At 38.3% G+C, this 144,179-nt stretch overlaps 1 long non-coding RNA gene across 2 annotated transcripts; it reads right to left on the bottom strand.

The window, feature by feature from the left end:
* Nucleotides 1–53,814: 53,814 nt before the first annotated feature.
* On the bottom strand, nucleotides 53,815–119,658 carry LOC123798550 (uncharacterized). Of its 2 annotated transcripts, none has more exons than XR_006781363.2 (5): nucleotides 119,553–119,658; nucleotides 89,020–89,147; nucleotides 62,978–63,018; nucleotides 62,456–62,504; nucleotides 53,815–58,704 (listed from the first exon to the last, which is right to left on the bottom strand). It is a non-coding gene; the product is annotated as an uncharacterized LOC123798550 (long non-coding RNA). The 2 variants fall into 2 exon arrangements; XR_006781362.2 differs by lacking the exon at nucleotides 119,553–119,658 and adding an exon at nucleotides 107,715–108,039.
* Nucleotides 119,659–144,179: the final 24,521 nt, after the last annotated feature.

The following is a 144,179-nucleotide window of genomic DNA, read 5'->3' as shown; positions in this document are numbered from 1 at the left end:
AAGTCCCACATCAGGCTCTTCCGCTATGAGCCTGCTTCTTCCTCTCCCACTCCCCTGCTGTGTTCCCTCTCTCACTGGATGTCTCTCTGTCACATTTAAAAAAAAAAAAAAAAACTTAAAAAAAAAATCCTGCTTCTTCATACCACGTATACTTCACTAATATCTGTTTCCTCACCATAAGATTCAAAATAATACTTTCAACCTTATCCCAGAAGATGATCTAAAGTTAAACAGATGAAATGTTCTCTAAATAACATTCACAGGTTAAATCTACAGTAATTTAATTGTCCTGTATAAACTCACAGCTACAGTCAAATTAGTAAAAACTGGTAGTTTTATTTATGGATTTATTATTCACTTTTAACATAAGGCCTAAGTTCTTGCAGAAAACTATTTCAAAATGTTTTAACTTTCCATTGATTACTTATCCAATTTTTTCCTCCAACCTAATAATATTTCTGGGCATGCTGAGTTTACAGAGAAAATGGTAGTGATTAATGACCTTGATTTGAAAGGTCAGAGCAATACAGAGGAGGAGGGCTGGACTTGGAGCCCACATTTCATACTCACACTCTGACATCATTTGTATTATTATAAGCAAGTTTTAAATCTGTTACAATTAGTCGTCTTCTCTGCAAAATAGGAGTGACAATAGCTAGTTCATAGAGTTGCTATGGAACTAGTCCAAGTACTCAAAAAGCCCTTGACTGCATCAGAGAGAGTCATTTCATTTGAAGACAAGTCAACATAGTTAAGGTATTAGCCATTGTCAGTGAATGCAGCCAGGGGTTTGAATTTTCTGTCCTAAGGAGTAACGTGTTAATAATATGTGGGCAACTTGGAAAACATCTCTCTTGCTCCATTCCCCCTTCTCTATTGAATCTGTGATAAATGTTTAATTTAAAAAGCTTATGATAAATATAGTAAATACAAATCAAAATGCAGCTCCATGTTAACTATCGTTTCAGAGAGCGCTTCACATTTATGTTAAACTGTCATCCGGCTAAGAATCTAGTTTAGACAGCTATAACTCTCTAGTAACCAGGGGGAAATGAAGCATGAAAACTGTGGTCCAGTAGCTTTTATGTTTTGAATCACTTTTCATCAGCAGGAACTCTGGTCAGTACTAGTCTTAAGTTAATTTGTAAACATTTTAATTTGTATTCAAATGTTGTCGCTATGACAATTGGTATAAAATTATTAATTTCATGGGCAAAGTGTGAAAATCTTGGCACAGATTGTATCTTGTGGCTGTGTGTGTGTGTGTTTGTGTAAGTATACACATATTTTACCCCCACTACTTTTCCATGAAAAAACAAGTAGGAAGATATAGGTCAATTTATTTTTTATTTTGGAAAAAAAAAAAGATCAATAGTGGAGAGTGACAAATAGTATCTTAAAAAGAAATCCTCTGATCCAAGCCCAAATTCTCTTAGCTGGCCCATAACAACCTCTCAAGTGATGTGTTTACCTCCCATCTCCATGTGAGTATCCATCCCCCCGTATCCCCCACCTCTTATACGTACACTGACTACAGGAAAGCATCTGCAGCCACTACTCAGGCTGTGAGCTCCGCCAAGGCAAAAGCAAAGGTTTTTAAGCCATTTTTTGTCTTATTCTAATGCTGACCGAAGGTTGAATTGAAGTCGTCCCTAAATGTGCCATGTGCTCACATGGCCCTTGCTGTTCCCTCAGCCTGAAATCATTGCAGTTTCTTTCCCAACTGGCAAACTCTTTGATGTCTCTTAAGGCCAACTTCTATACCTCCTCTTCCATGACATTTTCTCAAAACTCGTGCACGCTTGTTGCAGACCCGATCCCTACTCACTTCTCTGTGCACACACTGTACTTTCTACTTTTCCCCATTACTATTTCTCTTTATGTGTGTAAATAATTGTAAATTATTTCAGCACTTCTCATGAGCCAGTCACTATTCTATGCACAATTGGTGAATATGAAAAAGAAACAGCCAATCAGAGTATAAGTGGGCTATAAAGGAAACTTTATACAGCAGAGTCCTGAAATCAGAGTGAAAACAAAATCCACCTTCAGCTATACATTTCTTTCTCTCTCTCTCTCGTCTCTATCTCTCTATCCATGTATAAATATAGGTATATTTATACATACACATTTTTGGGTCTACTTGGACAGTGCAGGGCCTGAACAGTGCCTTCTAGAAACTGAAACCCCTTCTTCTGTGATTTAAATTGTGTTAAACTATTATAGCAGGCAATCTCACCTTTCCTACATAGGAGTCTAATTTATTGATGTTAAACATTAGAGAGGATACATGGCTCCAGCAAATGTCCCTGATGCCAAGATACCAGGAGATGCGATTGAAGACTCTCCAAGTTCCCACTGGGTAAGTTCTCTGTGATATACCAAAATACATCAAGAGTGCATACAAAGCAAAATCACCAGATTAGGTCTTCGAACTGGATGCATTTTTTTCTACTTATAGGCCCACTTCTATTTCCAAACATAACATTCAAGTTTTTATAATGGAGTGTAGGTTGCCATGGCAGTAGGAGATTGATATGGAAATGGATTTTGGAAAATGGGTCATTGGAGAAGAAGTATTTTAACCCATAAAATTCTTTGTCACAATTACTCATTTGGTCTTTGCCTAAGACATCCTATTGCTTAGCCTTATGTTGCTGGCAAACATCCCACAGACTCTAAAACATTCTAAGATTATCTACACCAAAGACAACTCCAGGGGACAGAGTTCTAATGGGTACTTAACTTCACAATCATTCCACTTAGTCTGTATAATATTATTTCCATTTTACAGTTGGAAAAACCTGAGATAATAAGGGATTACTACAGATGACTCAATTCACTGAGTTAGTAAAAAAACCAAAATTTCAATACATGTCTGTTTAGTTCAAAGCCTTCTTCTTTTCCAATTCTTGGTTGTTCTGCCATGTGTGAAACATGGGTAGACTCTGAGGTTGCAAGGGGGAACCCGTATTTATAGTCCCTACCCTTATGGAAAGTTTATAATCCAGTGTGAGGTCTACATAATAAATGGGTAAAAGATGTAAATTACAAATTGTGCTGTGAAGGGAAAACTTAAAACCAGATGTTAAGGTAGGAAATAACAGTGCAGATTTACATGGACTATATTTATATGGACTAATTTACATGGACTATACAGGTAAAGCCTCTATAAGGTGTTATTTAAATTGAGACTCAAAGGATAAAAAGAGCTGGGCATGTGAAGGGCAGAGGGAGGACATGGTAGGCAGGGGAAACACTATATATATAATTACTGATATATATTTACATATATATGTAAATACATACATATATATGCATGTATATATGTATGTATGTATATACGTGTATATATCATCCTTGAGCAAGAGAAGAACTTGAAAGAACTTGACAGGTCATAGGGCCAGAGAAAGACCAGTTAAGCTGGGGCACAGTTACTGCCATGAGAAGCCACAAGAAAGGAGCCTGGAGAAGGGAGGAGACAGATCATAGGTGGCCTTGTAGGCTGCAAATATCAGACACATCTAGAGTCCCAGCTCACATCCCTAGGGCCAGTGTTCCTCAAATTTTTATATGCATATTAAATCACCTGGAGATCTTGTTAAAAGGTAAATTCTGGTTCACTGTTTCTGGTGTGGGGCTGAGATTCTGCATTCTAACAAGTTCCTGAGTGACAAGAATGCTGCAGAACTGTGGACCACCCATAGAGTAGCAAGGTTCTAAGGCCCACTTTTTTACTCTACCATTGGAACGTGTGGACCCATTCAGTTATTCTGATGCATGACCAAACTGGAAGCGTGAGGGCATTGACATTCCTTGGGACAAGTCTTAACTGATGGGAACAAAAGCCAATGTATTAAATTCTCTCCTCTGCCAACGCTCAAGAGTGTTCTCTGCATGACTCCTCAGAGTATCACAGTGGGATGGAGCCTCCGTTGGCCATAATGGTGACCAGCTCAGTGGCATAACCTTGTTTCATCCATACCTACTTCTTTGAATTACCTTCTTAGTTAGAAGTTTAAACATGGATTAATTCATTAATTTGTAAATTGTTTAGTTAGTTTTGGCCAGTCTACATTGTCTTTGATGGTGTTTATATACTAAGTGGGGATAAGGGAGTGTTGGGGACCTGGGTGATTTCAGGTTTGAGATTGGAGATCCCCTTCACACTCAACCAGCTCTAGGAGTCAGGGGTAAAGTAGCTGCCTAACTCAGGATCAAGAGAAGGATGACAAGATTAACCACCACCCAATGACAAACATTTATTACATGGGAGGTGAGCCCCTGGGAATTTGCTTTTTTTATTTCTGAATTCTTTGTTAATTTTCATAATCAGATTCCCACTCTCAGAAGTACCATGATTGTCCAGCACAAGTTGTATGCATTTGTCAGCTCCTGATTATGCCACTCTTTAAGTTACATCATTAAACATTCACACATCAGGGTATTAAATTCACATTATGCATAAAAATTAACATTTACACCATAAGGTACCTGGAGATTAATAGATAAGATTAAGATGTGAGAATAACATTCTGCTCAGAACTTTAAAATACTAATTGTTTTCAAGTGAAAACTTCACAGTAAATGAAAGAAATATGCCTTGATTATGACTACTTTTAAACTTTTTCTGCATGTGAGTTTCCAACTTGAAAATATAAAAGCATTTTACCTGCCTTACAAGGACACAGTGATATCAAGAACCTTGATAAGAATATCAGGTCTTCCTACTGGCCAGGCACATTCTTGCCCTCTTAACAAGTGCAAGAGTGATTTTATTTCTGGCATTTTAAACAGCTTGTGGGCAGTGATAGGAAAAGAAGCAGTCATTCGCTCCCTCAAAAAAAAAAAAAAAAAAAAGTCTTAGGAGCAGGCTCACTAAAATTTAATGACTGGAAAAGCAAGCAGACTGAATCCAATCCTTTCATTAAATTGCCTAGCTTCAATTACTCTTAACTGGGTTCCAAGTGCCCAAAATATATTTGAATAGCCACTGCCAGTTTCCCACAATCCTCTTCTTTCAAGATGGTGGAGGTATTTCCAAGCCTCACCACCACGTGAGGGCTCTATCTGGCGGAGCAGATGCCCAGACAAGAGAACCAGGAAGAGGTTGCGCCCAGTTTCTCTGAACTAGCTGAAGCTTCTTGATTCACAAGAAAGGGAAACAGTATCGAAAACAACGGCAGCAAAGATGTGTCTAAAAAGAATTAATAAAATAGTATTTATGCTGGATGATGAAATTCCCAAGTGCTATGAGGAAGCTGCACACAATTATTTAGAGCTTGAAATTCCTTATGAGATTTTCCTACGTTGTAGAGTACTTCTTCTGCAGCTACCTCGAAGTTGTACTAAGTGATCTGTTGATGGAGTCAAGCACTCTGCTCTTCTTTGTGAAGATTGTTCTTATCTATTAAAACAATGGTTCTTGTATTTCTATGTAAAATAAGGCCATGCTCTGTCATCATAAACTTGATTCACATGAGCTTTTTTTATAGGTCTACGTATTCATAGTCAAGTAGCAAAACCTATTTGGTGGGAGGCACTGACATTTTGATTGTAGGAAGAAGGAAATGGCAATAATTTCTCAGAAGCTGGGCAGATTATAAAAGAGATATAAAAAGTGCAACCCAGACTGATACTGTAACACCTCTAAAACACAGATGGTTGGCAACACTCTGATAAGATGTCCCCCCACTGAATAAAGTACAAAGATTGAATAAATCAAATGCCCACCATTGTGAACCAGCAAGTGCATGGAATCATTTTCCCTGCATTCCATCCCTTGCTCTATATGGACACAAATTACGTAACCTCAGGCAAGATGAAGAAGCTGTGTGTGATAACCCCCCAAAACTCCCTAACCTTTTCAAATTCAGTAAGGTATTTTATGATAACAGCTCTCCAGTTAGATATATACAAATTGCCTGCAGCACCGAATAATTGTTCTTACTAGCTGCACTCTTGCTGTATCCTCATAACTGACTTTTTAAAAATGTAGGATCCTGGTTAATAAACATAACAACTACTAAATGTCCCCAAAGTCACCATTGAAGGTGTCATCAAAGAAAGTCTACAGCACAGGCATAAAAATGATGGACATATTTATTCTTTCTTTAAAATGAGAGAGAGGGATGCCTGGGTGGCCCAGTCAGTTAAGCATCTGACTCTTGGTTTCAGCTCAGGTCATGATCTCAGGGTCCTGGGATTGAGACCTGAGTGGGTCTCCATGCTTAGCACAGAGTCTGCCTGGGGATTTCTCTCCCTCTCACTCTGCCCCCACCACCCGCTCGTGCACGCTCTCTCTCTCTCTCTAAAGTAAATAAATAAATCTTTAAAATAAATAAATAAATTAATAAATTAATTAAGAGACCAAATAACTAATAATAATTATATGCTGAGGTTGTTTCAAGACCGTGATAGAAAGGTGCCATCCATTGAAATATTCTGAAAAAAATGTGATTACATATTCTTCTAAATGTCTTCAGAATGTATTATTATTATTATCCTCACTTTGCATAAATACCAAAGAAAAAAGCAGCTAACACATCATAAAATATATTATAAGAATATTATTAACTGGTTGAGGCATATATAAACTATATCCCTTTTGTTACAAATTACGTATGTTAAAATACCGGAAATTTTTCCCTACTAAAATCAGAACTGTGCAGTTAATTTTCAAAACCTAGTCTTAGGGAAAGAGAGAGCCACTCTTTGAAGTAGCTCTGGGGACTAGGCCTACAGAAGCCACTAGAAAATTTTTAAAAGAATAATAAGAAGGTAAAAATATTAGACAATAGTCCTCTAACTCTATGTTCCTTACTACTGATAAATTTTACTACAGTGGAATACACAATTCTATGTGTACAATGCACCAGAACTCCTTACAGTACAAAATCAGGCAGCACTGCTGTTTCCAGGCACACACTACCTCCTGTTCACCACCCCTACCCCTTATGACAAATGAGGTGGTTTAATAAATAATTTGTCTGGTCTTTGTCCTGAGTCCTCTTAGGGAGCATCAAAAGCCTTTGAACTTTCTTGAATGATGAGTGTCCATGTTATGCTAATGAAGTGTCTCAGTGTAAGCCTAGTTAGCTGCAGGCTGGGGGCTGGTCACTATAAACACCAACAATCTGCTTACAGAGTCCAGACATTCAGCTGCCTGATCTGTGAGAAGATGAGAGGGGCTGGAGTTTGATTCAATCATGGTTACATAATAAAATCCCAAAAACCCTGGATGAGGAGACTCAGTGTAGCATCCCAGTTGGTGAACACATCAATGTGCAGTGAGGGTGGAGAGTGGGGAGATGTGCCCTGATTCCACAAGAAGAGGGCACAGAAACTCTGTGATCCTTTCCAATACTCGCACTATGTGCATCCTTTATAACTAAACTGCAATCATAAATATAACAATTTGCTGAGTTCTGTGAGCCACTCTGGCACATGAGAATCCCCAAATTTGCAGCCAGTCTTTCAGACATGTGGATCACATAGGGATACCCTGAGAGTTGTGGCTGGTGTCTGAAGTTAAAAAAAGGGTGGAGGACTTTGTCCTTAACCTATGGAGTCTGTGCTAGGTAGTTAATGTTAGAATTGAATAGCAGTATATGTAGTTGGCATTAGACCAGTCGGGGGTAAAACAGATTAAGTGGGAATATTTTAATAAGATTAAATTTCTAGAAAGTTCTAAAGAAAAATCATTTGAATAAAGAAAATTATGGAAATCTCTAAGTAATTGTGAAAGAAAAAAGAAGTTAAAAGTTCACATCACATTTATCCTTTCTAAAAACAAAAAATTGCACAAATAATTAATCCAAGAAGTAGGTGAAATATATTCTACAGTTTGTATGACTAAAACTTGGAAATTTTTCAAAATGTAACAAAGATATATATCTCTTCTATCAGTAGAAAAAGAAAGAATTAGAGGGGTGCCTGGTGGCTCAGTTGGTTGAGGGTCCAACTCCTGGTTTCAGCTCAGGTCATGATCTCAGGGTCATGAGATTGAGGATGCACTGGGCTCCGCGCTCAGCATGGAGTCTGCTTGAGATTCTCTCTCTCCCTCTCCCTCTGCCCCTCCTCCTGCTCTCTCTCAAAAATTAAATAAATAAATAAAATCTTTAAAAAAAAAAGAAAAAGGAAGATTAGAAACTCTGTAAGTGAAAAGATACAATAAACCATGAAGTAAATATAATATACTATGGCCAGACTTTACATAACTGATGAAGTTTAACAGAACAGAATCCACTTGTACTTGAACTTGACAGTGTTATCAAGCGTGCCACATAGGATTTGTGCCATGTGAGATTAATAAAATAGGAATATGTTTTCTGTTGTAGGGTATAATCACACACACACACATTTGGTATTCTATTTAATAATATTTGTATAATCATAATATGATAAATGCTGTTTATTGGTTTTCAATCTCTAGACTAATCAAGATATATACAGTACTTAATGGTGGCACATTTAAATTGATTAAGTATCTTATGAAAAATAGTAATTCATAGGCTCAACACCAGAGATCCCGATTTAATTGGTCCGGGGTGAGGCTTGGCCCTCAACAATTTTTTTTTTACACCCATAGATGATTAACGTGGAGCCAGGGTTAAGAACCATTTCAATAAAAGCAGGGGACACTTAATTATACAGAATGAAATGTAAAGGTTACAAACCTTGATGAGGTAAAAGAAAAGAATGGAGTAGCTGACAGAGGTGCGGGAGCAGGACAAAGGAAAATGATGGACAGAGGGTAAGTTGAGCAGTGTACTCAACGTGGCAAGAGCCAGTGATGTCTATTTAATGTAGACAAAGAAATAGTAGTTGATGTATATTATTTACAGTTATGAAGATAACCACCAGAGCATTTAAAAAACAGCAATGGGCGAATTAAAGAAATCTCTAAGTGATAGGTTAGTAAAGGAGGTGGAAGATGACAAAGAATCTAAAATTGATTAATCAAGAAACAAGAAGCAAGATATCTGTACCTCATGTTCACTGCAGCATTATTTAAAGTAGCCAAGACATGGAAATAAGTTAAGAATCCTTTAATGGATGAACAGACAAGGAAAATGTGATACGCACATGCGTGCACGTGTGTGTGCACGCGCACACACACGCACACACCCACACCACAATGTAGTATTATTCGGCCGTGAGAAAGAAGGAAATACTGCCATTTTTGACAACATGAAAGGAACTTAAGGCATTATGCTAAGTGAAATAAGTCACATCGAGAAAGACAAATGCTCCATGATTTCACTTATATGTGGAAACTTAACAAACAAAAACAATGATCTCATAGATACAGAGAGTAAATTGGTGGATGGGGGATGGGTGAAATGCGTGAATGTGGTCAAAAGGAGCAAACTTCCAGTTACAAGATAAACATGTTCTGGGGATATAATATACAGCATGGTGACTATAACTAACAGTAATGTGCTGTATATTGAAAGTTGCTAAGTGAGTGTATCTTAAAAGTTCTCATCACAAGACAAAAAATGTGTATTTCTGTGAGGATAGATGTGAACTAAACTTATTGTGGTAAATATTTCCCAATATATTCATATATCGAATCATTACATTGCACTGTACAAAACTAATACAATGATATACATCAATTATATGTCAATTAAAAAAAGAAATAGAGGCATGAACACTTTGGAATTATGTTTGCATTCAACAGAAGAGCCAAATACATAATAAAAACATGGCCACGCCTGGAAAATGATCCTGAGAAGGGATGGGTTGGAGGTAAATTTTTGCTTTTAATTTTGCACATTTGGTAAGGTGCAATTATTTTTAAACTAGGATCATGTGCTGCATTTGAAATTATTTTATTAAAACAGTATTTCTCAAAGTGCTATCTAACTTTACAATTAAAGGTCACAAGGAACTTCTGTAACATAAAGTAGGGGAAAGGATGTAAAGTCAGGCACAATATTATATCAATCTTTCCTTTTGAAAGCAAAGGTCGGAGTTTAACCATCACACCCTTCTCTGTGTTAACTCACCAATATGATACTGTTACTCAACTTGAACAAAGAAATATATACTACAATTATTTTATAGTACTTGTTCCAACTAATTCGAGATAAGCTTTTTAAAAACTTTATATATTCAATAAATAAGACAGAAACACATTTTACTAAAGCCATCAGATTTTCATAAAGGATTTTTAAAGAAAGTAGTATTACTATTGCCTATTCATTAATACACAATTTCTATGACTCAAGTACAAATAAATTAACATTCTTTTTCTAGACGAGAGTATTGTCCATTGCTCATTCTTCCTCTTTCAGTCACTATGGTCTAAAAATATTATTTGTCTGTAGAGAAAAAGTAACTTTTTGTGTGTGTGTCTGACTGAGTTCGCAAGTACCTCAGAGTCTAAGGACATAGTAAATAGATCCTCAATTAATATGGATTGAAGTCCTTTCAAAATGACAATTCCTAAGGTTATATAGTTCACGTCGAAATGACATAATTCCTAGCCTGATTCTTCTTAACGTATTTTACCCTTCCTGGTCATTACTTTTATTATTAATAGTATTATAAAATGTTCACAAAGAACTTTGAAATATATTATCTTAGGTAATCCCACAAATAGTACATAGAATTGATACTATATCTTCATTTTAAAAACGAAATTCAGATTTAGTGTAACAATTTTCTAGAAATCTACAGATTTTAATGAGAAACAGGATTTTAAACCAGTTCTTTTCCCCCTTTCCCCTAGCTCATATTTCTTTTCTCACCTCACTGGGTTGAAAGAAATAACTTGTTTTGCAACTCTCATGCTCTTATGTATAGACCATTGGGTAGTTTAGCCAGAAGAAGTTTAAGACCATATTGTCTAGGGGCGCCTGGGTGGCACAGCGGTTAAGCGTCTGCCTTCGGCTCAGGACGTGATCCCAGCGTTATGGGATCGAGCCCCACATCAGGCTCCTCTGCTATGAGCCTGCTTCTTCCTCTCCCACTCCCCCTGCTTGTGTTCCCTCTCTCGCTGTCTGTCTCTATCTCTGTCGAATAAATAAATAAAATCTTTAAAAAAAAAAAAAAGACCATATTGTCTATACTCATTAAACATTTATATTCTAGTAGAGAGTTATATCCTTGCAAATTTTCCATTTCAGAATGATATGGGGAAGCAAAATGACAATCTAACTTCCTATTTTTGCAGGAATATTCAATTATCTTAGATTAAATGTAAAGTAATTTGCCTTGCAGCATTTAAAATATATTTAAATGAAACAAATATTAATTGTTAGGCACTGAGAGTAAACAAAGCATTCAGCTAAAAATGTGTTTTATGGAAAATTGGCTAAGTTTTGCCCTGCTGCTTCATAGGCCCCCACCCATTGAGGCTGAAGCATTTAGTGGTTGAGTAATTACAATTTCAAAGTTGAATTGCAAAATGAGCATTAAAAATTATTTCAGTTTCAATGGTTGTGAGAGCCAAAGCTTTTATTTACATTAGCTAAATTTAAGAGAGATAAATTCCAGAAACTTCCCTTTAAATATTAGGAACCAGAGGCTGGCACCCCAACAGAACAAGGATTTTCTTATACTATAAATTAAAGAAGGTACGAGATACAAAGCACTTACAGCTTTATCTGTCCCTTAAGGAGGTAAAATATCCTTTCTGGGATGGATTGGGGGTAAAACTAGCCAAAGAAGGTGGTGGCGGGGGTAGAGGGGAAGAAAAAGGAGGTGGTGGAAGAAAGAAGGAAACAAGAGGCTCGTGATTCATGATGTGAATGTACGGCTTCACCCTACTCCTCCTTCTGGGATTTGAAACCCCAGGATGGTGGTGGGATGGAGAATGAAACCTAAATCCCAGGAGAGGTGGCCTTTTTCCAACTGCTCCTTGATGGGGAGCACCTTCAACGAGAGCCAACTTGGAAGCCTAGTCAGCCTGGGGAGATAAACGGAGCTCCTTAGAGGAGATAAATGGCCACAAGTTAAACCAGTAGTGGTGACAACAGCACTGGATATGGGGAGGGCAGAGACAGCAGGTTAGCCTCATCTAGCCTTCGGGAAGAAGAAGAGAGGGAAAAAGCCTGGATTCAAATATTTATACAAAAAGATTGAAGGCTCAAGATTAGAATATTTTTAAAAATTTTATCTTTTTGCAGCCATCAGGAATAATAATAATAATAATAATAATAATAATAAATATAGAGTTATATTGAGTTATAGAAAATGAAGTTGCATTTCTACACACCTAAGTGAAAATTACAACCTCCCTGCTTTATAAATGGAAGTACAGTAAAATGGGGTGTGGCAAATAGTTAAAAGACTATCTAGAGAGAATAATCAATATTACATTTTTGTTTTGATATGGTAGGATATTGAACTTAATATGAAGAAGTCAAAAGTATCTATGTGTATAAACCAATGACAGGCAGGATAATAAGTCTGGGGTTTCATCTCTCTCTCTTTTTTTTTTTTTAAAGATTTTATTTATTTATTTGACAGAGTGAGAGAGACAGCCAGTGAGAGAGGGAACACAAGCCGGGGGAGTGGGAGAGGAAGAATCAGGCTCCCAGCTGAGGAGCCTGATGTGGGGCTCGATCCAAGAACGCTGGGATCACGCCCTGAGCGGAAGACAGATGCTTAAGGACTGTGCCACCCAGGCGCCCCAAGGAGGGGGGGGTCATCTCTTAATTCAACTTTTTGTTAGAATCTTAAAAAGGTTATATATTCTCATACCGTTCCAGAATAAGCTGTATCATAACAGTAGCTGGTAATTCTGCTTCTTAAAAAAATGGTGCTCTAGTTTAACAGCAAAATTTTTAATTTAAAAACTTTTAATTAAAAAAAAAACACCAAAAACCCTTTAATTCTCCGAATTCAATAGCTATAAGATTGATGTGAGTCGAAACTTTCGAGAAACTTTTGTATCACTAGTTCTGTATCACTAGGATTGTCTCCCCATTCTTTTTCTTCAGCTCATTTGGCAACAGCCACACTTATCTTGAGGTTCTTAAGGAGACTTCTGCCTTAAAGCCTCTGTGCTAGCTGTTCCTTTAGCCTGGAATGCTCTTCCGCAAAATATCCATGTAACTAGCCTTCTGCACCTCAGATTACCTTGTCCATGAAGCTTACTCTTACCCGCTTTGAACACAGCAAACAGACCCACCACCTCCTACTGCTGATTCCTCTCACCATGCTCTACTTTTCTGTTTTCAATACCACCCATTACCTTCTAAATACTATGCAGTTTACCGATCCATCACTTTATGCTCCCCACACTCAAACATGAACTCCAGGTGGGCAGAAGTCTTTGTCGTCTTTATTCATTGATAAATCCCAAGCGCCTAGAACAGCACTCAGAGAAGGTGCTCAATAAATACACAATGAATGAAAGAATGTTAACATTTTACATTCAACCTCAAAAACTTCTTACATATCATTGTATCTTCACATAAGAAACAAGAGCTCTTCTCTCAAGTTCTGAAGATCAAAGGGGCCTGAAGGGTTCAGTGACTATCCTAATCCCTAGACTGTTTCTTTTAAACATGCCTGAGCCCTTATTTTGGAACATTCGTTCTAACTGTTTGTACTTTCAATCTAATCAACCTTGAATTTTTCCTTAAGAGAGTGCTTTTGTGGGGTACGTCGGTGGTGCAGTCGGTTAAGTGTTGGATTCTTGGTTTCGGCTCAGGTTGTGATCCCAGGGTTGTGGGATTGAGCCCTGCTATGGGCTCACTCTCAGCACAGAATCTGCTTGAGTTTCTCTCTCCCTTTCCCTCTGTCCCTCCCCCTCTTGAATAAATAAAAAAATCTTAAAAAAAAAAAAGTGCTTTTGTGCATAAGGCCCCATCCTTCTAATGTATCAGTTGCAGAGACTCTGAGGACTGATCAGAAATTAACATAATGCCCCAAGATTCCTAAGACTCATATTCTCTGCCTATTTTCATTTCACTTCTTTTAAAACTCTTTTTTTTTTTAATTTCTTTTTTTTTTTAAGATTTTATTTATTTATTAGAGACAGCCAGCGAGAGAGGGAACACAAGCAGGGGGAGTGGGAGAGGAAGAAGCAGGCTCATAGCGGAGGAGCCCGATGTGGGGCTCGATCGCATAACACCGGGATCACTCCCTGAGCCGAAGGCAGACGCTTAACTGCTGTGCCACCCAAGCGCCCCTCTTTTAAAACTCTTATGACCCTCACTTCTACCTTGGTTTCCTGATAGTCCAGCTTTTCCCAGTAATCAATCCCCTTTGATCTACACCTACACGACAGGCTTGTCCCCTTCACCCAACCATTTACACTCCTCTGAGAGGCCCCTTCATCCTTTATTTTATAAGCGAGTAGTTTGCAACATATATCTCCTTATTTCCAGGCCAATAAGGGTCATCCACAACCCCTCTTTGTCCTCAGGAACTCTAAAATCAATCATCTTTCATGATCCCTACCACCGATGGCAAAAAAAAAAAAAAAAAAAGATGCTTTCATGACTAAAGGAATTAATTTGTTCATCTTACAACCATGAGGCAAGTTTCTAAAATAATTTAAACAAGGAAATTTTCTTCAAAATGTCATTAATTACATTTAAAATTTCAATGGTTTAAATCTTGACCTAGAGGGAAAATTTAATATCAGTCTAAGAACTCCATGCCCATTTTCCTTGTCTACAGCCAGTGAAGACTGTGAACTTTTAAAAAACTCTGAATTCTAACTTTTCAGACACTCAAATATCGTCTCCATTCCAACTTCTCTTCTATGCCCTCAATAATCTCACTTCTGGGACCTTTCCCCTTCGGTCTGGTTTTTCAGCTGTTTAATAATCCTTCTAACTTCCCTTGACCCTGCTCTACAGAGTTTCATCATGATCATTTCAATTTTGCAGCTACTCTTCAGCCACTTCTGCTGTCAGAAAAGTAATTTTTTTTACAAGAATGCAATATATCAGATATCTACATTAAGGTGCAGCACATATAAAAAATCTTTTTTTTTTTTGTCTTTTTCTTTTTTTATAAAGAAAATGTCTAGGATGGCCTTGATAAGAACAAAAATGATATAAGGGTATCTCACTTTGTAGAATTTTAAATATGAAGAGCATTAAGTCAAATGAATCAAATCATATTCATATTATATATATACTGCGTACGCACACAAACACATACACACATGCACGTACATTAAGAGGCAATAAGGAAAGCAAAAAGAAGGGGAGCTAGCTTGCGTTCTTCACTCAAACATAATATCCTCATGCTATCTATGCTGAAGATTTTTTTTTTTTTTTTTTTTTAATGAATGATTGGGATGAAGAAAGAGCAGGGCTTTGGAGTGGTAATTTATTTCTGAGACAGAAGGATAATTGTACTCTCTAGCTCAGTAAATCTCAGTCTTAGTTGAGTTACAGAAAAGTACTGACAGGACAAACTGAACAGTTGTATTCGGGCAGTATAAATGATAAGAAAGACATTTGAATAAGAAACTCTTAAGTTCAAAGATGTGAGAAAACTAACATGGCAGTGTGCTGGCTCAAACATACAATCAAACCCATGAGCTTCCACAAAACACAATTTCTTGGTTGTTACTTGACTATTTTTCATACTGATAGATGTTTTGCCCTTGGGGTGCACTGCTTTGCACATAAAGAATGATTCTGCTTTGTTCCCATTAGTTTGAAAGACAAGACAGTGACACGGTGCAGAACAGAGTCCAGTATGAACACTGTATTCAGAACAAACCCACTTTTCAAAAGCCCTTTTCCAATGATAAAGAAACAGATGATATTTTTTTGTGTGTGTCTGAATTTGTGATCCCTGCAGTATGAGGGGAAAGACATCGAATGTGTTCCCTGAATAGCAATGAAGTATTGGAAAGCAATGACATTCTAATCACTGCTTCAAATGTCAGTGCAAGGATGCTGTGGGTAGCAGCCCCAGTACATAAGTTAACGGCTTTACTGTAAAACCACAAGGGAGCAATTAATGGGAAGCTGTTACTAACCTTCATGCATTCCATTGCTCAAGTGTCTAGAGAAAAGGTCTAATTATAGTTCTAACCTTTCCCAATGGGCCATGAATGACTCTCCAAATATAGGATGTTGTGTAAGAAAAACTATGATGAAGACATAGAATTGACATATAATTGAATTCCCTAATGCAATGTACTCATAGTAGAACAACAAATCATGTTGGTAATTTGATTTTCACCAGTTTTTCATTAGAACAAAAATATTAAACTCTGTGCAAAGATATATGATTAAGAAAAATGAAGTAGTCAAACATATAAAAATGCACATAAAAGATACAGTAGACATAGGATCAGAATAGTACATTATATCTTAACTAAAAGCATAACTATTGGAAAGATAGTATTTTATTTCAAGGAAGAACTAAGGTCAATATGGAATGTGAGACTTAGCAGCCCATTAAGCAATGTGATTAAAATAAACCTGGTTAAAAAAAAATTAAATAAAAAAAAATAAAAATAAACCTGGTTGGCAAAATATTTTCATCTCCTCCCCAAATTTCAATAATTAGAAACAACATGAAAAACATTTGCTTAAAACAAAAGAAAAATTGAAAATGCGGAAACACTTTTTGGTGGGCACGTATTTCAAGATGATGGAACATTTGTTGTTTGTTCTAGGTAAGATGCCTCTTGTAGTGTGGAAATTCACATTTCCATAAAGTCAAGAGAAAACTATTCATTTAAAATTCATTCATTGAATTCTTCCTGCAAGGCAGCTACACCAAGAAGGGTAACAAACTCACTACTATCAAGAAATATATAATGTATGTAGAGATTGAAGGGAATATTGGATAAATATACAAAGCAAGGATATAGTGGGAACCATGTGAGTGCCTGGCAAACCCAGTGGTACCTGATACCCAGAGGAAATAGTGAGTCCAGAGGGGTAGGGTGGTCAGATAGGCTTCCTAAAGAAGTTGGGGCAGATGACCTTGCTGGGCATTCAGTTAGGGAGAGGCCATTCCCAGGTGATCCTTACTTATTCCTCTCCTTGAATACAAGAGGGAAGAATCATTGCCTCCCATTTCATCAAAGAAAAAGCTACAGATCTTCGACAGCCTAAAAAGTCCTACATGATCAACTCCTGCCCTCCACCTTTCTCTCCCTACTCCTCCTTTCTTCACCCCTACCCCCACTTCATTGTTTTACTACTTTCCCCTTTGTTCATACTGCTCCAGCCAGACTGGCCTCTTCCACAAACACTCCAGAAACTCAGGCATATACTGCCTTAGACATTTGTACAGCTCTTTGCCTCACCTGGACCATTTCACTTTGCCTGGACTGATCACGTTTCCACCAGACATAGGCATGGCCACTTCTGCACCTTTTCAATACGATGTCCCACGATCTGCAATCCCAGCATTCCTCTACACACATTTCCTTACTCTGCTCCAATTTTTTTCATAGCATTTATTATCTTCTAATACATGTATGTTTGTGTGTGTATATATATATACACTTACATATATACACTTAGTTATACACACACACACACACACACACTTTAATTATTGTTGAATTTCTCTTTCCTGCTAGAATATAAGCTTCCAACAGACTGGAATCTTTGTTTCCTTCACTGATATATCTCAAATCCCTGGAACAATTCCAGGTACAAGATAGAGGCCCGTAAATATTTGTTGAATTGAATCAAAAATTCCAAAGGTTTCCAATAAGTAAATTAATTATAGATCCATTCTGTGATAAATTGATGAATAATGTATTTTCCCAACTTATAAAACAGTATCCTTTTTTTTCATGTGTATAATCTGGAGTCATAGTCACATATTTTTAAATTGGTTTTCAAACACATTTAATTTCAATCTCTGCCTTTTCTTGTAAAACATGTTAATATAATTCTGGTTATTTCAAAATGCATTATTTGAATAAAATTAACAGGAAATGGAAGATGAATAAATGCTTACAAATGCTTTCTTTGTTTTACTTTAAATTTTTCAAGTCACTTTTACAAATGTAAACCATGTCTGATAATTTAGAAATATATGGGTTTTAAGAATGATTTGAAAAAATGATAACATAGGTCTTTCCCAAATTAACTTTAACAATAAAGTTACATTTTAAAAGCAGTATTATATTGGTATTGATATAGCTTTGGCAGATCTTATTTACATTTTAATCGCAGGTCTACAGTAGCTTTAGTTTGTAAAATGTTTAGGTAGAAATGAACTTTTTAATTTTTTTCTCTTCTAGATTATACATGCATGCGTATATGGATACCTATACATACACTTATTAGTTTGTTGATTTCATGGATGTTTGTTCTGCTTGACCCCAAATGGAATCCCCATGATGAGTACTATAATCATGGGCATGTATCTATTACACAAATGACATAATTTTTAAGCACTAAGGAAACAAAATTTTTAATATAAAATTGATGAATGGATTGTTTCATCCTTGTATGATGAGAAGTATTGCAATGCTTTTTGCTCCAACTGTTCAGAACATAGCTACTCAATAAATTATTGTTAGATAAGATTGCTATTAGTTTATATAGGGTTTTTTTTAAGATTTTATTTATTTATTTGACGGAGAGAGAGACAGTGAGACAGGGAATACAAGCAGGGGGAGTGGGAGAGGGAGAAGCAGGCTTCCCTCTGAGCAGGGAGTCTGATGTGGGGCTCGATGAGGGGCTTGATGCAGGGCTCGATGCAGGGCTCGATCCAGGACCCTGCGTATGACCTCAGCCGAAGGCAGACGCTTAATGACTGAGCCACCCAGGTGCCCCAGTTTATATAGATTTTTAAAGAATATGGCTAGTTCACTGTGCCTTTTACATAAGAAAGTAGAAATAATCTATGCCAAAAAATTAGACTCGATTTTTATTATTCATTTATTAATTTTATAAATCTTTATTGATCACCTATTATTTTTCAGATGCTATGGTGTTAACAAGATAAAAAGATAAAGATAAAATAGGCTAAACAAATACTAGAATACTGGAAAAGAGCTTGAACTTTATGGGACAGAATTTTTAATGGTAAAGCATGACATTGTGTGTAAATATAAAAAACATAAAATAATATCCTGTATCCTTCATGTTATCACAATCCACTTAAGGACATAAAATTTATACACAAATAAATTGTGTATTTGTGCTTTGCACTACAGAGTGAGCTTTAATAGCTTGTATCATTCAATAATTTTGTCCATTATATAGAAGGTGTCAAGCTTCTGGGCATAAGTTTTGTCATAATATTAACTTCTTATCAGTTTTTAATATCTGTAGGATCTATAGTGATGGTCTCTCATAATTTTTTAAAGAATTTATTTATTTATTTGGGGGAGAGAGAGAGAGAAAACAAAAGTAGGAGGAGGGAGAGGGATAAGCCAACCCCAGACTGAGCACAGAGCCTGAGAAGGGGTTTGATCTCAGGACCCTGAGATCATGACCTGAGCCAAAATTAAGAGTAAGATGCTTAACCGACTGGGGCGCCTGGGTGGCGCAGTCGTTAAAGCGTCTGCCTTCGGCTCAGGGCGTGATCCTGGCCATCCGGGATCGAGTCCCACATCAGGCTCTTCCGCTGTGAGCCTGCTTCTTCCTCTCCCACTCCCCCTGCTGTGTTCCCTCTCTCTCTGGCTGTCTCTCTCTGTCAAATAAATAAATAAAATCTTTAAAAAAAAAAAAAAAAAAGATGCTTAACCGACTGAGCCAGCCAGGCACCCCTCTTATCATTCTTAATGTTAGTGATTTGTGTCTTCTTTAGCTTATCCCAGTCTCCCTTCAGGTAACATTATATTATTGTAAATAAGAACTGTACAACAGTATCTTTCCATTTTGATCCTTTCATCCTTTGTGCTCCTACATTTCATTTCATTTAAATTTCACTATTTTTGTTTTAGTCAGCCTTTGTAGTCTTTTAAATTGATTTAAAAGAATTTAAAAACTCTCATTTTTCCATGTACTTTTACCATTCCAGGTGCTTTTTATTTTTTTTATAGATCTACATTTTTTTCTATATCATTTTTCTTCTACCTGAAGAAGTTCCTTTAACATATCTTGTATTACATGTCTGCTGATAATGAATTCTCTCAAATTATGGGTTTTTTTTTAATGTTTGCTTTCACATTTGAAACATTTTTGCTGAATATAGAATTCTGGAAAGATAGGGTTTTGTTTATTTGTTTAGTACTTTACAGATGTCGCACCATCGTTTTCTGTCATGCAAAGATCTGTTGAGAAATCCACTTCATTCTTTTCTTCATTTCTTTTGTGTGATGTATCTTGTTCCCACCAGCTGCCTTCAAGATTATCTCTATCTTTAGTTTTCAGCACTGTATGAGTTTGTTAGGGCTACCACAACAAAGAAACACAGACAGGGTGGCTTAAACAGCAGAAATTTATTGTCTCACAGTTCTGGAGGCTTGGAATACAAGATCAAGGTGTCAGCAGCGTTGGTTCCTTCTGAGGGCCTTAAGAGAAGGACCTTTTTCAGTCCTTTCTTCTTGGCTTGTAGATGGCTGTCTTCCCCATGTCTCCACATTGACTTCTTTCTGTACATTCTTGTGTCCAAATTTCCTCTTTTTAAAAGGACATGAGTCATATTGGGTTAGTGTCCACTCTAATATCTCATTTTAACCTAATTACCTCTGTAAAGACCCTACCTCCAAATAGGGTCACATTCCACCCTACTGAAGGTTAGGACTTTAACATATAAATTTTTTTGTGGGGGTACTTAATTTGACTCATAAGTATTTTGCCTAGGATTTGGCTAGGAATGTTTTTTTCTCTAAGCTTTTTGGATCTGTGATTCTTCGGCTTTCATTAATTTGGATGAATTATTGGCTATTGTTTCTTTCTTATATTTCTTTGGTCCTGATTTCTCTCTTTTCTCATTCTGTGACTCCAATTTCCTTTTTACTATATGATTTTGTGTTTTCCCATAGCTTTCAGATGCTCTTTTCTTACTCTTCTTTTATCCTAAAATTTATGGATATTCCCTCTCTTATGTTCAGTCAGCTAAACTCTTGGAAAGAATTCTTCATCTGAGATTGCATTTTTCATTTCTAGCATTTCTACTTGACACTTAATTATAGTTTGCATCTATCTGCAAAATTTTCCCATCTCTTCATGCACATATTTTCCACTAGATACTTTAAAATATTAATTATAACTATTTTAAAGTCTCTGAATATTATAATATCTGAGCCATCTTCGAGTCTGTTTCTATTGATTGCTTTATTTCTTGACAATGGTTTGGTTCTTTTTTTTTTTTGGCTTTTGCTTTTTTATATGCCTCAAAATGTTTGATTGGATGTTGTATAAAAGAACACTATCGACCGGAGTAAGTCATGTTTGTACCCAGAAATGTGCGTGCCTTTCTTCTGTCAGGTTGTAAATTTGGGGCGGGGGCAGGTAGGGTATGGGAAGGGGCAAGCTGTTGACTCAAACCAGTAAATAGTAGCATTAAGCTTAGATTTTGTTGTTGCCATAGTTACATTTAGTGAAACTCAGATGTCAAATTCCTCTGCACATGGACTGTTGTGGCTTTAGAGTTAGACTAATACAGAGAATCCCTCAGTGTTGCTCTACTTGCTGCCATCTCTGACCCTTCCACAACAAAGAAGGTGTCTCTTCATGTTCTCTCCTCTCCTCTAGCCATAGACTGCTTTTCCTCTTTTCTCAGTTCAGATGCCATGATGTGGGCAGAGGATGTCTTTCAGATCTACTGCTTCAGCTTCAGTCACAAGCATGTCAGGTACGCCTGAGCTACTGGGATAGATGTTTCTCAGCATTCTTGGCCTTTCTCCTTTATGCCAAAATGCTTTTAGTAGATGAGGATCTTCGGCACAAGTAACTTTCCTTCTCCTCTCCCACAGGTAGTGGAACTATAATTTCTGTCTGTCTAAGACCCTGGGCATGAGAGAGTCTCCCTCCCCACCTTCAGTGGCAGATGCTTTTACTTCTATCTTTCCTGTGGCAGCACTCAGCCTTTTTTGTATGTTACTAGGGGAAGCAGAAGAGTTTCCTACCCTGCACCCAGCAGCGGATAGCTTTTGCCTCATAAAAGGCAAAAGGTCCGGAAAATAGGTGGGTTTCACACCTGTGCCACCAGTAGGTAGTATTACCACAAAGGACCTCTCTGATGTCCTCTGCTCTGCTCCCAGCTTTTCTCACGGGTATCCAGTGAAGGCCCATGGAAAAGAATGATAAAGAAGTACAATTCTTCTATGTCTGGGGCTTCCACAGATTCAAACTATTATGCTACCACACACCCAAACTTTAAAAATTTATTTAAATTTCAGTTGTTTCCTCTGCTGCCTCTTGCACCTGTGGTCTGCCAAAGGCTAAAGTTGGAGTGTCCTACTCTCTTCCGAGGGTTTTTGTGGTTCTATACAAATTGTAGAACTGTTTGTTCTATTTCTGTGAAAAATGCTATTGGTATTTTAGGGATTACATTAAATGTGTAGATTGCTTTGGGTAGTATAGACATTTTAACAATGGTTGTTCTTCTGATCCATGAGCATGGAATGTTTTTTCCATTTCTTTGTATCATCTTCAATTTCTTTCATCAGTGTTTTGTGGTTCTCGGAGTACAGGTTTTTCACCTCTTTGGTCAGGTTTATTCCCAGGTATCTTATTATTTTTGGTGCAATTGCAAATGGGATTATTTTCTTATTTTCTCTTTCTGCTGCTTCATTATTGGTGCAGAGAAATGCAACACATTTCTGTCCATAGACTTTGTATCCTGTGAATTTACTGAATCCGTTGATAAGTTCTATCAGTTTTTGGGTGGAATCTTTTGCATTGTCTTTATATAGTATCATGGCATCTGCAAATAGTGAAAGCTGTACTTCTTCCTTCCTGATTTGGATGCCTTTTGTTTCTTTTTGTTGTCTGATTGCTGAGGCTAGGACTTCCAGCACTATGTTGAATAAAAACATTGAGAGTAGACATTCTTGTCTTGTTCCTGACCTGAGGGGAGAAGCTCTCAGTTTTTCCCCATTAAGGATGAGTTTGCTGTGGGTTTTTAATATATGGCCTTTATTATGTTGAGGTATGTTCCCTCTAAACCTACTTTGTTGAGGATTTTTATCATGAATGGATGTTGTACTTTGTCAAATGCTTTTTCGGCATCTACTGGAATGACCATACACATAACTAATGTGATGTATCACGTTGATTGATTTGCTCCTCTGGGGGCTTTATGAAATTCCAGTTACGTGGTGGTCTTGCAACCTCAACTCTATGATGAGTTCAAAATGATGATTTTGCACATTATTTATATAGCTTTTTCTCATTGTTGGAAAGAAAGTGAGATTCTCTGAGGCCTTCTACATCCTAAATAGAAGTCTAACTTGCACTCAGGTTTTGGAGGAACACTAGCAGAATGTAACTCACCCAGATGAGGTGAAGGTAGAACAGTAGACTTTTTTCTACTCTGTGGTTCCACTGCAATCCTCAAGTCAAGCTATGAAAATGGCCGCCATATTGGTCTGCAATTCCCCCTCCTACTCCTTAATCTTGTCTGCAAACAATAGTCAAAATAATCTTTTTAAAAACATACATAAGATCATGCCCTTGCACTGTTTAAATTCCTCAGTGGGGGCGCCTGGGAGGCTCAGTCAGTTAAGCATCTGCCTTTGATTTAAGTCATGATCCCAGGGTCCTGGGATGGAGCCCAATGTCCAGCTCCCTGCTCGGTGGGGAGTCTGCTTGTCCCTCTTCCACTGCCCCTCCTTGCTTTTTTGTGCTCTTTCTCTCTCTCAAATAAATAAATCTTTAAAATAAGTAAATAAAAATAAAAATTAATTCCTCAGTGGTTTCCTATTGAAATTAGATAAAATGTGAAATACTTATGATGGTCTGTATAAACTTGGCTCATCTTTTCCTGACCCACATCTCAAACTTCCCTTTTGTTACTTTTCTTCTACCCTTTCATTCTGTGTTTGAGTTACCTTGGTTCCTTTCCTATCTTAGACTTCTCCATTGATGCTTTGCTTTTTCTCTGAAAAACTACAACCAACTACCTAAACATTTACCCTCAATACACACACACATATATACACACCCACATCGGTTTCATATGTCTGGTTCCTTTTTATCTTGTTCTTCACACCTCAGCTGAAAACCAGGGACGCCTTTTCTAATTTTCTCTCCACCAACATTATTCTCCATCTCTGCGTGTTGTTTGTGACACCAAAATGTATTTGTGCGGTAATTTGCTCATTTGCCTTTTCATTCATTTATGGTCTTTCCCTTCCACAGCAGTCTTCATGAGGACACGGACCATTTATGTTTTGTTGACCAGGGCCTATGCTGCACTTAGGACAATGCTCAGCATATCATTCATTCAATAAATATTTTTAAGTGCATTTAGAAAATAGGACACCTGATCACTATATATCATTATAGATTAAGTTTTATTGCATGCTTAGTGCATACAAATACATTATTTTTTAATATTATATTAAATACTCACTATAAGACAATTAGACTAACTTAACAACATATATATATGCGTGGAGAGAGAAATTCTAGACAAATGATGGTATTCAACCAAATGACGGAATAGAATCTAAAAGTTAATCTCTTAGAATCTAGATGGATTGGCATTCAAATTACCCCGAGTGAGTGTCTAACCATTTCTTAAAAATAGAAAATATTTATGTAAAGAAATATGCAGGTGAATGTAATTTTCTTGGAAAAAATATCCAGGGATATAACTGAAAGTCAGTTTGCAACCTCCTATTTCATAAGAGTCTGTTCTTCAGGGATTTTGCAACTTCATTTTGCAGAATCAAGTAGCTCAGTTATTTTGAGTAAGCATATGTACTTTTAAGTGGTTATTCAAACTGAATTGCCTGAGTCTTTTAGGGTTTAGTGCTCACTAAATGTTATATAGAACCAGGAAGAAATGGATAGTAAAATTGCAGGGACTTACCAAATTATTAACATTTTATTCTACTGTGAGCAAGAAAATAGCATCAAGTATATTTATATAAGGTAGAATGGTGTCTTAGAATATATAAGTCATCCGCATGTCATATGCTTTGGGATATATTGAAAACTTGGTTTAGTTTCTGTTGACATATCATAAAATAGAAGATTAAAATAATGTTTACTAACACATCTAAACAAGGTTGTTCATTAAAAGTAACCCAATGGCCTGAAGGATCTTGTGTCTGCAATTTATTCCTTGGCATCATTTCAAAGTCTTCTAATAAATAGCAAAGTGAAGCAAAACAAAACAAAACAAAAACCCTTTAAATCCTCAAAACATTTCAGAACTTTATTTTTCATTAATGCAATGAGTAAGCATGTGAAATTTTAAATCTCCATAGGATTTATTTCCTTACAAAAGGCTGAGAGAGTGAAAATGAAATGATTCAGAAGGCCTCTTTCTGAAAAGTCCTAACTTGTGGGACCAGATAATGTAATATGAGCCAAATCCCACTGATGACCTAGTTTTGACTTAGCTGCTGAAATCATATTACTAAAAATAAAATAAAATAAAATATTTTTAAAAATTAGGTGGTATTTACCTAGAATATATTTTTGCAATCATTAGAACTTTTGAGACAACAGCATATGAAAGGCATGTTCATATCGAACTAATAATCATATACTGTCCTTCTAGCCTTAGAACTATATCAACAGTACAGCTCAACAACAACAAAATCCCAGCCCTATCTAAAAAATTAGGCAGAGGACTTGAATACATATCTCCCTAAAGAAGATGTACAAATGGTCAATAAGCACATGAACAGGTGTTCAACATCACTAATTATGAGGCAAATGCAAACTGAAACCGCAATCAGGTATCTGCAATCAGATATCTTCTCACACTTACAAGGATGACTACTATTAAAAAAATAAGAAAACAAAATGAAACAAAATAAAATAAATAAAATAAAATAAAACAAACAAAATGAAACTAACTAAATTGATTTATTAATATTGGCAAGAATATGGAGAAATTGGAATCCTTGTGCAAGGTTGGTTGGAATGTCAAATAGGGCTGCAGCTGTGTAAAAGAGTTTGTCAGTTTTTTAAAAATTAAAAGTAGAATAAGTATATGATCCAGCATTCCTACTTCTAGGCATATGCCCCAAAGTATTGAAAGCAGGGTGTGTAGGAGATTCTTGTACACTCATGTTCATAGAAGAATCATTGACAACAGCTAAAAGGTAGCAGCAACCCAGCTGTTCATCAATGGACGGATGAGTAAACAAAATATAGTGTGTGTGTGTGTGTGTGTGTGTGTGTGTGTGTGTGTACATGCAGTGGAATATTATTCAACTTTAAGAAGTAAAGAAATTGTGACACATGCTACAACAGAGATGAACTTTGGAAGACTTCATGCGAAGCAAAATAAGCAAGTCACCAAAGGACAAATATTGTATGATTCCACTTATGCGAGGTACCTAGAGTAGTCAATTCACACAGATGAGAAGAACAGTGGTTGCCAGTGGCTGGCAGGGAGAGGGGGATAGGGATTTTTTGTTTAATGGGTACAGAGTTTGAATTTTGCAAGATGGAAAAGAATTTTGGGGATGGATGGTGGTGATGGTTGTACAATATAAATGTATTTAGTGCCACTGAACTGTACACTTAAAAATGGTTACAATGGTAGATGTTATGTGTATTTTACAACTAAAAATAATCTTTTAATTAAAATTTTTAGAAGCACAGAAAGATATATATCAACATTATTTTTCGGTATAAACTCTTTAGGCTTCTCTAAACCTTAAGATTGTGTCCATTTTATTCATCACCTTATCTCTGAGTTTTAGCACACATTAGGCAGTCAATAAATACTCATGATTTAATTTGATAACTGAACGGGTCTCTGTATGACCCTCCTGAGACTTATATCATGTGCTATCATTGGTACTACCGTCAAGTCCTTTCAGAAACACAGTGGTAGAAATTTCTGGTTATTTATTGCTGCTTCTCTATTTTAGGCAATTATACACAAATAAAGACAGGCAAGCAAAGACTAGAGTGATTCTGTGGTAACCCACATTTAGAACCATGACGGTGTCCGTCATGTGAACTATTCCCAAGATGGAACAGATCTTCACGGTGTCACACATAAGCCTGTCAGTTTAAGCTTGTCAGGACCTTCAGAAATCAAGCTACTAGTTAAAATGCAGTTTGCTGGTGGGGGGGGGGAGGGGGTATGGGCGGTAAGAATGAAGAAGAGGGAACATAAAGATGACAAAGGGAAGAATAAGATAATTATAATGAGGAAGGAGAATATCAGCAAAGCAGAAGGGTATAAAACTCACATACAGAGAGCATCTAAATCCTGGGATTATGGCAGGCATTTTTCTATGTGTCACCTCATTTAATTCTCACAAGAAACCTGCCAATTATAACCACCATTTTTAGAGATGAGAAAAATCAAGATTTAGAGAAAAGAAAGGGATATCCTTTAGATGACGGATCTAGGAAATGAACACAAGTCTTAATGATGTAAACTAGCATTATTCCACAGCCATACGAGTAGCCCCAGTTCATAGACGGTCGGAGAGGTGACAGGGCTTTGAAGATTTCAAGATCCTGTGGGAGAGGGATTTTAAATTATACATTCAGTATTTCAGGGGCAGTAAGTGCCTTCCACGTGAACCTGTGTCCAACAATCATAATGATAAAAAATAATTGTACCAAATAAAAATGTTTATACATGTATATATCGGAGGAAGAGCACCTTGGGCAGACAGGAAGCCGTCTTTTCTGCCTGTGTACAAATAGAAATTGTAGCACAGCCTTTTTGCACAAAGTGGGTTGTTATGGGTTAACTCAATTATTAAACATTTTAAAGTGTTGTCCCTAAAATCTACAAGATTACACGATGACTCCTCTTGTGGTTAAAATTTCAGTTCTTTTCTCATCTTGCGCTCATTCCAAATTTACTTTTTCTCTCCTCTTTCTACTTCTATTCCTACTCCATTCTCTGTACTTTTCTTTTACAGGAAAAACAACTTCTTCACCTTTACAGAACTCTAGCGCTTTTCCCTATACAGAGACAGCAGCAGGCAACTTTACCACCAAGTGAGGTGGAAATTTTATGTCAAACAGGCTGGTGGGAGAGGCCCCTGGAGCCAGAAGAAGATGAACGATGCCTCTCTGTGTGCATTGCCTTGCTTCACAGCAGCTCCGGAGTAAGCATTCATTTTCTTCAGGGGCACTGCTACAAAGCACACTTCTGGAACATTCTTAAGTGTTAAGTCAAACCTCAGTCTCTCAGAAAGTCTGTCTCAGGAGTGGAGAGACGAGTTTAGGCCATGACAAGGAGAAAACTGACTTTGAAGTATTTCTCACTTACATTTCCTCCATGTTCTTATTTGTCTTTTTTGAAGTGGAAAGTAAAAGGGAAGGGACAACAGTCTGACTGTTACATGAGAGCTTGGAGAACGAACGCATTTCACAGAAGAAACACTGCAGTTAGGCAAAGTGGAGAATGTGAGCCTTGGAGCTTGCAGACACCCTGTTCCCCTTCCATCCTATCCAGCCCTCCACAATGATCTAGAAAAATATATGCAGTCCTGATCCTGCCTCTCTTGCCCTTTCGGTGGGAGAAGGATATGGGACTTGCCCCAAGTACCTGCCATCTGCTTTGCAGGGCTGTCAGAGTGGTTAGTGAAATGATGTGACCATCAGATAGCACTCTCTTCCCACCTCAGAATGACAGGAGGACATGTGAGTCAGTATTCTGGGCTTCCATGAAAGCTTGTAGAGTTTTAAAACTTTAAAACGTTAATAACTTAGACTATAGGTGTGGTAGACTCAAATCGTAAATGACTTTTAAAAGTAAATTGATATATTTTTTTCTCCACATCCAAAAAACATGAACATCATTTGTCTTGGTCATATGTGGTTGTCATTCCTCAGTTGTCATAGCATCTGAAACAAAATTCTTCACAAACAATTATATAATGGCAGTCCCCTGCACTTTCATACATTTGCTTTGGAATCTCCTTTTAAAGTTTCTATCGTATCTCAATCTGTTATGTTTGATTTCATGAAAACCTGATCTATGAAGCATATAACTTTGGAAGAAATTTTAAAATAAAATAACGGGCATAGCATTTAATAAGACATTAACATAGAACATATTTTTAAAGTTATTACCATGTAATAAGTTGTTTAGATTACTTAGTGATAAATTACTATAGCAATGTAGTACATAGTATATAAATTGGTTTTCCATAGTTCCTATAATAAACGGTCACAAATTTAGTAGCTTAACACAATGCAAATGTTTTATTTTATAGTTCTGTAGGCTAGAAGTCTAAGATGGATTTCACTGGGCTAGGATCAAGGCGCTAGCAGAATTGTGTTCCTTTCTGGAGGCTCTAGAAGAGAATCTATTTATCGTCTTTTCCAGCTTCTAGAATCCCTCTGTATTCTTGGGCTCATGAAAGGTCATTTTGAAAGTCAGCAAAGCAGGCTCAGTCCCTCTCACACGACCGTCTCTCTGGTTCTCTCTTTTCCACTTGTATTTTATTTTTCCTCTCTTTTCCACTTTTAAGGGGTCATGGGATCAGATTGGGCCCACCCAGCTACCCAAGATAATCTCCCCACATGAAGGTCAGCTGACTAGCACCTCAACTGAATCAGCAACCTAGTTCTCTTTTGCCATATAAAGTGACATTCACAGGTTCCAGAGATTAGGATGTGGCCATCTTTTGGGGATCATTATTCTGCTGACCATGGTATACAATTATTTTTAGCAGAATATGATAGCTTATTATTATTATCCTTGGTCTATTATGCTGTTTATGTATCTAAAATATCGGTTAAATAGCATATAACATATAGGATTATGTATTCCATGCTTTATGATATAATCTGTATTAATTTGAATAATATAACATTACATGTGCATTTCTTCTAAGTATCACAGCCAAAATAATTTCTCCCCATGCTACATTTAACAGTGGAATATAAACATGGATAAGAGAAAAAGAAATAAGTAGGAGCAGCAAAATCAATTTCAAAAGGCCAAATGCTCCCTGACTAAAATCACTGCCAGGGATGGAACGAGCTGTCATGCAGTTTGGGACAAATCACAACTTTACTATACCAGCCAAATCTCAGCTCCATGACAGTCTCACCAAGACCAACTGAGACCAAAGACTGGAATTGGCCCTGGGATTTTGCAGGAACCTAGACCCAAAGTTTGTGTTTCATGAGTCCTGAGAATCCCAGATCAGATTTGGCCTCCAGAATGTGGTGATGCTTCAGTGTCCCTATTTACACTGAGCACTAAGGAAAGCGATAACCTTTGCCGAACGGCTATCATGTGTCAGGTACTTCTTATAGGAGTTACATAGTCTATCACTATTTATACAAATATTATACTTTGTTGGCATATTTTTGCTTGCATCAATTGTGTCCTCTTCACAGCACTCAAGATAGACATCTTTGTCTCCATTGTAAAAATGAGGAAACAGAGACTCACTGAGTTATGAAGTTAGGATTTGAATACTGGCCTTTTTGATCCCAAAGGTCATATTCCTTCTCTTATAACACAATGTGTCTCCAATCCAAAATTATGACACGTCATTAAAAACAAGAAACTAAAGCAGAAACTACTTATAAATTTATATTGTACTGAAGATAAATTTTGAATAACCTTAAGTTAACCTTATGGGACACCTGGGGAGCTCAGTCAGTTAAGCATCTGACTTTTGATTTCAGCTCAGGTCTTGATCTCAGGATCATGAGATGGAGCCCAGCCTAGGGCTCCACACTCAGCAGGGAGTCTTCTTCTCTCTCTCCCTCTCCCTCTGCCCCTCCTCCTGCTCATGCTCTCTCTCTAAAATAAATAAATAAATCTTAAAAAAAAATGCAGCTAACTTCAAATAGTTCTCAGGTTCATGTAATTGGAAATTTCCAAAGTAATCTCAAGAGTTAAAATCATCTCTCTTTTACTTCAGGCCTCTAAGACGATGGGCATGGTAGGCTGAACAATGGCTTTCCCAAATATCCACATCCTATCCCCTGGAATCTGTAAATATGTTATGCTACATGGCAAGGAAAAATCAAGGTTGCAGATGGAATTGTGTTTGCTAACCAACGGGCCGGGTAGTCATTATACTGAACTACCTGAGTGTGCACAATGTTATCACAAGTGGCCTTAACTGGGAAGACTGAGGCAGAAATGTCAGCACCAGATAAAGACTTGACTGACCATTGCTGGCTTTGAAAATGAAAGGGGTTCATGAACCAAGGCATGTGAACAGTCTCTAGAAGTCAAAAAAAAAAAAAAAAAAAGCAACGAAACAGATTCTCCCCTAGAGCTTCCAAAAATGAATGCAGCCCTGTTGACACTTGGATTCCAGCCCAGGGAGACCCATGCTGGACTTTTAACCTCCAGATCTGTAAGATAATAAATTTGTGTTGTTTTAAGCCTTTAAAGGGTTGTGGTAATTTGTTACAGCAGCAACAGAAAACCAGTACAGTGGGTATTAATTAAAACCACTCGGGGACAAAAGAACCAGGCACTGTAAAGGGGCTATGAGATTGAGTCACTATTTCCATGACCTAGAAGTTCATCTGTGAAAGAGAGAAGGACATACAGGTGGTGGTTCTAGACCTAACATAGGAAAGAAGGCAGGAGAAGTAGAAAGACGTTAATTGGGCTTCTTAGGAGTTAAAAAGTACAAATTTTTCTTTTGGATATTATAATTTAATCATTTGCTTAGCCTTTTCTTATTTATGTCATAATCTCAATATAAAGAAAATATCACTGTCTTTGCATTCTGCATAATCAAATAGGAAGAGATAAATATTTGAAAATTACTAAAATAAAACAATTTTTCAAGTTGGTTGTTTTGCACATAGCATCTCTAGTTCATCAGAAATAACTTGGATTAAAAATAAATCAAAATAAAGAAATAACTTGGACTAGATGTTAATAGTACCATGCCGGACTGTACTGACCCAAGAAATGTAAAAGCAAAAATCCCCCTCAGGGTCTTTCTTCCTGTACTTCTCTATAAAGGTATATTTCCCCTCTTCTAGTATCTTGAATTATTTTCCAAAAATCATCTTAAGGAGAAATTGTTTCAGGAAAATATTTCTTCCTCTAAATAGAAAAATAATAACTGGGCAATGCCTACATCAAAAATATTAGAAAAGTCAGAGACACTGTGGGCTTTTATCTTAATACTACCATTAGAGGAATTAAGTAATTGTAAGGCATCAAACCCCAAATACTAAGGTTCAACAATTAAGATGGGGTTTGCTTTGTGGGAAATCATTGGTGAAAATAATTGAAGATGGAAAAGGGCGGGCAGTTTTGAAACAAAAGAAGAGTTAATAAAAATGGGGGTGGGTGGGGGGAAATAACATTTCTGTGGAGATGTATCTGGCAGGGCTAACAAATACCTCCACAGGCCTGATTTCCCCTGTGGTGATCTCTGAGCGCTAGGGCTGGGCAGCAGACCCGAAATGGATGGCAATAATTAGATTCTGATGAGTGAAGGACCCACATGAGGGCCAATGTTTCTGGAGGAGTTAATGAAAGGAGAGGAAATCACCAGACTTCACAAGGATGTAAAATGGATGCAGAGCCTCCAAGAGTTTTTTAAACGACTGGCTTCTTCCCACTCACCTAACAGCACATTTAGAGGGGGAAATATTTTGCACACTGAAAACTGATCACAACTGGAGAATTTTAATATGTGCACACTTCCAGTTGTAAGATTCAGGGTCACCCAAGAGCTATTATTCAAAGTCAGTATCAGACCATTTAATTTTCTGCTTCAGTTCTTTTCTGCTTCTCCCCCTCTAACTCCAGCCTAATGGCCATACCCCATCTTCTCTTTTTGCTGTCTTTCTGCCTCTTTTAAGCACTGTTTGTACTCTGAATGGAGTTTTATGACCGACATCTCCAGGTACTGTATCTATTTTCCTTAATGAAACCCTAGTTGTAGCAAGTGCTAATAGCTCAACAACCATTTTATGGTCCTTATAAAGAAAATGTGTAGAATGGACGTGGACGTACTTAGCACTCAGCTTGGTAAATAGAAAATTGGGACATAGGCAATACAGTTACAGCCGTGAATGATTTGTGATGACTTTCATGTCAGCTGGGTTTTTTTTTTTTTCTCTTTTGTCCCTTACTGGAAGCCCCAGAATCCATTTTAAGTTAATTCCAAAAGCTAGCTCTGAAGCAAATTGTATAGTGACAGGTGAAAAATGTAAGGGGAAAAAAACGCTGCCAGGGGCTACAGTATGCCAGTGCGTTAATCCACTTGGACAAAAGACAGTGTAAGATGTCTGACCACACACTCATTTGCCTTTAACTGTCTAGCACTTTTCTGTTTGCTTCTCTTGATAATCATATCCTGATTCATTTGATATTACAATTGCTTTCTAAACTTCACCATTTCCTCTTACCCACATCCATTTCCAAGTGGAGAGACTTCATTTTTTCCTTTCGTTTCTTTTGCTTTTCCATTGATTCTGTTTCTGATTTAGCATTTGTGGCTAAAGATCAAACTCGTTGGGTTGTAGGTGAACAGACACAGGTATATGCAGTAACTGAAGAAATAATACAACCAGCTGTTCCTGCCATTAGCCCAGCAGCTGTCTCCTGCTCAGTTCATCCTGGTGGGAAAACTAATAAACCTTACAAGTTATAAGAAAGAAAGAAAGAAAGAAAGAAAGAAAGAAAGAAAGAAAGAAAGAAAGAAAGAAAGAAAGAAAGAAAGAAAGAAAGAAAGAAAGAAAGAAAGAAAGAAAGAAAAAGATTAAAAAAAGGAAAATGAACGTGCTTTTAGAGCTACTGTTCTGGGAAGAGATTGAATAGAGAATGGTTGAGTATCAAAGAATCATGTGTTTATACTACGAAATCTGGTAGCACTCCATTTCAAGGACAATGTGACACCTGGAGAGGAGCTGGTTGTGTGCCCCTCAGATGCATGGGCACTTTCAGAAATCAAAACTTTTGGGGAGCTTTTCAATCCCGTGAGTAGTTCATTAGCTTTTAAACTGCAAACAACTGATTCATTTCAACACCCACATCACGAAAGAACATGACTTTGAAGTAAGTAGCTAATCCCATGATATATCTATCATTTCGTATCAAATAAAACTCAGTTAAGGACAAGCATTCAAGTACAGGTGTCAATTAATAAAGGATGCATTGAGATTGTGAGTCGCATAGTCAAAATTACATTGAAACAATGACATTAATGGTAATTTAATTAAGACACCTTAGGTTACCTGGATTTTTTTTTTTTGAGGAGATATTAAGATCATTCCTTAACTCTATAATATTTCCATAGCAGCAGTAGAGTATTGTACACTTGGATCATAACAATTATTTGCTGTGAGCTGTATCATAATTATTTGAGTAATAATTATCTGAGTAATAGCTACCGAGTGCTTAATACGTGCCTAATATTTTATTTAACCCTTATAAAAACCTAATAAAGTTGTTGTCCCTACACTGATTTTACAAAAGAAGAAACTGTGGCTCAGAGAGTTGAAATACCTGGGATTCCGTAATAAAGAGAGTGAGTGGTGGGGCTGGGATTCCAACCTAATTCCAGGAGATTCAAGAACCCACGTTCCCTCACTTCTGCTATTGGATCTCCTAGTATACTACTGTTATGGGTTGAATTGTGTCTCCCCAAAAAACATGCATTGGAATACTAACTCTTAGCGCATTCAAATGCAATCTCATCTGAAGACGGGGTCTTTACAGAGGCAATCAAGTTAGGATGAAATCATTAACATAGGCCCTAATCCAGTATGATTGGTGTCCTCATAAAATGGAGAAATTTGAATATAGAGACATGCACACAAGGAGAACACCATATGAAGATGAAAGCAGAGACTGAAGTGATGTGTCTGTAAGCCAAAGAATGCAGAAGATTGCCAGGAAACCCCTGGAAGCAGGGAGAAATGGAACAGATTCTCTCCATGGCCTTCAGAAGGAACAAATGCTGCGGACATTTTAATCTCAGATCTCTAGCCTCCAAAACGGTAAGATAATAAAACTGCTATTTAAACCATCCAGTTTGTATTACATTATTATGGCAGCCCTAGGAAACCAATACCTAAGTATAAACAAACAAGCAAATAAGTATGTGAAATATAAATACATATAAATTATAAATGTATTTTGTAATGTAATATGTTCTTTGTATTAGGTGTTTTTATTTATAAACACTTCTACAACATTTTCAATTATTTTTGAGATAGTTTTAGAAATTAATTTGAAAGGAATCTAAAGAAAAGAATTTTAAAAAGATCAGCGAATAAAACATGGAAACACATCAATTAGTTAGCTCTTCCCTATCTAGGACATGAACCTCCCTACCCCCTCTCCCAAAATGTATAATGTCACAAGCATAGCAGAAGTTGATTTTTTTTTTTTTTTTTTTTTTTTTGCTCAGGTAACAATATTGGTTAAGGGACAGGTCAGTGGTGCAAGCCTACCCTCCATTTGGTGTTCCAGGCTGACAAAGGTTTTGCTCTCTTCAATCTGTGACCTCTAAGGTCATTCTGGGATTTATCTCCATTCTGCTAGCCAGAGGGGAAAATAGAATGGAGTGCACATGGCAGACCTGTTGAAGCTGGGCCTGGAAGTGGAACACATCACTTCCACTCACATTCCAGCCATCAGGCCACACTTAATTTTAAAGGAGTTTGGGAAATGTCAGTTGTGTGACCTAGAAGAGGAGAACATGGATTTTGGTAAATAGGTAGCTATTACTGATGCAAATTAGCAGGTCCTCAATGCTGCCTAGAAATACTAAATCATTTCCTTAGTCCATTCCACCTCACTTCCACCTAGATGTAGAGTTTCACCTCCCTCCTCAAACTCCAACACTTCCCTCTCAGGTCTTACCTTGTGCTGATAACCTTGTTTCCAATCTCATAACCTCCCTCTGGCATATCTGCCAACCAACCAGCCTTTGTACCCACACACTCAGTGTCTCTCTTGTTATTGTGGACGATCTCCTCACAACCCTGTTGAAGGCGAGCCCTCTGATTCCTCCTTCAAGGTACAGCCATCACTTCTTGCCTACTCAAGTATATTGCTCCAACAGTTCTCTTTTCACTCCAGGTTCATCAATGTTCCTCTCTCTGTGGGATCATCCTCATCATCAACCAAACGTATAATAATCCCTCCTCTAAAAATATCTATTTACTGTCTCATTTTTCTGCTTCACTTTATAGGAGTTTGCTCAGAAGAGTTGCTTATTCTCCCCCATCTCTAATACCAATCCTTCCATTAACTTCGCAATTCACTCCAATCATTCTTACCGCTCTACAAAAGTAACTCTTGTCAGGTTAAAAATGAATCCCCACTGCTGTAACCAATAATTAACACTCCATTCTTATCTTACTCAACAGCACTTGATACACTTGATTACCATTGCCTTTTTGAAACACTTTCTTCACCTGGCTGCCAGAATGCCATCCTCCCTGGCTGCTCCTCCTTGTCTGCCCTCTAAACATTGGAAAGCCATGTTGAAATTTTCATTCTTTTATCTCTCTTTGATCAACTGGTCACTTAATAGTCTGTTCTAGTTTCACAACTTTAAGTCCATCTGCATGCTGGTATCTCTCAAATGTGTGTGTCCGGCTCTGACCTCTCCTCTAGACTCCAAATCCATATATTTAATTGCTTACTTGACATTTTTAGCTGGAAATCTAATTGGAATCTCAAGCTAAACATATCCAAAAATGAATGCTTGATTCTTATCATCCCCCCAAACAAGTCTTTCCTCTTCCCTAATCTTCTCAGTAAATGGCAAGCCCCTTCCTCCAATTTCTCAGGCCAAGGAGGAGACTGACTTTCCTCGTCTTTTGTTTATCAAATCTTACTGATCCTATTTTCAAAATGTATGCAGAGTATCTCTTACCACTGCTACTTCCACCACTTTGATCTGAGCCATCATCATCTCTCACTCAGCAGGATTATTGAAATAGCTTCTTAATTACTATCCCTATTTCCATCGTTGCTCCCCAGCAATCCATTCTGAAAAAGCAGCAGAGCAACTCATTTAAAACGTGAGTCAGATCACATGGTACTTCTCTGCTGACACTCAGGGACAATGACAAAAAGTCAGTCATTACATAAGCCAACCAGACCCTGCATGTTCTGGCCACATGGATCACCTTTTCTAACCTCATCTCCCACTCTTCCATTCAGTCCACTCCAGCTGTACACCCCGATTCCAAATCTGTGAGCAAGAACACTGCAAATATGTGCCCGCATCAGGGCATTTGCTCTTGTTAATCCCTCAGTGTGGAACTCTTTTCTCCAGATGCCTACAAGGCTTGCTCCTTAATTTCTTTCAGGTTTCTGCTCAAATGTCACCTTATCAGTGAGGCTTTTTTTGACCTCCCTATACAAATACCAATCCTCAACCACACCAGCAAGCCCCATACCTTTTATCCTGCTTTTGATTTCACTGCAGCACTTATTTTTACCACCTGACATGCCATGTCTCCCTTTATTTATTCCCTCAAGAAGCAAGGACTGTGTCTTTTTTTCTTAATTTCTAGTTTCTGTGTCAACTGTGCGACACAATGACAATAGCTATATTCTTCAAAAAGCGTTGATGGAAGCTCTGTGATGAATTCACAATTTATACCTTTTCATTTTAGACCACAGTTCTGAAAAGAGGATATTGGGAAGAGGAATGAAGAAATTGCAATAGTAGGTAGTAGTAGGCAGAGAACTTACCAGAAGACAGAATTAACAGATCAAAAATTCACCACAATATTGAAAATTAGCTTTCAGAATTTATGTTGATTATATAAGAAATGTTCTCTCTTTGTTCATAATGAATTATATCAGCAATAAAATAATTTCAAATAGAATCTAATTTTACCACACTTAGAGCCTCCTTCTGGAATAAATTACAATCAATGAAAACCTACATTTGCTTTACAGATAAGTAAAAGTGTTAACTATTAATATTACAAAATACTTCATAAGTTTTCTCTCCCAGAATTAAAGAGTGCTCTCATTCACATTCAAATGATTTTATTTGCAAAAATATTTTAACACAGAAATATACCTATTGTATAACATGAAATTTGCTGTAATGATTATCACCAAAGGCTATAATTCATGTAAATAAGATATTACACAGAAATTCAAAATTAAATCCTATAAAACAAACAGATAAAATACCCTAAATTTGAATATCAGATATGACCTAAAACTGAAAACATAATTAAATAGGAATCTGTTAATTGATGATGGCTGAGATTCACTGTAGATTCTTCTGTGTATGGTATTATCTCCTAATATTCAGTCAACTATCAAGTCTTCTAGATTTTACTTGTTAATCACCTCTTAAAGCAAAATAAAAGCCTTGCAATTTTCTTATGACAAAATAGAATCTCTTCATTGTTAGAAAATTGAGAGTATATAGACTGACACTTTTTGTGTTTCTGTAGACCAACAATAACAACAACAAAAGCAAGAAAAGTCCAACCATCCAAAGAGAATTTTCTTTTTATTTTACTTTTCTAGGCATATATAAGCAGGGATTTTTGACTGGTCGTATTGCTTCTGATGATGCTCTCCTAGATGTAAGCTTCACCCAGCCCATTCACCCCCATACACTTTTTTTTTTTTTTTTTTTGCACCCATTGATAGATGCAAGGGCAAAAATTGTTAAGGGAAGAAGGTAGGCTTATGGGGTAATTAGCTAAATTGTCTTTGCATTTTTAAGAGGAACAAAAAAGATAACAACAAGAATTTTTTGCATTTTTAGGAAGCACGCAGATCTAGCATGAGACATTTTACATTTAGCTCTATTTAAAAGAGGCATGTTCACAAGAAATTGATTTTGAGAGTTATTCAACAATCAGATGATACGCTCACTCACTCCACAATCATTTATTGAGTGTCTTCTGTTTGTCAGGCACTTTGTGAGGCTCTGTGTGTACGGCAATGGAGGACATCCAGGAACCCCTTGAATAGTGGATGCACTGGAGAACCAGCAAGGAGGTCCAATGTCATCTGATAAGCATTATGACAGAGGTATTTGCAGACAGCCAGGGATGCAAAGTGTATAATAGTTATTTCTAAGGTCTGTTCTAGGTCCCTGTGATCTATAAGTTCTGTAGGAGAGATAAAGCCAAAGTGGGTAAAGGTTTCAGAGAATAGAGAGAAGTAGAGAAGACAATATCCAAGTTTGGGATGTGCTTGGAAGAAGGAGGTAGAGTTTCAAAGGTAGCAACAGGATAGGATACTTCTTGAAGAGGAGGAGTCGGAGTAAAGAGTCAACAGCATGGAGCAATGGAGCACAGCGTTTGAGCAGTATGCCGTCTTCTCTGCAAGCAAACAGAGTATGTTTATAGGAATTGTGACACAGAATGTGTGAAAGGCCATTATGGATCCATATTCCAGATGGTCTTCAATCAGGTTGCCATTCAATTTCTCGAGCAGTGGAGATTTATTAAAGAGAAGTAAACATTTAAAGATTTTCTTTAGAAGACAGAGTTTAAAGCATGTGTCCAAGACATATTTTTACTTTATTTTCCCAGTAGAAATAATTAATGAGTTTGCTTGTAAACCAAGCACTTATTAGAAAAGAATAATAGAAATCCCTGACCTCGAGTAGCTTATAATTTAGTTATGGAACAAGCTATAAATACATGATTGATTAAAGAACACGAGTTAAAAATACAAAGCTTTTTTGGGGGCACCTGGGTGGCTCAGCTGTTAAGCGTCTGCCTTGGGCTCAGGTCATGATCCCAGCGTTCTGGGATTGATCCCCACATCAGGCTCCCTGCTCAGCGGGAAGCCTGTTTCTCCCTCTCCCACTTCCCCTGCTTGTGTTCCCTCTCTCGCTGCCTCTCTCTCTGTCAAATAAATAAATAAAATCTTTAAAAAAATACAAAGCATTTTTATACAAATACAGACCACTATATAACTGATTTGACAATCAGTTGGCAAGAACATTATATATCCCTAAATATTACTTTTCAGAGAAACATTCTGGAAATCCTTTAAATAGTGAATAATTCCAACCATCTGTATATCTTAAATTATTCCAGGAATTTATTCAAAATGAGAAATATAAGAAGATCACTTTAGAAAATTTAACCTCCATATTAATTTACTTTCTTGGGTAAATTGATCAAAAACAAAGAAAAACTAATATTTTTTATTTTCATATTTCTACTATTAGGAGTTTCATTTACATTATTTAACTTAATCCTCCTGACAACAAGGTTGTTGTACTGTACCCATTTTTCCCTTCAATTAAGGTTCAGAGAGGGTAAGTGATGTGTCACTGATGATACAGCTGGAAAGTATAAAGGTAAGTGTTCAAAACCAGGCCCAACTCCCAAGCCCTTCCCTTGATGTTACAGTGGTCTCTGCAGTGGCAGATAAATGGAGATTTTATTTCTGCTGATACAACATAACCTCTCTAGAAACCTCAGCAACTTGGCTCCAAAGTCTCCTCTTTTATAGTAAATAATATTTACATGTGTACAATGCTAACTGCATTTTCCAACCCTTAGGAAAAGCAAATTTTATAGTATTAAACAACTCACATTAGAAATAATTTAATTTATGCTGTATTAAAAACATAGTAAGGCCCACATTTGTTCTTCATATGTTGTAATTGCCACTTTTGGGGTTTAGATATCTGCCAAAGGATTTATTTTGAATTCCCAAATGTAATTTTACTGCAGTATTTCAACATTTGTGAGTTTCATATCTTTTAAAGTTGCTTAGTTTGATGCTATCTGTAGAATAGCCTCCCATTTTAAAACATAACAATCTGTCTTCAATTTATCATGTGGCTACTTATCAATGCTATTTTAAGAATGTTATTATTTAACTCCTTCTATGCATTTTATTCTAAACAGCGTCTACCCCCCCCCACCAAGTTTTGCTTCGATTTGCCAATTTCCTCCTATGTAAGAAAAAAAAATTCAAAATATAGTGAAAGTCAATATCCTTTTAGCAGGGTATATTTTTGCAAAATAAAAACTAAAGCGGGTGGGAATGGGGGACTGAGATTTAATTTGTTCACTTGTTACACAGTTAAGGTGAGTGAAATACAAATATCACAATTTAATACAGAGGGGAAAATAAACTAGATTTTCTTTGAAGTTTCTTTCATATCCACAAAGCAATGCAGGTAGTTTGTTCTCTGATTTTCAGATAGTTATAACAATGGCATTATGCTTCCAGAAGCAAAGGTAAAAACAATAAACATCCATTAAAATTACTACTTTTCCAAAGTTTCCCTTTTTGGTAAAATCAATTGCACTATAAAAACAAAAACAGTTCCACGAGCCAAAATAGGCTGGAAACTCCATTCTGAGGCTATCTGGTGTCTTCGGCCTAGAAATCCTACTTTCCTCACCTACAGATAGCAGCACTTAAGTTTCCAGGTTCCAGTGAGGATGAGAGATAATACCTGGAAAGCATCTGGCACGAAGGCTAGCTCATGGCAGCTATTCACGTAACATATGCTATTACTCATTCTCCTTGTATTCTGTATAGTATTATGGAATGATAGGTTTTGCTGCACCCACTTGGGTCCACAATGAAGAGGCATTTTTTTTTTTTTAATTGATCAATTTTCTGATTCCTCGACCAGCCTATCCAGATTAGGGGGAAGGCTACTTTCCTGATGTCTTCACCCCCTGCAAGCACAAACGCAGGTGCTCATACCACCACCGTAACCGGAGGCCCCGAAGGTAGATAAGTCATCCAAGTACTTGGCCCTCGATTACTCATCATCCAGAGGATGCTAGTTAGTCATGCTAGTTTACGAATAGGTGCGTTTTCCCCGACGGCTGCTATTGCCAGCACATAGCGGTACCGTGTTCCAGAACGACTGAACACCTGCAACAGCTGCCCTGGGGTGAAGGATGAGGGTGAGGCCAGAACGAGCCTTTCATCTGCATTTACTCCAGCCAAGGGGAATGCTAAGGCAAAAACACTTGTTTGGGGTCTCAAATGGCACATGCTATGCGATAAGTAGTGAAAGAGGGGCGATACGGTCCCACCTCAAGCACTGACAAACCAAGGATCACCACATATTTGATAAAATAAAAGTCAGTCACGTTATCTCCTTGTATTTCAGCTTATTAAATAATAATGCTCAGAAAACAATATAGACTTGCTTATTAGTGTAGGTGGTGGAACGAGCAGGGACTCTGGAGTCAGCCCCAGTTGGAACCTAGCACAGGGCTTGGACAAATAGCCTGGCCTCTTTTAAACCACATTCTGCTCATGTGCAAAACTGGCATAGTACATATTCTCATATATAACGCATTTATGCCTGGCATATAGTAAATATGCCAGAAATAGTATCTTTTATGATGTATAGTTACTCTTTGTAAGCAGCAGTTTTTTCCTCTGAAAATCAGTATACTAACATCTGTGTGAAGTTTGTTATGACAATTAGAAATAACATTTATAAAGTACCCTGGCAAATAGCTGATGCTCAAAAAAACGGTAAAAGAAAAATCGTGCTTTGGAGATTCAGGAAGGAAGATTCTAAATAGTGATTAAAAGAAATTGAATGCTCTATCTGATTTCCTGTGGCTTCAGTCCCCTAAAATACAGAGCAGTGCTACCCAGCAGAAATACAATGCAAGGCACACATGTAATTTAACATTTTCTAGTGGCCACATTAAAAAAGAAATAGGGGAAATTAATTTACTTATTTAACCCAATAAATCTAAAATACACATTTCAACCTATAATTAATGCAAAATATTATTAATGAGATACTTTACATTTTTGTTCCCAAAAAATCACCAAATCTCATGTGTATTTTGCATACAGCACACCAGAAATCAAACTAGCTATGTTTCCCTCCATAATCCTCAAAGACACTGTGAAGGATATTTTTCTCAAGATGGGCAAGCTGCGGGTTTGAATGTATTCTATTTAAATATTAAATACCCAGGTTCCTTGAGCAGATTGGAGACTCAGGCAAATGATCCCTTGGATATATGCAAACTGGTTGACTAACCATACTCTGGTTGACTATTAGCCGTAGAAACCTAATAACTATTTGCAGAATAAATGGATCATGGTCTGGACTAGCAATTGACTCCTAAACTTGGCTGCTCATCAGAATTACCTATAAAACTTATGAAAAATGGATTCAAAGGCCTCAACCATGGAGACTCTGACAATTTAGGTGTGGACTGAAGTGCCAACATTTGTACTTTTAACAAGAATTCCAAAGTATTTCTGATTCAGTGGTTCCACTTGGGAACAGGTATAATTCAAGAATCTTCCACTCCTGAAATCTATGTCTCTGACCATAAATTAGATCACTGCAGGAAGCACTGAGAGTCCTTAGTGTAACCTCCAGGTCTCCAGAGACAGACTGGGAGAATCAACTGCCCGAGTCCATTCTCAGAGATCACTAAAGTATCTTCACTCAGTTGTTGGTGTACCAACGAGGAGAACCCAAGATTTTTCTCTAGCTGGCTCCTGGAGTAGAAGTCTGATAACAACCAAAGTCAACCTCCTAAACGCTGAGTAAAAAATATATGTTTACTTAATATAATATTTCCATTGTCAGTGCTTACTGATTAATAATGGAACAGCTCATTTTTGTATATGTCTATATATTACAGAGCAAAAGTAGAAGGAGTTTCACACCCTCTTATATTTTACTTTTCTCTGCTTCTCAAGAACAGTAAAAGCCAAATATAATAGGAAAAAATATTCTCCACTATTTTTACAACTTCATGGAATGAGAGATGGAAAAATACATTTTTATTTATGCCTATTTATCCCTCTGAGCTTAAACTAATCCTGAAGGGTTTGAGCAAAGAGCCAGTAACGCTAATGCACTGGACCAACAGGTGATTTTAATTTACTTGCTATAAATTGTTGAGGGGGACCTATGCTAAGTCCGTTCTCATTAATTCATCTACAGTCTCCTTTCCTGGAGTGGAAGTTGCTGATTGCACAGATAGGATTCAGAATGAAAGGCTGAACTGAGCAAAATATGGAGTGGCAGCTTTTTGTTGACACTATTGGGATGCTCTCCCATTGGATTCAATGCATCAAAAATCCTGCAGGCTACAGAAGCCATAAAAGAATGCTGGGGGAAATTAATGTGGTTTCCAACATTTGGTCCAACTAAAGAAATATAAAACGTATTAGTTCTTTGAACACTTATAATGAGCTAAACTTTATTCTGAAATCTCCAAAACTTAGAACATAAGGAAACTGCCTGATATCATAAAATATGTGTCAACAACACTATGTTCTTATCAAGATGTCCCATCTCTATTAGCAGGAATTCATTCCATAAACAATTCTGTATTTCCTTTTATATCCAAGACACAGTATTATTTAATACTGGGAAGAAGAACAGATATTATATGGTTCCTGTCAAGTTCAAGAATTCAAAAAGAGGTAATATTCTGAAGATCACCTATAGAAAATCCCAAGACTTGGAAGTATATTGTCTCCACTTGATCTTCCCTATGTGGTTTAATCTCTTTTCTCGCTTAATCTTTTACGGTTTCATATAGACAGTGGCTGTAGGTGTATTTGCTGCCTCAGTTAGGGGTATCAAACCGATCTTAAGAGACAACAGAACTGTAAGGTGTAGAAAGAGGTGATGCTTCAGAGCTTATTAGGAAAAACCTGAGTGCTCCTTAATGTAAAATCAAAATTAGCCACTGTACCTCACTGGTAAAATGGCGAAAATGAAAATCATGCCAAATCCTGTCTCAAGTTCTCAACTCCATCTATCTCACCTAAATCTCATTTCTTACCACCTCTGTTTGCCCCAGTTGAAGAGGCAGTGTCACAGAGTGGGTTATAAAAAAGGACTAGGGTGTTAGAGATACAGAGTTCAAATTACAGCTTTGTTTCTTATTAGTTGAGTGATACTGGTCAAGAGCTTACCCTTACTAAGCTTTAGTCCCTCACCTGGGAAATAATAAGAGATAATAACAACTACTCAAAATTTTGAGGATTAAAAAAATAATGACTCTCGGGCACCCGTATGTCTCTCACATGGTTGAGCTTCTGACTCTTAATTTCAGTTTAGGTCATGATCTCAGAGTCATTGGATTGAGCCCCGCATTGGGCCCCGTGCTGGGTGTGTAGCCTGCTTGGGATTCTCTCTTTCCCTCTTCCTCTGCCCCTAACCCCCCACCTTTTCCCTCTATAATAATAATAATAATAATAATGATAATAATAATAATAATAACTCAAAAGTGTATTCACAGTCTCCGGTACCTAATCAGTGGTTAATGCATAGTAGTTAGTCTTCTTAGTAGAGTTTTCTCTAGTATGTTTATGCCAACCTATTCCTGCCAAGCCCCACAGTAAGTCCTCAACTTCAATCAACATTTTATTTGCAGCCTTGAACAGGAGCTTTGCCCTCTATCCTTGCCCAGGTGGCCATGATCTTAACCATTGCTCCAGAGATTTTCTGATCCCAATCCTTGTTATAAATCCACATCTTTTGTGCAAACCCTGCTGCAATAATAACCATCCTAGGCTGTCATGTCTAATCAGAGTAGTCTGTGCCCTCATGAAAATTACAATCTAGAAGGAAATGAAAGATAGTTATGATCAGAAAAGAAATAGTTGGCAAGCTCAGCTGGGGTGGTCTGCTTGGAGGCAGTGGCATTTAAACTTGACTTTCACATGCTGAGTTAAGAGAACTAGGCATCCAGAATGCAGGTAATAATATTAGCAAAGCCACTAAAGCATAAACATATGAAACATTCCGACGTAGTAGGTGGTACCATCTGTTTTGTTCAGAAATAGTCTTTCCACTATTTTTTTTAATGTTTTTTAATTATATTATGTGAGTCACCATACAGTACATCCCTGGTTTTTGATGTAAAGTTCGATGATTCATTAGTTGCGTATAACACCCAGTGCGCCATGCACTATTTTTTTTTTTTTTTAACACAGCTCGTAATCCTTTATCAGAAACACTTGGGGTCAGATATGTTTTGGAATTCAGATTTTTTCAGATTATAAAAGGGGACTGCAGTTCATGCACTATATATTAAAACATGCCCTGTAGACTCTGGGCATCACCTAGTAATCAAACAATAGTATTTCTACACCAAATATGCAAAGTGACATATATAAGGTATAAATAGCCTCATGTCAGTTCAGATCAGGTTTTGCCACCCAATGAGTAACATTCAATGTTTCGAAATTTTGAAATTTCTGGATTGTGGATAAATTGTGAACTAGGGTCTGTAGAGGGAGACGCAGTCTGAGAAGTTGGTTGGGAGCATATTGTAAGAAGGTTGAATGCCTAGCTGGGGAGTCAGCTTTCATGAGAAGCTGATGGGGCATCCTTACAAATAACTTCACACATTCAATTTTTAGGCATTTTAATGTCTTTTTTGAAAATATAATTGTTGTTTCTACTATATCTTATTACGTGATTTTTCCCTTCTTAGCTTTTATATTAATGTGCTAATCCATCAATCAAGATTCTCTTCTTATTTTTCTATGACATGTAACAGAACTAGTCTAAACTGTCACATAGCTATAACTCTTTCTATTACTATTTCAAAATTTGAATATAGTAAAACTGATTGCTTTTGGTTTACAAGTCTATGTGTTTTAGCGCATGTAGAAATTGGTACAACCATGACTACAACGAAGGTACAGATTATCACTCCCCAAGTCTCCCCCCTGCAGTGATTATTTTTAGCCAAACATCACCAGGAATCACCACCTCATTGCCTCCTTCTGTCCCTCTGCAGCATAGGAATACTGGCTGTGGATTCCAACTAGAATCAATGACTGCTGTTGGCCAAGATGCATGTGATCTCTACTCCTTTGTTGTAGAGGGTCCCATTTCTTGAGGGTTGCTGTCCACCAGTCCATTAGTTTTTCAAAGGTTAATGTGAACTGAAATTTTTCAAAAAGTTACTCGAAGTATTGATCCCCACGGACTTTTGTGAATACAAATGTAATTCTATTCAAGTGCAACTTCTTGGGTGATTCTTCTAGCTCCCAGGTTTGTTTACAAACACCTTCCCCCATCGGACCTCCCTAAGCATGTATCATTTGGCTTCAGAAACAGTCTCTGCATTGGAGCAATTTATTTAGACTCAACCCATGCTATTAAAAAAAAAAAGTACCACGTTCCTTTAGGATGTATGGATGCTGAATCTACACATTAAGTTGTCAGGTAAGTTGGGTAAGTGGCATCTGTAACTGTGGCTACAACAATTATGTGTGATTGCTCTGTGGTCTGTGGGTACAAGAGAAAAAAACCTCAGATATGAAAATACTGAGCTGCTCGAAGCTCTGCTTTAATGGCTCAAGGTTCCATATTGCATAGAAATCAAACAAAGACCTTTATTTGTGCTTTCCCAACTCACTGCACTCCAGTCTCAGATATTTCAGTTCCAAATTGCTCTTTACCAGAGTGGCCCATCTCCATGGCCCTTTTCATCACCTGATATGGCACACATCTTAGAAAGTTGCTTAAATACAAACTTCAGAAATGAAGGTGCCCAGCTCAACCTTGTGAAGTTTTGAGAAACAACACAAATGAACCAAACAAAAATATAACTTAGAACCTCTAGTCAAAAAATAAAATGTGTGAGATTTGGGGAAGATTAAACATTTTTTTCCTTTTTATAAATACGTTCAAGCTTCAGAGTATTCTTTTTTTCATTTCTGATGTAGTTAAAAATAACTCAAGGAAGAAAACATTCAGTGAATTTTTGAATTTTTGTGGGAGGGTATGTGAAGGAGCCCTTTCAAGGAAGGACAGCTGAAAGGTAGGCACAGAGTTTGAATGAACTTATCTCTTGGTAAATTGACAAGGTTGTATTTCCCTAGAGCAGGACACAATGACACTAGAACGGTACGTTCTCTACCAGTAGAGTTCTTGTCATAGATTTTATATTAACAAAAAGAACACATATTTTATAGGCTGTGAAATTATCCAGTTTTACCTCTACAAGGCAACTGGGAGAGAAGTTTACAGGTGGAGAGGCTATCATAAATGAACACTGGGCTGGAAACATCACAATTAATTCAATAATTGTTTTTTATGAAGTGCTTGCTGAAATGACTGCTAGATTAAATGAGCCCCAGTAGTGCAGTAGAGTTAGCAATGTCATCTCTAACAGGGGGAAGAATGTAAATCTTATAACAGTTTACAGATGTTTTTTATGGAATATCTCTAATCCAAAAGTTCTGACAAAATGAGGCCACCCTGGTATTGTACTAATGACAGTCTCCACATGGCAACAGTTCCGGACAAGTAGCAAATCCTCATTAATCCCTCTGGAATTCACTGTAATGACACTAATCGTGTCAAACTCATTGGGTACTAATATAAATGTTGTATGTAACTTCGTGGGAATCCAGAACAAAACTCCTCAAATATCCGGCATCCATTCCCCTGAACAACAACAACAGCAACAACAAATGGACTGTGGCCTAGGTATCCGGTTATTGTGAATAAATAGGTTGCTCATTATAACATCACCGACTGAATACAATTCATTTATATCAAAGTATGTGCCACATATGAACAAGAAACGATTAGTAATTCACTGGTTTTCAGTAAGAGCTAATGGGCTTAAGAAAACAAAATAATTCAACACCAATTCTAAGTCATGTCCTTTGTTACTGTGCCCCCATTTCTCAGGTACCAAGAATCACGCTTCTGGCGGTGATGAAGAAGCAGTAAAGGTTCTTTCGGTGAAAATCCTGAGGGTGTAAAACATGAGAGATGCCTTGCTTCTTCAGGGATCAAACACACCTTGACTCCCACATGTGTTACTGACTGGCCGTGACCTTCCGTGGCTGCTCTAACAGTAGGGCCCTTACAGCTTGCAAAATTGTGTTCTCTCACCTGGGGACCCCGAGCTTCCCCAGCACAGTGGAGTTGGCTCAGGACAACTTGGGGGGAAAATGCTCAAGAGATGAAAAAAAGCCACAGAGAGAAACATGGAGAAAGGAAGCAATTCTCCCATATGTGTGTCCAGGAGGAGCAATGTCTCAGAAAAGCCACAATCGGCAGAATCTCTTTTGAGACAGCTTGATTTTGAAAATTACAATTATGTTATGGTCTCCAGTCATATTTGCATAACGATTGCAATTAACAGTAACATTATGCCAGCCACCCTCTGTGGAAAAAAAGGAATTAAATGCCCACTACACCGCATTAAGGGGTATTAAGCTGGTGAGAGTCAACACTGCTAAAGAGAATTCTATGAAATCTTTGATTTAACTTAAACAAACGTTGACTGGAGTGAGCGATCTATTCCACACTAAGCATCTTGACTGATGCACGGCTCAAATGCATGCTCAAATGCATCTCTCTCCGCACGGAAGCAGAGAAGTGTTATGTAAGAGCTCTGACAGAACAGTGTACACCTGAAGCACCGGTCACAGAAAGACGGGCCGAAAGCACCCTATTAGATTGATAAAATGAACTGAAATCTCTGGGTGGACACTTTGCACTGCACCCGCAATATTATTCTTGATTTGCTAGGAAGAAAGCAATTTATTCTGTCACTTTCTGGGGACTTAGAACTAATTGGCCTTTCATAGTTATGTGATTCTGCAAATGAGCATAAAAGTGAAAGCTGACAAAGATTCAAACAGGAAATCTGAATCTGCCTATTTTCATAAGTATCTTATAATGGTTTGTAGAAAGGGACGAGATTTTGATTAGAATAGCAAATTTCTTCATGCAAAGGGAAGTGCTCCAAATTACCCATCGCTGTAACAAACAGAGAGATTGCTCTTCATTCAGGCTCCTGGATGAAAGAAAACAAATGTTCTTTTCTGAATCCCACCCCCGCCAGCTCCTCCAGACCATCCATTGCGGTCAATCGGCATTGTCATCAGTGGGCGTTCCTCAGGGTAAGTGACCTCTCAGAGCTCACCATCTCTTTGTTGCTCTTCCCACCCCAATCCCACTAGAGAGGGCATGCATAATACATCACATCGTGGAGACCAACGAGACAGCACGTCTACAAATGCAGCAGCAGGAGAAAAGAAATAGGAAGAAAAATAACTGAAACTTCCTTAATAGAAATGAAGCTGGAAAAGATTAAGTTCAACACATAAAAAAAAGTCTTCAAAGCCTGAAAAGAATGTTAAGGTATTTTCACAGGGTCTGGCACAACGGCAGAAAGAACACCATGGAAGGGAAACCGAAGAGAAACAAACCAGGGCAAACATGAAGTGCCATTTCTCAGGCACAAAATGTACAGGGTGGCTTTGCTGACGGAGGCAAACAGATCGGGGTCATTAATGAAATTTGAGTCCAACATGGCCAGAAGTGAGCTTTAGACGTTTTGGTTTGGAGCAAATCTCTCCTCCCCTTCCCTCCCCTCTCCTTCCCTGCCCTGCCCTCCCCTCCTCTCCTCTCCTTCTCTCTCGTAGTGACCAGACAACCACCTCTTCTCTCCCTAGCTATCCATGTGACAAAATTTGCAGGAAAAGCTACAGGTCAAGCAGACCAATCTGGGATTTACCCAAGTGGTTGTGCCTTTTGTAGAACTCCGCAGACACTGGGTAAAACTTATCTTTCAAAAGGCGACTCTCCTGACTACCAGTCCTTTTGCCATCCTGAGGCACTGAAGCTCCTTTCTTCCCCTTGAGCTTGAGCTTTCAAAGTTATTTTCCACTCTGATGATTACAGACAGGTCGACAGACAAAGAAAAAGGGGATTTAAAATAGGCAGTCACTACTAATATGTACTTTGCTCTTTCTGATCAGGAAAAAGAAGCCTAGGGGTCATTGCCATTTCTTAATCATCAATGTCGAAACAAAACAAAACAAAAAAACAACCACCGTCTGGAACTGCAGGCATAAAAATGCATTTATACTGAAGAGATCAGAAGAAGAGAGACAAATGTTGCTCACAGTATCCTGTGATCCTCCAGGAAAATGGGGACAAAAGAGAGGGTTTGTGATCATGGAATTATGAATTCGTGACAGGTGTAATCGAAAAAGAAAAATAAGAAACATGTTTAGAATAAGTTTGCTGTTACAGCATCTATATCCTAAGAACTGATTCTACAGTCAATGCCTTCCCTTGCAGGCCCCTCAGTAAGAAATCTATTTTGCCATTGGCTTCCAGTGTTATATTTCAAATTGCTGGTCTGTTAGTGCTGTCTCTTTCTTCCTTCACTTTACATCAGGCTTGTCATATTCAAACATCTAAATGTTGCAAAAACAAAGGTAAAATGTATTCTATATTATCTTATTTTAGGATATTGCAGGAGCTGTTGACCTAGGGCGAGGTGAAGAGCCACAGATATTAAATTCCAGTGGCAAAAAGGAAAAAAAAATACAGGTTACTCTGGTTTATATTTGGTGAACTGCTTTCCTTATCACTCATCTTTCTTAAAATTATTTTATATACCTTTAGATGTGTTATTAAAAACATAGTGTTTTTAAGTATGACTTTAAAGTACCAATAGTTACTATTTATTGAATGTCTGCTTTGTGCTAAACAGTATGCTGCGTGTGCGCTTTACAGAAATAATTTTTCTTATTTGTAAGTGCTCTGCAGTCTTTGTTTCTGTTGTCTGCTTACACAAAGGAAAAACTGAGGCTCAAGGAGATCATATCTTGGCTAAGGCCACCCCGCTAGTGAATGGTGGCTGGCATCCAAACCCAAGCTTCTCCGAGTCCTAATTGACATTCTTTCCCTTATATCATGTGATCCTCCCCATCACCAGTTAGCATCTTAGGGAAACTAATTATTCTGCAAACTAAGATATAGCTAATGGATTTATTTCTTAGAGGATAAAACACAGAAGGTTTCAGTGACTGTCCTAAGATGTCCCATAAATGAGTCAGCAAAGAACCAGAAGGTAGGACAGGCATGCCGGACCATGGTCTAGAAATAACCATAAAGGATTTATTGAAGACCTACAGCACTGGCTGCAGAGATGTAGGGGAGTATGAGATGAGTTATCTGTCAGCAAGGACCTTAAATTGTGGAAGGTAAAACTAGTCTAACGTGGATATGAAAAAATAGCATAGTCCACAATAACTAATATAGTTGGTCTCATCAGAGAATAAGAAGATTCATACATTTATAAACTAACACATCTTTAAACACCAAAAACCACTGTTTCTAATATTCAGTGTTCGATGGCATTCTAAACTCTATTACACACTTCCCTGACTTTATAAACAGAGCTTATTGCACATAATTCTTCCTTTCCTTGACGACTTGGGATCGTAACTCTGCATTGCAATCACAGTACTGTGGTGTGGGAGCACAGTGTCTCCAGGAGTTACTGAGTCCTAGAAATCCGTCTGCCTGGACACCGAGTGGCCCCAGGCTTTAGGACCTCTAAGGTTTTTCTATCCGCACACCCATCCTCCCAGTCAGATGTCATTCCTTGCTACTTTCACTGTGACATTCTTAATTCTAATCTGCCGGTCCCGGGCATGACATGCAAGGCCTTTTATGGTTGCATCTCTGCCGTGTTTCTTCAGCCTTATCTCCTATGGTTTCTTTCCTCTTATTAATGCCATTCTCTATAATTACATTTTAGCAATTCAGAAGTCCATTCAGTTTCTCAACATAAATTTATGATGTTTCACATTTCTCTGGTTATGCCTTAAATGCCTTTTCCTTTACTCGTCCACTTTAAAAAAAAATAAACAACAGCAACAACAAATATCCGTATTATTCTTTGAGCCCAAACCTAGAAATAAGAATCTGCAGGGGCACTTCTTGGTATCATCTCCTGAGTCCAGGGTAATAAATCATCTGACTTAATTTCTGGGCAACTCCAGCACTGGGTGTATTTTTTAGCTATACTACATTGAGTAGCAGGTAATTTCTTTATTTCTAAATCTGTTCTCTCCACTAAACTGTAGGATCTTTGAAGCTCTTGGCCACTTTGGCATGCCTAGCGTTTAACTACGGTGCGCGTACAGTAGGGGCTCAATGAGTGCACATCTAATGAATGCTATCTTGATTTTTACAAAATATATACCTCTCCTCTGGAATCCAACAATTGAGTGCTGGGAGATTTGCCTTGGTGCTTCAAGGCCAACCTGTGGATGAAGCATACGTGGTTATTTCTAGCTAATTGTGTGCTACAGAAAATACACCACAGCAGACTCTTAGCCCAGGAAAATCTCATGCAACAGAGCGGCCACCAGGGAAGGCTTCAGGAAAGAAGTGAAACGAATTGCCCCTGCCCCGCTTTAGGCGAGGCACAGGTGTCTGGTGTGGCACTGGCAACAAATGGCTTGTTTGTGAAGCTTATGTAAAGTAAGTAGCTATGTATCTCTGTAAAGACGTTATATTGCCTGTTGGTCTATTAAAAACAAAGTGTCTACCATGACCGGAAAGCTTTTTGACTTCAGCGGAGTCTTTCAGAGTTACTGAGAGGCAGGACGAAGGCTACAAGGTTCACTCAGAGATAATCTGAAGCAGAAGAATAAATAAAATCAGCTATGGAAGAAAAACTAGGTCAGGGTCATTTGCAAAGGCCAGAATTTCCGCCCTTGACGCCCAATGCGGGGAAGGAAAGGGTTCTGATTTTTTTTCCATGTAGCTCTCATGCCTCTTGTGGTAAGCCTGGGACATTGGGACAGGACTCCTTTTGGCCCCCTACTCCTACAAAGTGTCTGACAGTTAATGTTGAATGTGGTTCTCTGTCCCTGGTCTTGACATCTTGCCAATCTCTCACCTCCAGTCAATGTAAATCTCCTAGTAAACTGCCTTATTTTTTTCCAAAGTTGAAAATTTCCATTTACTTTTCTCAGTAAATTTTCCTTTGGCCCCAGAGTTTGCAATGTTGAAAAATAAGCCAGTGCCCATTAAGGCAGTGCCCCAAAGGTTTAAGAAATACAGGAGGAAGAATCCAAAGATTTTTGTTTTTTTTTTTTTAATCTAACCTCAACTTCAGTTGTCTTACTTCATGCAGTTTTCTGTTATAATATGCAGCGTTTGAAGAAGCATTTCATGACACAGAAACCTCAAAAAAAAAAAAATTTACAAACCGAAAAGCCGTTCATCAAAAAGGACAGTCCAAAAGTCCACTGTAGCAGGTTATAAATGAATTTCCATCAGTACAGGCACAAACATAGAAACCACTTATGTAAAACACAAACCCAAAGCAGGAGACCTTGGAATTGCACGTTACAATACTCAGAGCAATTGTTTTATGTATGTGTGCCAACGTGTCATACAGAGTGAAGCCGCAAACCATGCGTCTAAGTGATCCATTCCATAAAGCCATGTTATTCAGGATCCTAATGACTTTTTCTTTTAATCTTTTTATAATTTCCTCTATATTGAATGGCAGGACTTGATCTAACATTTTGTGTACTTTATCCCATTTTAGTGATACATTAGCAGGATGTTGTCGACTTGCAGGGGCTTTCATTTGGAACAAACTGCAAAATGTTCTTATTTTAAGCCTCTCACCTTCAAATTCCTTTTCTACATTTCCTTTGCTTTGCTTTTCCAAGGGAATGACTCTCCACGCCTTCTTGATCAAGACAGACAACCTAATGGCTGAGTGGGCTTTAATTTCTACGCTTCTGGCATTCAAACTTGATTTGCATTGTCATACGGAATTATTTGGTATTCAGTATAAAACACTATTTCTTTCTCTCTTTTTTCCTCCTCTTTTCTCGACAACCAACCGCTGGGAAATTATTGTCAAAGTCTTAAAATGATTTCCCAATGATTGCTTGTTAGTACAATACAATTTCTTTCTCAGTCCTGGTCCCTCTTCAGCTCTCTTCTGGGGCCCAGTGACTCCCCCTGCGTCTACAGCGCACACACAGCAGACACACTCCAAATGTGTGGGTCTCTCTTCTCCTCTCAGCAGAGGCACTTAGGGGTATCTCAGTGAGTGAACAGGAGATAAGGAGGAGGGTATAAAAAGATAAAAGTAAACGAGGAAGACTGTGAATTGAAAAAGAAAAGGAAGATGATTCTTCACCAATTTTTTAAGGGCGTATTTACTGACAAGGATTAACCACAAACATTCTGAGTGCCTGCTCTGTGCAAGAACATACGACATTGGAGGATAGAAGAAAGCAAATGGCACCCTTGCCTTCAAGATGCTCAGAGCGCAGTCACAGGGATGGATGTGTGAGCGACCAGCTGTTCTTCGAGGCAGACAGTTATGGGCTATACATAAAAATGGGCTAAAATGAGCCCAATGGGATCACAGCTTGGTGGTAATTCATTCTGATTAGAGGACAGAGATGGAGGGAGAATGTCAGTGTTTGTCCGATATCCATAGGTGCAAGAGTTCAGGAAGGGAAGGAGAATTCTGGTGGACACTTCGTGAAGAGAGAGAAGGAAATGATTTGGAGGTAAAAAGAGAAATGGGAATAGAAACGAAAAGGGGGGGAGAAAAGGAACAAAATGGCAAGAAATAGGGCCAGATTTAATTTCCAGAGAATTAACCTGGGAAATACGTATAACTCAGGAGGCTATGAATCTAAGGACTTTCTTTTAAATGCCAAAGGCATAAACTAATCTATTTAATTAGAAAAATATGCTTGTATTGCACTCTGAGTAATTTCCCAGAGGAAAACTTGTTTCTTTTACAGTTGAAGTTTTTGTTTAAAGCCTCCCCCCACCCCCATTCTCCTGGCTCTACCGCAGAGCCTACACCCCTTCAGCAGGTGCTCACTCCTAAGCAATTATTGTCAACCGGGATGTGAATATGACCCTTCCAAGATCTCACATTTGTTTTTTGGGTACTGAAATAGAAACACATTAACCTAGATATACCTGAGCCCTCCAGCAGGCACTTTATAATACTAAAGAAAAAAAAAATAAAAACTCAAAAGGCATTTCTTCAATGATTCACCAAATCTTCACAATAGCAAATAATTCAGTAGAATAATACATTAGATCTTAATCTCTTACAAGGTAGTGAAAATATTCAAAATAAAGCAGGACATCCCCAGCCAACTCACCAACCTCTTTCAATGAGTTTGTAGACTCTAAGAATATTCTCTCTTATAACAGTAAGGCAAGGTGCTTAGTCTTTCTTAACCCTGTATAAAGAGCAAAATAAATTTGGTGGCCTTGAAACTGAAACAAGATAAGCTCCTTTTTACATGCCACACAGTCAGGGATGCAACTAAAAATTTCAGTGCTGTATCACGCTTTTGCTGAGTAAAGAAATTTGAACATATTAATTGAACCAACACAACAATTTATTTAAATAAGATGAAAAGGCTCCACATACACTTCTTGCAATTTTGATGAAAAGATAAAAAGGATACAAGCTCCGTTCTAATCCATTCCCACCTACTTTTATACTATTAGCTCTTCCTACATTTACATACATGAATAGTCTAGGACAATAAGCACCAAATTGAGGATGATAAACTCAAAATAAATACCCTTGGTGTGCCTAGGTGGCTCAGTCAGTCAAGGGTCCAACTCTTGATTTTGGCTCAGTTCACAATCTCAGGGTCCTGAGATCGAGCCCCACGTTAGGCTCACGCTGGACATGGAGCCTGCTTAGGATTCTCTCTCTCTCTCCTTCTGCCCCTCTCCCACTGCACGCATGCTCTCTCAGATACATACATACAGACAGACACACATAGAGACTTTTACATAAGAATGAAGCAAAAGTAAGCCAAAGATGTAATGGATGAAAAAGGAAAGGAGGGATACTTCTGAAACCTTGCAAATACTAACACTTTGTAGTTGAGGAAACACATGTTTAAAATCTTTGTAGTGATACTAAGCAAAAATAATACGTTTCAAAACCAGCTTAACTCGTATTTTCCCTTCCCTTAATTCTAAAAACAGAAATGGATAATCTTGGGACACAGTGTAATGTGCTTTAAAATGTGGTGTGCTTTTGAACCCAAGGAACTTTATTACCTGTAGATTTTGTGTCCAGAGTCAACCCCATAACATTATTAAACACTGTGACTAACAATTCATTTCAGGGAGTTTCCTCACAACCAAGTGACCAGAATTTGAACCTGTGTTTTGGTGGCTAAAGGCAATCTCATTATAAATAAAGAATGGGGTTTAAATCTCAAGGAAAGCTTTCTTAATATCTATTTTTGCACTGAATATTAAATACACTTCAGCATACTTTTGTGAACACCTATGACTTACGGTTTCAGAAACATGTGTATGTAATTGTCCTGTTTTATAGGTTATTTGAATGTATGCGCCATAATTCTTTACACATTCTGTTTACATATGTGTAAGTAACTCAAAAGCTCACTGAACGTGTTTCTAAAGGTTAACAAAGGTGTGACGAAAGCTTTATTTTTATTTGCCTTTACTATTATTTACTGCTTTGCCCAAACCATAAAACCATTCTTGTAACTAACAACTAGATCTGTTAAAATGATCTTACCCTAAGAATTATACAAATACAACTTGCAAGTTATTTTTATATCAAATCGACTCCAGTTTGACACGGTTTCCTCAATTACTAAAAGGCATGCTACGCTCACATAAAAGGATTGATATCCCACAAACGTGCTGCCGTGTGTTTTTTCCTGGAAAACTCAGAATAGGATGTGTCAGGTATATCCGCTAGCGTAACAAACATGTCACCCAGATTTGCATTGGGAATTAAAACATTCTGTAGCCTGACAAAAGGCTGTGTGTTTCTAGCAACCGTGACGAAAAGAAGGCATTGCGATACTTAGATGTTGTGAGTTCAAAGTCCCTCAGCAGACAGCTCGAAAAAGCGCTCTAATCCCATGATGGAGCTTTCCTGAGTGGCAAGCCGAGCCACAGAGCCGCCGCGGTGTCCCCAGGCCGGTCGGCCCGGCAAGCCTAATTCCATCTCCTGCAAACCCGACGTTGTCTTTTCTTCTTTCGTTCACACACCAGTTACAGCGCAACCGCGAAGGCAGGAGAACGTATGTGTAAAAGGTGAGAAGCGTCCTTGAGATTACAAATCCAACCCACGTTTTCTCTAATGTCAAATGTGAAACAGTAATACGGTGCTTATAAAATCATACTAGAATCACGGCGCAAGAAGCAAACAGTGATGTTAATAAGCTTACAGGACAATACCATAAAACTTACCCCCGTTGTTTTAATAAAAAGAATGATACTGCTTGTGTAAGGGAGGCACAGAGCTAGGAATGTCTCCATTTCTAGAACACGTTCTTCAGAATCTGCCTTAAATAATTTCACTATATTACCCCATTTCTTAGTTTCAAAAGAATGCCCAGCAGATATTTCTAACAACATTTTGTACACCTCAAAATAGATCTGCGCATTTTTTAATCACCGATGTGTGATAACTGAAAGAAATTCTCTTCTGCATAAAATAGAAGAAATACTGTAATCAACACAGTTTTGTTTGAAATGCCACAGGCTACACTTGTTTTTCAGGTCATTAATGGAAAACAGGCATCGACTTATTAGCAGTTCCATAGGGCAATATTTTAGAAATATTCCTATCCTTAACTCCATGTGTAATTCAGTCGTGTCATTATCCCACAAGTAAGGCTTTTCTGTAAGAAAGATGTGACAGAAACCAAATAAAGTGCTCGTCACAAATGGATAGAATTTAACTTGTACAAATAAAAAACAGATTGCCCAGCAAATGTTCTAATAACTTTACGTTTTAAAATGCAACGTCCAGGGGTGCCTGGGTAGCACAGTCATTAAGCGTCTGCCTTCGGCTTAAGGTGTGATCCCGGAGTTCCGGGATCGAGCCCCACATCGGGCTCCTCCGCTGGGAGCCTGCTTCTTCCTCTTCCACTCCCCTGCTGTTGTTCCCTCTCTTGCTGGCTCTCTGTCTGTCACATAAATAAATAAATAAAATCTTTAAAAAAATAAAATGCAATGTCCATTAAAGTTATTTATTAAAAATGTTCCTTTTATTGAGTAAGTATAACTGACATACTAGGTTCAACTCTGATACATGAAATACAGTCTTACCCAGATATCTCTACTTCGACATGACGAAGGATAATGGGCCACATGTGTCATCAAGAAATATTAATACTCACATTCTTCGGTTTATATGAGATGAAAAAAACCCCAGTACAAATCAGGAAGTGATGCAGGCTACCGCTCTTAAGCTATAATTTAGCACGGTTTTTTGGCCATCTTGTTATACGACACTACGTTTTTCATATATTCACCTGTGTCAGTGGTGCTAACTGACATGCTAAGGACATAAGCACATCTTTCAAAATCAGAAGCAGGGCATGTTTAGATTCTACACCAACAAACAAAAACTGAATGCATTCTTCACACCAGAAGCTTACCTTCAGGTATTCGATCCTCCCCTCCAACAACTGGGGGTGGAATTCTATCATCCCATTTCCAGACAATAAAATGAGACCAGAGAAGTTAAGTAATGTATTCAAGTCACATAGCAAATAGTGTCACAGGCAGGATTTGGCCACAGATCCGACTGATGCCAAATTATATCATTAAGACCTGTTAGCAATGCTATAACGAATTCTGTTCATTATCTTTCTCCAAAATATAAGTAAGGTGAAAGGTGGCTTTACGAACTAACATTCTTTGGTCTCCAATGAAAGTGATTTCTTCTGTTTTCTCCCTACTTAATATACAAAAGCCAAAAATGTACTCAAAGACACCATGGGCTTGAGAGCGCTCACTAAGGCACATTTAACTCAGTATTGCACCCTCTGTGGGGTGAAGGGAGGGGTCAAAACACATCTGGGCCCCATCTTCCCTGAGGAAGCACCATTTTGCAATTAGCCTGAACAGAGGGGGCAACTTTTTGCAATACACACTAAGTCACCATTTGTAAAAACCATTGCCCCAAGTGCCATCAACCCATTTTTATTATTTTCTAGAAGGGAATGTAGGAATTTATCAAACATTTTCTTTTCTTTCTGATAAATTCAGTTTTCTTCCAGGCAGAACAGACATAAAATATAGGACATGGTGAGGTCCATTGCTAGACTAGGGTCTGGAGAGAGGTGATTCAGTTTAGTCAATTTAATTCAACACTCACTCACTGATGGGAGTTACCCAGCTGTTGATGGGTCTTTGAAGGAGGAGGAGTTCTCAGGATCTTTATGGAAAAAGATGACTGGAAAGATGAATAGAGAATTGTCATGCCAGAGCAGAGAATGAACTGAGAGCTGTTAAGAGCTGCTACACCTCGTCTTGGGATATCATTCTTTTTCTCTCGGGGAGACATGAGGAGGATGTCTGAGCAAGGTTTGAAGGAGGAGCGGAGAATTAAATATGTAGGAGGAGCACACTAACACTCCTCTTACCTTTTGCTTCTGTAATGATTTTTTTTAAGTATGAAAATCTGGTGTTTCAAATATACGTTCAGTATTCAATAATACAAATAGAAAATGAATGACAAAAGGCATACTTTGGCCTTTTTACAGTTTTTCCTAAATCCTCTCACTTATAACTAGTAAATAGTTTTACCAGTTTCATGCAACCTCAGTCTGAAAGTCATTTTCTTACTTTCTAGCTCTGTGAATTTGGTCCAGTGATTTACCCTCTCTGAATTTTGATTTTTTTTCCATCTCTTACATAGAGATCATACGTATAATAGGATTTCTGTAAGGATTAAATAAGGCAAAGTATGTAAAACCCTTAGCACAAGGTCTGGCATTTTATGAGCTCTTAGTAATTGGTGGACATGACTAACTGTTTTGCTTTATTGGCTGGTCTGCTTGCTCTATGGAAAACATTACATGTCTAAAATGCCTGCAAGAAATCTCACTATACAATATTTTAGATCAGTAAACTTAGTTTGATTTCTGGTTTCCTCAAGGAAACTTTCTTGTCAGTTACATGGCAATCCTATTTTTAATAAATGCAAAGAGGAAGCTGCCACCTAAGCTCTTAGAGCTGATGAATGGAACAAAAAAGAGTATGTTTTGCTGATGTTAGTGCATAATTGCTCTTGCTTAAAATTGATCCCTTCAGTTTCAAACTTTGCCCGAGAAGCATCAAAGGCTATCAATTTAGGCCAAGATTATGTACTATTCATGCATCCCATTCTTTAAAAAGCCCTACTATGAGACAAGAAGCTGTAGGATCTTAATAAAACAATCACAACAAATTTCCTTCTGCCGCCTTCCTCTCTTGGTAAAAATGAGAAACAGTATCATTAGAGGAAGACAAGAGGCAGGATTCGTAGACAGACAGGCTCTGAAGAACAAAAGACAGCTAACAGTTAGAGAGAATTCGAACAGTGGGCTTTGATGTTCTTTTTTAGCTATCCTAGTAAATACTTTTTCTTTTTGCACATTCCAATTGTACCAAATACGAAAAGCCCATATACAAAAGAAACAATAAAATGCTTGTTAATCTAATAACAGAATGTCAGGAACAGAAAACCTCCCCTACACAAAGTGTAATTGAGATTGCCTACACCACAGACAGTTTATGATCAGAAACCTTGAGGGAAAAAAAGCCATCAATAGAAATAATGTTTCTACTGTGAGCTCATGGTCACAGCAAGGCTACAAGACCAGGGACATAAAGCCCTATTAATTGTACTTCCCAGGGGTCACCAAACATCTCTGTTTGCCTGCAAGAGCCCCGATTTATATTTTTTATCCAGTGTAATTATTAATAGAGTACCTTTGACGCCAAAACTGTCCTAGTTTGGACAATAAATTATATAGTTGTGCTAACCTTACCCGTACTCCCTTTCACTTCTTTCTCCTTCTCAACAACAAAAAAAAAAAACCAAAAAACCAAACACGGTAAACTAAGGGCAAGCTATTTTAACTGTTCAGGTTATGTGAAAGGGAAGAAAAAAGTTACCTGTTTTCTAAGCTCAGCTATTCATTTGACTACCTTTCATTTTCTTACAGCAAGGAAGATTTCTAGCCTGAATTGAATTTGACACGGTCCCATTCACCCACAAAATATTTTGGACAGAATTACCCCTATCTTTCCCCACCACCCTCTCTCTCTTACGAACTCCTGCCTTACTCTTTAGCACAAGGTTGAGTCTGCTTATTGAATTCTATTTGATATTTTCAAGGAATTATATCTCACATGAGGACTCCTTAATATAATTGCTGTTTCTTTAAAAAAAAAAATCAGATGTTCAACTTAGGTTATATAGCCAAGAATAGCAGTTCATATCAGCTGCAAGAAAGACTGAGCACCTTACAGCAAGAGCCCCTTAATCAAAAAGCAATCTTTTGGGATGAGTTAGTAGTACTTTGCCTCCAGCACTAACCAGATCCCCTACTTTCATTGTATATTTCCACAGGAGTCTAATGATGAAATATATTAGATCTTCTCACAGGTGAAGTAGAAACACACTTAAAGCATTGCCTTCTGAGGATGGCATGGTGCTTCTGAAAACAGGAGGGGGAGGTCAGCAGCAATAACCGTATCCAAATCAACAATGTATTCTACGAGCAAAAGCCTTGACAAAGAAGAGGGGAACTTCCTCCTCTCCTAGGAATATTCATAGGAAATTCCTCGGGTGTAATATTGCAAAGAAGAGAAACACAAAACAGTTTGGTTTTGTAATGGGTGGGGCTGGTGGTGCAAATTTTCATTTAAAAATAAAAGGCTTACCTTTTAGTCACGAGGATGTCCCTGAACTTTATCCAGAAAAGCTTCACAGCTGCAATGAAAAAAATAGAATCCATTGGAGGAAAAATATTCTGGTATTGGAGAATAAAGATTTACATCTATCCAGTGGGCTTTATCTGCTCTAGGTCTACAGAAACACAAGCGTCCGATAGTGGGTAAGAATATAGAAGGTGTGGGTCCTCATCATTTGCACACAGAGGGCATGGATTGCATTTAATTGAATTATTTTGTTTATTTGTCTTTTATTTATTTTCACGTATGCGTATACATTTACATATAATGCACATAGACAGACAAAAATGCTTGCTTTCTTTTAATATACAGCCTTACGTACACACACATACACAAAAGCACCCTCACACACATCAAGGTTTTGTAGCACATGTGGCAGCCATAGTAGCTCTCTTCCCCAAATCAGGGTCTTATGAACCACCCACCCCCACCCCCAACGTGGTGGGGCCCTAAGAACAGGACAGAAGGTAATATCTTAAATTTTTGCTGTACCTTCAAAACAGCTGCAGCTTCCTTTCTGTTCTGCAAGTAGCCTAAAGTCAAACAGATAAAAACAAATCATGGATCAGGGTGAAAGGCTATAAATATGCTATATTTGCTTTTTTCTGTTGGTTTTGTTTTTGTTTGTTTTGTTTTTAACCTTCACTGATTTGGGGGAAGTAATTAAGTGTTTTGGCATAAAAGATCTCCTGCTGGGTGATAGGCTGCATGGGGAAGGGAAATTAGACAAAAGGTATTGAGTAATAACCACAAATGACTTTATAGCCCATTCTGTTTGAATGTCAATAGAATTTGAAAGCAAGATTTGCAGAAGATAATCAGCAATGACTCCCCCAAGTATAATCAGGAATTGACTATAATCAGCTATTTGCAAACTCTTACCTGCCACTATGATTTCTTATCTTACTGGGAAAAAATGGCATAGTGACCCAAAAGCTCAAAATTAGGAATGGCAGAAATTCCCAAATATAAAAGGCATTCACTATCTTTCCAAAATTTATCAGCATTGAATTAATTTGGCAGATTCTTAATGACTTTGCCAAGTGATGAAGTATGCGTCACATAACATTGCATGCATCATTGTGAGACGCTTTGGAGCTTTTAAGGCTTTAAAGGTGAGAGGAAGGTGATAAAATAAATATAACTATATGTTGTTCAAATAATGGCTGTATAAATAAACATACTGTAAATAAAGAAAGAATAAACAATAACTTGAAATACATCAAAAATACAGTGTCTCATGCTGTACACTGCGCAAGCTGAAAACTGGGTTTGGATTTGTTTCCTTAAAAGTGAAATATTCACTTAGGTGAACAAATTGAAAGAGGAGCTGATAAGAAACAATAATTGTTTTATACAATATTAATTCAGTTACAATGACTTTTACCCATATACCCGGGCTGATGAGCTTAAACAAGGCACTGCTGAAAATGGACGAATGGCCTTAAAATCACAAAACTCTGCCTTCCACATTTAGATATGATTTCTTTAAAGGTCTTATTTTTTTTTATTCCAAATTATAATCCATAAGGAAAGATGCTACCATCTATCAGAAATCATATTTCTCCAGGGAGTCTGACTATACATAATCAACGTGTCTAAATAACAGGTAAAAAAATTCAGTCAGTGATGGATTTTTTTAAAATGCAGCCTCTTCATCCACACGATATTTACCACATTACAATTCCTGGTCATGCTGAGCATTAGGAAACCCTGAGTAAGCCATATCGATGGTTATTAAGACACTATGCTAAAGAAAAATATTTCCCAACAGGAGGTACTAATAAGATAGCCAAGAGCATACAAAAAGCATCAAAATGAGAAATAATAAAAAGACAGCAACTGTGTCCAGGCTGGATGCTCCTATTTAGCCGCTAAAACATCACTGAGATACTATGATCTGTTTCTTGAATGTCCAAGGGTTTAAGCTGTTAACAGATACAATTCCAAATTTTTTTCAGTATAATTTGACAAATACCTATCGTGTATCTAAAATGTGCCCAGTTATATTCAGAGGAATCTAAAAGAGATCAGTTCTAAAATGAGAGGAGTCACCCAAGCCAGGGGTTCTAGATATTTGGAAATAGAAACCATGAAGAACAAAAACATATAAATAAATATATTATTAAAAAGCAATCATTGATATTTAATTACAAGCCATCTTTTAGCATCAAATTAAAAATTACTAATAAATATTGGAATTTTCTAGATGCCACACTATTTCAAGGTTTCACTGGGGACCAGAACCTCCTAACAAAAAATTAAACCTCCTGAGAAAAAATCTCCTTAGCTAGCCACGCTTGTTCTTTCTTTTCACCCTGAAGGGTGCACAGTTTGCAAATCTCATGCGCCCTTCATTCTGTTTGTGTGGTCAAACACTGCCTCAGGTCAGTCAGTTTTCACAGTGACCCACGGGGCGAAATGGGTTTCCTCCAGACATTCCACTGAGTATCCATTCCCTTTGAGCAAAGAGTTGTCTGGAAGCTGAGTCAGGGAAACTGGAATGTTAGGGCCTGTGAGGGGGAAGTTAGGTGGGGATGGTCCTGTTTCCCAAGCCAACATTTTGTGCCCTGTGATCCTGCACTTTTTCTCCTTTCCCTTCTGACACCTTCATTCTCAAGTGTGTTTTCTGGAAGATTCCCCTGTGTCTGTGCAGATCTGGAGGACTGGCTCACAAAGCTGTTAGACTTTTATTCGTATGAAAGACGAAGACACACTGTTGAGAATGGATTTATCCTTGGAAAGGGAGCATCAAACCACACAAATTATGTCCAAAGACAATGCTTCAGAATCAGAAGTGAAGCTTTTTTTTTTTTTTCCCTTGTTTTTTCTCCGGATTTCAAGCAGGAGGAGATTCCGCTGGCCAGACAACACTAGACTCCAAAGAGAAAACAGCCACTGGAAAATCGGAGAGTGATCTTCCTTAGGGAGAAACACCAGCGCGCAGCTTCTCTGCCGGTAGCACCGGCGACGGATCTCAGCGAGAGCGGGAGCGCGAGGTCGTCGTTCAGAATCCGCGGTGCAGCGGGTCAAGCACAGAGTCAGGGGTGGGAACGGTAGGGACAGCAATGCAGTTCAATGGAGCAGCGTTTATTCAGGGCCAAGGCTCCCTCACTCTCCGTGAGCTTTTAGAGCAGAGATGCTGGCTTAGGTCAGTCCCAGAAGTAAAAGCAGGGGCACGGGGCAGAGCCACAGTGACAGCTCCCTCTACAGTCGTGACAGTTCAGGGGCTTGGCTCCTCCTCTAGGAGCAGGAGTGAGAGTCCGCACAGCGCCACAGAGGGCAGAGGGCAGAGCAGGAAAGGAGAGAAACAGCACATCTGAGACACCCACTGGGAAGCCCCCGAGTGACGAGAGACAAGCAGTTAGAAGCCCCTCATTCATAGTGTACGCCTTTCCCTCCTCCAAGGAGCCTTGCCTACCCTCCGTCTGGGTTAGAGCTGCCTCGCATATTGTTTAATAATGCCGAGCACATCTCTCGTCATACTCTATCTTAATTGTTTAACATATCTCCATTGTTTCACGTGGCCTTCGCTTGTTCAATTTAGGGGTGATCCGCGGAGGGGTAGACACACCTGTGCTTCGTTAGCACAGCTGCTACTGTAGAGTAGACAGATGTTTGTTGAGTGAATCGATGACTTAACAAACAAAACCTCATGGGGTGCCTGGGCGGCTCAGTCGTTAAGCATCTGCCTTCAGCTCGGGCGTGATCCCAGAGTCCTCGGATCGAGCCCCACATCAGGCCCCTCCGCTGGGAGCCTGCTTCTTCCTCTCCCACTCCCCCTGCTTGTGTTCCCTCTCTTGCTGGCTGTCTCTATCACTGTCAAATAAATAAATAAAATCTTAAAAAAAAAGAAACCTCAACTTGCTTCAGAACATATCTCCACTTACACAGGAATGTAGGTCATCTAATTTCATATCTTTACAGGCCACGAGTTTTTGGGCTTGTTGGTGGAGAAAGTGGAATTCAGGATGTGGGAATAGAGAAGAAGATTGGGGGAAAAACCTACATTGCATCTTCCCTGGACCTGATTTGCCCCTTTTGTTTTAATTAAGATTTTTATCTTCTTTGTCTAAGCCTGTAAAGGGGAAGGAAGAGAGCCTGCAGGATGTCAATACGGAGGTATCAGCAGAGATCCAAGAAGGTGCAAAAAAGGGCCAACTCTGATGAGCTGAGCCTCCTCAACGGCCCACAGCCCATGGTGTGATGTGGTTTTTTGGCTCATGAGAGAGACAGTTGCCTTAATGTTTGGAGAATTTTCTCTAGGTAAATATTTATTCTAGATTGGAAAGCAGTTAAGCATCACCACATCCTTGTGAACATGTTTTCCCTTTTTTAAAAATAAACATTCTCACATGAGGCTGTAGGATACCCCATCCTGCCGGGGCTGCAATCAGACTGACTTCAGTTTCCCTCACAGACCACTAACCAAATATATGACCCATGCCATTTTTTAAACTGCACCACATTCAATTATTTGGCAGAATTATAACAGACATGAAATTTGTGTCTCTGTCTCATTAGGAATGGTAATAATTATACAAAGTCCATAATGATAAAATTATTACCTCAAATGCAAAGGACAGGCCTGCCTAATACTACAGGAGACATTGGCTTTGCTAACCATTTTGCTACTCAGAAACCTTAAACACCATTTAAGTTCTTGGCAGAGAGGAGCGTGAGACAGCAAGTAGAAAATCTTGGCCCAGTTTTTCATATCTTGGGGGCAAGAGTAACAGAGAGTATTGTGGGGTACTGAGGTGAGTTTCTCAACAAAAGATTCTGCAAATAACAGCAAATCCATCAAAGCCTGTGGCTTATACTGCTTAGTTTCTTTAACCCACACACACGTAGGGAGCTGCAGTTTCATCAGCTATGAAGATAATACAGTACGACCGGAAGAATTTCTGATTTAGATGAACTGAAATCCCCGTCCCAGCCTAGACTTCCTGCCAGTTGAATTGGAGCAGGTCTCGTCACACCGAACTCTCCGTCACTACACCTATAAAACGGAATGGATGTGAATACTACACTGGGTAGTTCGGAAGTTTTAGTAAAATACAGCCTGTGAACAAAAACTTGGAAATAGGAAGATGTCCACAAATGTCGGAGTTAAAGCATCTATGTCACTACCTTATTCTAGATCGATTTCACGTAGGTCTTAAGGCAGCTAAATCAGTAAATATAACATGCTTGTCATTTAGAAGACAAAATATCTGGCAGGTGACTTCATTTTTCATGTCTCAGGTTTCATCCAGATGTTTTGGCACTTTGGAGCCAGCCTCATTTTTTTCTTCCCGATGCATTTCATTTCTGCGAGGACTGCCAGGATTCCGGATGACTATAATAAGTCACATTAATTCTTATCTTTTTCAGTTCAATTCATGTTGCCATTGAAAAATCAAGATGCAATTATAATTTCTCTTTCGGGGAATTCTGTCTGTGTGTGAGGTGGTAGTAATGATGGCGTGGGGGTGTTGATAGGGTGTTACTTCCGAGTGGCTGTCCTGGAAATAATGAAGGCATACGTCAAGCATAGCAGAAAAGCAATGAATCAACTACAGATAGAAAGAGGTATTTGTTAAAAATATAGGAATCTCAGGAGGACAAAGAAAAAGATTCGTGTCTATGTTCATCGCCAAATATGCATATGAAGTATTAACTGTCCTTCATCCTAGAAGATCGATCTGCTAAGATCTCGCGTCTCTGGCTAAAAGCCCCATGTGCACACTTGAAAGCTATGCTTTGGTGGGTGGCTATGCATTGCTGTTCACAGTCCGCTGTCACTTGGGGCTCCGCCTCTTCCCCTCCTAAGGTGCTCTCCACATTTGCTCACGGGGCAAACTCAGAAGCCAGGTCATCCATTGGCAGCTGTTTCCCAGCCTTCTGTAGCTAGTCCACTCCGCCTCTGGAATGCTTTCTTCTGCAAATTCTCAAGATTTATTTCATCCATGCCCCCCATGAGTTGCACTTTTCTCCATTTTAAGAATCCTCATGGACCGTCCACACAGTAGGCGCTCAATATCTATTTGCTCAACCAATTAGTGAATAAATGAGTGAAAGGGTTCTGCTGATACCAGAGAAAGCTCAGCCGTTGTATTGCACTTTCTTAGTGGGTAGATTTCAACTCGTAGTTATCCCGTCTTGCATTTCAATGGTAATATTTAATGTGCTTTAATACCTAAAAACAGCTCAATATATTTAAAACTGCCCCCAGCCCCGCCCAACCCCTGGGAAAGGAAGAGGCCTGACTTAAAATCTCCTCTAGAATAGGGATATAGACATTGGCTAACTACTGGCCACAGCCCAAATCCAGGCCACACAGTTTATTTTTGTATGGCTCTCGACCTAAGAATCGTTTTTACGTTTGTAAATGGTGACATATGACAATTACATGAAATTTAAACTTCAGCATAAATAAAGTTTTATTGGAACAAAGCCACACCCATTCATTTCTGCATTGGTTATGGTTGTTGCTATGACAACAAATGTTTAATTTCTGCCACTTGATAAAAAAATTTTGTCAATCCCCGTTCTAGAACCATGGCTATAGTTCAATGTTGGCATTTTGGACAATGTTGGCGTTTCTTACAATCAATGCAAATGTTTAATAATTACGTGTACAGGCCAAGTCAGCTTCTGTCTACGTTAGGTTATTTCAGGAGCCTTCGTATTCAAATAACATCTATGATAACGGAAAGGCTGTAATGACACATTCATTTCTTTTTTCTTTGGGAGAAATAATAAATGCCCCAGCTCTAACTTATGGGACATTTTTGTGCAAATTAGCCACAGGCACCCTCTGTGGGCAATGAATTACAGAAAGCAACCCATGCCTCCAGGAAAATCCAAACCTGTTCAAGATGCAGGGCTGGGTAAAGCGAGCAATGTCAGGATTTCATTCTCCATTCAACCCTTGGATTGATGATGTCTGGGGGCAATACGCCAAGAATACAACGAAAATCGGTAGTCTTGAGTATCACATAAAACCGTATCAGACGGTCTTAACGCTTCTAATGTGACTAAGTTACCACTCCATTGTAAACTTGTTTGTTATGTAGTTTCTTTAAAGGATTTTGATGGAGAATTTGTAGGGACAGCATGAGTATGGAAGGGACTTTCAGATTCCAAGATCAAGGCAGGTTTGTGGATGAAATTCAGGAGGAAACCTTGTCACCCAAAAACTTGTCCATCATTTTGTTAAGGGCCAACTAATGTTGAATGTCCAGATATACTGAGTCCATCCTTAGGAACACCTTAGACTTTTACTGTATTTTTTTGAGAACTAAGATCTTTCAGAAATCAACACTAGGGCAAGGTGTTGTGAATATATGAATTGATCTTTCAGCTCAGCCAAATGGCTTATCAGGCAAATAACTGCTATCCAGACCTTTGCAGCAGAACCTGGTGAGAATTGTCATTTCAGTCTATTACAGGAGGGCAGCACTCACCTTCCCACTATTGAATGAAAACAAGAAAGTTGGCAGGTCAAAAGATTATCATAATATACAGCTTTTCAAATCACAGTGGAGATTACAGATCTGGCCACTTGCTTTCTACCCAATCAATAATAAACCAGTTCTCATTTTCCACAATGGGATTGGTTTTCTGTGTTAGCCTCAAAACAAAAACACGCTGCTTGGCAGGATGTCCAAGACAGCACCTCACAGCCTGGCCCCGGACAACATGCTGTCGCCGGCTTTGGTCAAGTTTTCATAAACTTGTTTATTTCATAAACAAACAGTTTATTGCAGTGAATGAAAAGAATGCCTGAGCCAGGCAAAACGAAAGCAATTTCAGTCTCTCACATAAGTTCTGGTTGCTGGGCTGCTGCTCATATCTCCTCTTTTCCCCTTAGTGCCAGATAAACCTCTATTGGTTACAATTGGCAAAGCACAGAAAAAAAGTGGTTATAATACACAAGTGGTCAATGAGGCAGCCTTTAAGGAAAAACACTGCTGATAAGATAAACAGCTTGTGATGTCCTTAATTATAATATTTCATACTCATTTAGCCATCTCCACATCACAGAGCTAACAAAGTGGATTTCAAACAGGAAATAAGACTCCTTCCCACCAGCCCAGAGGCCTAATTATAAAATAGCAACCTACTTTTTCTGTAGTGAATACAGTTTTTTTTTTTTTTTCTCCTCCACAGAATTTATTGAGCTCATTACTAGGCTGCTTATGAAGTGATTTGAAATGAGCAACATTAAAGCATTCCCACAAATCCCTTGTACTTAGTCATCCTGACACTTTATTTGAACTCAGAGCATTGATATGGAATAACTGCAGCAGCCCCACACTTCTGACTCTATTATCTGACAGGAGGTCTGGAATCTGAAAAATGATATATCATCAAACTTTCTTAATCATCACAATAATTTGTCGGAAAGAACCAGGTATAATTCGGGCGACACCAGAGGGGCTTTGCTGCTAGAAACAAGGCGAGTGCAGCATGTGTTAGCCTTAGAGGAACAGAGCCACATTAATCAGGCAGCGAAAGGACCGAAGGCAGTATATGTACGTGTGTATTTTAAGAAAAATTGACAGATAGGCTTCAAAGCCAAAAGCACTGAACTCCCTGCATGCTATTAGTACAACTCTAACTTCTGTTCTCTTGTAATCCAAGAGGCAGTTGCATACTGACCCTCGCTGGGTTATCGCCGAGGCTAATACAGCACAGTTAAAAACTGGATCTGCAAAAGTTTCAAAGAGGAAAAAAAAATCTCTGAAGAAGGACACAAAAGTCTATGGAAGTTGACTATCTGCTATGTGAAAATATGGCTCGTTTTTTGGCCTTTTATTGCCTCTTTCCCTAACTTACTGAACCAGTAATGAATCAGAACCTAAAAGAGGGTCTCCTTTTAGAGAGGAATTATGTTTTTATATGTCAGTGGGTCCTCTACGTATCCTGATGTGCAGTCTGCCTTCGAAAAATGTCAGTTTTTAAGGAGAAATTTCATCGAGGAGAAGGTATGTGGGTGCCTGTGTGTATCTGAAGGGGGGGACCTCCAGCCTGTAAGATTAATGAATCTCAAATGCAGTTGTCCCCTTAGAGTGAGGCTGTCTCTCTTCAGCGATGGCTACTACTAACCCTTACTACATTTCCTACCACTGTGCAAAATCCTGTGGCAATACTTCCAGGTTAAATGTGGTTGTTTCATCAAGGAAACATTGGAAGAAACTTCAGAGCAATAGAAAGGACTTCTGGTTTTTCTAACTCAGGCCCTGAAGTAGTGCTGCAGCATGACAATAAGTTCTAAGAGAGTTCCATTTGAATAGAATACTGGAACATATGGCGTCTACTGTTACCCATGAGATCTTCAACTTTGACGGTTAACATTCCAAACCAAATCCATTACAAAATATGTCCCTCAAATGACTTCCCTTAGAAAAATTATTCATCAACATCCCTTAAGAAAGTATGAATGAATGGAGGGTGCCTTATGTGATATTTTCCTGAGAAGAGAGAGGAGCCTTTGCTCTAGCCACAATCTCCATTATGCCTCCATATACTGAGTGTTGACCACATGCAAGGTTTGGGACCAAGTTTTGTAGAATTTTTAAAAAGAAAACCCCCTGAATTCCCATCTAGAACTTCTTTTGACTCACAGCTGTAGAACTGGAAGAACCAGAACATGGGATTTAACATATTCCATAGTTAAACTCCAAGAGGAGCAGACCCGATCATTGATATGTAACAGGGACATCACCAATATTCTAAGACACCATGCCTGGAAAAGGGATCTCATTTTCCAAGATTGTTTCCTAAAGCTCTTCTCACTTACCATTTGCACATCCTGTTCTCATAAGTCTTAAAATAATCAATGTTAGTGACATTTCCATTCATTTCCACTCATCCACTCGTACAACATACTCTGGATCTCAGCGTCACTCAGAACCATCGTCCCTCCTAGAACTTGGATTATCTACCACTGCTCCCATTCTGTCAATCCCATCAGACTTACTATTCATCATGAAACACTTTTGTTCCTTGCTTCCTTTTCTCCCAAATTATCAGCTGTTATTCTGATTTTTGTTAATGCCCTATTTAGGCTCAACCCCATAGGACTCATGTCAAACATATAGTCATTTGAGATGGTGTTGCACAAATGATTAGGAACAGGGAGTCGAAACTGTCTGAGTCTAAACTGTCTCTGCCACTAAATTCACTGGGTGTGATCTTGGGCAAATGACTTGATTTCTGTGTCTTGGTCTCTCCATGGGTAGAAAGGTAATAAATACTTCAGTGTGCCAGACATCGTGGTAGACACTAATGATTCAACATGGAAGCAATCAAAGAATTTTAAGTAGAGAAGTGATTTGATCAGATATATACTAACATCCTCCATGACCAGCTATGTGACCTTAAGCCTAACATTAATCTCTTGATGCCTCAGTTTCCTCAAGTTTAAAATGGAGGTAAAAATAGTACCTCCCTAAGAAGGATTGCTAAAAATACTGAGATAATAGTAAGCTACAAATAAATATTAGCTATTAGTAGTAATCTGTATCCACGATACAATCTTTTGTACCATTACAACTATCTAAGAAAAGCTGTCTATATTCTCTAATTTTTAAAATTTTGTTACCAGTTCACATATTAAACTCTCAAAATCCTGTTTTCATCTTTCGTTCGTCCACAGAAATATTCACTAAATCCCTCATAAGTACGAGGCCTCTACCAGGTGATGGTGATACAGTAAAGAAGATAAACACAATTTCTACTCTCCCACTCCTTGCCAAGTATCTTCCCAAAATTGTCATTCTTAATGTTTATTCACAGTCCCTTCCTTCCTGGGCTCTAATAAAATATTTTAAAATATTGGACAGCCTACTTTTATGAAGATACCAACTTTTCCCATTCATTGGCATCCATGTCATTGTATTTTTTTGGTTCTTCTATTTTTCTGATCCTGCCATCTAACCTCTTTCTGGAGCCTCAATTTCTCACAGTCTTTTATTATGAGAATGTACAGCCCTCTGTCCGTACAGTATCTTTCTCATCGAAGTTCCCCATTCTCAGGGCTCCTGTTACTACTTCTTTACAAATGACTCTTTACTTTCTGACCACTTTATCCTCTGACTGCTTTCCTGATTTCCCTCAGTGCTTCTTAGTGTCTATGTGTCGTCATCAGCAAGGTACCCTGACAAGTCCTCAAAGTCAACATATGCAGAAATTAGTTTCCATCTTTTACAAACACCCAGCCCCATCTCCTGAATTTCTTACCTTTTATCTCATATACCTGAGATTGAACCCTCAAAGCCATATGTTATTCTTTCTTTATTCAACCCACCCTCCTCATTCTTTAGCTGATTTCATGGATTCTATCTCTACATAATATTTTGTATTATTATTGTTGTTGGTAGTAGTAGTAGTAGTATTGCCATTATCCTAGTTCAGACTCCTCTTTACCTCTCACTTGAACTAGTATACTAGTCTTCTATATAACCCCACTCCACACCCCTCAGTATTTTTATCTCTTATTTCATCACACAGGCTATTGCTAGATCCATGTTCCTCAAGCCCTACTTGGGCTTTGTATTGCCTTTTCTAAAAACTTTAAGGGTTCTCCATTGCCCAACAAAGTAAGTCAACACTTGTAAGCCTAATATCTAAAGCCCTCTATACTCTGGCCACACACTACCTTCAAAAATAAGGTCTCCCATCTGTAAAATTCTTTGGAGTTTGAAAAGCACTTTTACACCTATTATCTTATTTAATCTAACACTCGTAAAATGCCTTATGATGTAGATATTATTATAACATGAAAGCCCTATGTTATTCATAAGTCATCAAATGCTACAAATGGGGAAACTAAGGATCCAAGAGATTTGAACTTTTCTTAAGTTACACGAGCATTTCTAATGCAGAAGCAGGCAGATTTGATGAGAGGATTTTGACCTAACAGTGCAATAAACACACCTTACTTTTGCAAGTAATAATGCCTCTCATTATTCTCCTTTGTGAAGCACAAAATAAGGAATATCAGAAATCATGGAAAAATTGGTGAAAGGAATCAAAAGTCAGCAAACCTGCGTTTAAGTTTGGGCTTTTTATTAATTTCTAAGTCCATTAACAATACTGCTTTATTATATTTGTCTGCAAGACAACCTCATACTTCCTGAAACACATTTACTTCACAAAGAAATAATGAAGAGTAATGGAATTATATCCATTTTAAGTACTTAATTCTAAACTAGGTAGCTATCTTCTTTTATATGAGGCATCAAAGCTTTTTTATAATCATTAGGCATCTGTATTATCCCTACTTGTACAGATAGGCAAATGTAAAGTTAAATACCTTCTTTAAGTACCTTCACTGTCAGATGAAAACTCAGAACCCTCAGCCTACACACTCAGATAACATTTTTATTTCAGAGCAATCTATCAAACATCTTTAGTTGAGAAAAAAAAAGAGAGAGTTCCATAATATCAACTCACAGTTTATGTTTCTAAATAAAGCAACCATATATTTTATATGGTAAAGAAGACACAGAGTTAACAGCTCAAAACATCAGAAATAATATTAAGAGCAATTATAATAAATCTTTGGACTTTCTATTGAAATTAGATCTTTTAGCACCCAAATATATATTTTTCACAATTTGCTGTTTTCAGAAAGGAAGGAAGGAAGGAAGAGAAAGAAAGAGAGAAAGAAAGAGGAAGGAAGGGAGGGAGGGAGGGAGGGTGGGAGGGGAGAAGGAAGGAAGGGAAGAAGGGAGAAACGGCCTTCAGAACTGGATGGTGAATAATTGCTGGGGTAACACACAGTGTGCCATCATCACCTGCTCATCACTCAAATGGAGAGGAGGGTTGTGGTCAACGGAGCCAAGCAAAGGAATTTTGAAGAAGCAATGAAAGGCACTACAGCTACTATATTCAGGATCAACTGATCATGGTCTAGTTAAACACTCTACAGAATCTTTTTCAGCTTAGAAAAAGGGCTGAGGAAAATAAGGCCCCAGCTGTTCTCTGCTGATAACTCAGGAGCAGTAGAAAAAAACTATACCTGTGTCCTCCAGGAATTCCTGATTACTAGCCCACACAGCACTGAATACGGAGCTTGAAAAATTCAGTTTAGGTTCAAAAGTATTTTGAAAATGTTTATTTCTTTGGGTATAAAGGAATATCCTTTATAAAGACTCAAATTGGCATGCGGCTACTCACAATTAGAAAAAAAAAAAAAAAAAAGACCCAGAACTAGAAGGAAAACCAAACTTAAATTAATGATAAATTTCACACAGAATTAATATAACAACAACAACAACAACAAATGGTTTAGCAAGAGGGCTATAGGTGATCATTGAGATATGCTTGCGTTTGGTTTATCACCAGCCTGTACGTATGTGTTTGATGACAACATATAGATCAATCTCCTGATACTTTACTTACTTTTTTGGGAGAAAACATACTCATGACTTAAAGACATCACATGGTACTGAGTAAACAATAAGTCTAGGTTTTCTTCTTTTTAATCTACCTTCTTCCAAAATTTAAAGTAGAAATCAGCTCATAACTCCAATTTTTGGTTTTTAGATCAAAGTTTAATAAATTTCTAATCACCATGTATGGAGCTGGTGGCAGAATAAATAACTTTTTTTAAAGGTTTACTTATTTATTTGAGAGAGAGAGAGAGAGAACATGAGCGGGGGTAGGGGCGGGGGGTAAGGGATTGAGAATCCCCAAGCAGACTCCCTGATGAGCACGGAGCCCTGACACCGGGTTGGATCCCAGGACCCTGAGATCATGACCTGAGCTGATATCAAGAGTCAGACGCTTACCTGACTGAGTCACCCAGCCACCCCCAGAATAAATAATTCTTATTTCCCACCTCTTCTCACATACTTTCCATTTCACCTATTAGATCTTCCATCATCAGTTTGAGCCAGATACGTGTCAAAGTATTTATTTTTCCTGGTTAATTGAAAAATAGGAATATTAACTAAACAAACAACCCAAACCATTAAAAGAACTCACAGTTCTCACTTTTTTTACTTGATCTAGAAACTTAAATAAATAAATTTTGTTTCCGAAGAATCCTGTAATTCTTTAATTGTGAAAACTAGTTTGTTGCTCAATTTGAGATATGGGTCTGCCAACATTTACAGTTAAAATGCATATTTTAGAAAATGAGACATGTTCTGATAGGAACATTTTTCCAGTATGACATAATAGCTAACAAGACTTCTGTCCAACTGTGACATTCTTTACCACAACTGAAAGAAAATGTGTTTGCATTCAAAATAGTCTCTTTGTTGTTCACAGTTACAACATAGCCTCAGAATGTATTTTCTATTACTATTATTTATTCTCCAAAGCTTTTTACTGAGAGAAGTCAGAGTCCTGTATATAAACTTTGGCTTTTGGTACATGCATTTCCTCTGTCTAGTAATGTAGAATCATCCGTAGGACATAAGCAACACCCATCAAACAGACATAGTTAGGAGTAAATGTTTCACAATGTCTGGCACTTATAGTGTACTGCTAAAGTACAGTCTTATTTGATAAAGCATAAACTTGTTTCAGCACTTAATCTGAGCTTTTCATGGATCTAAATACTTAGCATGAACAGTTTATTAAATGCGATTACTTTTATTGTTTGATTAATGTGTTTATATGAGTTTTCTTAATTTATAAAATTATTTTTAGGAAACTAGATATATTGGAAATATACTAAAGAATATTAGAATATTTTTTCTAGTTTTAGTACATCTTAAAGAACTTGAACTATGTATGTTGCTAAGGGCTAGGAATACGGAATTATGTGATGGTTATCAATAGAACTGCTGGGTAGTTTAAAAAAAATCAGTGGATTAAAAATTCATCTACACAGACAGGTCATCAGTGGGATTAATGCGGTGGAATGTCCTTCTGGCAAGGAATCAACAGCCGGGTGAACAAAGACAGGCCCTTCGGTAGTTCAATGTCACCTCAAAGATGCTGAGATACACAGATATTGCTAGTGTTATGAAATTGTGTGTTTTTCTATCCCAACTGCCATGTACATTCTCAACTTACTGGATGTCAGCATAGAGGAAAATGCTTAGCCACTCTAGTTTTTATAAAGCAAGAAGTGGGAAGTGTAAAACAGAGCATGTGAATTTAGGCGATGTAATAGAATAAGGAGGTAGCATGGTAAATGCAAAGGCAATTTTTTATTTCTGACAGTGATAAATCACACGTTGGGTAAGTTCTGTCCGGAATTACTGCCTTGCCTGAACCAGTGACCCATTCACCATCTACCTATAGGAATAAAGATCACTTTCTATTGCTTCGTCTTCTTTTCTCAGGTTATCCTCTGAAAGTTGTAAACTCTATACAACCACTCATGGACTATTGAATTCCCTTATACTATCCCAAGTCTAAGTCATTCCACAATCGGCCTGGGAAGTGGTTGGAAGCATTGGTGGAACTCATTCAGACCACCTTTTACAGTTGGCCCAGGTCTCTAAAGGCTGTGCTCAGGACAGTCTGCAGTGAGAGCCCACAAGCCAAAGGTTCTCTATGAGCAACAGGAGTTCTGCAGCGACTTCCTCCTCAGTATACCACAAGCCTGCCCACACCTACTGTCAAAAAGAGAGGGAGAAAGTAAGAAGTAGGCAAGGGAAAGGAAAGATGGCTCTTCTCAGTGTCAGTATATATACATATCCTGCCTGTGACATCAAGCTCTTGAGCACGAGGAGTCAAAAGCCTCAGGATTTTGATGGAAACCACAATGACAGCATCACTACAGTAACGACATTGCCTAGGGCCCTGAAGCGTCTGTCTTTCATCCTTGTTCACCAGCCTCCCCAAAGAACTCAATCACTATTTCACCAAATTCACTTTTCTAGTTTTCAGAAGTAGAAAAAGAAAACAAAAATCTCTTATTGTGGGAGGAAGTGGAATTTAGAGCTCAGGATTCATTTTTACTCTCATCTGGTAGAAGCCCTCTTTTATTAGCACACTGAGGGTGGAGGGGTCCTTCTCAAGGAACACAAAAAGAGGCGGTCATTTGTTCACCTACTCTGTAGAAACGTCATCATAACTTTAAATATGGTGGAGAAAAGAGCAAGTGGCATTTCAGAAGAGAGGCACTAATGCAGAGTGGTTGGAAGGAGGACTTTTGAAGTTAGGCAGATTTGGTTTTCAAGTTCCACCTCCTGCGTTTAATGTCTCTGTGTGCTCTTGAGTATGTTACCTAACTTAATCTATAAAATTAAAAAATGGAATCAAACTCATTAAAGGATTTCATTAAATGAATATAAAAGTTTTAGTCTTATTTCTGATAGCTATTATCAGTCAAAGGAGATCAGGAAGAAGCACAGTGCTATAGTGAAGGTTCAATAAAAGCATTTTCATTGGAAATGCATGTTGAGTGAGTTATCATTAATTAGCTAGGCATTTTCTTCCCTGAAATATGTATATCCTTGCTGAGTATATGGAACATGGGCTTAGTCAAATCAGATCAGACCATGTAATTCGGGTCATCTGAATTTCACTGCCTGTCATTTCCAATCACGCTTCATGGTAGCTGCTGTGAGGACAGCCTCCTCCTCCTTGGGCAGCATACGACTCAGAATACTGAGCCGCCAAGCCCTGCAACCTTGCTCACATAGCCTGACTCTGCCTTAGAGATAGATTACTTGATACTTGTAGAGCTGCTGCCCTGGATTTAATGTTAATACAAAATACAGGAACCTTTTTTCCTCCGTCAACTAAATTTATGTGTTCTGTCCCTTGGCCTCATAATGTTTAAAAAATAGGCGAGAATAGCTCAGAAAAGGAGATCAGACCAAATGTAAACCCTAATCATGGTCTCCATCTAGTCTACCGTCGGTATCGGCTGTTAGCTTTTTACATTTGTTCTCTGATGCAAGAATACAATTTTTCTCCTTTCTTTCCATCTCTGAAAGAATTATGGAAACAAAGATTCCTTCACTTCTATGTACTACGACTCTCTTCACATGTGGTCTGCACAGTGCCCAGACTGCTGACAGCCTCTGTGTACAGACCCTGGTATGTTTATTTTGCCGTTCTCTCAAGGGCCAAGAGAAACAGCAGGGTGATTACTACATTTCTCCCTCCCCACTCTCCCACGTCCAAAAGTCAGCACTAAAATTTTCACAATAACATCTACATCAGCCGTAAGACAATTTTTTTTTAAGATTTTTTTCTTCTTCTTTCTTGCTGGTGTAATGCTCCTATTTTGAGATCTAGGATTTGTAGGATCCTTCTCTTACCTTATCACCCTTCAAGAGCAGGAAGTGCCCCCACAAGCTGCCCTCCCCTCTCAACTTAGAACAGAAATCCATTGACTGTGCTGTATTTATTACTAGTCCTTAATGTGTTTTAAATGTTAATGAAATGGGAAGTGCCCTCAGCCATCTCTAAATCTAGTATTTCAGACTAGCTTCTCAGAATTGGCAGAATTTGCCAGCTTTGCAAGACGACATGGTCAAATTTGGAAAGTCCTAGGACCTCTCATTATTGATTCCCTCAACAGTGAATGTATGCAGTTCCCATCGCTGATATATAAGCTTCAAATGAGAAGGTCAAGGCGTTCTAAAAGGTGGAAGCCATGAAATGCATGTGACTAAGTTGGGGATCAAAATACACAAAGCTAAAGCCCTTGTCCAGAGTTTAACTCAATGACCACAGGGCTCTGATACGTTTACGGTACTGTATTCACTGAGGATTTTTTAAAATTAATTTGTGAATTTGTTTTAGCCAAAACAACCATTCACTGAGAATCTCAGCAATTAAAAGCAAAAGTTTTTTTTTTTCTATTGTGAAGGACAGATTATAATTTCTCCTCACATTTCACTTCTTTATTCTTTAATCAACCTGTTTCATATATCTAAAGCAATAAAGCTACCATGACTTTGGGAACAGCATTTTGTATTTTAATAAGCTTTCTTTTAACATATTAGTTAGGCAGCATTATAAACAGACCTCTTATTCCTGGGGGAGGTCGACTGACCATGATTGCCTGAGAAAAACAGAAAGTAATAGTACAGGTAGCATGTAAAAAGGAGCCTGTGGCGAAGTGTACGTCGGTTTCTGCAACAACTCGACATCACTTACAAGTGAGAGTCGTTCAACAGGACCAAAGGCAAGCTGGCAAGCACAAGACTCCTGAGATGACATCTGTGATGATTCTCTGTCTGAAGACTGATATAATCTGAAGGAATCTTTTACCCTCATTGTCTTCTAAGCTGTGAAGTTTCCATTATACAGTGTATACCTATCGTCCCCATCCTCACATTCCTTGGTGGTAAGAAAAGGAATAGCTTTACCATAAGTAAAATTGCATTCAAAGCACCTTCTGCAGAGGATTCAAAGAAACTCGGTACTTCATGGAAGATAGCTTAATGACCACTAACTCTACATAATTTTCTCTTCTCTCAGAAAGCACAAAACGTAGGGCCCGGCTCAGACAAAGGCAACTGAGAGAAGGTAAATTGCCAGTTATGGCTCTTAGTTCTTCAGAGAAGGTCAAAAATATGAAGGAATGAATATTTCGAGGATCCACGGCATCAGGGGATCCCAGCAAAGCTTAATTACTGACTGTCATAGAAATGCAAGAGAATATTCTGCTAAAACAATTCCAAAGATCAGTGACAGCTTCAGTGAAAGAAGTGGCCAAACGTCATTGTATTTTTCTGTATCGTTACATGCCAGAATCACCTGCCATTGTAGAAAAATTGACTTTCACGGGACAGAGGAGGCGGTGTGCTGAAAGAACTGAGTGCCTAGAATAGACAACAAAGTTTGGCAAAGTCCACTCCAACTATTTGATCATGAGTACAAAGATGCTGGGTGTCAAAACAGTGAGCTCAAAAGTGATGGCTGGTACCAAAAAAAAAAAAAAAGAGAAAGAAAAGCTGACCGTGACCAAATGTTGGAGGGTAGAACTATGAGAATACTCGAAACAATAAATTAAGGACCACATACCATATAGACCAAATTGGGCAAACAAACCACAGCCCAAAGGCTGTTTTGCACATAAAGTTGAGATGGAATTCAGCCATGCCCCTTTGCTTCTGTGTTGTCCTCGGCTGCATTCATGCTACAACAGCGGAGCCGGATGGCTGTGAGACCCCTGATGGAGTGCAAAGGCTAAAACGTTTTCTACTTAAGCTCATAGAAAAAGGTGCTGACCGCTGGACTAAACAGAAGAGGGATACACAGCTGAGGTTACCAAAGAAAGTTAGAAGTGACCCTATCTAGAACCACAAAACAAAAAGAAAAACACCGCGTCTCATCAGCAGAATACACAATGTGGACCCATCAGATGGTAAAGGAGATTCCCCCTAATAATCACTCTGAGATTACCAGGCTTCACTCTCAGAAGTTGGAGTAAAGACAGTTCAGGGTGGGAAAGAGAAGGTTTTCCCCCAGGAAGTCATATAGTACAAACACATAGTTCATTTCAAAAACATTTGTTGAGCCCCCTACACAGAATAGGTTTTAAACGGATGCTTTTTTAATCAATTGACTTTTCAATTGAACTCACTAATTTTATTCCTGTCCTTATATTACAGCTTTCCAGACAATCTTTAGCTCTATAAGAAGTATCTGTTGCCTTGTGTTTTCTTAGCTCTCTAATACAGAAAGAAAAAATGAAAGGTTGGAAGACATAGGATGGAGAGAGAAGGATAAGCCTTTGTGATATTTGTAAACCCATTGTTAGGATGAAAATTGCTTTTTAAACAGTAAGTCACCCTTGATATTCCATGCACTAGAACTGTCTTATTGTTGTATTTTAACTGCAATTCAGCAAAAACAAATAGAGAGGTTCTTCAATGGATCTTTGCTATTTCCTCACCCGTGTGGGAAGTACCAACTCATACTGCTACTCGAATAATTTCCCCCTCAAATTCATCTACTATCTTTCATTCACTACCTCCCTGAAAGTATATGATGGATCTGTGATGCCTATTAAATTAAATTTCAAGATCTCAGCCTAACATATTTAACCTGCCTTAATTGATCCCCTACTGTGCCACTGATCTCACCTCACACATGGACGCCTGTGCTTTGCTCAAGCCCACAGCCAGCCATACCCTGGATAAAGACACTCAGCTCTACCTCTTGACCTTTGCATTGTCCTACAACTTCCCAGCCTCTATTCCAAGGACCATTCTGCACTCTTTCTAAACTTAACGCTCACTTCATCAAGAACTTCCCCATACTCTGCAATTGTCCCTCTCAAAGTGTATACATATATTTATATATACACCCCTCATTCTCTTTCTCTCCCAAAATAAATTAGAATGTCTAAAGTGCAAGAGCCCTAACATCCATAACCCCCCACCCTGGACAGTGGCACACAAATCGCAGCCTGACTGACAGACGGACAGCATGGGCCACATCGTATCATTTACCTTCCCACTTCCCCTTAGTATATTTTCTATCTGTTTCTCATGGTTTTATCTATTTAATGTTTTGTTATGCTCTCTTGAGGTCCTAACACATTGCTGAAAATGAAACATGGATATGAAATCATTACAATAGGGGCACTTAGGCATTTTGCTGCAGGATTTTTGATTTAAACAATTTTTTTGTGCTGGTATGTGCTTTTTTGTCTCATCATCCATCATGTTTGATAGTAAGCCATTGCCTCTGCCTTTTACTGATTTGCACAAGAGCCTAGTAAGATATTCTCAGCCCGATAGAGATATTCAGGGTCTTGAAATAAATAGGTTCCATCAATATTGGTGATTGTGGACTAATTCAGATGTGTTTTCCTGCAAAATAGAGTGAGCTTTGTTTGAACCTCATGTCAGATTAGCCACATTAGTGCTGATCTGAGGCAGAGACGGACACCGGCTTCTCAAAATATCTTTTAGCTATTACCTATAAATGCTTGAAAGAATTCACAAATGCAGATACCTTGTTATGCATGCTGCTTCTCAAAACTGCCTCTGAGACACCAGATGGCACAGCAAGAGCTGTACAAGTGACAGATGATAAAGTGTATCAAGCCACATAAATTAACCTCATCATGGCCATAGTATCAGATGCCACCGGGAAAAGCAGGAGGACTGAGGAGCAACTGCACTGTATTACCCACAGGGATGAATTTACAACCCATCTGGGGTCTCTCATGTGAGGATACAGGAACCCCAGATGGCCTGTGAATTTTGAACATTTGTGTATGCAGGGGTTGTTTAATCTTTCTGGAAATTAACTGACACTTTGGTCAGGAAGGATGCTTTCGCCAGCACCAAAGCCATGTTTCACTGGGCTCGGACAACTTCTGAATATCATTAGAGGAAATACCCCCGGGCTCACCACGCCAGTGCACCATGACGGCTTCCAGGCCAAAAGAGTGAGGAAGAGGCCTGTTTCCTGGATGCACGTCAACCCAGAGCTAATGAGGCCGTGCTGTGTGTGGTGTTACTAAGTTTCATAAAGACACCGAGGGACATCACAGGGGACAGAGCAACTGCCCACCACAGAGTTATAAGAGTAGTAAAGCATTCAAAACCGAGTAGAACGTACAGAAATAATCACTGAAGGATATATTTCTCAAGCTTGTAAACGGGGAGTTAGGTCTATACTGGCACCATTTCTCCTGGAAGGTAAACTGCTTTCTGCTGAGGAGTTCTAGAAAGAAGCAACTGCTATGAAACCATGCTTGAAGCAGGGGTATAGAACAGTTTTTAAAAATGGACTGGCTGGATGGGGAAAAAAAAAGGAAAAATAGATAAATTAAGAAAGTATGATGAGTGAAACGTTAATAAAAGCCAGTGCAGATATGGCCTGGGAAGAACAGAGAGCGCATTATTATCAAACGAGTGATGTCTAAACAATCTGCATCTGGAAGGCGGTCTGTCAGGGGAAAGCAATAACTCAGACCCTGGCTGCCTGGCATGAGGAAGGCTGGCATCAGTCTTTAGAAACTAAGGACCAGAGTAATCCCTGGAACCATAGGGAGCCAGACCCAGCAGATTGCATTAGGAGAGCAAGCAGAGTGGTAAGGAAACCGGGATTACATAAAACCATTGTTGGTAGAAGGTAGGAGGGAGTCTGCAAGTACAGGTCCACGAACTGGTCACACAGTAGGGCTACAGCCTGGGATTGAGGAAGGAGCCCAATAGTCAGAGGCCAGGACTTCTGAGGAAACTGTAACTTCCAGCTTCAGTTGGTCCTGGGACCTTGGGCCAGAGCTGAGCCTATAAGTGAGAATTCAAGTCAGCGCCTCTGAAAAAGCCTCCTTTTACCACCCGCATTCACTCTGATTCTCCTGCTTCCACTCACAGAAATCGGTGCTTACCCTTATCTTGTCATCGTTAATTGTCTCTATCTTTGTCTTACTTCTCGAGCAACCGTGACTCCTTGAAGGGAGGAGCTAGTATTTGTTTTGTAAGTGTCTAGCACATAGTAAACACTCAAGAAATAAATTGTTACCTCAACAAATGATCAAGGATTGATGCAAATACTCAAAACCGGGATCACACACCAGCAGGGCTACCTGTGAGGCAGGAGAACCATGTGGAGCCATCACCTATGACAGGGTTCAGCACACTATGGTCACATCTGGCCCACTGCTTGGTTTGTAAATAATTTTTATGGATACACAGCCCACTCACTTGTTTACCTGTTTTGAGGAATCACCACAGAGTTGAGTAGCTGGCCTACAGAGCCTAAAATATTTACTATGTGTCTCTTTAATGAGATTTTCTGACTCCTCACCTATGGAGCTTATGAAAATACCACTGCCCAAGCCCACTCTGAGTTTCTGATTCAGGAGTGGGGTGCAGGCATGACTGCTAGTGTCTGTGTTTGTGTGTCCATGCAGTTTTTTCAGGTAAATGTATTTTTAGAAGCTCCACAAAAAAATTCTGATGTACAGAATTCACAGAAGAGAAATACCCAGTGCTAGCCTAGAACTACTTTGAGTAAAAGTTGGACGTTTAAATAAAGTAGTATCATTCTGGGGACATTAAAGAGTCCTTCTACACTCATGTAAAGTCCTACTGACCTCACCACAGGGGCTGACCTTCCAACAAGAATTATTCCATGTTGAAATGCAGATGTTTTATTTCTTGGGGACATTATATGTGAAATCATTCATATTTAATGAAAAATAGCTTTTCAAAAAATAAACTTTAGTCACTCCATAGGGCCAAGGGAAACCTTTAAGATACAACAAGTGATTATAGGAAGTGGGTTCAGAAAGAAAAATGAGCATGAGGTACTGCAGGAGGGCTCCTTAGCACCTAGGAACTGCATAGGGGTTGTGGTGGGAAAGGAAGTAGAGAAAAGGAATCGAATGGAAAGACAGAATTCTCCAACAGCACAGATTGCCCAGGGCCATTCTGGGATTTTCAGTAGTTGTTAGATCCCTTGTTACTGCTTTATGGCTATTGCTGTTCTAATTCATGAGAAGGTCCCTTTGCCTCTACCACCAAAGTGTATATCCGGTCTATTCTCTTCTCTCCACGTAGGTGGGTTTGAAGAGTTGTATTGCCCTGAGACCTCCTTTTAGATACACTAGGCTCCTATCTGCTCTCTCTGCTTCCACCCTTTCTACTTTCAGTCCACTGCCCACCCTGAAGCCTGGGTGATTTTTCTAAACATAATCCATGTCATGTTTCCCTTCTGTTTAAATCTCCCCTTGACTTCCCAAATATGCTTAGAATAAAACCCAAACTCCTCATCCCAGTTCAATGAGGTTGGGTATGCCTGAGGTCACATAGTGAATTTGAGATGGAGCCCTATTTAGATATTAAGCAACCAACTGTTATCTGGTATGGGACCAAGAGGCTTTGTTCAGCTTGCCAGAAATTGATTGTTGCTGGCATCCACACCTACATCTCTTTCTGCCTTCACCACGCCCGCCCCTGATCCAGCTGGCTCCTGCCTCAAGTCCTCTCCAATCTGATTGACCAACTAAAGTGAAATAGACCATGCCTCGTCATGGTGTCAGAGACAAGGGGGAAGTAGATTAAATGGAAAACATAACAAGAAATATTTCTTTATGATAGTAAGGGCCAAAGTCAATAGTCAATGGTGCAGAGCCCCCAACAGAGAGTGATATAGGCATGATTTTTATTGAGATATGAAAGACAAATCTTGATATGTATATACTTCTGTTATTTTCTTCTTATCTACATATACAGATCCATGTAGCAGCAAATCTTAAATATTCACCCATGTCAATCAGATGGCCAACATTTGGATCACGTAGCCATGGAAGTCTGGCCACAATGAATGAGCCTGTCCCAAAGCTTGACATGAGGGAAGCCAGTGTCTGTCACATGACCCAGTACAAGTACTCTTATTAGCAGGAGAAGTGTGCAATGGACAAACCCTCTGATGACATCTTTTCTTCGGAAGTTAAGATACAAGGCAAACAGAGACATTCACATGAAAGAGGAAGACAAAAGCAGAAAGACTCTTAAAGAGAAGGAGGTATGCATGAGCCAGAAGAGAGTGAGAAGGGAGAGGCAGAGGAAGATCTGAGAGCTGCTAAGGGATTCAGGAAAATCTTCCAGTTTTCCAGGAGGCTTTTTCGTCACAAGGCTTTGCATGTGTCCTTACCTTCCTTACAATAGATAAATATTGCCTGGGTGACTGGAAGTCATATGATGATATCTCTGTTCCCTGAAAGATCTCAACTGAGATAGAATTTCCTAGCATCCCCTCAGTCATTTCTTAGACATTTCACATGAATTTTCTGAAGGAGGTCTGACATGTTTCATAGGTACCTCCTCTCCGTTTCCTTGATGAGAAAAATGGGTCAGAAAATACGTAAATTTTTAAGCATAAATAAATCATAAGCAAACAAAAACATCCAAGTCCACACTGATTATATTTTTCAGTGTCTCTGATGTTTACCAGAGTATTTTCATCTATTTTAAGTCAAGAAGTCCTTTGCAGATTCTACTATTAATAAATACAAGTCATCAAAATGAAATGGGATAGATTAAGATTTTCAACTTAAAGTTAGGTTCCAGATCACTTTATATTTTTATGTCCCACCATCTAAAAAGCAAATTGGGTCACTCCCTGCCATAATAAATACCACAGACTGGGTGGCTTAAACAAGAGACATTTATTTTCTCAAATTCTGAATACTGAAAATTCAAGATTAAGGTGTCAGCAGAGTTGGTGTCTGGTGAGAGCTCTCTCCTGGGGTTGCAGATGGCTACCTTCTCACTGTGTGCTCATGAGATCTTTTCTCTGTGCATGTGCAGAGAGAAAGAGAGAGAGAACTCTAGTGTCTCTTCTTCTAAGGACACTCATCCAATGGGATTCAGGGCCCCATGCTTATGACCTCATTTACCCTGAAACACCTCCTTAGAGGTCCCATCTCCAAACACAAATGACATGGAAGTTAGGGCTTCCACATACAAATTTGGGGGGACACACATATGTGGTCTATTGTACCCACTGTGAAAATGGGAAGATAATATATTTCTCTAAGATTCTTTATATCATACATCTTTTTGCGAAAACAGCATTATTTTCCCTAAAAGATAGGATATTGGAGTGATTTTTCAGTGAGTGCTCCATTATTAGTATTTCAAAAGATAAGCAATTTATATAAACCAGAGTTCCACTGCTTTCAAAATAGATTTCCACCCTGAAATCACCTTAGCATCAATACAGTGAAGATTCTTCTCTCAGAGGTAACCTTGGATTGGTATGACTGCTCTAAAAATAAGCGAATTGCAGGCTGTGCTTTCGTCAGACCTTTCCTGAAAACTCCTAAGCCTGCTGCCCTCACTCAGCTGGACATTTTGTTCAATGCCAAGCTTATGTCAGGAGTTTTAATGTAAATTCTGGAATTTTCATCACAAATTTTATGTGCTAAGCCTCATTTTGGCTAATGCCTATAGTTCTCCATGTTCATACGGAAAATCTTGGATGCCTATTCTCTCAAACAGAGAAAGACAAAATGCTTTTCATTTCTTTCAGAATAGAACAGGATTGTTCCATTCATTTCCAAGTGCTTCTCCCCTTCTCAGTTTGGATAAGGCACACTTACCTTATTTCCTTGATGTTTCTTATTTTCTTTTCAAGTTCAAAATATAGGCATATAAGAGCCATGGGAAATTTAGGCATTTTATTTGATGTAAAATAACAGTTTAAGTAACCTCCAACTTTTTCACAGGAGACAACTGGAAATAATCATTATGTGAATCTCTAGTAAAAAACCTTAAGCCTGTCACCTGAACACAGACCTTTACCATATACCCGCCCCATATACAATTTTCTGACAAATGATCACATATCACAAATCAAATTTGACCTTTGTTTCTCATCTTCTCTCCTATTCTGATTTTAAGTTGGTTTTACTTCTTTTGTAAAATTACAGTTTCCCAATAGGGCCTCGTTATTTATCAAAAATGTATGGAACGTTCTGGGGGATCTTACCGTACTCTGAGATTATGAGAAAACCATCAGGCGGGCTTCTGTCAGTCACAGTAAAGAGCAACAGTTCTTTATGGTTTCAAAGGACTTTCATATTTATCAACATATAATCTTACAACAACATAGTAAGATAGATAGCATTACCCCATTATACCTACAAGGAAAGCAGGAAATAGATTTGAGCCAGTAGTTGACTTTTCCCGAGTATCACAGCCACTAGGAGCCAAAATCCAGGTGAGAGCCAGTTTCCTTTACCAGAGCCAGGGCTCTTCTTATTAAATTATAGCTGTAACCATTTAAAATTCAAAAGAAAAAACAAAATCATTAATTTTCTTGGTAAATTGGCAAAATAACTATTCAACAATATGCTTAGATAATTAACAAATATTTATTCCCCTGCCACCCACTTTTAGGGAAAAGTATCACAAACATGCCTCTTCCTCTAGGAAGGCCCTTTTGCTTACAAGTATCAGAGACAATTCCAAGTCACCTCCAGTGGCAGTAGTTTATTTTAAGAATATTCACACATAGATAAACTGAACCTCAGGTCTCCAAAAAAGTAAGAAAAAGTGTTTTTCTACAGCTATAGAGACTGTAGCCCCAGGAGGCCATGAACCTTCACTGAAAGCCAATCCTGCCTTCCCCTTGACACAGCTGTGCTCTTCCTCTGTAGTCCCTGTGGGTCTTATATCTCATATGTTTTGCTAACTCATAATTTTGGCTTTCTTTACTTGTGTGTGCATATTACCAAAGGTAATAGGCTGCATAATGGTCCCCCAGGATGCTTATATCCTAATCCCAGGAACCTACAAAGGTTACTTTATATGGCAAAGAGACTTCACAGATGTGATTAGATTGAGGACTTGGCAATGGAGAGATCATCCTCGATTGCTCAAGTGGGTCCCACATAATCATTGGGATCTTTATAAGAGGAAGGAGAAGATCAGAGAGACAGACAATGGAAGCAGAGAGTTGAAGATGCTTACAGTACTGGCTTCAAAGATGCCAATGAACCGAAGAATGCCAGGTATGCAACTCGGGAATACAGAAAAGACAAGGGAACAGATCCTTCCCCAGACCTTCCAAAAGCCACACAGTTCTGTGGACATCCCTATTTTAGCTCCAGTGAAACCCATTCTGATCTTCTGACCTCCGAACCGAGTGAGAATAGATTTGTGTTGTTTTAAGCCACAAAATGCGCTGCGATTTATTATTAGCAATAGGGAACTAAGACTCTTGGCGTAGCTTCACCTGCCTACCTTTATAAAAGATAGTTTAGCCCCAGCCTTTATTGCTAGTGGGCTTTTTGCCTGGGTATTCCTTGGTTTAAATTCACAAGAGATTTTTTTACAGCTAATTTGGTTGGAAGTCCCTCTTCCAGCCTCAATTCCCTGAGGGAGGGAGCATTGAATACTGGGAGTACCTAAAACACAGCCCCTTCAGGGGAGTTAAACCACATGTGGGCTCAGTGATTCACTTCTCAAAGGAGAGAGTTGATTTATTTCATGAGTATGGAATTACTGCTTTTATTTTTAATTTATCAAAACATTCAGAGCAGAAGAAAAATGTCCTTGAAAGGTCATAGAGGAGACATTCATCTAAACCTATAAGCCAGGCTGTCAGTTTCTTTCCTGCTTCTCCTTTTTCATTCAAGTTTATACTAAAAATTTCCTTTTGTGGAAATATTTAACATCATATAATTGGTCAATCTCTGTTTTGAGAAATTAGAATGTGTTGATTACAGAGGTCTGTATATCTAATCTTCTAAAACAATTATTCCTTCTATTATTTCCATTTGAGTAACAAAGTTAGTATGACCAAATATCACCATTTGCTCATTTATTAGTCATTATATTCTTTATAAGACAGCTCCCTAAAGGATGGGATAGCAAATAACTTAATGCAAAAGATGTATTCCTGCTAAACTCTTTTACTGCGATTTTAAAGAAATGTATCTTAAAATTACATCTACATAAATTTCCAGTGGGACAATCATGTGAACATAAAATCAGATAATTTAGAAACACATATTTCTGGAAAAATGCCAAATCAAGCCAAAATATCAGGAATATATTTACATATATTTTGTATAAAATGTATCTAAATATGTATGTTTACTATATTTACATGTGCTGTGTTGTATATATTTCTATATAAATTACACGCTGACCCTTGAACAATGAGGGTGTGAGAGACACCAACACACAGTGCAGGCAAAATTCCACATATAATTTTTGACTCCTCCAAAATTAACTTCTAATAACTTCTGTTGATTGGAAATCTTACCAATAACATAAACAGTCAACATATTTTATATGCTATATGTATTATATACTACATTCTTACACTACAGTAAGCTAAAGAAAGAAAATGTTAATAAGAAAATAATAAGGAACAGAAAAATACGTTTACAGTACTGTGTTTATCAGAAAAAATCCACATGCAGGTGAACCACGCAGCTCAAACCCATGTTGTTCAAGGGTCAATTATATTTCTGTACAATAGTATCTATAAAATAATCTTTCATTTACATTTAAATCAACTAAATTTTTGGCTTATTATGGTAATACAGTAGAGTGGTGAACAGAAATCAAAGATAATTCACAAAATGCAACTTTTTAATTCCTTTCAAATGTTTCCCTCAAGAGTTGTTTTGTTTTCTTGTTTTTTTTTGTTTTGTTTACCATAGCTTCTTACTAAAAGCCATTTAAGTTTCAGATCTCATCACTTCTCCCTATGACCTCAGATCAGTGCTGGCTAATGAAGCTTAGAAGTATAAAAACCCTAAATGAGGGCTCTTGGAAAGAAAAGATTCAATGGGCTATAATAGTCAATTCTTGGATAAAAGAGAGGGTAAAGAGAGAGCTACTAACATTGAATGCAGTCTTCTCTCTGATATTTTGGAAAAGGATGTGAGTACATAAATTGAAATAATGTTTTCTTTTTTACTTTTAAGTGAGCAAATGTTCTTTTTTCTAATGTCTTAAAGAAGATTTATCTTCCTACTCTGTTCTTTTTGGAAACTTTGATTTATATTCTCTGAATACACAATAGCTAGTATGAGATGACCCAGGAATATGATGTCAGCCAAGAGAAACCAAAAATCTGCATATTGAGAATTGTCCCCATAGTCACAGAATAGATACAACAGCCCAACTCATTTGGATCATATTTCAGTTTCCCCAATGGCATGCCCACAGATACATATTTATAAATACATCCTATTTATAGCAGCTATGAAGTCAACAATTTATTGTCATAAAATCACAATATGTAGCTCACATAAGCTATCACCTCCATTTCAGCTAATAATTGACTTCTTGCCCCCAAACCAGTTGCTTTTTCTTTTTTAGCTATATTTTCTCCAGTGCTTTCTACCTTACCTTTTGAATATCTTTACCTCATAAAATTTTATTTAACATTGTTTCTATAATTTATATTATGAAGAAAATAGAGTAGGTATATTGAATATATTTTTTCAAAATACACAACCCACCCCATTTACATGTACACACATGTGCTCGTGCACACACACACACACACACACACACACACACACACACACACATTCTCCCCCACACTATATCCCAGGGATCAATGTCTATCCACTTGGTGAATCATCATTTAAAGGGTGGCTGCTAACAGACACATGAAAAAATGTTCCACATCACTTGTCATCAGGGAAATACAAACCAAAACACAATGAGATACCACCTTACACAAGTGAGTATGACTAAAATTAACAAGACAGGAACAACAAATATTGGCCAGGATGTGGAGAAAGGGGACCACTCTTACACTTTTGATGGGAATGCAAACTGGTAAAGCCACTCCAGAAAACAGTATGGAGGTTCCTCAGGACATTAAAAATAGAGTTACCCTATGACCCAGAAATTGCACTATTGAGTATTTACCCCAAAGATACCGATGTAGTGAAAAGAAGGAGCACATTCACCCCAATGTTCATAGCAGCAATGTCCACAATAGCCAAATTGTGGAAGGAGCCAAGTTGTCCTTCAATAGATGACTGGATAAAGAAGATGTGAGATATATATATATATATATATATATATATATATATATATACACATATACATACAATGGAATATTACTCAGCCATCAGAAAGGATGAATATCTACCATTTACATTGACATCGATGAAACTGGAGGGTATTATGCTAAGTGAAATAAGTCAATCAGAGAAACACAATTATCATATGGTTTCACTCATATGTGGAACATAAGGAATAGTGCAGAGGACAATAGGGGTGGAGAGGGAAATGAACGGGAAGAAATCAGAGAGGGAGACAAACCATATGAGACTCTTGAGTCTGGGAAACAAACTGAAGGTTGCAGAAAGGGAGGTGGATGGGGGGATGGGGTAACTGGGTGATGGGCATTAAGGAGAGCACGTGATGTGATGAACACTGGGTGTTCTACTGAACTGATGAATCATTGAACATTATATCAAAAACCAATGATGCAGTATACCTTGGTTAATTGAATTTAAATTTAAAAAAAAAAGGTGGCTGCCATTAATGAACCAAAATTGCTGACATCTGAATAAGATTTTGTATTATGCACAGACGATCTTGAAGGAAAGTTGCGGTGGCCTTGGGATGTATAAATTACTATTCAATGACTTCAAAATTAAGAAAAAATATTTAATAGAAGAATGTCAAGTTCACAAAAGCTGTAACATAAAATATGAAGAATGATTATGGAGGCGATGAATTGGAAATATGCATCCTGGGGAAGGAGGTTTCTAAACCATCAGTAGAACAGCTACAAGGTAGTGCTAATTGGTTAAAGAAGAAGACAGAAAACCTGATATCCCAGTATTTTTATTTAAAAATGATGTTTACATGTGTCTTATAAAACTGAATAAACCAAATTAATACATATCAGCATTGGCTCTGTGGCTATGGGAACAAGGGGGGAAAAGTAACTGATATCCTCAAGAGCAAAGGATAATAAATAAGAGTTTTTAATAAAGTATCTTAGAGTTTATAAATTACAGTAATAGACAAAAATATATTCCTTACATGTTTCTTTGTGTCTTATCTCTCTGACCTCTCAAAATTCAAAGGCTACTACCCCAAGTTCACTTAGTAACATTTCACTTAACTATCCTTCATTCTTCCTCATTTCTAGAATGTCTCCTCTAGCTATTAAAAACATTGACTTTCCACCACCAAAAAAATTTTTATGAGAAAAAAGGTGTGGAAGTGTCCATGCATGATGACACTCCATTTTATCTCCCACAAAGTACAAATTATTTTCACTCAGTAAATGACCAAAGAAAGGCACATTTATCCCAACTTTTGCATACTGAAAATGTGGTCGTCATTAGAAAATGTCACTACACTGGAACAAACTACAATCCTAGAAATACATTAAAGTAGATTATCACCAAACACCATTTAGAGAAATATTTAAATCTCATTATTTTATGTAAATAAGAAGACCGGAGCTCTTATTCTGGCCTCACAATTTATAGCACTTAACAGTTTGTCTTCAGCTTAGAGAAGAGAAGATACTTTTCTTGGAACATGAAGTAGTCTAAGGAAAGAATCTTAATTTGTAGAAAATCACTGAAGTGTCTCAATCTAAGGACTCAGTGAAGACTGGAGAACAGACTTCGCCACTAGCCCCCAGGAAGAGAACACAGTCTGCTGGCTATTTTATCTCCCTAGTCTGTTTAATGTCAACCAGGATTAGACTTCTTCAATATCAAATATTTGGAATACCAGGGATTTGGGCATTTTCTTTTTCCCCAAGGAGAGTGTGAGAGGCAGAGAACTCTCTGCCTTAGAATTCTCTGCTCTGAGGGGACAGTACAGTCCTTGACAGGAACACTCAACTCTCTGGGTGGAGCAGGAGCAGAAGATCTAAAGATGTGCCATCAGCTCAGATGTGAGCAAATTATATTCATAGAAGTGATGCTGAAACCTGGACAGATAAGATGAACACAAGTAAAAACTGTGAGCTCAACCTGGAGAAAATGAACTGTTTATGCGAATCTAATTTAACATGTTGCTCAGTTGTGACTCTCCCATCTGACACAATGGTTCACAGATGGGCTCCAGAGAAAATTTATCAAGCTTCTGGATGGATGGTGGCTATCACCATGATACCTCAGCGATATGGAGAATGTAAACCAGTTCAAGAGCAGAGTGTCACCAGTATTCAGTTGTGCAGGCATGATTATCAAGAAAAAGTAAGATAACTTAAAGTTCCTAATATTTTAAATAATTGTGGCCCTCGGAGTTCATTCTTCCACTATGTAATAATAAGACACTTGAAGTTTTACTAATATAACAATTAACAGTGGGTTCTCCCTGAATGGCTACCGGACTATTTGAGTGTTAGTCTCCTGGATACCTTTCTTCTTATCTGATTTTTTTTCAACATTTGAAGATTCATTCACTAGTGATTAGCTACATTTTTCCCCTCTGTTACCAATTAGTATTGGGAAAATAGGGAATTAAAAAATATACATCAAGAAAGTCCTAGAGGTTAATCGTATGTAATATATACATATGGAAAGAGCTAAGTAAGTGCTAAACAGCAATTCTTCAGCAGTTAGAATGAGCTTTAATTATGAGGTAGTTGGATAATTAAATGCTAACAGACAGTGGGAGTAAATTGGCAAGCTTATGAAAAGAGCTAAAACAGCACATGGCCAGACAATGAAGGAAGACCTTTAACATACAGAAGATAAAAGGGAAAAATCCCATGGGAAGAACTTTTCCCAAAAGAAACCAAAAGAGAAAAGAAGACATGTTGAGGAATGTGCATTATCTTTTGCCAGTCTCCCATTTCCCTGACTATGAAATATTTTCTCTATGTAAAGAGTACAAGAAAGACCCTGTGAGAACAGATGTTGGTAAATTTTACTCTGTAACAAAAAAAGAACAGGGATAACATTTTACTACACCTTTCTATCTCTGTCTCTATTTAAATATTCCTATTCCTTATGGAATAGAAACGTTGATGATGGAGAGAATGTTTTCTTTCTGTTGGCTTGAGTTGTTTCAAGTTGTTCTACTTTATTAATATTCTCTTAGTTTAGATTTAGTTTGGTTATAGGGGCATATTTGAAGCAGAATCAAGAAAAAAAAGTCTATTTCCTTCCATAATGAAATTGCTTCCATTCATAGCTATGGGTGGACCTCTTAAGGCTAAACAAAGTATGATGGAACTAGTCAAGTGTAACATTTCAAAGGGCCTCACCAGCATGTTTACTAAGACCACTGAAGCAGCCTCTTTGACCCACTAAGTACGACCAAAGCAGACTACTGAATTAAGTACAGGACATTTATTGCTGTTGTCATTCATTGGCTGCTCCCCCAAGCCCCACCTTTACTTTCTAACATGTATATACATGTCCTTTTTTTTTTATTTTACACACACACACACACACGTAGCATGTTTATCTCCTGGACCGGACTTCCAGCGAACATGTTAATATGTTGACTAATAAATAAGGGCAGAGCCAACTTACATATCTTAGTAACCCAAATCAGTCTTGTCAATAATAACTACACCTAGAAATAGAAGCAAACCCTCCAATAGCTATTTTCCCACAGTTCCATAACAGAAAGGAAAATTTCTAGTACTTCTCAGAAGACCAATAATCAACAGATTTATCCTTCTTTTCTCCCTACAGTTTGGTTTAAGTAAAGCATTGAACAGTTACACAGCAAAGATTTGTGGGACAATCCACTGGGATCACGGAATGAAGAAATAAAATCTGGAATTTTCATCCAGCCAGAGAAATACCTGAGATAATGAGAAGAAACCATCTATGTATAAGCAGAGGAATATCTTGGGATGTTTAGCAGAAAATGGGTAAAATAAAAATTTTAAAAAGAGAGAGTATACAAACTATAAAGAATGCAAGAAGGGGGGCACCTGGGTGGCACAGCGGTTAAGCATCTGCCTTCCGCTCAGGGTGCGATCCCGGCGTTACGGGATCAAGCCCCACATCAGGCTCTTCTGCTATGAGCCTGTTTCTTCCTCTCCCACTCCCCTGCTGTGTTCCCTCTCTCGCTGGCTGTCTCTATCTCTGTCGAATAAATAAATAAAATCTTAAAAAAAAAAAAAAGAATGCAAGAAGGGAGCATATGGAAAATATAATATTGGTTGGGAATGAATTCAGTAAAAAGCCAACCTCAAAGAGAATAAGTCAATTCTCCATATATTTAAAGCTTTCTGTTCAGTTGGTTATTTTGGAAATTAGTGTGGATGACTCACGGGCAAAACACTTCCTCCAGAGATTTTTTTTTTTTTTTTTTTTTTTTGCAGTGAATAAATAGTGGCATGAGAGTTTCTATTGCGAGGGCTAAGTAACCCCCATAAAGCTGATCTGGGAACCAAGATTCCTATGCCTCCCACAGACCTTGAAACAATTCCAAAAGGATGCATGAATATGGAAAAACCCAAAACAAAAGCATGAGGCCTGTGTCATTAGCCTTCTCTTTATTGTTTTTGAGGAAGAAAGTAAATAAAAGGAAATATTTATAACAGATACACAGCTCTTCATAAGCAATGGTACGGTTACTCAGTAAAATAATAGTAAAATTTTTTGACCCCTTTCAATACACCAGGCCCTGTTGAGCCTTTGTCACAGACAACTGTTTTAATGTTCACCATAATTCTACGAGGAAGTCGTACCAGTCAGGGTCTAATCAGGAGACGGAAACTATATCATATATCTTAACAGAGAGAATTTAATAAGAAGAATTGCTATCTAGGGATTGGAAACTGCAAAGACAGAAAGGAAACAGGGAAGTAGTAAGTACCCAGATCAGCTATTACCACAAGGGCTAGAGGAACAGATGGACGAGTTTACAATTATTTAAATTTAGAAGCTTGATGCCTATGGAAGCAAACCAGTGAACAGACATTTGTAATATGTTATGATATGAAGAGGAAGCTGTGGACCACTGGGGGACCTGACATGACAATTGTTTCTTAAGCCCTTATGAGGGGGGGTGCGGGGATGGCTATATGTCAGGGAGGTTTCTTAGAGCAGGTGGCTTCTGAGTTTTTTGAAAAAAAAAAAAGAAAGAAAGAAGTCAAGTAAAGAAATGTGCTACAAGATATGATAAGTGTTGAGCAAATGCAGCATAAGGTGTTCAAAGCAGATAGAGCATTATTACTTACATCACTGTTATTACAAAATTTTACGCCAAAAGGCCACCGAAAAGGAGAAAGTACACTTGGAAGCTGCAAGTGGATCAGTATTGCTAGAGTAAAATGTCAGGCAGGGGCAGGTGGGAGGATAGCAATAGAAAGAGATAGATGTGTAGGTAGCAGCCAGGTTATTAAAGGTTCTTATGTTGAGCTAATGTTTGGGCTTTCTTCCTTGAAGGGCACCGACATGCTAGACTACTAGCCAGCAATGAACAGGGACAACCACTGAAATATGCCACAATATGAATGAATGTCAAAAAAAATTACATTCAGAGGGCACCTGGGTGGCTCAGTTGGTTAAGCATCTGCTTTCAGCTCAGGTAATGATCCCAGGGTTCTGGGATCAAGCCCTGAATCAGGCTCCCTGCTCAGTGGGGAGCCTGCTTCTCCCTCTGACTCTCCCCCTGCTTGTTCTCTCTCTCTCTGTGTCAATTAAATAAATAAAATCTTTAAAAAAAATTACACTCAGTAAAAGAGTCCAGAATATTCCGTGATTTCATTTTTATGACATTTCAAGAAAAGACAAATCCTGACTGACAGGAAACAGATCAGTGTTTGTCTGGGGTTAGGGTTCACAGTGAGACTGATGGGAAATAGCACTAGAGATGGAAGGCAAACTATGGGCTTTGGGTCTAAGGTCAGATAAATTCGGATGCACAGCATATGAGTCAAATGGAGTAGGTCCAGTAGCTGGTATGTCTTTATGCAAACCCAATCTGGCTTCCTAAATGCCTCCGGGCCTCAGGCAGGATCCTGGGAGAAGGTACAGTAGAGAAGAGTGTTGCCAAAACCAGCTTTACACTCTCTGGTGCTTTTGAACATCGGCCAGCTTTGAGAAACACCTAGATATAAGGAAAAGAATACTCCACACTGAGGTTCAAGTTCTAGCATCCTCACTCCTTTTAAAAAGTTACTCAACCTCTCTGAGCTCGTTATTAATTTATAAAAATAATAATGTTCTTACCCCACTCAGGACATTGTTAAGGGTAAATGATAACACGGGTAACTGTCTAGCCAGGTGTCTATCCTATTTTAAGTTGTGCATTAAATTTCTGTGTCAGTATTATTAATCTTACCTCTCAGGCCAGGCCTCGGATTTCTCATCTATAAAATGATCCCAGTGACACAGGGGCCACAGGAGTTCCTTGCCAGTTCTAACATTCTAGAGCGCTGTGTCAGTCATCAGCAAAAGGTTAGGTTTCTCATAAGTGGTTTATTTGTGCTAGGCTCCCCCAGAAGGGATTGCCCGAAAAGGCTTAATAGAATTGCCCTTTCATTCAACACATGCTTATCTAGAGCCTACATCCAGGTTATGTGGTATTTGTGGAGCAGGTGTAGATCCAGCCTAGAAAAGAGAGACCACAAAGGGAGCGCTCTGACACGAACACTCCAGATATCCAGAGAAGACGGAAGGTAAAGGCCTCCTGCAATGGGACCAGCTCAAATGTGGTGATCTGGATGACATGCCCCCTCGTTCAGGGTCAGGTACAAATGTGCATAACCAAAATCTATTCAGGTGAGGGTTGGATCTTCTTAAAATAACTCAGATATCACTCAACGTGATGATTTTCTGACTTTCTCCACTGATCTTGCCTTTGTTAACTAGCCCCATTAACACAAGTCACTTCGCACTCTACACCAGGAAGGTGAAAGGGGAGAGTTTGAATAGAACTGAATAATTCTTTACTTAATCATGCACTATCTTTCCAACTGACCTTTTCCTGTTCTCATTACTCCAATTCCTTTTACGAACGAACACATTCTATGGAATAATTAGCCTTCTCTGTCTTTTTTTACAGTTAAGTTACTCAGTTTTATAACAACTCTGTAAGAAAAATGTTCTTCCCCATTCTTTGGTAAACTGAAGACGAGAAAGTGGATTAAGTTTCTGAATACAGAATGGTCCCAGCACAAATTACAGCTGCCCAAACCATTCTGTCCCCTGACGTTCTGCAGACGTTCTGCAGCATTTCTTGAGTCTCCAAGGGGATACCAAGCCAGTTCTGAGGCAACCATTATTCTCTGATGAAAAGCTCCTGTGACCTCCACCTCAGGCATTAGAAACCTTATCTATTTCTCACCTCATTCTTCAAAAGAGTCAGCCCGCTTTGGAACCTAGCAGGTAAGTTAAAATGCACTCCATTAAGAAAAAATAGTTTTTGTGGCAGAAATTGTCTCTCCCTTCTGAACTAACCCACCTTATTGGACTGAGAACACATCAGAGGCACGGATTTGAAGACCAGCCTTTTAAATCCAGGAGAAAATTAAGGAATGCGGAAAGTGTGGCCTTGGAGGTGTAAGTCTAAAGCAAATCTGCATAAGTGCTGCATAATTGATAATGAACCACTTACTGGTCTTGCAAAAAGTGCTAATGAAATGGCTGCTTTCTGCTGCATTGACTATTCAGCTATTGTTAAAACGTGAGCAATTTAACTTTTAAAACTTTACTCACCAATAGCACCTAATTATTTTTTGGAGTTGGTAAAAGCACCCTTGCAGCGCCAGAGGCTAGCCTGTGCAAAATAATGAGGTTGGCAGTTAGTCAGTCTCTGGGACCTCCAAAACCCACATTTGGTGGCTGGTTTTTTTCAGTCCCTCTCCATTCTCCTTCATGCCCTAGGATCTCCCTGTTCTTTCCCTCTCCATCAAAATCTGCTTACAAGAATAGGCCAAAGTCAATTTAACTAAGACCCTGAATATTCATAATAGTTTCAAAGTCCTACCTTTCCAAAGGTATTTATGTTTTTTGGTTGTTTTATGTTTGTTTGTTTTGTTTTTTATTTCAGTGAAAGAGAGAGACAGAGAATGCAAGCATGAGCTGGGGGTGGGGAGGGGCAGAGGGAGAAGCAGACTCCCCGCTGAGCAGGAAGCCCGATGTGAGGCTCATCCCAGGACCCTGAGATCATGACCTGAGCCGAAGGCAGATGCTTAACCGACTGAGCCACCCAGGCGCCCCCCAAAGGTATTCACGTTTTAATGAGAACTGAATCCCAGGCTACAAAGGTAGCTGTTAGAACGGAGTGAATATCAGAATCATTGTGAATATCCTAGAGCCATGTCAATGCATACTCACAGCCTTCTGCTTAGAAATTCTGATTCCAAAGGTTTGACTGTGGCCTAGGGAACTCGCGCGTGTGTGTGTGTGTGTGTGTGTATGTGTGTAAGATAGAGAAATAATGTGATAGTAGTACTCATCATTGTGCTTTCTTCAACATTTTCTCTACTGGAAAACTGAAGAGAGTCAGATATAAGTGCTCACATTTAATAAATTATAGAACTGCACAGGTGAGTGGAAAAATTGAATTAGGGCCCTAGTTTTACCAGTAGAGGCAGCAACGCTGCCTGCCCTGTCTCAGAGCCCATCTGGAATCTACACTGCAGTAATATTGGCTTTTGAAAAGCCAGCCTTCCTCTCACTTGGCTGCATCTTATTAAGTAAAACTATTGATAAGAGCATGCAAACTCATCTCTTCTCCTTCGTGGCCTGCTGTCTTCTCAACCCACTTAGAAGCTGGTTCTTCATTGCTCATGTGGTTTTTATATTACCAAAAAGTCACTAATGCCAGGCAATGAAGTAGAAATCTAACGTAAAAAAAAATTTAAAGAATTAGCTAGCAGGGGGATGGCATCCCTTCAGAGACTCCATCTACGTCCGCTGATAACACAGTGCAATACCTTCATTTCAGTTCAGGGTGGTGGTCAGGATAGGGGTAAATGCTTTCTTACATTCTGCCTAGCACTCTAATATGTGAAAGAGAACATTACCTCTTTCGGAATCACTGATTCCCAGGATGTCAAAAAACAAATAACGTAATATCAATCCTTACCCCTGCCTTTACCTTTATGTTTTGTAACTATAAGATCACATAGTTGGCATAGTATATTGATGACTAAAATAATAAAACTTCATAATTATGGGGATAATGGAAAGCACATATTCTATTCTAATTATCTTAAATTTTTTCAGTACTGTATCTATAACTGATGAACAGCTTTCTTGCATTTAATTTTTTGAAGCAAATGTGCACATTTAGAAGAACTGGAAATAGTACAGAATGAAATCTGGTTTAGATTATCATCTTATTATATCTCATTCTTTACTTGGAGAAACCTGAGTGTTTTATTTTGAAATTAAATTAATTCATTCATTTGTTAAATATTAATTGATCTCCAAAAGAATGGGTCTGGTGATAACACAATAAGTAAAAACATCTCTCCCTCAAGAATCTTACATCTAAGCGTGGGTCAGGGAAGATGTGATCAATACATTATGATAAAAACACCAAAGAAAAATAAATCAGAGTAAGGGGCTAGTGCCTGAGACAGGACAACAAGGGGAGCTTTTTGAGGTGGTGATTCTTAAGCAAAGCTGAACGATGTGAGGGAGTAAGCCATGTAAATATCTGTACGAGGCAAAGGGTACAGTAAGAGCAAAGGCCCTAAGGAGGACACAAGCTGATGAGAGGGAATATGAAAGGCATGGGGAAGTTTAAGAGCAGAGGAATGATTTGATCTGATCGACGTGCTCAAAGAAGCATCGCTCCACCTGCTGGCAGCAACTAATCCTTCGGGAATCAGGATGGGAGTGGAGCAAAAGGAATTTATACAAATACCCACACACCCTTCTTTGCAGTTGAAGTTACCACTGCTCACGCTAGCACTAGCCACCTTTACAAATCTGACTGCAAATGCAGTGTGTGCTTGCTTGACTTGAGTTTCTTATAATTCTATTTCAATAATTCTCTCACTCATCTATTTGTACACTGTTTGCATAGCACAATACTCTGAACAGTATGATACTACAAAGAAATAGACGTGTGGTTCTCAACCTCTCCTCAGATGGCTGATATTTCTCACAAGTAAGTGTCCCCCACTATAATTACTACCTGCCAGTCCAATTTTTTTTTTGTCTATTTTGTTACTCACTACTCATTTACACCTTAGAGTCTCTTGAATGCCGTCCATGTTTGACAAATGTAGAGCTCCAAAGAGTTAATGTCCAGTCAAGTTTAAGATTGTCTAGGACCGATATGTCTAAAAATATCTTCATTCTACTTCACAGTTAAATAATTTTGCTGGGCGTATTAGTTATTTATTTCTATGAAACAGTATTACCACCAATTTAACAACTAAAAACAACACACAACCTCTGTAGGTCGGGAGTCGGGGCACAAACTAGCTGGGTCCTCCCAAGGCTGCAATCCAAGTCTCAGCTGGGGCTGCAATTTCATCTGAGGCTCAATTAGGGAAGAACTGGCTTCCAAGCTCACATAGATTATTGGTAGAATCTGGTTTCTTACAATGATAAGACTGACAACTTGCTATCAGTGCCTTGCTGTCTATAACCAGAGACCATGCTTAGCCCCAAGTACTTCTTTGTCATGTGGGATTTCCCCACCTGGCTGCTTGGTTTCTCAAAACTAGCAAAAGAGAAAGAGACTCCAATAAGATGGTCTTTATAATTGTGCATGACATCACCAGGCAATCATGTATATCCTGTCACCTTTACCGTATTTCGTCAGTTAGAAGCAAGTCCCAGGCCCTACTCATTCCTCATACAAGAATGGGGAGTCAGGGGGATAATTGTGGTCACACTAACTGTCTGTCGACTATACTAGGTATAGAATTCTAGGTTAAAAATAATTTTTACTTAAAACTTTTTTGGCATTGCTCCACTATTTTTACAGTGTTGCTATTGCAATTCTGATTTCCACTGTCATGTATATGTACTGTTTCAAGACTACCCACCCCCACCCCCCACCCCCATTGGGAAGGTCCTAGGATCATCTTTTTAACCCTGCTATTCTGAAATGCTATGATTTGGGGTATTTATTTATTTATTTACTTACTTACTTATTTATTTTTAATTTGTTATTTGCTATGCTGGGCATTTGGTGAGCTCTTTCAATCCAAAGGCTCATGTCCTGTCCTTGTCATCTAGAATATATTAATGTTCTGTTTCTTTGATAATTTCCATGAATCCTTTTCTATTCTTTAATTGTCCTTCTTGTTTCATGGATACTTATCTTCTCTTTGAGATTAGTGGTATTTTTGAAGTTTTGGGTTTTTTTCCAATCTCTATTACTTTTCTTTCTTCTGTGCTCAATTCTTTTGTTAGTTCTGGTCTCTAAGCTTTATGTTGGAGGCTTTCATCAAATGTATTTTTGGCTATCTGTTCACGATCAAAAGTAACACACTAAAAACCAGACTGAAAGCTCTGTTTGAACAAACAGAACGTGTTGACTTTAGAGTTTTGGGTAGGGTCACTGGCAAGACACTCTATTATGCCTGGTGTCATTGAGTCCAGAAACCCAACACAGGATGAAGATCAGAAAGTCTAACTGCTTTCAGCCAACCCATCGGTCATGAGGTAGACTCATGCACCTGCCACAATACCAGAGCTCAAGTCCTGTGCTTTTCTGGAGTTCTGCAGGACTCTTCACCTTATTTCTCATCCTCACCACCTTCAATAGCACCACTTACGGTTTAGTTTCTTCTGCTAAGTCAGTTACCACTCCTCCATTCATTACCTTCCAAAATTGTGTTTCCTCTCTTATCTACCGTTTCTTCATTTTTTTGTCCTTGTGGATTGTATCTTCTGTTTGTTTGTTTCAGTCTCTGTCATTTTAGGAATGGAACAGAGATAAATGCATATGTTCAATTAACCATGTCTTTGCTGCCTCACTTGGGAAATTATAGTAGAGAATCATATAGTCAATTCAAGCTCTCACTATGATATTGTTACACAATTACGTGCTCCTGAGTGTGCACTAGAATACTCAGATTTGTGTTTGCTTTCTTGCAAACACCAGCATATAAAATATTTACCAAAAAACTGTAACACCCTATCTGTCACTTAGATCTGAATGATGCTCAGATTATTATAACACTCCCTGGCTCTGAGTACTGGACAAATCATCATCTAATATGTTCAAATTTGGAACATACTGGAGCCATATATGATAGGATTGCTCCACTGTTTTTTCCTGCTTCAGGACCCCTCACTTAAATACTGTGCTCTATCTGGCTTGCTAAATAGGTTAACTATTAGCCCACCCACATCGTAGAGCCTTAAACCTCATTACTAAGTGTAAGTGGTAGAAAGTTGCAAGGGCACAACATTTTAAATTTAATATTTGCAAAGAAATAACACTTATTTTATACTTGGTACAGTAGACAGAATAATGACCCCCCAAAATGCCCACATCCTAATCCCCAGGACCTGTGAATATGTTATCTTATATGACAAAGGAAATTAAGGCTGTTAATCAGCTGACTTTAAAATAAGGATTATTCGGATTATCTGAGTTGGCCCAAGGTCCCTTAAATGGGGGCAGAAGAAACAGAGCCAGAGAGATGGCATCATGAGAAAGATTTGACTAGCCATTGCTGGATTTGAGAAGGGAAGGGGACCAAGAGCCAAAGAATGCAGACAGCTTGTAGAAGCTTGTGGTGGAGGGTCCCTGCAAAGCCTCCAGATGGAAACAGCCCTGCTGACACATTGACTTTAGCCCAGGGAGACCTATTTCAGACTTCTGACCTTTAGAACTGTAAGATAATAAATTTTTATTGTTTTAAGTCACTAAGTTTGTGGTAATTTAATGCAACAATAGAAAACTAATGTACTTGATAAATGGGCACGGAGCTTAAATATAAATAGCATGAGGTTATGAGGAAAGACAACTACTTTTCTGTAATAACAACACTATCACAATTCCCCTTTTTTCCACTTCAGGGTCTCACTATTTTGCTTCTATGAGTCTCTCAGCAACTGTTGCCCTAGTGTTTGCTGATTATTTCTCTTTGTGTCTCATATTTACACCCACTAAGAAAAGAGCTCCCCATTAGATTGACTATATACCACCCCAGCTTAGATTTGTCATCTCATTCCTATAGCTTATTAACAAAGGCTAGTTGTGTCCCTTTACAGTGTTCCTACTGGGCACTCATTCAATACAAGTCTGAACACCACTGCCTCCTAAGGGCACACAGCCATTCTTGAACAATTCTGACTACAAGAAAATGTCTCTTTATGTGGAGTCAAAAAATGTAGAACCTAGCTATATCTATGTATTAGATCAAGTTGTACCTGTTGTGACACATATGTAATCACTCTAAATGTCGTTCTTTCAAATGTTCAAAGACAGTAGTCATTTTTAAGTAACCCTTGTATTCCAGTTAAATATTTCCAATTCCTTCCATATTTTTCATACTAGAAGGCTTTGAATGTCCTTCATTATCATGTTTTTTTCTATGAACTTACTCTTTTGACATAAATCTCTTAAAATCCATTCCTCAGGACATAATAACTCTGTAGTTGTCTGAGTAGCATGGAGTATATTTCCTCTAAGAAACACTATGCTTCAAATATCGCTGGGTGAGTCCACCCTAACATTTTACATAATTAGTCTTATGAAGTAATGCTACCAGATCCTCTGTGACTCCACTCTGTAATTTTATCAAGGACAAAATTGAGAAGTCAAACATTCAGAAAAAAGGAAGAAATTCTCATAAGTCAATAATTTGAGGATTGTATCTATAATATTATATATTGTGATAGCATATTCTTGGGAAAGAAACAATCTAGAATGCTAATACACACATAATTCCATTAATAAATTTAGGAAATAATGGATATTATATTTAAGTTTTGGAAATTTACAAAGTTTATTGCATATTAAGTGCTTAGAGCAAACCCGTTTAACTTATTAAAACTCATTTAAGGGGACCCCTAGGTGGCTCAGTTGGTTAAGTGGCCAACTCTTGATTTCAGCTCAGGTCATGATCTCGGGGTTGTGGGATAGAGCTGCACATGGGGCTCTGTGCTCACTGGGGAGTGTGCTTAGGATTCTCTCTCTCCGTCTCCCTCTGTCCCTCCCCTTGCTCATTCTCTCCCTCTCTCTCTCTCTCTCAAAGAAATAAATAAATCTTTCAAAAAGAATAAAATAAAACTCGTTTAGTAGATCCTTTAGAGGTATTTAAAACCAATTAATATCTCAGAAATACTGTTTCACAGAAAACTCTGCACAACACTGGTGCACTAAATACCTGCATACTATAGACTAAGTAAATAGATATTCCAAACTTTGTGCCCACCTGTTTGTCGCTTCTGTTAAGATCATACCACCCAAGCAGACACATGTCCACAGATCACCGAAAATAGTCTAACCCAGATTTTCCTTACTTGTCAGGAAGATATCTTCTACAACAAAGTTCAGAAAGAGTACCAGAGATTTTATATACCATCTAGTATTTCCTTCCTTACTCATTCACAGAAGAAAACTGAAATTTCCTAACCTAAATTCTGACCTTTACATATGTACTGTGTATTACCACTGTATGTTATGTTGCGTGGGGCTGGTAAGTGAATGGGGGGAAATCATGATTTTATAAACTCATTTTAAAGGCTGGTTCTCACATTTTCTGACAAAGAAAAGAGAAACAGGGAAGTTAACTTTTGTTTCAAGTGGATGAATTTGAATTCCTTTTAAATCAAACATGTCACAACAGAAAGGAAAGGCTAATTCACAGAATCCTGGAGGATTACACATAAATATTGAATGCAAGCCCACTTCCAACACCTCTGAAATCTGAAAGTTTATTACATTCCTGTCACATTCCTTTCACATATAGAAAGTATATGTTTCCTTACCTCTTAAATCCTGAGAGCCATGATAATCTATGCACACACTACCCCTGTTTATTTGTGATACTGAACTGGTTAAGATGAAAAACACTGCACCCTTCACACTGTGGCTGGCTGATCTTTGATCTTTACCCCCTAAGAGAGTTGTGCAAATTCCTCTGAACGCATTTCCATGACCTGCTGAGCTCCCATATCACTCTATTTTTAAACACTTTGCTGAACTCCTTCATTTTTAATAAAATGTCACTGTTTCCACTTTGGACCATTGAAGGGCCAAAAGTTCTTCCCAGGTTCTTCCTGTTCTCACAACTGATTTCACATAAAAGTAAGACAAGTTAAATGGATGAGAGCAGTAAAATTCCACGGTACTCAAAGGAATAATGCCCTGGGCAAATTGAACTCAGAGGACAGGATTGGACATACAGGGTTTGCTAATCAGAATGGTTTGGGTCAAGTCACGGGGTTGTGAACCTAAGGATAAGACTCTACATTTGTTACGAAAGGAGCCTCATTTCTCTCATTCTTTTATCTCCACCACCTCATCTCTAGTCTTGAGCAGAACAGACACTTGGTAAATGTTTGTGGAACAGAATTGCCTGTGTCGTAAAAGTAATTACAGTGCTGAATGACAGAAACGTGCCAAGGATATGACTGAGGAATGTCAGGGATGCCTTCAGTTGAAAATCACAAAAGATACTGGATCTCTTTCTTGAAATAATAGTCACATCATCATACCAAAAATAGATTTATCACTTATTCAACGGTGTTTTAAAAGTGTCTTATACAGAGTTCTAAAAATGTTTTACACATAGTTCACATTTAATCCTCACAAGGACTCTAAAAGGTAAGTAGTATCGTTCTCGTTATCAGTTGACAATGGTAAAATTCAGATTAACTACATTGCCCATAATTAGAATCCTAGAGTTCTGGAGTCAAGATGAAGCAGAGCCCTGACTGACCCCCAAGCCAAGAAACTTCCCACAACCCTGTGCCAATTCAGTGTTTTCTCGGGGCAGCACATGGTTTTTCTCTTATCTGGAATTCAGACTGTTTCAAAAGGGCAGCACTTTTCAAACTATACTTTAAGTCTTTCCACCTAACTGTACAAATGAATGTATTAAAAGTGCTGGGATGGTTGTTCTGAGTTACTGCCATGGAGAACTTCCACTATTTAATAGAACTGAATACTCAGGAATGGTTCAGCAGCCACCATGTGAGAAACAAGGTGGGGAGTTGCCTTAGAAATGAGGAAATACACAATTTCTAGCTCAGAAAGTGCCTGTTTACCCTGTGAGAATGCATGTCCTTTGCCTTCCTCGCTATTATAGGTGTTGGTTGGGGATAAGAATTCCTTCCTTCAGTCTAGCCGTCTCTATTAAGATACTAACATGCTTTTTTTTCCCTAAGTAAACTGTCTATTTTATTTCATAAACCAACTCCATAAATCAGTTCCATTTAATGCCTCCATGATTCTGTAAGAACAACAAAAAAGGGAGCTATTTATTTGTAAACATGTATATATTTTGTTCTAAAAGTAATCACCATATTTACATATTCATTAGAATTGCCACTCTAAATGAAATGGGGACAGTAGCTAATGGCATAATTTTAACTTTGTGGATGACCGGTTTTGCATAAACAAAATGAGATTATTAACATCGAGTCTGTATAGCAAATCTAAGGAAGAAAAATAAAATAGGCACATTTCCTTAAAAAGTTTCTCTAGGAAAACAAACTGATGAGTAACGTCAAAAACTAAATGTTCAAAAAATGGAAATCAGAGCGAATATTCTAATTTGAATATTTAAAAAATAACGGCTCATTCTTAAGGAGAAAAAAAGAAAATAGGCAAATTTCTAGAAAAATCTAATTAATAAAAGAGCAGAAATAACAAATTACTAAAGGGCTACAGAGTATAGAGAGAATTATAAATCATTAGAGACTATGCCCAAAAGTTTAAAAATTGGATTACACTTAAATGGCCAGGAAAATAGATGTAACCAGTGATTCAGGAAAAGGGAGAAACTCTGAAGAGACAGGAAAAAAAATTAATATTTCAGTTTTTAGAGCTGTTTTAGGTTTATAAAATTGAGAGGAAGGTACAAAGACTCCCCATACACGCTCATGCCTCCACATATGCATAGCCTCCCTTGTTGTCACTGTCCCTCACACTATTACCAAGGATGAAGCTACATGGACACATCATAATCACCCAAGTCCGTAACTTAGTTTAGGGTTCGGTCTTGCTATTTGTACATTCTGCGGGCTTGAACAAAAGCAGAATTCATTTTTATTAGAATATCATACAGAGTATTTTCACTGACCTAAAAATCCTCTGTGTTCTGCCTGATCACATCTCTACCTTACTACCCTTGAAAACCACTAAATCTTTTTTTATTGTTTCCATAGTTTCCATTCTTCCAGAATGTCATATAGTTGAAATCATATCTTTTTAGACTGGCTTCCTTTACTTAGTAATATAAATTTAATGTTCCTCCATGTGTTTTTTTCATGGCTTGATAGCTCATTTCTTTTTAGAACTGAATAATTTTTACCGTCTTGATGTACCAGTTTATTTATGCACTCACCTACTGAAGGACATCTTGGTTGCTTCCAAGTTTGGGCACTTATGAATAAAGCTGTCACATACATCCATGTATAAGTTTTTGTGTGGACATATGTTTTCAGTTCATCAGGGTAAATATCAAGGACCATGATTACTGCATTGTATGGTAAGAGCGTGTTTAGTTTTTTTAAGAACCCTTCAAACTGTCTTCCAAAATGTACCACTTTGCATTCCCACTAGCAATGTATGAGAATTCCTGTTGTTCCACATCCTTGCCAGCATTTGATGTTGTCAGTGTTCTGGATTTGGGGCCATTTAGGTGCATAGTAGTAGCTTGTTGTTTTAATTTGTATTTCTCTGAGAGGATATAATGTGTACATAATATATAATATTGTATATATATTCTTGCCATGTGTATATCTTCTTTGGTCAGATGTCTGTTAAGATCTTTGGTCCATTTTTTTAACCGTGTTGTGTTTTTTATAATTGAGTTTTAAGAATTATTTATATATTTTGGATAATAACCCATTATCAGGTATATCTTTTGCAAATATTTCCTCCCAGTCTGTGGCTTGTCTTCTAATTTCTTGATATTGTATTTCACAGAGAAGATGTTTCTAATTTGAATGAAGTGCAGCCTATCAAGTATTTCTTTCATAGATCATGTCTTTAGTATTGTAAATAAAAGGGCATCATCACACCCAAGATCATCTAGGTGTTCTCCCGTTATCTTCTAGGACTTTTATAGTTTTGCCTTTTAAAATTAGGTCTATGATCTATTTTAAGTTAATTTTTGTGAAGGGTATAAAATCTGTATCTACATTCATTTTTTTTCCATGTAGATGTCCAGTTATTTCAGCACTTTTTGTTTAAGAGTCTATCTCTTGTCCACTTTATTGCCCTTTCTCCTTTGTCAAAGATCAGTTGACTATATTTACTGGGATCTACTTTTGGTCTCTCTATTCTGTTCAATTGATCTATTTGTCTGTTTTTTTCACCAATACCACATTGTCTTGATTAGTAGCTTTATAATAAGTCTTGAAGTTGGGTAGTATCAGTCCTCCAATTTTGTACTTCCACTCAATACAGTGTTGGTTATTCTAGGTTTTCTGCTTCTCCATCTAAATTTTAGAATTACTTTGTTGTTGCCCATAAAATCACTTGCTGGGGATTTTGATTGGGATTGCATTGAATCTATAGACCAACTTGGAAAGAACTGACATCTTGACAATATTACATATTCTTACTCATGAACATGGAATATTTCTTTCTTATTTAGTTCTTTAATTTCATTTATCAGAGTTTTATAGTTTTCCTCATATAGATCATGAACATACTTTATTAGATTTATACATAAGTACTTCATTTTTGGTGTGCTAATGTAAATGATATTGTGCTTTTAAGTTCAAATTCCATTTGTTCCTTTTTGGTATATAGAAAAACAATTGACCTTTATATATTAACTTTGTATCCTTCAAGTTTGCCATAATTGTTTATTAGTTCTAGGATTTTTTGGGGTGATTCCTCTGGATTTTCTACATTAATGATAATGTCATCTGTGAACAAAGACAGTTTTATGTACTCATTCCCAATCTATATACCTTTTATTTCCTTTTCTTGACTTGTTGCACTGGCAAGGACTTCAAGTACAGTATTGAAAAGAAGTGTTAAGGGACAATTCTTGCTTTGTACCTGATCTTTGAGTTACTCCCCACTAACTATGATGTTAGCTCCAGATTTTTTGTAGATATTCTTTATCAAGTTGAGAAAATTCCTCTCTATTGCTAGTTTACTGAGTTTTTATTCCTAGTTGTTTTTTTTTTTTTTATCATGAATGCATGCTGGATTTTTCAAATGCTTCTTCTGTATCTATTGTTATGATCATGTGATTCTTCTTTTTTAGCCTGTTGACCTGATGGATTACATTAATTGATTTTCAAATGTTTCACCAGCCTCCCACACCTGGGATAAATCCTACTTTGTTGTGTTGTATAATTCTTTCTATGCTTTTTGGAATTTGATTTGCTAATATTTTGTTGAGGATTCTTACATCTATGTTCACGACAGATATTGGTTTGTATGCCCTATAGTTCTCTTGTAATATTTTTGTCTAGTTTTGATATTAGGATAATGTTGGCCTCATAGACTAAATTAGGAAATATCCCTCTACTTCTGTCATCTGAATGAAATTGTAGAGCATTGGTGTAATTTCTTTCTTTAAGTATCTGATAGAATTTACCAGTGACCCATTTGGGTTGGTTGCTTTTTGTTTGGGAAGGTTATTAATTATTGACCAAATTTCTTTAATAGATACAGACTTATTCAGATTGTTTATTTCTTTTTGTGTGAGTTTTGGCAGATTGTGTCTTTTAAGGAATTGGTTCATTTTATCTAGGCTATCAAATTTCCACTTTTTCTCCTTTTCTGGCATATCACTTATACTTTTTTCTTTTTACATTTTTAGTGATTGCCCTAGAATTTCCAATATACATTTACAACTAATTAAAGTTCATTTCACATAACACTATACCACTTCACACGTAGTTTGAGTACTTTATAACAAAATAATCCTAATTCCTTCCCCCATCCCTTGTAGCATTGCTGTCAATTATTTCACTTATACACAAGCATAAATAAGCAAATATATATTCTGCTGGTGTGTGTGTGTATATATATATATGTATACATATACACTTAAATACACTTAAGCATATATATCTGAATACATTGTTGCTCTTATTATTATTCAGAATAATTTAGAATAAATTGTTATCTATTACATCAATTAAGATTAAGAAAAATATAAGCTTTTATTTCACCTTCATTTATTCCTTTTCTGATGTTCTTTCTCTATGTAGATCTGGATTTCTGAACTATATCCTTTTTCTTCTATCTAAAGAATTTGTTAACATTTTTTGCAAGTCATGTTTACTGGCAACAAGTTCCCTCAAATTTTTTTGTGTATGTGTCTGAGAAAATCTCTACTTCTCCTTCACTTTTGAAGCATCATTTCACAAGGTACAGAATTCTAGGTTGGTGGGGGATTTTCTCTCAACACTTTAAATATTTCACTCCATTATTGTTTTGCTTGCATGATTCCTGAGAGAAGTTGGATATAATTCTTACCTTTGTTCTTCTATAGGTAAGGTGGTTTTCCCTCTGGCTTCTAGCAGGCTTTTTTCTTTATATTTGAAAATGATAGACTAGGTGTAGTTTTGGGGGGCATATATCCTGCTTGGCATTGTCTTTGCTTCCCAAATCTGAAGTTTGGTGTTTGACATTAATTTGGGAAAATTCTCAGTCATTATTGTTCCAAATATATCATCGTCTCCTTTTTCTCTTTTTTTCTCTTTCTTGTATTCCCATTACATATATGTTACACCTTTTATAGTTGTCACACTGTCCTTGAATGTTTTTTCAGTCTTTGTTCTGTTTTTCTGTTTTTGAAGATTTTGCTGATATATATTCTAGCTCAGAGATTCTTTCCTCAGCTCTGTCCAGTCTACCAATAAACCCATCGAAAACATTCTTCATTTCTGTTACAGTGTTTTTGACCTCCAATATTTCTTTTTTGGTTCTTGCTAAAGGCTTCCGTCTCTCTTCTTACATTGCCCATCTGTTCTTCACCACGTCTACTTTGTCCATTAGAGCCCTTAGCGTATTAATCATAGCTGTTTTACATTTCAGGTCTGATATTCCAACATCTCTGGTTCTTCTGGTTCTGATGCTTGCACTGTCTCTTCCAACTGTGTTTTTTGCCTCTTGGTATTCCTTGCAATTTTTTTTTTCTTGATAACTGTACAAGAAACTGTGGCAAATAGTCTTTAGTAATGTGGTGGTAGAGTATGGGATGGCGGGGGGTGGGGGAAGTGTTCTACTGTCCGATGACTAGGTCTCAGTCTTTTAGCGGGCGTATGATTCTAGACTGTAAGTTTCACAAGTGTTTCTTGGTTTGTTTGGTTTTTTTTCTTCCTCAGGTGGGACAGGATGGCTAGAGTAGGCTGCAGTTGGCTACCTTCTTCTCCAACGTGGAAGGTTAGAACGGGCTAGAGTTGAACATTTCCCTTCCCAGGTCAGTTAGGCTCTGGCAGTACCCCAGTGGGTTAAGCTCTGGTTAACTAGTTTACCATGAAAGCAGGCCTTGTTAAGAACAGAGTACTCTGGCATATTTCAAATGGTTCATTTTCCCCTCCCCCTGCCAGAAACTTGAGGGGGTTTCTCCAACGTTTACTGTATTTGATTGAGCTCCTGGAGGTAAATAAAGCTCACTATATTGTAGGGGTGTCCCTATGATGGAGTCCCTCTGGAGTTTTTAACTCTCAGAATTTTCTGTGCTGAGCTTTCAGAAATTTGCCAACTACAGTTTAGGTTTTTCTTCCTTGGCACTGGTTCCTGCCACAGTTTCTGCTCATGTGTCTTTGCTCTGGTAAGCCACAACTCCCTATATTCTCCTATCAGTCTCTAGGCTTGGGGGCAATAGTTTACCCTGTGTCCCTCTCTTTATATAAAGCCAAAGAGTTGTGATTTTTTTTAGTCTATTCAGCTTTTTACTTGTTCTTAGGACAGAGTGATGACTACCAAGCTCCTTATATGCAGAACGAGAAACTGGAAGTCAATTTTTTTTCCTTAAAAGACACTAATTATAAAAATTAATTTTACTAGTAAGTTCCCCAAAGTTTAAACTAACATCTAATTTTATCACCATACAAAATTTGGCAGAGTGTATGAAAAAAATGGAAAACTACCAAGTTCATTTTATAAAGCCAGCATAATGCTGTAACAACCTAACAAGAATATTACAAAAAAAAAAAAGATAATTATAGACCCATCTTGTATGTGGAAATAGATTTGAAAATTCTAAATAAATACTAGTCACAAAATTTAAGCATATATTGATGGAACATCAAGCTCTAAAAGAAAAAAAAAGACTATCTTATTAATGTAAGGATTATTTAGTATTAGGAAAATCTATTAATATTACATTCAAATCAATCATCCAAATAAGAAAAGTCTTATCATATTAATAATAAGGCAAAAAACAATGGATGATATGCAAAATTCATTCCTCTATTTTTTTTTAAAAAAAGACTCTTTAAAATTAAAATCTATGACTAGAAAAAGAGCTTTTAGTTATTTTCTAATTATCACAGCCTCACTACCAAATTTTAGCAGTACAGAAATCTACATATTAATAAGTTCCCATCCCTAACCACTCTTGCATCTCCCATTTGTCACCTCCCAAGAGATAAGCACTAGCAACAGGTTGGTGTGTATCCTTCCAGAACTCTTCAATGAAATAAATAAATGGGTTAATGTGTAGATATACATATTTATGTCCATAATATGATTACTTTTTGTAGATAGGACTTAATATACAGAGTTACAGAGAGACAGAAAATTATCAGTTCACACACAAAATACATTATAAATAATGCCACAGTCTAGAAATGTCCTTGTGCACTAATAAAAGTAAGAAGAATTGGTAACTTGAAGGGTAAACATACTTTAGATATTAAATGTTTCTAACTATTACCAAATCTCCTTATGAAAAGTTTGCGTCAATTTAAATTCTCATGGGCGGTATATGAAAAATTCTTTTGTTCCCCAAATTCACCACTCATGGTTACCCCCAGTCTTAGAAGCAGGAAATATGGTATTTCAATACAGCTTTAGAGAAACTGCCTGGATTGGCACCCAGTCTCCACTACTTTTAAGCTGTGTGAAGTTGAACAAGTCACTTAACCTGTCTGTGCCCCAGTTCCTAATCTGTTATGATTAATAATTATTAAAAGTTCATTCATAAAGTCATAAAAGTCCTTGTCATTGTGCTTTAAATATAATTACTTTGTGGGAGTTTCACATATATAGGATGTTAACCCTTTGCCCACTACTTATGCTCCTTTTCTAAATCCCTCTCTGTAATTTGCCATATATCTTTATATTTTAGGTCATTTACCTAGTGGCAATTTTAACATTTTTTATAAACCTCCGTTTTTTCCTACATTGCTTCTGGATTTCATGTCTTTCTTGAGAAAACGTTAGCCTATCCTACGTTATATGTATATATAAATCACTCAGGTTTATTCTAATTCTATATTTTAGTTTATATTTAGTTCTTAAATCCATTTTGTATTGTATGTGTGTAATATGAGATAGAAGTGCCTATTTTATGATAAATTTGTAGTCAATTATTTCAATATTGTTTATTCATTTGTTTGGTAGTCTATATTTTCCCACTGATTTGGAAAGCCAACATATATACGTGTGTGTGTGTGTGTGTCAATTTTTATAAACACACATATATTTCTAGACTTCTTTTTTCAATAACCCTAACATATTTGCCTTTCTTGCACCAGTGTACACTTTCAAAACTATTATAGTTTTATATACGCTGGCTCTTCATAGAGCGAGCACCCCCTTTGAAATGTCTCAACTATGAAATTTAGTGAAGCACTTACTCTGACATATGCAGAATCATCTTATCAGTTTACGTAAAAGTCCTCCTGGGATTTTTATTTGTAATGCATTGAATTTATATATTAAGTTCTGAGGAATTGATTATGTTTGCAACTTTGAGTTCTTTCAACTAGGAATTAGTATGTCTTACAATTAATTTAAGCTTTTTTAAAAGGCTTGCACTAAAGTTTTGTCATCATCTTCATAAATATCATGCACATTTCTTTTAAGTTTATTTCTAGCTAATATATTTCTTTGCTGTCATTAATGGGATCTATTTTCCATTTTCTAACTGGTCATTATTGGAAACTTTTAAGACCACTGATGTATGTATGCAGATGAATACTAACCCATATCTACCTCAAATCAGCGAATATCTCTCTATCCCAAGTCAGCAAACTCAACAGCAAAATACCAGATGCAGTCTTAATAATATTAAAGAAACAACTAGCTAACTGCTATCACCATTATTATTAAGTTTTGTTCTACAAGTCCGAACCAAGGCAATAAAACATGGAATGGGCGAAAAAAAGCAAAATTCAGATGAAGGGGTCTTGGTGGGACCCCCTCCTACACGTGAATAGGTTGCTCCCTGTCTAAGGCTCCAAGATGGAGGTAAAGAGTGGATGAAATATAGCCATTGTTCTGCTCAATGCACTGCATCCTCTGGGGTGGGGGTGCATATGTCCTGAAGAAGAAGCACTACTTTTCATAGAAACTCTGTCCACACACTAAACCACAGACCTGTGTAGAGATGCCAGCCTAGATAAGGCTCTTTTTATTCTATTTTTGCACAAAGATTACTTATAGACTTGTGCAGTCCTGGAAATGAGAAAACAAATTGTCACTACTTTCAGGTGATAGAGAATACCTAGAAAATCCAAGAGAATTAATTGAAAAATAATTTCCATTAGTAAAATAAGTCTAAAAGTCATTGGAAACAAGATATATAGCTATTTACATTATATAGAGATCTATATTACAGTCAGCAAAATGTTCAAATATATTATTTTTAAAAAATAATTCACAATAGCAACCCAAAGCACAGAATTCCCAGGAATATATTTAATAAAGAACATGAGGAACTTTAGTAAATTAAATTGTATAAGGCTACTGAAAATTGTATAAGGATAGGAGTTAATTAAAAAATAATAGCTTTCCTATATTTCCGAAAAAAATATTTGAAAAATTTAATGGGAAATGAGAGCAAAAGTAAAACAAACACAAGGGGCATTTTTGAGAGTCCAAGGCCAAATGCTGTTTTGCTGACAACTATCCATCTTCTTCTGCCCTTCTTTCCCAGTTTCTCCCGACACTCACGTTACAAATTGGAGCTGGGGAGGGGCAGGAGTTTCAGGTTTGAGCAGGGCCAGGCAAAGAAAAATGTTGATAAAGATAATGGTTTCTCAGCTGGCCCCTTGAACTCAATTTGAACTCTTACATTTAGAAAAATGAGAACCAAAACTATTTTTTATGACCAATTTCATGAACATCTGAGCAATAAATGATGGTCAGAAGTTAATCACTTTGAGACTCTGGCACAGACACAGCTGCCTATGGATCCTGGTGACCATGTGCAGAGCACAGAGGTGGTGAGGAGGCACTTCTCCTTGTCTTTGCCCACCTTGTCTTGGCCTGCCCAGCACTGGCCATCTGGAAATGCTGAGAGGAATGGAGATGGCACCCTTGACAAGACCTGCTCTTTTTATATTGAGTAGCTCCAGCAATGCAGGACACTTCATAACCAGAAGAACATGACCAGAAGAAGACAGAACACAAAAGGAAAGATATAGATCAGGGTTTCTGACCTCAGCACCACTGACATTTTGGATTAGATAATTCTTTGCTGGTGGGATAGGGGAGCAGCAGGAGCTGTCTGGTGCACTGTCAAAATTTAACAATATCTGGCCTCTACACATAATATGCCAGTAGCACACCCACTCTCCACGCCAGCAGTGACAGCCAAAAATGTCTCCAGACATTGTCAAGTGTCTCCAGGTGAGTGAGGGTGGGGGTGGACAGAACCAACCCAGCTAAGAACCATTGATGGAGATTGAATGATTGATTGATTCAGAATCAGAGTGAAACACTGGGGTGGGTGTGAACTCCTTTGGGGGGGCTTTATAAACACTAATTTTGATGTATACACATTTATGCATAGATCCATAGGCAAGCATATTAGCCTTCCAAGAATCTTAATAATATTGTTTGGTGGGTTAGGATAAATGGAGGACTTTTATTATCTTATACATTCCTTTATATTATTTTTATACATTTCTACATTTTTCAGTTTTCAAAAATGAGCGTGCACTAAATATATTCATTTAACCATGTTTTTTTAGTGCCTCCTATGTGCCAAGTAGACTAATGAGGATAGAGATTGGGGTTGGAAATTCCAGGCAGAGGGTGAAGCGGCAGACGGACCATAAACAACAAGCATAGTAAATAATTATATAAGTTAGAAAGTGGTAAATTCCATTTTTAAAAAATTAGTAGAGAGGTGATGTCATTAAATAAAAGTTGTTCTTAAAAATACAGCATGCTGGATTGATGTGGAAGCGTTCAGTCCTCTTTCACAACCACTCTGCCCTCTATTCTCCATTCCTGAGTGTCACTGACCTTTCAAACAAAATGACCTTCCTGTGGATTCAGGCAGTTGTGTTTTTTGCTGAGCCCCTGAAGGCATCATGAGTTGAGCGGGGCTTCTCATTCTATGATAACGATCGGTCTCAAACAGCTTTATCCATAGACCTTCCAGTCATTAGACTAGACACTGACATCTATTTTCCGAAACCCTTATATTTCTCACACCATTTCATTACCTGAGGCACAGGTTTGCTTGAAACTCCTGCCATGGTAGCTGGAGCAAAGCTGCGTAATGCCCTTCAGGAAGTTCTGGAATGCAGAGTCCAATCCTGGTTGGAATGGTTAACAATCCTGTGAGTTGTGTCTGCCAGCTGGTTGCAACTTAACTTGCTGTGAACAGGGGTTATTAAATGACTCATTTACACCTGAGCCAAATACCAAATAAGTGGATAATGTATTCAAATGGTCTGGAGGAGAGCAATGGATGATATGTTTGTTTCTATCTCAGTAATTAGGTAGATGAGGTCTTAGGTAAATAAGAGAGCAGTAGGTGTGCGGGCTTGAGGAAACAACACGCCTTCTCTGCAGTGCGTATAAGAGAAAAGTCTGTAATGCTTCATTTAACTAAAGCCTATCCCACAGGATTTGATTGTCTTTTTCAAGACAGCAGCAAAATACATAGGTTTAGGAGAACTGGGGTTAAACAAATTGCTTCATGATCATACTTTTACTGAGAACTGACAGAAGGTCCTCTTCAGGACAAAGAATGTCCAACGGAAAATATTTTTAAACATTTTCTATTGGTGCCAAATGAAAACTTAAAAATATAAAATAAAATAAAATTGAGGCTTAACCTCATTGTTGTCCTTGCTGAAACCATTTTTTTTCAAGTGGTTTCAAGTGCATTTGTAAACCTCAGAGAGGCCAAGTCCAGGCTGTCAGTCTTTGAAAGTTTTACAGTAGACAGCAAGGTCCTCATAAGCATGAAGATGTCTTGTTTCTGGTAAACTCTATTTTTTTGGGGAAAAAAAAAAAAGCCCACTGTCTTTACTTTGAAGACTTTGCATCAGTCTCTGGAGGCAAACAGGGCAGCAGTCCAGAATTTTCTTGGCCGTCAGCACAAAGGAGGCTGCACATCAGTAAGAAGGAGAAACGGCAAACTTCAGCAAAAACAAAGACCTGTCCTGGTTTTAAAAGAAAGAAAAACAGGACATATGATCACCTTCTTCAGCTGCCAAGTATATAAAGTAGCTCCAAAAAGAGTGTAATGTTCCATTGTAAATGAGAAACTATAATTACACCTAGAAAATCTGGGGAGATAAATTCCATGGAGCCGCCGAAGGCTAACTGTTGGATGGGCCGTGGGGTAGAGGCCTTGAGTAAAGACAGGCCTGGAGTTATAGCCAATGGGCAGTCCTGTCCTTGTTGTTCTTGAGATCAAACCATCTTTTTGTGAGCTCTATAAGATGGGACCCCATACAGTAGAAATGAAACCCAGGGCTTCCCAGGAGCAGGAAAGCAGGAAGAGACCCTTTGTGACAGTCAGATGTCTCTGAAGGGGATTTTTCAGTTTGATTTTCCTCTGATTATTTGTGTTGGCTTTAAAAGAAGATCAAATGGCTGCTCCCGGGTTGCACAGGCACCTATCACAATAGGGTAGGAAGCCTGCCCCCGGGGACAACTGCTCCTGAAACTTGGTCTGTAGAAGTGGAGAATCCATATGTTCTGGACCAGAATCAGATTACACATAAACTTCCTAAACATATTATCCAGTCTGACAACTAGGCAATAAAAAGTCACTCTGTATTTCACACTTTCGTTGCATTTACATTCCTTCTATCTTCTTGATCTTGTTTTCAGTAATGAAATTAATTTTAGTGGGGGTTAGGGTTGGGAACTGGTGGCTTATTTTAGGACATGCCTGTTGGTTCTGCCATAAAGAGACAGGTTGCCAAGCAAGCCGGGAAGGATGTCATTATCATTTCACAACTTTAGGTAAGATGAGGCTTCTGAGAGCCATCTTTACAACCTTTGTTTATTCTTACAGTCCACATTTTTATATGAATATGTAAATCAAAGGCATGTTTCCCTCTTTGCTCACAAAAGATCATTCGTGTCCCTGGATATTGGATATACCCTGTAGCCTCACCTTGATTAATTCTGTGGAGAAAGCTTAAAAGCAAATCGTACCATGAGACCTATTTCTTTTTTGCATTTATGCAACAAGAAAACTGACATATAATGTTGTGATTATTATTACTATCACATATTATGGGGGTATTATGGGAGTTAGGCAATTTTAATTTATTTTCCTAATGGAACCAAACTTTTTAGATTTGTTTACACCTAAGTGTCCCCATCTTATCCTATACAAAACAGTCTCAAAGGAGAACTTGGCAATCTCCAAGCACTTAAACGAAAGTATCTAAAATATGGAGTCATGACTCAGAAAAGAAAACCAGGTCAGCCCATCCTTTGAAATGGGCAAGTTGAAGCAGTCTTGGAAATAGCTGATCATCTCTAGTGTGATGATTTAAAGAATCATTGGTAGACCTGTTGGTGCAATTAAGAATGAGCATGATTAAATCACAGGTTCCCGGGGCTCTGCTGCAGACAGGCCTATAGGGGAATCTCAACAGAGAATCTCCTGTCACTTGCATTCTCAAGAAGGTTGCTTGGTATATAAAGTTAAAGCCATTCAAAAAATAAGGGATTGGCAGCGATACTGCCATTCCTCCACTCACAAAATTTTATTGCCAACGGGATGTGATACAGCAAAGAAGGAAAAGGAGAGTGACAATCAGTAAAACTCTATACCATTTACTGTTGTCTTTTCATAATCACAATTCTTATATTGCCCAACATAAAGTATAGTTGGTCAGTAGAAAGATGGCTATTTTCATTCTGTAGCTACTTTGTAAACACCATCTGCATCTGGCTCAAAGCAGTTTGTGTTCACATCAACACCTACAAACGGAAGTGACTGTGCACTGGGGATACACTCGAAATCATCTTTCAGGCATCTCCCAGAGAAGTGTGGTGGTTCCTCCTAGTGGTCTGGGACACAGGCCTCTCAGAGCACATCTGCCTTGGCTTTTAAGCTTTCAGTTGGGCACCTGGTAGCTCGGGTTATCCTTAACTACAACAGGGACTAGAAGAGAAGGAGCACATTTGAGAGAGGAGATGTGATTGATTTTGGATTGCCATTGAGGCGTCCATGGGGAGATGTCCAGCAGGCAGTCGGAACTGCAAAAGATTTAACCATCTTGATTCTCCTCCTTTCACCACAATTTCTCCTTCTGAGGCCCTCTCTCTAGCTCTTCACCCATGACCCATCCCAGAAACATACGAATTTTATAGCATTAATTTTGAGCATTCCATGTATCCTATACTTCAAGTCAGACCACTTAAAACATAGCCTATAATTGCTGAAAATCCATCTTGCTTTTTTTCATATAATTCAACTTAAACACTATATCACTGAAAAGCTGGTCTTTTAAAAAGATTCTTCATATGATATATTTATCAACCACTGGAAAAACCAACAGTTAAATCATGAAGCACCAGCAGAAAGATTCTATTGTATTCAAAATGACAATTTTAAGATACATACGTTAGAGGATCTCAGTTCTCTCTCTTTCTCTCTCTCTCTCTCTTTTAGCTCCCTTTTACTCTCACCTGTGTATCCATATATTTATTTATCTATAGATAACTGATGACATCCAAATATATTTTCACAAATACTATTGTTCTATGAAATCCATCATGTGCCTTATGTTTTATTTATTAAATTGTTAAAGTACTAAGTTGGGAAGACAGATAATGGTTTCTTTTAAAGTGGACCTTCTTAAAATGACAAGTCAATTTAGATAGTAGCACTAAGAAATTGAAGACAGCAAATCTGTATTGGGGTTGAACTTTTTTTAGTTAAAACAATTTTCATTGTATAACCAAATTTCTTACTGGGTTCCATGAATGACCTGTAATTTCACTTCCTTGATGAGAATAGTTCAACTTTTAAAATTAACACACAAAATATGCAGCACAAAGCACTCTCTATATATAATATAAGCAAATTTGAACTATAACAAAGGCTTCATTATGTAGGCTGATTTTAGAGTATTTTTAGCTCCAGGGGACATTAGAGATTTTGAGTACGTTTAAGCTATGTGGTATCACTGTCCTCAAATTTAATTTACCAAGAACCATAAACCTAAAAGGAATTCATTAAATCACTTTTTCTAATTAGAGTTAGACTCTACTCCTTTGTTGTAAACATTTATATTTAATCATATGAATAGTTGATAAATACACTATTTCAAAAACACTGCAGAATGAATCATTTGCTTCTTGCTTGCTCTCCCAGAATCTTACCTAATCATAGCATCATTTTCTAAATACACAAACTCCTTTTAGTGTTGTATCACTGTGATATTCCCCAAGTTGCAAAGGCCCCTCAACCAAACCACACACATGCATATTTTTCTATGTGTCTTAAGAGACTCCAGTGCGCTTGTATACAGCAGAGAAACAAGATAAAAACCTGAAAGCTCTGTTAGTACGTAACTTCGAGGTACAGGATTTCCTTACCACTTCTTCATGACTGGGTCCAGGCCCTTTGTAAATTGTCCGGCCATTGAAACTTCCATCGGTTCCCTTGGGTCTCTACCTCTGGCTCTGTTATGTAGTTTAACACACTTTACTCTTCAAAAATTTCCCCTGACATTCAGCCCAAATGTTCTTTAGTCTCACTCACAATTAATACTCCCCAGGACTGACCTTTGTTGGAAGTACAATAAACCATCCCTTTCTCTCCTGAGTGCTAACACTCCTTACACCCCGTGATCCCTCCCCTAACTCTTAGATGTCAGTGAAAATATTAAAGTGGACTCAAGATACACATTTCAGTGCAGCTCAGCTCTTTGGTGATAACTGTTCTTAACCTTCAGAAACCAATTCGATCATTGATCCATTTGTTCAACAAATATTTTTTGAGCACCTACTGTGTACTCAGCGTTGTGCTGAGCATAGAACCTAAGGGACATAGGGCTGTCATCTATCCTCATTTACACTATTCAAAATCCACTATTGTTGTCTGCCACATCACTCGTAGTAATAGATTCAACACGAATATAATTTTTTTCCTTCGCTGAAAACTTGATAATGTCTTCATATAGCAAGTATTATACCTCAAATTGAATATCTCAAGGAAAACCAGAAAATTTTCACTTATTTGGTGCGAGACTAAGACGTTTTGAATATTTTATTCCAGAGGTCAGAGATGCCTTTTGTTCTCTTGTCCAACTATAAACTGCTGCATTCTCTACTCCAAACACATAAAGACTAATTATTGAGTATAGCTTTCATTATGAGAAAACAGAAAGTCAGTGGAATTCTTTGTAAATCATCGTCCTGATTTGTCTGATTGCTTTTATAATAGATGTCATTAAGGCCTTTAAAATGTATTCTTTAAACTCGATTTCTCAGAAGTGATTTAAAAAAAAAAAAAAACAGTCCCCAAAACACAGAAAGTGAATCAGAATAAAAGGACACAGTCCAGACTCCCTTACTGATGTATTATTTCAAAGTATTGTTTTCTGCTTCTTCCAGATCCTTCATTTCATTAGTTGTAAATTCACCTTAGAAAAGTAGACTTGGATAACTTAAATTTGAATGCAAGAAGACCCTTGTCCATCTTCTTCCAAAATGAACTCCTTCAGTTTTTCTCTTAATCCCCAATTTTTTTCTCTTAATCACAAATTTTTTTGTCTTCTGTGACCCTGACCATAATATCTCTTTTCCTTTAGTTCAGCATCACTAAAAAGGTTAGAATTCACCACTTTTACTGAAACCAATCTTATTATCCCCTGCTTTCCTAAACTGTTGCCCCCTTATTGTCCCTTTGATAGTGGCAGTCTTCACCCAGCAGGTACCCCACTTAAAACTTCTGCATTATCTTTACCCATTTCCTGTCTTATTTCACCATCATCAAGTTTTATAGATTTAATGGTCACATTTCTTTTAATTAGGGCCACCATTCAAGTTGAAGATATAATTATACAGGTGTGGTCAAATATCAAGAAGGCTTGTATACAAGCAAGGAGTTTGAACTGTCATGTGGACAAGGGAGGCGCAGAAGAGTTTCAGGCATGGAATTAAAATACTGCAGCTCACATTTACTGAATTCAATGCTGAGTACATAGACCAGGTTTTTCATAACTTGGTTCCAATTATTCCTCGGTTCCAAATATTAACAACTGTTGCTTGATGAAAGGGTTTCATAATCAAATAAACTAGGAAATGCTAGGTTAAAACCACATTTCTTTCTTTTCTTTTTTTTTCTTTTTCTTATTGTGGTAAAATATACACTGCATAAAATTTACCATCTTGATCACTTTAAGTTATAGTTCAGTGGCAATAACTACGTTCCCACTGTTGTCAACTCTCCTTACTAACCATCTCCAGAACTTTTTTACCTTCTCAAACTGAAACTCTGTAACCATTAAACAGTAACTCCCAATTCTCCTTCTTCCCAGTCTTTGGTAGCCACCATTTTACTTTCTGTCTCTATGAATCTGATGATTCCAGGTACCTCACATAAACAGAATTGTATGGTATTTGTCCTTTTGTCACTGGCTTATTTAAGGTTCTTAAGTTTCATTCATTTTATGGCATATATCAGGATTTCCTTCCTTTATAAGGCTGAATAATATTCCATTGTGTGTATATGCTACATTTTACTTATCCATTCACCTGTTGATGAACACTCAGGTTGGCTACAGTAAATAAGACTGCTATAAAAATTGATTTATAAATATCTGCTTGAGTCTTTATTTTCAGGGGTTTTTTGGTATGTACCCAGAAGTGGAATTGTTGGACTAATATGACAATTTAGTTTAATTTTTTGAGATACCACCATACTACAAACAGTTTTTTTTTTTTAAAGATTTTATTTATTTATTCGACAGAGATAGAGACAGCCAGCAAGAGAGGGAGCACAAGCAGGGGGAGTGGGAGAGGAAGAAGCAGGCTCACAGCGGAGGAGCCCGATGTGCGGCTCGATCCCACAACGCCGGGATCATGCCCTGAGCCGAAGGCAGATGCTTAACCGCTGTGCCACCCAGGCACCCCTACAAACAGGTTTTTTGATTGTAGGATTTTTTTTTAAAGATTTTATTCGTTTATTTGACAAAGAGAGACAGTGAGAGAGGGAACACAAGCAAGGGGAGTGTGAGAGGGAGAAGCAGGCTTCCCGCTGATCAGGGAGCCTGATGTGGAGCTCGATCCCAGGACCCTGGGATCATGACCTGAGCCAAAGGCAGACGCTTATCAGCTGAGCCACCCAGGCACCCGTGACCATAGGATCTTTTAATAAGCAAGAATATATTATGATTTTCTAAGAAGGAAGCTTACTAGAAGCACTCTTAGCCAGCTTTATTTGCAGCATACAGGTAAAGGTGCATAAAGGAGTGCAGTTGAAAAAAAGAGGAAAAAAAAAAATCTTACCAAAATATGAAGTATGTGCAGATAATAGTGAATATCTTGCCATCCAGATACCCCACAGAATTCTTACCATCCTTACACAGAGATACCCTTTCATTGTTTGAAGCTTATATGCACCCTGGAGAAATGTATGTGCTATTTGAATTTACCTAATGATGAGAGAAAGATTTTGGTTCAGAATTTGGTAATACATAAATGCAGTTGAACAGAGAGATAAAAAGAGACAAAAAGACACATAAGAGAAAGGAGAAGGAAAAGAAAAGAGTAAATATTTATAAATCACTTAGAATACTCTGGTCACATAGTAAGTACTATATTCATGTTTATTAAATAAGTAAAGGAAAGAAAAACTGAGTAAAAGTATTTTTATTTTGTTTTTAGATTTACTTTTATTTATTTTAGAGAGAGAGAGAACAGGGAAAAGAGCAGAGGAAGAGGGAGAGAGAATCCTCAAGCAGACTCCCCACTGGAGTCTGATGTGGGGCTTGATCCCAGGACCCTGAGATCATGACCTGAGCTAAAATCAAGAGTTGGGGTTTAACCACCTGAACCATCCAAGAGCCCCAAGTAAAAGCATTTTTAAAACAACAGAAATGGGAAAACACATATTTTAGGTTCCTGAATTTCAGGATAGGGCAGAGCTAGTTGCTTTCCACTCTTCAAAAGGCAGGAGAAGAATGAGTGGAGTTAAAGACTGTTCTTTGCACCTCTCCCTATTTAGTAGCTTTGAAGCTGTGTTTGATAAATATCCACAGCGTCTGGAAAGCTAAAATATTTCATTCATGGTTCTGTAGATTTTTGCTAGTCTGTAGGAAGATTAAAATGGGGGAAGGAAATGTTGGAATTTTAATTAGGTACTTCATCCCCCTCAATATGGAAGGAATCAATGTTGCATCAGTAACAAGATTATGTATTTCTATTATAACTTGTACTGACCTAAAAGCAACCATCTGAGTTATAATTCTTTCTGTCTTCTGTACACAAATTCCCTTGTTTTGGTTCATTAATCAAAACCACCTGGTAATATAAAATAAATTGGACAATTAAAGAAATGTTACAAACTCATATGCATTAAGACCAGAGAACATGTTACCTAAAGATGGTCCATCCCCTCTGCCTGTGTTTTGGGGGAATCTGCCACTGAGAATTAAATGCCATGTTCCTTATTAGCGTCCATCATGATAACACCTAATCATACAAGTAGTGCTCAATTTCTTTAGCAAGGTAAAAGAAATGATGCCCAGTATCAACCTCGGAAACTGGTGTGTCCTAACAAAAGTGACTGTTAACATTATTTGCATTTTTCTATCTACATATGCATTTACCAATTTCAGAACACATATATGTCTCTGATGACTAATTATCAATAAAAATTCGCTCCTTTAGAAGGAACATTTGGCTATTCACAATGAGACACACAGAGGATTCATATAACATTATGCATAACTTCCCACATATGTTATCAATTATTTGAAATACACTTAACACAAAACATACTGCAAATAAAATGCCGTGAAAACAAACATGTTTTCTGAATAACTACATTTGTTTTTACAAATCATGAATTCCCTTAAAATCTGGCCAAATGATGCTAAATTATCAAATGGACTGAACGGGAAGACTAACATTGTTTTCACAAAAGCAATATTCTAGGAGAGAGCAAACGAATTCTGTAAATTGAGTTGGTATAAATCCATGTGCAGCAACAGGAAGGCAGGCAAAGCCTGGGATCAGAGGAATCAAGATGGCTAGATCTGGGACATAAATGAGAAATTGATATTGTCTATCTAATGTTAAATCTTATTTTTCATAAAAGCCATGACATTAGGTAGTTGACTCTTAGGCTGCCACACCAACTGAGGTTACTTTTGTTTCAAGCCTGCACATCAAGATTCCTGTCCTTTGAGAAATAACAGAAGAACTTGTAAGTTTTTGTAAGGGTCTCTTAATTTCTATCTACAGAGATAGAATCTTCCATTTCAAATCGGAGAGCTACCTAGCCATACATGGAATATATTCCAAATCTCCTCATTGAAATGGACAAAATCATCAAATTTTCTGGCTCTTTAAAACATAGTGTATACAAAGGTCAAGAGTCCTGGGGCGTCTGCCTTCAGCTCAGGTCATGAGCCCAGGGTCCTGGGATCAAACCCCGCATTGGGCTCCCTGCTCAGCGGAGAGTCTGCTTCTCCCTCTCCCTCTGCCTGCTGCTCCCCCTGCTTGTGCTCTCTCTCTCTCTCACTCTCTCTGTCAAATAAATAAATAAAATCTTAAAACACACACACACAAAGGTTAAGACTCCCTTACTGTGCTAGTAACTCTAAGCTATCTTTAATAATATATTAAAAATTATTTATTTCATTTATTTATTCATGAAATATTCATGAAGCACTTACTATGTGCCAGACACTAGTCTAGGGACTGAGGCTACAGCATTGGGGGGAAAAAAGAAAAATCACCGTACTCATAGACTTTGGGAGAGTTGGGGGAGACACCAGACAATACACAAGATGAACTGCATGGATAATATGTGAAATGGGGACAACAAAATAAATAAAATGAAATAATGAAAACTAAATGGAAAAGGGCAAAAAATGTGGGAAGAGTCACAATGTTAAATAGGACGGCTAGGGAAACAGCACGTGTATAGTCCCTGGGATCAGAGCATGTTGGTGTGTTCAGATACCATCAAGAAGGCTCCACTTGGCTGTAGCTGATTGAGGACAGGAGCAGGTAAAGAAGTTAGGAATGGTGGCGTGGTGGTGTGCAGGGAGCAAATCTTACGAGGACTTCTGTAGACATCTCGACATCATCACTCCAGCGTTCTGCAGATTTGTGCTTCCAAGGACACCACTCATATGCAATTCAACATGCGTTATGACTCTGGACTTAAGAAATCTGTGGTTCTGCCAGCGGTTGTGAGGACTTCACATTTGTGCATTTTTCAGTTGTTGCAAATAAAGTTATTGTGCTTCTGTATGACTGTAGAAGCACATTGAAGAGGGCAAAATGTAAATAAAATATGACTTCTTAATCAGAAAGGGTCACAATTTACATCCTAGCCTGAAATTGCCCTTATCAAGCACAGTGCCTCATCCCTAAGTCATATAAAGGCCATCTTGAAGTAGCAGTTTTAATCATCTGTGCTTTCATTTAAGTCTTAATGTGATTATCAAAGTTAAATCCTTTCATTGTCATTTTACCCACACATCAATACAACCAGTTTAAATTCCCAAGTATCTTCTCTGGAAATTGGAAAATGGCTATTTCATGTGGAACACCATCAACAGGTGATTAGACCGGCCAATTTGGTCGATGGAGATAAGCAATTGAAGTTGAGACTTTCATCTAGCACAGCTGTGGAAATACCCTGTGTAAACAAGGTCACACAAGACCCATACTCTTCTGCCAATACACATGGCCACAGTAAACTGGTCTAAGAGCTATCTCACTCTGGCCCTTTTCCAACTCAGTGATGAATCCGTTTATCAAAATCACTGGCAGGTAAATGTTGTAAGACCTTGACCAGGGTATTCCTTAAACTTTGAGAGATGGAACACTTTGTAATGTATTTTCAAATTGAAAGTCACTTATCCTCTTAGCACCCCAAGAAGGTTTATGAACCAAATGCATGCTAAGAAATATTTTGAAAAGAACCAGTTAGGGCTTAGATGGAAAGCTTCAGTGTAGTGGATTGTGGTATACTCCCAATTCTATCTAAAATAGGTTTTCAGAATTAAAAGTTTAGGGTGCTACTCAGGGAAAAAGAAAGTGAAGTAAAGTACTGGAAGTGGGATGCAGTAAAACTCTAGGATTTCTTCCAACAATTGCTTGGAAATGAAAATTCCCTAATGGGAATAGGCCTTTGAAATGGGACATCTGGGTTTTACTAAGTGGGTAATTAAAAGTTTGAAATCTTGCCTGGAAAATGGGACAAAAGCTCAAATTACCAAGATAGGTGAGACATTCCCCACTGCCTTTATCATAGGAATGGCAGGGGTCCAGGCTCTAACAAAGCAAGGCAGAGAATGTGTGGAGTGTTAAACCACCCAAGGATAAAGGGAACTTTGGAATCTGATTTCTAGGGGATATTTGTCAGAAAACATGCTATACTTCCTGCAGCTAATGAAATATCCTGTGTTCCATGTCCAGCATGGAATGACTAATGCTCAGCCAGGTAAATTGTCATCCTAAAACACTTTCCTGACTCATGATCAAGACTACTCTTTCCTGAATCATGATCACGATTTGGGCTTTCCAGGGGAATGGCCATGCACCAGCTCAGAATGAATGACATCATCTAGTAGTCCATCTGGGTCGCCAACTAAATCATATAGATGAAACTTGGCAGCTCAAATTCAAGTAGAAACACTCTGGTTATGCTTTACTCTGATAGTAAATAAGATTATCGGGTAGAATACTGAACCTAGACGAAAATTCAATTAAATATAGACTTTGGGTTGTCTTCCCAAACCAGCTTATATAAAACTTCTCCCATATTATACATAAGGTTCTTAATTTTTCTGTGACATTTTTGTTTAAAGAACATTGCATAGGGCATCTACTTGGGTTGAAGGATTAGAAATAATAGACATAGAAGAATGTTCAGGAAAAATTGTTTCTGTATTGCCATGTTTAAGGATGTGCCTTGTAGTAATGACATTCTGCATAGCAGGATATGTCATCCATTGGGACAGCTTATAATACCATCTGACAGTTAACATTCGTATCTTTAGGGTCTCTGCATCACAATCCTCCAGGAGGCCATGAAGAATCATGGTTCAAAGCTTAAAATATTTCACTCCACACACAATTTTGTAAAATAGTTGGAAAAGTGTAATTTTATAAAATAGTAGGAAAAGTATAATATTATGGTAGAAACGTGAGCATTGTGCCATGCAAAGAAAATGTTTAGTTAGTAAGTGTAAATTAGTTTTAATTTGGCACCCAAAGTAAGAATTTCCGGAGGCTAAGCACTAATGCACAACATTAGTGCTTCACAATTAGAATTCAGAAATATTCAGCATTTGTCCTAATGCTGCAAATCTTCTAGGAAAAAAAAAATTTAGGCAATCAAGTCTATTTCAATCTTATAGTAAATTCTGACAACAGCTTATTCTTTTTGCCATATACTGAAAGAGATGTATGCAAGGCAAGAGAGATTTCTAAGTTTTATCTTGTCTGTTCTACTGTTTGTGACATTGAGCAATATGGTGAAGCTCTCTGGGTCTCAGTTCTTCTTTGTACAGGAACTAGAGTGTGACTCTTTTGTTTTCAGTGATCTTGATTAGAAGTTGTTTAATATTTACAAAAAGCAATTAAATGAGCAAGCCAGGGACACCTGGGTGGCTAAGTGGTTAAGTGTCTGCCTTTGGCTCAGGTCATGATCCCAGGGTCCTGGGATCGAGTCCCACGTCAGACTCCCCGAGTCTGCTTCTCCCTCTGCCTGACGTTCTCTCTCTCTCTCTCTCTCTCTCTGAGATAAATAAATAAATAAATAAATAAATAAATAAATAAATAAATAAATAAATAAAATCTTTAAAAATAAAATAAAATAATAAAACAAAATAAATGAACAAACCATATCACTAGGCCAAGGCCACAATAACTTCTTCAACCATCTGCATGTCTTTGCCTGATGGCCTAATCCCATTTTTTAGGCCAAGAGATCCTGGAGGTAGTTAAGTAAGATCAAACATCTCTTTCCTTGCTTTGAGATCTATTAGAATACTCCAAACATCTCACCAGCCAGGATATGTCAGTTGAGTTGGCACCTCATTAAGCCATCTTTGAACTTAGGTCCTGGCCAGGAGGGTTTCAGTGGAGAACAGAATAATAGAAAGGTGACCTACCCACTTGCTTTCCAAATACCCATGCCAGCTGTGGACATACACAGCTGAGTAACCCACACTCTCACAGAGGAGAACACTGTCATAAACTACCATCTCATCAGTAATCCCAGCAGGCACTGTATCCCCAGGCTCAATGTCCATTATCCCACTTCCATCACCACCAGCCATTAATCCCACCATTCCGTATCATTCTAGTCCTCTCTTTAAAGAAAGACTACCATTCACTATTACACCTCTAAGTCAAGATGTTGGCTGCCCCAAGATGATACTTGTTTTGTGTCCTCTCTCCACTAATTTTCGTTCACTTACACCTATGCCCACCTTGCCTTAAACATAACAGAGAGCAGAAAACGAGGGAACAGGAAGCAGAAAATGAGAACCTATATTTGAATTGAAGTATTTTGGTGTCATATCCTAGCTACCACTTCAGATGGATATTAAGGATAAAAACCTTATTGGAACCATCAGAGAAATCCATTCCTTCGCTTACTCTGACTTTTTGCTTGAACAAATCAACATGTGGTGTTTGTATCCAGTTGCACAACCCTTGCATAATCTCTCAGATTCTGAATTTCTTCAAAATCCTTATTTTTAAAGTGATCAATTTTGTGATAGAATTAAAATGGTGCTTTTTCTTCCCATTGAAGGTATCAAAGATTAAAAAAAAAATTTTGCTTTTAAGTAGTTGAAACATAACTTCTTAACAGATGCTAAAACTTAACCTAACTAGACTCTGAACATGACATCTTGAAATAAATAAAGCAATACGATACATAAAAACTTACAAAAACTCAGTAGGCATAAAAGTAATTTGCTCCATAAAGCTCAATGCTGAGGTCTGGACATCTTTTCATGGTTTAAAAGACTCCAGAATTGAATCAAGGTATAAAATGCAAGGCAAGTACAAATAAACCTTTTAAGTGTTTTTGTTTTGTTTCAAATACGAGTGATACAATGACTAAATGAAACAATCATGAAATGTCAAAGCATGAAACAGTTCCAGCATGCTTAAATAATCCAAATGTAGGTAGGATCTCTAAGATCCCCACGATCTCTCTATGCAAATAGTGGCTGTAATCAACCCCTCACCCCAATTCTGAACACAACAATATAAACGCTGAAGACTTGCGTGGTGCTTCCTAAGTTTACCTCATAATCTGAAGTCCTTGAAGAAATTCAAAAGGAAGGCTAGAACCCCATTTTTCCTAACTCACAAATGGGTGGCTTTTGCTTTTTCTCTGTGTTTAGTCAGAAGAAATTGCAAAGACAGTCGGCAGTGCACGGGCACTGGCTGCAGACTGTGGAGCCAGAGAACTGTGACGCCTGTGAGAGAGCCCTGGGGAGTACTCTCCCAGAGTTTGCCTAAGGTCACAAATTCTCTCTTGTCCTTCTGTAAATACCAGGAAGAGGTAAACATGAAGAAAGAAAGAAAAAAAAAAAAGTCACCAGCATAGTAAAAGGATGCTAATGAGGAGAAATAGACTGGAATTAGGAAGAGAGAAGTTTTAGCCTAAATATCAAGGGGGAAAAAAAGAACTTACTGATAATAAACCCACTGGATTAGAGTACTGAATGATTTTAAAAGACAGAATAATCTCAAAACCATTTAGAACTATTTATGAAAAAGTACAGTTACTTTAAAAAGGGCCAAGGCTCCAAGAGCTCCTAGAGGAGAATGCAGCTATTGATTATACACATTGTTTTACGATTTAGCATTTTCTGGGATATTCTTTGACACTGAAAATCCCTAATGTTTGCACTGTTCTTACAATTTGCCAGTCATTCCTCTAAGCACTCGAGATACATTAACTTACATTATCCTCACAATAACCCTATGAAGGGATTACTATTATTTTGTTCATTTTACAGATGAGAAACTGAGGCACCAAGGAGTTAAGTAACTTGACCAAAGTCACACCAGGAACTGAGCAGTGGAAAGATTCGAACTGGAATATGGCATGAGTACTCTTGTGTGGAGATGAGCAGAATAAATATCTTGATTTAAAATATCAAGCAATTACATAGCTGAATTCATCCTTCAGCAATTGTTATCCTTATGTACAGCCAAATGAGGCAAAATTATGAAATATGCAAAATTCGTCTACTTTGTACCTTTCTCTGTCCATCTTTTGAGACCAGTCCCTCCTTAGAAAGGTCCTCCCACAGCCCTTGGCAACGAGAATCTTCACTTTTTTTTAACCTTTCTTCGTAACAAAACCTGCTGTCAGGTATAAAAATGACTTACTTAACATGTTCCAAGGACATGAAGGAAACGTGACCATGGCCTTCTAGTATATAGTTGGTGTTTAATGATGGTAGGCAATAATGGTAAGGCGTTTCCTCTTCCCGAAATATCTTATTGACTTTCTAGCATCAAAAGTTCTAGAATTCAGCAGAGATGGGCTTAAAACCTTCACAGGGAATGGGGTGCCTGGGTGGCTCAATGGGTTAAGCGTCCAACTCTTGATTTCAGCTCAAGTCATGATCTCCATGTCTTGAAATCAAACCCTGCGTCGGGCTCTGCACTCAGCGTGGAGTCTGCTTAGGTTTCTCTCTCCCTCTGCCCCTCCACCCCAAATCAATCAATCAAGCTTAAAAAAAAAACAAACAAAACCAATAAACCCTTTACATTGGTCCTTGCATAACTGAAAAATAACTTCACAGTTATGTAGTATAGTTTGCAAAGCTAATCTCTTGCCTGTGTTCAAGTTAGTTGTAGAGAGAGACAGAGAGATGGGAAAAGGGCATGGATAGTATGCAGAAGAATAGAACAAAGGCTAGTGTACCGTTCGAATGGGAGTGGGGAAGTAGAGGCAGGTTCTGGGGCAGGGGGTGGAAAGAGTGAAGAAAGATAATTATCTTTCTTCACAATGGAATTGCCAACACCACAGCATTCCACGAAAACCGAGAGCCAGCTCAGCAGGGAACATCCGCCGGCTGCTTCCAAATGAAGGAGAATCATTCTCCCAATGAGAAAATCTGATGAAGGATCATCTTGGACTGGGAATAAAATTGAATTTTTACAGTGCCAACATCAGGCTTGTTTTTATTTTTTTTTATTTTTTTATTTTAATGTTTTTTTATTATATTATCAGGCTTGTTTTTAAACCATTCCCTCAGCATTCGTATGTGCGGCAAGAGAAAGCGGAGTAGGAAGGCAGTTCCTCAGAATTAAAAGCATATTGTAAAAATGGTTCCATTGAGCATCTAACTTAAAATACGGAAGTTTTATTAGGTTGGGCCATATAATACTGCCATGTTTGTAAACCAGAAAAATGGTCAAATAAAGGCAATTTCACATGGTTCAACCTAAAAGAATGTCATACTAATCAATACATGGCTATAAATCACGTTACCTAATATTTGTAAGTTGTGTTTGTTATAAAGTGACTTTGCTCTGGTCACACAACTGGCAAATGGGAAGTTTTCTGACTGGTAAAGTCTCCTTTTAATAGACCATAAGTGCCTTCCCTACAGCATTTAGTCATTCAGCAAATATACAATGTTTGAACATTTAGCCTGCGCCATGCATGGTGCTGAAGGTCATTGTTTGTTTGTTTGTTTTTTAAAGATTTTATTTATTTATTTGACAGAGAGAGAGTCAGTGAGAGAGGGAACACAAGCAGGGGGAGTGGGAGAGGGAGAAGCAGGCTCCTAGTGGAGGAGGGAGCCCGATGGAGGGCTCGATCCCAGAACGCTGGGATCTTGACCTGAGCAGAAGGCAGACGCTTAACAACTGAGTCACCCAGGCGCCCCCGAAGGTCCTTCTTTCATGTGGAAGAATCACTTGCTATTTGTCACTCAACAGCTGGCCCCCAAGAGCAATCACCTGGAAGACTTGAGTTTGTCTGGTGGGAGTGAGAGCAAACTTGTAGGGGGGACGAATGGGGACAAGAAATGACAAAGAGGAGGTGCAGGTCTTATAATGAGATTTGTCGGTTTTTTCAAGAAAACACATGTGCATTCTAGCTGCCATGAGGAGCCGAGAGAGGGAGGCCAGGTCGGGCAGGCACAGCTTTAAAGAAGACCATCCGGTCCTGCCTTGTCATCATAGCCTATCCGGCCTGAAACAGACCTGCCATGGGGTGAGACAGTGAAGCTGGAGTCGGCAACATCCTTTCTAGGGCAGTGGGATGTGGGCTTTGGACCAGCAGCATTAGCGTCACCGGGGCGTTTGTTAAAAATGCACATTCTTAGGCCCCACCCCAGACCTGCTGAATCAGAAACTGCGGGGGGTGTGGCCCAGCAACCTGACTTTTACAAGCCCTGCAAGAGCTTTGCTGGCGCAACAGGCTAAGGAGCACTGTTTTAGGGAAAATGAGAGATCCTGCCGGGGGTTAAGGAGGTTATGGGAGTACAGGAATTCAAAGGGGAGCAAAAGAATGCTCCAGTCAGAAATACACGTCCTATTAAAGTCCCCATTTAAATTCCCCATGAGGACATGAGGTTCTCAGCCAGTGGGCACTGAGTCAGGGAAAAATAGAAATACACATAACAACACCTAACACTTAAGGAGCACTTACTATGTCCCCAGTTAGTGGCTAAGTACTTCATATAAGCTCATTTACTCTGCAGGACAACCTTAGAGAGCAGCTATGTAACAGATAAAGCAACTGGCAAGAAACAAAATAACTAATAAGTTAAAAACTTCCCATGTTCCATGCATCGAACAAGTCATGGAACTAATTCAAAGTGAGGCTGATTCCACTTGGCTGCAGTTCTCAAGACACCTTAACACATCACAGCTCTCATTCCCAGTACGAAAACGTGCCCCTTCTCCATACGTTGTTCAACAAAAAGACTAGCTTCCACTATAAGGGTAGAGAGAAGGATGTATACCCTCCTTGCTGAGCTCCCACGCAAACCAAATACTTTTTCCTTTTAATTTAGGGAAAAGCATCCATCAGAGAACAAAGGATGTAGCCCCACCTAGTGGATAAATGTCCCCATTTATTTAGAAAGGCCTTTCAGTTGTGCAAAGAGCACAGTAATGAAAATAGAAGCCACTCCTGACAAATCACTACAAAGCTAGCAAACCCAGCTAGGAGCGGAGAGTTGGTTCAAGAAGCGAGCTCAGCTGTATTCCTCTTTGGTCATGACCTTGTTCTGTGAGCTGCCTGTGCAACGGCCCATTTTGGAGGAACACAAGAAAGGACACGCCCAGCTCGGAATCCTGTTATCCCCCAAACTCTCTGTGCACTGCGTTCGGAATCTGTAAATGCAGAGAATGCCATCTGACTTCTGTGGGTCGTAGGGATGGTAAAGAAGGATTATGTGTGTAAATAGGAAATGCTAATTCTGCTACAACAAACCCCAGTTAGGCTTCATTGAATAAGACACCTTTCATTCTCTGCATGCTCTTTTAAGAAAAGAAGCATAAGAATACAGATACAGACCTAGAATACAGGACAGTGAAGCAATCTGCCTTAGTCTGTTTAGTGACAGGAAGAGCAAAAGGACAGATTTTACCAGCTTTAATCCGACTACAGATCCAGATCCACCAAGAAAGGGGGCCATGGCTTCTGGCGTATGTTCCAGAAGTTGTTCAGATTCTGCAGGTAAAACTGCAACTTCCTGTTATTCCATGATCTGCCCCAAACAGATAAAATTCCAATCTGCTTTTCCAAGCCACCCACAGCAGCAGCCTTTTCCAAAGTATAGAAAATATTTGCTAAATGGTAATGGGGTTCTATGTTGCCTCAAGCTGAGGAGTGACACTGGATTTTAAAAAAACAAAAACCAAAAAACAGAGCCTGTCGACTGAACCCAGAGCCGTCTAGCCGTTTAGGTGATGAATCTCCAAAGGAAGGGTCTGGTCCACTCTATTCGCTTAGGTATTTGGCAAAGGATCATTTCTTTCTGTTTGGGCAGAGTACCTGGTAGAACTGACACTCGGTGGGACACACAACAGGGAAGCCTACCCTGGTGTGAGTGGTGGACTTCTCACAAACTCTTCTCTCTTAATTCACATCCTAAAATAATGTAGCCAAGCAGGCTGTTTGGGTGAGTGGGGTAACTTCCGGCACCAGTATTTAAGATACCCCAAATAACACGTCTCTGAGGAAAGCTAAATATCCATTGTAATTTTCCAATATAATTACAAGCAGTTCCTTCTTATTGGCTAGCTCCACCAGTCCAGGGAAATGAGAGCTGTTTTAGGTCTTTATAGACAAAAAAGAACCATTTTTTCAATCTCTTCCTTGGCACACATTTCTGAGCGGACTGCCCTCTGGCCCCTCTATAGGTCTGGAGTTCCCCTCCTGTCTCTGAGGTCTGATTCTTCCCTCCACCAATTAAGGGTACATTTGGTGGCCTGGTAGACAGAGGCTCTGGGAATTCAAGGAGACCTAAGACAGGGTCTCTGCTCCTGAGAAGCCTAAATTCTTCTCTCTGGGATTGCTCTCATCTGCTCAGCTGCTGGCTTTGTCATCTGACTCTGTGGACTGCCGATCATTAGTGGGGTTCTTCTGCCCCCTCGGCAGCACCCAAGTGGCCCTACAGCAGCTCTGCCCTGGATTTTCCCACGGTCTCTCAGCACGCCCACAACGGCCACCTCTGCCCTTGCTTTTTTTGCTGAGCTGGGCTGGGGCCACTGTTGGAGCTTCGCTGGTGATTTTTGCTTGTGTTTGCCATTGCACCCCCGTGGCATGGCTGCTCTCTCCTTGATAATGGGAAAGCCTGCTTCTACGTTTCTACTATTTTGCAGAAACAGGCACCAGAGGGAGAGAGAGAGACAGAGAAGTAGAGGTCCCAGTCACCTGCAAGTATTGGTTTTCTCTTCAGTTCTGGAAAGCCAGGAAGCTAAGGAAGTGTCGCCCAGCCCTCCTGTTCTACGAGGGGACTCTGCCCAGACTTGGAGAGCAACTGCAGTACCATCCTGACCGCGGCCCGAGGCAGCGCCCTCACAGCCCTTCCACACCCACAGTAGCCAGCAGCCAGCAGACATGGGGGTCCTACCCTGGACCCTTTTCAGTAACAGAGTTTATGCTTATCCTTGCAGCTCTCCTCTCAACCCAGACAGGGTTTTCTTGTATCACTTTAATTTGACAAAAATGTGCTTCTTTCAAAGTCATACCTGGGAAGGAGAGAGGAAAGGGAATTTTATTCTTCCTTTCCTCCCGTCTGAGTTGCACGGTGCATTTCCCCTGGGCTTAGAAGACCAGGTTGTTAATGTAATTGTGGGCTTGCCCAGGAACAGAACTGCCTTTTTTTTTTAAGATTTATTTATTTATTTATTTGAGAGAGAGGGAGAGAGAGAGAGAATCTCAAACAGACTCCCCACAGAGTATAGAGTCTGACATGGGACTCAATCCCACGACCGTGAGATTATGACCTGAGTAGAAATCAAGAGTCAGACACTGAACCGGCTCAGCCACCCTGGTGCCCCCAGAACTACCATTTATAACTTCACTTCTGGGAGAAATGGCCATGCCTAGAGCACAGAATCAGGCACCGGGGGGAAGTACGCCTATTCAGTGATTGAAGGGATACGTGCAAGTGTCACCCTACCTTCTGATGTATAAACTTTCGGAATGAAAGTGTATGAGTTGGAGACTTTTTTTATTTAGGCATTGATTGAATGATCCTCTAAACCCATTGAAAATAAAAGATTAAGGACAGTCTGAAAGGAAACCTTGTTATAGAGGACTTCAAACGTGAGATGGGTGGAGGAGAGGCAAACTGCAGTTCCCAGGCCATAGGCGGCTGACAGCCCCATTCCAGAGGCACAGAGGTTGACCTCTGACATCCTAAGTAACTACACAATCTTGCCCCTTATAATGTTTGGCCCTTCCTCTGTATGTCAGGATAATAGCAATTGCCAGCTTCATACCTTGCTTTGAAAGGATGCTGACTCCTACCTTAGATCACCAAGGGGAAAGAGCTCCAGTATAAATACCAAAAGAAAATTAGATACTTAAACCTCATTTTTTTTTTTCTCTCTTACCATAGAATGTAATATGTGGACAAAGAGAGAATACCCCTCAATGAGTTTCAAAAGTTCATTCTTAGGAGTAAACACCAGATTCTTTAACATGGTCTTCAGGACCCTGCATGACTGTATATTTCTCATTGGCCTCCCAAGCCTTGTGTCATATCCTCTTTCAGACCCTCCCAGGCACCATGCTACTTCCTGCCCCAGGGTCTTTGCACAGCTGTTTCCTCTGCCTTGAATTCACTTACTCCTCCACAACTGTCCACAACCCTCTTTCACCCAATGAAGTTGTACTCACTCATCAGTGCTAAGCTCAAAAATCACCTCCTCATGATTCCTTCTCCAACCCCTGACATCGATTGGACCCTGCCCCTTGCCATACACTTTCATAGCCCCCTTTGCTTCCTAGTGCTTTTCATAAGGAAAATAAAGTAATCAATAGGATAATTAGCCTATTGTGCCTGTCTCCCCCACCACACAAGCAGAAAGAATTGCAAATGAAGCCAGTCAAATTCTGAAATGAAAGAGGAAACAGCAGAGCCTTAAAACAAATTTGAAATAAACCTCCCTCAGGTCACACTTCTACAGAGAGAGGATACTTCATAGGCTCGAGAACATAAACTCTGGAGTCAGACTGCCCGGACTGTCATCTCAGCTCTGCCATTTAGCAACTGTGTGATTTGGGGAAATTTGCCCAACCTCTCTTTTTCAGATTCCTTCTTGGAAAAATGAACTAATTGCACCATGTAACCTCTAAGCTCTGCTATTTATTTTTTATCTTTTTTTTTGTTTTGTTTTGATTTTTCTTCTGAACTTTCAACCAGATGGTGGGCTACTCGAAGACATGGTCTGTTGAGAATAAACTTACATCTCCTGCTGGGCTGCACAGAGTCCCCTGTCCATGGTTTGGAGTTGTGGAGTTTATTTCAGTCCTTTAAAATGAGTGTAGGTAAGCACTATGCTTTCAGTGACCATTCAGTGCTCTGTATAAAGCTGGTATCTATGGACTGAGATCTTTGAAGCTGTTTGGGCACATAGCTGTTATTTTAATTTTCAAAGCAGTGAACACAATATAATCTAGATACTGTGGAGATAATGGATTTATTTTTGCAAAAAAATTGTTATTTTGGAGTTGCTGCATCTACTTTGCCTTCCCTAATGTTCCTTTTCTCCCCAAACTCAGGAGCAGGAACATAGGTCATCATTCTTAATAGGATACTTTCCAAAGTGTTCATGTGGTATATATACATATCTGTATCTATCTGTCTACACACACACACACACAAATGCACATATGCATAGATATACCCCTATACCTGAAAACATACGCAAACACACACACATAAGTACACACATACACATATATGTGTAATCTCACCTTATTTTGCCCTGATAACTTTATTTACCAGAAAGCACCATCAATCTGTTGAGAGCGCCACTCAACATAATTACAATCAGAAGGATCCAATTCTGACACCGCGATCACTCAGACTTTGGATTTCGTCCTAAATCCTAACATTGAAGTGTCTTCATGACCAGCCGCATCTACCCAAAATGCACAACATGAAGTGAAAGAAGACAGACAGTATGAGTGAAGCTCGTATCATTATATTTCCTAACTGGCTGTTCCCTGCACAGTCTGGTACAGGAGGGCAGCTCTGCAATGCTGAATGTCGTTCCCACCACATATTACTGGTCTTTCCTACTCTTATAAAACATATGGTTATGCATAAATATTTAGAATGAAATGCGACAGCCTACATAATTAGATCACTAGAAAGGCAGAGAAACAGAATTGAGGATGTCTCTGAGTACCAGGCCCAGCTGTTTCAAATCGGTCACCTTAGGACCAGTTAGGGAATGACACCATCTGATCTTTCCCATGGCTGCAAGGAATAAATTGGCCACATGACAATCCAGAATAACCCAGGGTCTCAAATATCCTCAGTCCATAAGTTCTACTAGCCTGCTTGCCTCCACACTCAATGCACATCTCTCTAGCTGCTTATGGTAGTTCAAATATAAAGGCAGGAACAAAGCCTGGATATAGATTTGCTAATGAAAATTTACTCAAGTCCAAGTTTGGCACCTGACTCATTTGTCCCCTCCAATGAATGATTCCTCCTGATATTACTGCAACATAACATTTGCTTTTGTTTCTATTTATCTACCATAGATTTTAAATGATTTTGCTTACATTTTATTCCCAAATTCATGAGATAATTTATTACCTGTTATCTACAAAGTGAGTCCATTTACTATTATTATAATCATGTCATTCTTTCAAAGCTTCACCCTGGAATATTATGACAAAATAGCAAGAACATAATTTTAACACACATAAAAATTATTACCATGCAGCTGTGCAAGTATTTCTTTCCTGTCCTGAGGTCCACAATCAATTCTATTCGTGCATGCTACACAAAGAGAGTAATAATTTAACACCCCTTGATTTTTTTCTCTTTCCTGAAATCTATTCAGGAGTTAGTGAAAGGCCTCAAAAACCTAAGCTTTGTGCCAAATATCTGCAATAGTCTTTCTGCAAAAACCCAAATGAAATAATTAAGAAGCTGCTTAAGCAACCATTTGCCACAAACCAGATTGAGGGATTTGAAATATGTACAAATATTTTTAAATAACCCCCCAAAGGGGAGATTCGTACTAATAAGTGAGGACGGCAGCAGCTCCTGCCGCCGCCCGGCATCCTGGGAGTACATCTGAGTAAATACAAACACATTCCAACATTTTCCTTCTTCCCTAAGGTATCTGAAAGAAATACTCTGATTTTTAACTGCTACAAATCTGGGGCAGAGCCTTTTCTAATAAGATTTCATAATCTTCACAGCACAATACTCTCTATGCTCGAGCAATCCCACGACTCATAATTCCCCAGCAGTTAGTGTGCTAGGGTGAACTTCCAAGTTGCAGATAACATTACGGCTGTGGTTTATGCCCTGATTGATAACATAGTCAATGGAGGCAACCTGTCCCAGAGAAAGGATCCAAAAAGCTTTGCATAGTGTTTACGATACAGATAACCTCCTGGCTGACATCTGTGGAGGAAAACCTTTGATGGATGAAAGAGGCTATAAGATCCTGTGCACCCAGATAGCTCTGGTGAATTTCTCGTATATCACTCTTTAGACAATTATAGCACTTTCGTCATTTTATTTGGTCACAAAGGCTTAACTGATTTTTATAGCAATATGTTTTGCAGAGAGTATTTGATAAATATAATGAAATCATTTTATGCTACACCCCAGGGGACAGGCTGGGGAAATGCTGTTAAAAAACAATATTTCTTTGTTATACATCATATTAGACCCTGTACTGTTGCTGGAGCCTGAGTCTGACTGGAATGTTTGACAGCCTCCCTCACTAATATATCCTCTAATTCTCTGTTCCTCAGAGTGTGGCCCCCAGAGCCCAGCATCAGCATCACCAGGGAACTTGTCAGAAATGCAGAATCTCGGGTTCTACCCAGATTTACTGGAGCAGAATCTGAATGTTAACCAGATCCCTGGGTGTTCCTATACATACTAAAGCTTGAGAAGCACTCCTCTATTCCATCTTAG

This window comes from Ursus americanus, chromosome 11, assembly GCF_024610735.1.
Source record: "Ursus americanus isolate L20-20 chromosome 11, mUrsAme1.1.p, whole genome shotgun sequence".
NCBI classification, from domain to species: Eukaryota; Metazoa; Chordata; class Mammalia; order Carnivora; family Ursidae; genus Ursus; species Ursus americanus.
This window is presented reverse-complemented; position numbering and strand designations above follow the sequence as displayed.